Below are 122,909 nucleotides of genomic sequence, written 5' to 3'. Positions count from 1 at the left end.
AAAGGTATATGGAATGGTAGCAGATCCTGAGCAGGACCAAGCCAGTCACACAGAATGGAGGCCAATCATATTTTTTAAAGAAAAATATTAATAACAAAAGCAGCAACAACAATCAACAACTGCTGTGTTTGTTATCTCCAGACACACTCGTGGCAGTGATCAGAGCTGGCGTCAGTGGCCTGTCCACGGCTCAGAGCATCTATAAGCAGCACCACTCTAGAGTCAGTCAGTCCACTGACCATCGAGGTGTATGCAGACAGCTTCAGGATTCTGGCAGCCATACCTCTACGACAAGGGCAATGTCCAGGAAACGTGAGAGGGATTTCTTCTTGGCTTTCTTCTTTCTTCAGGCCTCATCATTCACATGGAGGCAAGGTCTAGTTTTTTTCATTTTTCAGTCCTCATCATTCACATGGAGGCAAGGTCTAGTTTTTTTCATTTTAAGCTGTTATAATTAAGCAATAAGACCCGAGGAGGTGTGGCATATTTAAGCAATAAGGCCAGAGGGGGTGTGGTATATTGCCAATACACCATGGCTAAGGGCTGGTCTTACCCACGACGCAATGCAGAATGCCTGGGCGCGGAGTGCCTGGACACAGCCCTTAGCCGTGGTACAGTTGAAGTCGGAAGTTTACATACACCTTAGCCAAATACATTTAAACTCAGTTTTTCACAATTCCTGACATTTAATCCTAGAAAAATTCCCTGTTTTAGGTCAGTTAGGATCACCAGTTTATTTTAAGAATGTGAAATGTCAGAATAATAGTAGAGAGAATGATTTATTTCAGCTTTTATTTCTATCATCACATTCCCAGTGGGTCAGAAGTTTACATACACTCAATTAGTATTTGGTAGCATTGCCTTTAAATTGTTTAATTTGGGTCAAATGTTTCAGGTAGCCTTCCACAAGCTTCCCACAATAAGTTGGGTGAATTTTGGCCCATTCCTCCTGACAGAGCTGGTGTAACTGAGTCAGGTTTGTAGGCCTCCTTGCTTGCACATGCTTTTTCAGTTCTGCCCACAAATGTTCTATTGGAATGAGGTCAGGGCTTTGTGATGGCCACTCCAAATCCTTGACTTTGTTGTCCTTAAGCCATTTTGCCACAACTTTGGAAGTATGCTTGGGGTCATTGTCCATTTGGAAGACCCATTTGTGATCAAGCTTTAACTTCCTGACTGATGTCTTGAGATGTTGCTTCTCACATAAGACTGGTCATTCAACTGAGACTGCTCTTCTCTGTGTCACGGAGGCTCTCCGCACTGCTAAGGCTAACTCTCTCTCCTCTGCTCTTGTCCTTCTAGACCTGTCTGCTGCCTTTGATATTGTGAACCATCAGATCCTCCTCTCCACCCTCTCCGAGTTGGGCATCTCCGGCGCGGCTCACTCTTGGATTGCGTCCTACCTGACCGGTCGCTCCTACCAAGTGGCGTGGCGAGAATCTGTCTCCGCACCACGTGCTCTCACCACTGGTGTCCCCCAGGGCTCAGTTCTAGGCCCTCTCCTATTCTCGCTATACACCAACTCACTTGGCTCTGTCATATCCTCACATGGCCTCTCCTATCATTGCTACGCAGACGACACACAACTAATCTTCTCCTTTCCCCTTTCTGATAACCAGGTGGCGAATCGCATCTCTGCATGTCTGGCAGACATATCAGTGTGGATGACGGATCACCACCTCAAGCTGAACCTCGGCAAGACGGAGCTGCTCTTCCTCCCGGGGAAGGACTGCCCGTTCCATGATCTCGCCATCACAGTTGACAACTCCGTTGTGTCCTCCTCCCAGAGTGCGAAGAGCCTTGGCGTGACCCTGGACAACACCCTGTCGTTCTCTGCTAACATCAAGGCGGTGACCCGATCCTGTAGGTTCATGCTCTACAACATTCGGAGAGTACGACCCTGCCTTACACAGGAAGCGGCACAGGTCCTAATCCAGGCACTTGTCATCTCCCGTCTGGATTACTGCAACTCGCTGTTGGCTGGGCTCCCTGCCTGTGCCATTAAACCCCTACCACTCATCCAGAATGGCGCAGCCCGTCTGTTGTTCAACCTTTCCAAGTTCTCTCACGTCACCCCGCTCCTCCGCCCACTCCACTGGCTTCCAGTTGAAGCTCGCATCTGCTACAAGACCATGGTGCTTGCCTACGGAGCTGTGAGGGGAACGGCACCTCCGTACCTTCAGGCTCTGATTAGTCCCTACACCCAAACGAGGGCATTGCGTTCATCCACCTCTGGCCTGCTGGCCCCCCTACCTCTGCGGAAGCACAGTTCCCGCTCAGCCCAGTCAAAACTGTTCGCTGCTCTGGCACCCCAATGGTGGAACAAGCTCTCTCACGACGCCAGGACAGCGGAGTCACTCACCACCTTCCGGAGACACTTGAAACCCCACCTCTTTAAGGAATACCTGGGATCGGATAAAGTAATCCTTCTACCCCCCCTTACCCCACCCCAAAGAAAGAAAAAAAAAAAACATATTGTAAAGTGGTTATCCCACTGGCTATAAGGTGAATGCACCAATTTGTAAGTCGCTCTGGATAAGAGCGTCTGCTAAATGACGTAAATGTAAATGTATATCCACATAAATGTCCTTCCTCATGATGCCATCTATTTTGTGAAGTGCACCAGTCCCTCCTGCAGCAAAGCACCCCCCCAGCATGATGCTGCCACCCCGTGCTTCACGGTTGGGATGGTGTTCTTCGGCTTGCAAGCAACCCCCCTTTTCCTCCAAACATAACAATGGTCATTATGGCCAAACAGTTCTATTTTTGTTTCATCAGACCAGAGGACATTTCTCCAAAAAGTACGATCTTTGTCCCCATGTGCAGTTGCAAACCGTAGTCTGGCTTTTTTTATGACGGTTTTGGAGCAGTGGCTTCTTCCTTGCTGAGCGGCCTTTCAGGTTATGTCGATATAGGACTCGTGTTACTGTGGATATAGATACTTTTGTACCTGTTTCCTCCAGCATCTTCACAGGGTCCTTTGCTGTTGTTCTGGGATTGATTTGCACTTTTCGCACCAAAGTACGTTCATCTCTAGGAGACAGAACGCGTCTCCTTCCTGAGCGGTATGATGGCTGCGTGGTCCCATGGTGTTTATACTTGCGTACTATTGTTTGTACAGATGAACGTGGTACCTTCAGGCGTTTGGAAATTGCTCCCAAGGATGAACCAGACTTGTGGAGGTTTACAATTCTTTTTCTGAGGTCTTGGCTGATTTCTTTTGATTTTCCCATGATGTCAAGCAAAGAGGCACTGAGTTTGAAGGTAGGCCTTGAAATACATCCACAGGTACACCTCCAATTGACTCAAATGATGTCAATTAGCCTATCAGAACCTTCTAAAGCCATGACATCATTTTCTGGAATTTTCCAAGCTGTTTATAGGCACAGTCAACTTAGTGTATGTAAACTTCTGACCCACTGGAATTGGGATACAGTGAATTATAAGTGAAATAATCTGTCTGTAAACAATTGTTGGAAAAATTACTTGTGTCATGCACAAAGTAGATGCCCTAACCGACTTGCCAAAACTATAGTTTGTTAACAAGAAATTTGTGGAGTGGTTGAAAAACGAGTTTTAATGACTCCAACCTAAGTGTATGTAAACTTCCGACTTCAACTGTATATGTTTCTAGGTTACAGAAGAGAGGGGTGACATTTTACCAGAGGTAAAAAGAGGTGAGCGTTCTGAACTAATATAATGAACAGTGCAAGTTTGGATTGTGCTAAGACTCCCACCTTACAAGGAGGATAAAGATAGATGGTGCTGTATTTTTGAAGGCTCTCATTCTAGGCCTCTTTTGTCCAGATGACAGTAATTTTACTATGCTTATTTCATTTCCATCTAATCCACGCATGTGTTTTCCTTACCCAATGGGAGTGCCTTACACAGTACAGTGTATTCATGCTCAGAGAGTGTCAGAGTGTTGCGTGTGGATGTAGTGAAGGGAATCAAGCGCAGGGACAAGGATGTTCTTCAACAGACTTTTAGTACTTTCCAAAACAGGAATGAGTCGCCAACCCAACCGGGCGGCACGAACAATTACGCACAACACACAGTGCGGAAAACAAGGGAAAAGCGCACGCAGTGCGAACTCTCGAAATAACAACAAACGAGAGAGAAAACTCCTCGGAGGCAAGCTGACAATAACAATCACACATAACACCTGACCCGAATAAACGAAACTAAATAGGGAACACAATCCAACACAAACAAGGGACAGGTGTTACAAACAGACAAAACCAAACGAACATGAAACATAGAACGGTGGCAGCTAGTACTCCGGAGACGACGACCGCCGAAGCCTGCCCGAACAAGGAGGAGGAGCAGCCTCGGCCGAAACCGTGACAGTACCCCCCTTGACGCGGCTCCAGCCGTGCGCCGACCCGGGCTCGGGGACGACCCGGACGACGCTGGAGCAGGGCGCGCAGGATGACCCCGATGGAACTCGGTCAGCAGGGACTGGTCCAATATGTCCCTCCTTGGCACCCAGCACCGCTCCTCCGGGCCGTACCCCTCCCACTCCACGAGATATTGAAGACCCCCATCCGGCGTCTCGAATCAAGGATGGACCTCACAGTGTACGCCGGAGCCCCCTCGATGTCCAACGGGGGCGGAGGAGTCTCCTCTATCTCATACTCCTGGAGTGGACCAGCTACCACCGGCCTGAGGAGAGATACATGGAACAGGGGGTTAATATTCCTATAGTCAATAGGCAGTTCTAACCTGTAACACACCTCGTTCAACCTCCTCAGGACTTTGAATGGCCCCACAAACCGCCGACCCAGCTTCCGGCAGGGCAGGCGGAGGGGCAGGTTTCTGGTCGAGAGCCAGACTCGATCTCCAGGTGCGTACATAGGCCCCTCACTGCGGTGGAGATCGGCGCTCGTTTTCTGCCGACGGATGGCCCGCTGCAGATGTACGTGGGCAGCGTTCCATGTTTCCTCCGAGCGCCGTACCCATTCATCCACCGCAGGGGCCTCGATCTGGCTCTCGTGCCAAGGTGCCAGAACCGGCTGGTACCCTAACACACACTGGAAAGGGGTTAGTTGGGTGGAGGAGTGGCGGAGAGAGTTCTGTGCCATTTCGGCCCACGGAACGTATCTCGCCCACTCCTCCGGCCGGCCCTGGCAATAAGACCTCAGAAACCTACCCACCTCCTGGTTAACACGTTCAACCTGCCCATTACTCTCCGGGTGGTAACCCGAGGTAAGGCTTACCGAAACCCCCAACCGTTCCATAAACGCTCTCCCACACTCTGGAGGTGAACTGGGGGCCTCGGTCAGACACTATATCCTCGGGTACCCGTAATGCCGGAAGACATGGGTAAACAGAGCCTCAGCGGTCTGTAGGGCAGTGGGTAGACCCGGCATGGGAAGGAGACGACAGGCCTTCGAGAACCGATCCACAACGACCAGGATGGTAGTATTCCCCTGTGAGGGGGAAGGTCGGTAACAAAATCCACCGAGAGGTGGGACCAGGGTCGTTGTGGAATAGGCAGGGGTTGTAGCTTACCCTGGGCAAAAGTCTGGGCGCCTTACACTGGGCACACACCGAACAGGAGGAGACATAAATTCTCACATCCCTAGCTAACGTTGGCCACCAGTACTTCGTGCTAAGGCAGTGCACTGTCCGGCCGATACCCGGATGGCCAGAGGAGGGAGACGTATGAGCCCAACAAATGAGGCGATCGCGTACCTCGGCGGGAACGTACGTCCGACCCACTGGACACTGTGGAGGACTTGGGTCGGTGCGTACGCCCGCTCGATCTCGGCATCAACCTCCCACACCACCGGTGCAACCAGACAAGACTCTGGTAGTATGGGCGTGGGCTCAACGGACCTCTCCTCCGCGTCATACCACCGAGACAGAGCATCTGCCTTCCCGTTCTGGGACCCAGGGATGTAAGTCATTTTAAACACAAACCGGGCTAGAAACATAGTCCAGCGGGCCTGGCGAGGATTCAGTCTCCTAGCTGCCCGGATGTATTCCAGGTTACGATGGTCAGTTAGAATGAGGAAAGGGTGTTGAGCCCCCTCGAGCCAATGCCGCCACACCTTTAGGGGCCTGTACCACGGCTAACAGCTCCCTGTCTCCTACGTCATAATTCCGCTCCGCCGGACTGAGCTTTTAGAATAAAACGCACAGGGACGGAGTTTAGGTGGTGTGCCAGAACGTTGGGAAAGAACGGCCCCTATACCGGCCTCTGACGCGTCCACCTCTACCTGGAAAGGTAAAGAGGGATCCGGATGCGCCAACACCGCGCCGAGGTAAACAGGTCCTTCAGTTTCCCAAAAGCCCTGTCCGCCTCAGCTGACCACCGCAAGCGCACCGGACCCCCCTTCAACAGAGACGTTATGGGAGCTGCCACCTGTCCAAAACCCCGGATAAACCTCCGGTAATAATTTGCAAAACCCAAGAACTGTTGCACCTCCTTCACAGTGGTTGGGGTCTGCCAATTACGCACAGCTGACACCCGGTCTACCTTCATCTTCACCCCTGACGCAGACAACTGATAACCCAGAAAGGAGACCGACTTCTGAAAAAACAGACATTTCTCTGCCTTGACATATAGGTCATGCTCCAACAGCCTCCTCAATACTCGGCGCACCAGGGCTACATGCTCTGCTCGGGTAGGACTGTACACCAGAATATCGTCGATGTACACGACTACTCCCTGTCCCTGCATGTCCCGGAAAATCTCATCGACGAAGGATTGGAAGACTGAGGGAGCATTCATTAACCCATATGGCATGACTAGATACTCGTAGTGTCCGGAAGTCGTGCTAAACGCTGTCTTCCATTCATCCCCCTCTCTAATGCGCACCAAGTTATATGCGCTCCTGAGATCCAATTTTGTAAAGAACTGCGCACCGTGCAATGACTCCGTCATAGTCGCAATCAGAGGAAGTGGATAGCTGTACTTCACCGTAATCTGATTGAGACCGCGGTAATCAATACACGGGCGCAGACCTCCATCCTTTTTCTTCACAAAAAGAAACTTGAGGAAGCGGGTGAAGTGGAGGCCCGTATGTATCCCTGTCTCAGAGACTCAGCGATGTACGTCTCCATTGCCTTCCTCTCCTCTTGAGACAAGGGATACACATGGCTCCGCGGGAGAGCTGCTCCCTGACTGGAGATCTATCGCACAATCCCCCCTGTCTATGAGGCGGCAGCTGCGCGCCCCTGGTTTTACTAAACACCAGTTTCAAATCCTCATACTCGGGGGAATATGCAGTGCTGGCATTAGATTCGGACTTTCCACCGAGGTCGCCCCTATGGAAACACCCAGACACCGCCCCTCACACTGGGCAGACCACCCTTTAAGAGCTTTCTCTCGCCACATAATAGTAGGGTCATGGGTCATCAACCAGGGAAGGCCCAGCACTGCCGGATACGCAGGAGAGTCAATCAGATAGAGCTGAATCGTCTCCTCATGACCCTCCTGCGCCATCATTTTAAGGGGTGCTGTGACCTCCCTAATCAACCCAGACCCTAACGGACGGCTATCTAGGGCATGAACAGGGAAAGGCTTATCAACTGGAAGGAGGGGAATCCCTAACTCTATACAAAACTGGCGATCTACAAAATTCCCAGCTGCGCCTGAATCTACCAGCGCCTATGCTGGGAACGAGGTGCAACCTGTGGAAAACAAACAGGCAAGGTTAGGTGAACGACAGAAAGCTCTGGGTAAGTAGGGCGCCTACTCACCTGGGGGGACCCCCAATGCCTGACCTGCCTTCTCCTCCACCGGGGGACCCTCCCCAACACCTAGCCGCGGTGTGCCCTCCACGGCCACAGTTAGTGCAGGGAACGGCCCCCTCGGGTTCCTACTCCTCCGTTCTCTAGCGCCCAGCACCCCCGAGCTCCATAGGGCTCGGCTCGGAGGGTGCTGGAGAGTGGAATGGGCGAACCCCACCCGGGGACGTCCACGGTTGGCGAGCAGGGTATCCAGCCGAATGGCCATGTCGACAAGTTGGTCAAACGTCAACGAGGTGTCCCTGCACGCCAACTCTCGCTGGACCTCCTCCCGGAGGCTGCAACGGAAGTGGTCTATAAGGGCCCGCTCATTCCACCCTGCATCGGCCGCTAGAGTCCGAATTCCAAGGCAAAGTCCTGGGCGCTCCTCATCCCCTGTCGGAGGTAGAACAGACGCTCCCCGCCGCCTTCCCTTCCGGTGGATGGTCAAACACAGCACGGAAGCGGCGGGAGAACTCCGCATAGGTAGTGGTAGCGGCGTCCATTCTCCTCCCATTCGGCGTTGGCCCACTCCAACGCCTTGCCGGTGAGACAGGAGATGAGGGCTGAGACGCTCTCGTGTCCCGAGGGCGCCGGGTGTACGGTGGCGAGGTAGAGCTCCACTTGCAGCAGGAACCCTTGACACCCGGCAGCGGAGCCGTCGTACGCCCTCGGGAGCGAGAGCCGAATCCCACTGGGTTCCGGAGATGGGACAGGAAGACTGACCGATGGGGATGGTTCGGCAGGTGGGGTCGTGGGTACCCCGCTGGTTTCCCATCGGTGGAGAGTGTTCATCACCCCCTCCAGGGCATGACAGACCTGGTGAATCCGGTCCTCCTGTCCACGAAGACGTTCCTCCAGGCTTGCTGTTGGCGCGGTCGCTCCTGCTGATTCCATGGATGATGTGTGATTCTGTCAGAGTGTTGCGTGTGGATGTAGTGAAGGGAATCAAGCGCAGGGACAAGGATGTTCTTCAACAGACTTTTAGTACTTTCCAAAACAGGGAATGAGTCGCCAACCCAACCGGGCGGCACGAACAATTACGCACAACACACAGTGCGGAAAACAGAGGAAAAGCGCACGCAGTGCGAACTCTCGAAATAACAACAAACGAGAGAGAAAACTCCTCGGAGGCAAGCTGACAATAACAATCACACATAACACCTGACCCGAATAAACGAAACTAAATAGGGAACACAATCCAACACAAACAAGGGACAGGTGTTACAAACAGACAAAAACCAAACGAACATGAAACATAGAACGGTGGCAGCTAGTACTCCGGAGACGACGACCGCCGAAGCCTGCCCGAACAAGGAGGAGGAGCAGCCTCGGCCGAAACCGTGACAGAGAGCTGCTCATACTGAAGGTCAGAGTGCAAAGGTTAAAAGGTCTGTTCAGTAATTACAAAAGGAACATGGCTGATCGTATTCCTCTTAATCTGTCTGTGTTGCAGGTGGATGCTCCATGGCTGAAGCATTGGATCCTCACCCACAATTTCACCACTGGAACCTATTACTCACCATGTATTATATCAGGGTAAAGTGGATAAAGATCCGCAACTTCACCTACTGCAGGTGTCAATAAAGCAGTTATTACACATTTTTCGAGTTGATGCATATAATTACAGCGTCAAAGCAAAGTATACTTTTGCCTAAGTATTCAGCTCCTTGTATTTGTATTTATTATGGATCCCCATTTATTATGGATCCCCAGTAATTGTGTTTACATGGTGAGTTATAGGTTCCAGTGGTGAAATTGTGGGTGAGGATGCAATGCTTCAGCCATGGAGCATTCATCTGCAACACAGACAGATTAAGAGGAATACAATCATCCATGTTCCTTTTGTAATTACTGAACAGACCTACTTTTCCTGGGGTCCAGCAAAATTAAGGCAGTTATACCATTTTTAAAACATTACAATACATTCACAGATTTCACAACACACTGTGTACCCTCAGGCCCCTACTCCACCACATATCTACAATACAAAACCCATGTGTACGTGTGTGTATATTGCGTATGTTATCGTGTGTGTGTATGCATGTGTCTGTGCCTATGTATGTGTTGCTTCACAGGTGTATTTTTTATCTGTTTTTAAATCACATTTCACTGCTTGCATCAGTTACTTGATGTGGAATAGAGTTCCCTGTAGTCATGGCTCTATGTCGTACTGTGCGCCTCCCATAGTCTGTTCTGGACTTGGGGACTGTGAAGAGACCACTTGTGGCATGTCTTGTGGGGTATGCATGGGTGTCCAAGCTGTGCGCCAGTAGTTCAAACAGACAGCTCGGTGCATTCAACATGTCAATACCGCTCATAAATACAAGTAGTGATGAAGTCAATCTCTCCTCCACTTTGAGTCAGGAGAGATTGACATGCATATTATTAATGTTAGCTCTCTGTGTACATCCAAGGGCCAGCCGTGCTGCCCCGTCCCTTTTTGTGGCACCTGACCACACGACTGAACAGTAGTCCAGGTGCGACAAAACTAGCGCCTGTAGGACCTGCCTTGTTGATAGTGCTGTTAAGAAGGTAGAGCAGCGCTTTATTATGGACAGACTTCTCCCCATCTTAGCTACTGTTGTATCAATATGTTTTGACCATGACAGTTTACAATCCAGGCAGTTTAGTCACCTCATATTGCTCAATTTCCACTGATTTATTACAAGATTTAGTTGAGGTTTAGGGTTTAGTGAATGATTTGACCCAAATACAATGCTTTTAGTTTTAGAAATATTTAGGACTAACTTATTACTTGCCATCCACTCTGAAACTAACTGCAGCTCTTTGTTAAATGTTGCAGTCATTTCAGTCGCAGTAGTAGCTGATGTGTATAGTGTTGAGTCATCCGCATACATAGACACACTGGCTTTACTCAAAGCCAGTGGCATGTCGTTAGTAAAGATGGAAAAAAGCAAGGGGCCTAGACAGCTGCCCTGGGGAATTCCTGATTCTTCCTGGATTATGTTGGAGAGGCTTCCATTACAGAACACCCTCTGTGTTCTGTTACACAGGTAACTCTTTATCCACAATATAGCAGGGGGTGTAAAGCCATAACACATACGTTTTTCCAGCAGCAGACTATGATCGATAATGTCAAAAGCCGCACTGAAGTCTAACAAAACAACCCCCCACAATCTTTTTATCATCACTTTCTCTCAGCCAATCATCAGTCATTTGTGTAAGTGCTGTGCTTGTTGAATGTCCTTTTCTATAAGTATGCTGAAAGTTTGTTGTCAATTTGTTTACTGTAAAATAGCATTGTATCTGGTCAAACACCATTTTTTCCAAAAGTTTACTAAGGGTTGGTAACAGGCTGATTGGTTGGCTATTTGAGCCAGTAAAGGAGGCTTTACTATTCTTAGGTAGCGGAATTACTTTTGCTTCCCTCCAGGCCTTGGGGCCACACACTTTCTAGTAGGCTTAAATTGAAAATATGGCAAATAGGAGTGGCAATATCGCCTGCTATTATCCGCAGTAATTTTCCACCCAAGTTGTCAGACCCCGGTGGCTTGTCATTGTTGATAGACAAGGGAGGCTCTTGACGACCCAACGGCACCGGAGGGTGGAGCGGGGGAGCCGAGGCGGCCGCCTACCTCAAGGGCGAGGTCCGGCAGGCTGGTTCGACAAGGTCGTGGACTGACCCGACGTTCTGCGTCGAGGCTGATGTCCAGTGGGTCTGTTCAGGGGTCGACCCCGAGGTCGGGGAGCGGGACAATCCGGACGGTTACGGTGGAATGACTGAATCATCTCTGGGTTGAGGATGTCCTGGTCGGGAAACCAGGACCAGGCCCATAACCTTCCCAGTCCACTAGATAGTGGATGCGACCTCTCAGGCGTTTGGAATCAAGGATGGCCTGAATGGCGTAGGCAGGTTCCCCTCCGACGTCCAACGGTGGGGGCACACTGCGGGTTGAGACTGGAGGATGAAGAGGACTGTAGGTGACCGGTTTTAACAGAGACACATGGAAGGACGAGGATATTTTATACTGAAGGGGTAACTGGAGGCGGTACGTGACAGGGTTGATGCAATGGGTTATCTTGAAGGGATCAATGAAACAAAGACAAAACTTTTTGCAGGGGAGGTGGAGCCGGTCTCTGGTAGAGAGCCACACACGCTGTCCGGGGTGAAAGAGTGGCGTAGGTCGGCGGCGTCTGTCGGAAAAGCGTTTCTGGGTATTAGAGGCTTCCTGCAGATGCCAGTGAGCGGTCTCCCATACCCACTCACTATGCCAAAACCAGTCATTGACAGCTGGGACAGTACCAGGCTCCGCCTCCCAGGGAAACATGGGGGGTTGGTAACCAAGTACACACTGAAACAGAGTAAGGCGAAGGGATGAATGCATGAGTGAGTTCTGAGCGTATTCGGCCCAGGCCATATACCGACTCCAGTCGTGTGGAGAGGCAGAACATTGTTGGAGGAGTTACTTCCCTATTTCTTGGTTCAGGCGTTCCGTCTGCCCGTTGGTCTGGGGATGGTACCCAGAGGAGAGGCTGAGGGCGACCCCCAGTCGGTCACAGAAGGCTCGCCACACCCGGGAGACAAACTGGGGCCCGCGGTCAGAGACGATGTCCTCTGGAATCCCATACAGACGGAACACCTGCTGGAACATACACTCAGCCAATTCTATGTCGTTAGGTAAATGAGGAAGAGGAACCAGATGACACATTTTTGAAAAACGGTCTACTATGACAAGGATGGTGGTGTTACCAGAGGATTCAGGAAGGTCTGTGATGAAGTCAACAGCTATGTGGGACCAGGGTCTGTGAGGGATTGGCAAAGGTTGAAGCTTACCGGAAGGGAGATGACGAGGGCTTTTGGTTTGGGCGCAGACTGGACAGGAGAGTACGTAATCCCTTACATCGGATGCCAGTGAGGACCACCAGAATTTACGGGCTAGAAGTTCGGTGGTTCGTGTAATGCCCGGATGTCCTGACCCCAAGGACATGTGACACCATTGCATCAGTTGGGGTCTAACAGCTGCTGGTACGTAACTCTTCCCAGCTGGTGTCTCAGGAGGAGCTGGGTCTGAGGTTGGGGCTTTTTGTATAGCAGAGTGAACCTCCCACTGTACCAGTCCCATAATGCAAGAGGAAGGAAGAATGGGTGTAGGGTCTGTGTTACTGGTCGGAAGGTCAAACTGGCAGGAGAGAGCATCAGCTTTTACGTTTTTCTTTTCAGGAATGTAAGTAACATGAAAATGGAAGCGTGTGAAGAAGAGAGCCCAGCGGGCTTGTCTGGAGTTTAACCTCTTGGCCCCTCTGATATGTTCCAGATTACAATGATCAGTTAGGATGAGAAAGGGGTGTTGTGCGCCCTCCAACCAGTGGCGCCACTCCTCGAGGGCCAGCTTGATGGCGAGGAGTTCTCTGTTCCCCACATCGTAATTCCTCTCAGCAGCGGATAACTTCCTGGAGAAGAAGGCACAGGGATGTGATTTTGGAGGTGTTCCCACTCGCTGAGAGAGTATGGCTCCTACTCCTACTTCGGAGGCAACCACCTCCAGGGTGAAAGGAAGGGTCGGATCAGGTCGGCAAAGGACAGGAGCTGAGGTGAAGAGGTGTTTCAAGTTGTTGAAAGCAGTCAGGGCGGTATCAGTCCATTGAAGGGTCTGGGTCTTTTGAATGAACGAATGAACCGGCGATAGAAGTTGGAGAACCCAATGAAACGTTGGAGTTCCTTAACGGTGGTGGGTTTGGGCCAGTTACTGACGGCGGTGACTTTGTTCTCATCCATGCTGACCCCTCCAGGTGTCAGTACGAAACCGAGGAAGTTTACAGAGGTTACATGGAAGGTGCTCTTTTCAGTTTTCACATAAAGGTTATGGTCAAGGGGCCGTTGAAGAACCTTTTGTACATGCTGTATGTGTTCCTTCAGGGAGTGTTAGTAAATCAGGATGTCATCAATGTAGACGATGAGAAAGCGGTTGATCATATCCTGGAAAACCTCATTCATAAAGGATTGGAAGACGGCGGGGCGTTAGTAAGGCCGTAGGGCATGACCAGGTATTCATAGTGCCCTCATGCGGTGATAAAGGCAGTCTTCCATTCGTCGCCTTCACGTATACGGATAAGGTTATATGCACTTCGCAGGTCGAGTTTTGTATAGATGATGGCACGGCCCACTTGTTCAAGGGTCGCTGGGATCAGAGAAAGAGGGAAACGGTTCTTGACCTGTTACGTCATTTAGAACGGTAATCAATACATGGACGGGGACCACCGTCCATTTTTCCAACGAAGAAGAAGCTGGATGCAGCTGGGGAAGAAGAAGGACGAATGAAACCGTTTGAGTGCTTCATCAATGTAGTTCTCCATTGCCTCATTTTCCGGGACAGATAGGGGGTAAACACGGCCCGTCGGTGGGGATACTCCAGGGAGTAAGTCAATAGCACAGTCCATCCACTCCCTGCAGCCATGGTGCGGAACTCGAGGGCATACTCGGCAGCTGAATTGCGTCCTTGTTGAAGTTCAATGAGGAGGTCTCCTATAGGACGACCGGAAGGAGAGTGATCGAATACCTCTTTGAAGAGGGTGTGGAAATGGGTTCTCGGATCCGAGTTCTGTGCTGTTGGCAGTCCATATGGCGGTGGCCCAATCCAGGGCTTTGCCTGTGAGTAGGGACTGTTATGATGATTTGTGATAAAGGATTCATTAATGTGTGTAAACTCCTAAGCTGTAGGAGGGACACAGGACAAGGACATGCCATGTGTTATTGGTGTAACGAGTGAGGAATAGATGGTCAGTGTGCCAAGATAGATTGGGGGCCAATGGTGCTAATCTTAGGATGGGTGCGTGATGGAATGGCCTGGCTAGGATGTCACACGACACCAAGGAGGCACATGATATGGTGGTAGATGAGTGACAATCAATAATGGTTAGCAGCTGGGTAAGATAAAAGTAGATAGGAAAGGCAGTATATAAGCTGAGAGATTGTCTATGGAAGTCATTCAGATGGCAGGAGGCTATGTCCGTACCCCCTGTCATTGAATCAAACATTGTAACCATTAAATAATGACTGAATCCAATCTCCATCTGTGTAACATACTCTCTTGCATCCTGAACTTCTCAATACCAGAAACTCATCATAACAGGGACACAACAAAATCCACCTTGCTCTTGTCGGTGGCGAAGTTAGTGGGGTTGTGCTCAATGTATTTGCTGCATTGCATCAGAAATCCCTGACATTTCCCAGGTGAACCTTCATATTTTCCAGGCATGGATATGAATGAAGGAGGGCTATGGGTTACGATACCTGGCATCGGAGGAGTAGGGATAGGCTGGCGGAGAAAATGGCAGATTTCCTCCATACACTCCTCTTGCTGGGTTAGGCGCCGCTGTAGCTCCGCTGAATCCATTCTGTATTTTGGGTGAGGTATTCTGTAATGAATACTCAGGGAGAAAAAGGTGTCAATTCACGCGCAGAGCAGGTGTTTATTTAGCCTTCGCAAAAGGCAGGAATAGTGGTCACAGGCAGGCAATGGTCATACACAGGTAGGCAAACAGGCAGGAGAATCAAAAACTAGGACTGAAGGCTATAACTGGTTCTCACAAACGAGCTAGGAAAAGGATTAGTAGAGTCAAAATGAACAATACCTCACTAGGCACAAACAGAATGAACTGAACTAAATAAGGAGCTAATGAGACCATGTGAGTAACAAACACAGGTGAAATCAATGAACAAAAATGAAAGACAGTGCTACGTTCAAGAACACAAGGTTGACTAAGAAAATAAATACAGAACCTTACAACAACAATACTTTTTAACCTCTTCCACACTCACTTTAAGGAATTCAAAATTATAATGCTTGTCTTTCATAATTTGGTCAGATATACTTGAATGTGTAGTGTCAGCGTTTGTTGCTGGCATGTCATGCCTAAGTTTGCTAATCTTGCCAATGAAAAAATCATTAAAGTAGTTGGCAATATCAGTCGGTTTTGTGATGAATGAGCTATCTGATTCAATGAATGATGGAGCTGGGTTTGCATTTTTTGCCAAAATTTCATTTAAGGCGCTCCAAAGCTTTTTACTATCATTCTTTATGTAATTTATCTTTGTTTCATAGTGTAGTTTCTTCTTCTTTTTATTTATTCAGAGCTACCCTTCATAATGTCATTAAAACCCACATGGACTACGATAGAATCGATTTCCATGTCCTGACGTAGTACATTTGGGAGCAGCTTAGTAATGTAATTTACTCGAGCTCCGGGATAGGACATTGTTTTTGCACCAGTCACATTTCTTACCATGAAGCTGTCCAAAATCATGGCTGGCGAGAAGGATGAGGAAATCCGCCCCCTCCCACACTTCACAGGATTCGGAGAACCCTTTATGGACGGGCGAGAGGCAGGATAACTTGAGCCCATTGCTCCTGGTGCCTGGTGCAGGCCTCCGACAGATGGAGAAGCCCCACTCGATCCAGAGCAGGGACGGAAGTTTGCAGACGTCGGCTTCGAAATTGTAGGAGTAGGCACTGCGGCCGCAAACACAGGTACCCCCAGCGACGAAGGTGCAGGAAGATCAGGCTCCAGGACGGCGAAACTATTCGTTGTTTGTATCTGCTCCAGGCCTCTCGTTGGGAGTGTAGACTGCTTTGCCGCAGGCCGCTGTCTTCGGCTTCCACGGCTCGTGACATGCGACCATTGTTGATTGCCATGCTCCTCTTGCTGTGCTCCTTCGACTCCGCTATCAGATGGCTCCGGGCAACATCAGATAATGACAAACGACAAGGCGGAGATGCATCCAACAAGCGCGAACGCCGTCCAGCCACCGGTGTAGAAAATGTAAACATTCCACTCTGCGTTTTCCCCAGTTTCTTACATAGGCTGGCGACCTGCGTGATCAATGAAGCCACCTCAAGCCTATAATCCTCGGCAAGAAAACAATTTCTTCATTGGAACTCTGAGTGATCCGGTTTGTCCCAAAACAAAGTGTAGTAGATACAGCTCCTACAGCACTGGAACCGTTCATTTATTTATCCAGACAAAGACGGCTCCATTGCAAAACTCATCTGGGTCTAACTTTGTTAGCTTGATGGCTAGTAGCTTAGCGGCTATGTCAAGCAGGCTTCAACCTGTTAAGCGGGATTCCGGTACAAGAAATAGCGGTCCTAGCTGTTAAAAGCTAACCGCGTCGCGAACTAAAGCCCAAGACTTATGCCTTGTCTCTGTAGGAGTCGTTCAGTGGTTGTTGGTGGGTGTTGCCAGCTGGGGAACAGGAGTGAGCGGAACAACTCTGAGGACCACAAGAAGATCTTGGAGGGGGCCTGCCAGCTGGAGCCCAGCCTCAAGGTCAGAGGTCACAGACTACTGAAACAAGACCGGTCCCTGGTCTGACAGATGTTGAATAGAGGGGTTATCCCAGCACCTATGTTGATATGGAGTAGACAGAATACATGTACAGATACAGAATAACTACATTAGCTAGCTCCTCCCTGCCGGTTTATTCATGGCTCCCCCGTCTCCTCAGCATGCCCGGATAGTAGATGACTGGTCAGGGCTCAGGCCTGTTCGCAGTAAAGTTTGATTGGAGAGGGAGACCATGCAGTCTGGACCATCCACATTTGAGGTGAGCCACCAAGAATAGACTGGTTACTACTTCTTCAGTAACCAAGATGTATTGTCTTGCTATTAGTGTTAGTCACCCTGTAGGCTCCAGATTAGTAGTACATAGACATAACACTGATATTAATGTGCTGTATTCAGGTGATCCACAACTATGGCCATGGAGGGTTCGGATTGACCATCCACCGAGGCTGTGCCCAGGAGGCAGCTAGGATCTTCAGGGCCAAGGTCTTATTTGTAAATTAGTGGTTTACCTAAACAGCAGTGGCATCATTATCACTCACATGTCTGTATGGGACCATTTTAACATCACAACGGTTTGCAGAGGAACCCGCATAGGAGGACACTCCTGGGCACTTCAGACGACAATGATGATATTTTATATTTGCAAGAGAACAACTCTAAATCAGAGTTTAGATAGTGAAGTACCTGATTAACCTGAGAGCAGCTAACTAGGAACACAAAGACTACCAGTCAGTCCTAAAATAGTTAGATGCCAGCCATCAGGAAAGCTTTTATTGAATGTCGTAACTATTAGGTAAATCGGTGAAATCTATTTTTAAAAGTTACGATTTTATATTGTTGTTAAAGTGATGTTAATATATACAGCGGAAGTCAGAAGTTTACATACACCTTAGGTAAATACATTGTGATGTCACGAGAGGCTGTGTCCTGGAGGGACGTTACATCCCCCTGAGATGGCTGCAAACCCAGACAGCTATGGCTCCATCTGCTGGTATGGTCGGGAACTCCAACCCTCTATGGCCAATCTTCCCACGCAGCTGAAACCAATCAGGAGCTGATGAGCTGAAGGTTTGTTGAAGGGAAGAGACACGGTCTCCAACCTGGGCTCTCTGGAGGACAAGAGTGCTGCATGTCCACTTCCATGAGGAATATAAGGATTTGGAGATACTTACCTTTGGGAAATACTCACCTTTGGATATATGCACCTGTGGAAATACGTGTGGGACATTTGGAAGGGACGTTTTGCTGGGTTGGCCACTAGCTGCAACGTGGAATACAGTAAGACTGGGGAAAAGTTATTTGAGCGAGGGAGAGTTATGATTTTGGATGTGGAAGAGACATCCCTGAACTGTTAACCCTTAAAGAGCCACCAGAGAACAGAATTGTGTTATACTTTCGTTAGTTTCCCAAGACCTTTAATAAAATCCTTGTTTTGGTTGAACCTGGTCTCCTTGCACTACTTGAGCAATCCCGCTGAAAGCTGTGTAGCCTCTCGTGACATCACAGATGGTGGAGAATACAGGCACGCTCAAGCGTTAATAGTGCATGTCAGAGGAGGATACCGAAGGTTTGATCACCCAGTTTTCCAAGTTGGCCGTAGGCTCCCCGCCCGACTGAAATGGAGGACATATTGAAAAGCCCTTGTTGCGGGCCAGCAAGCCCAGATGCAAGCAAACGTGGCTCTCTTGGAGGAGCAAAAGAAAGCCAACCTTCTGAAGGCAGAGGAATTGCAGTTGCAGAGACAGAGGGTGGTCCAAAATACCCGCCCAATAAAGGCAAGTGACTTTATATCTAAGATGGGAGCTACCGATGACATTGAGGCATACCTGCATGCATTTGAGGCCACGGCCACTAGGGAAGCCTGGCCCAAGCAACAGTGGGTTGGTCTGTTAGCCCCCCTTTCTAACCGGGGAAGCGCTGAATGCTGTCCGGGACCTGGGCCCTGACCAGGTTACTGACTATGATGCCCTGAAGTCTGAGATCCTCAGCAGATATGGACTCACAAAGTTTGGTATGGCCCAGCGCTTTCACAGCTGGACCTTCCAACCAGACCAACCTCCTCGGCGCAGATGCATGAACTTGTCCGAATCGCAAGGAAATGGCTGGATCCGCAGAGGAATACAGCAGCGGCGGTGGTGGAGGCCGTTGTGGTGGATCGTTACCTACGCGCCCTGCCTTATGAGGCAAAACGGTTCATCAGTCAACAGGCCTTGACCACGGCTGATCTGACCGTGGAAGCTGTGGAAAAGTACCAGGCCACAGCGGAGATGCTGAATGCTTCCCGAAAGGACCCCAAGGTCTCGAACCCCGCCGCGTCAGGACGTATCCCGGCTCCAGGGGGAGCCAGAAACCAGGCGGGTCCAAGAAGAGTACACCAGGATGGGGAAACTCGACAGTGTTACCGGTGTGGGGAGATGGGACATATCTCCTGGCAGTGTGGGAAACCAGCCGATGAACCTATGCCCACTGCGGAGTCCTCCAGCTCAGCACCCACACATCGTTTTGCCTCGCTCTTGGGAGTCGTAGATGGCGGCCCAGATCGACCCCCCACCTGCCCGGTAACTGTGAATCACCATGATGTGGAGGCCTTACTGGATTCTGGTAGCCGGGCCACCCTGGTGCGTAAGGATTTGGTGGGCCCAACGTGTCTGACCCCGGGGAAAAGTCCTCCCAGTTTCCTGTGTCCATGGGGACACCAGAGAATACCCCATTACTGAACTTACAATGACCAGCACACGGGGAACCATACACACGACGGCGGGGGTGGTTGATTCCCTCCCGTCCCTGTCCTAATGGGACGAGACTGCCCAGCCTTTTACCCACTCTGGAGAGAGTCTCAGGAGAGGATAACCCGAGTACCTCGGAAACGGAGAGGCAAGACTCATCCTGGGAAGGCTCCGGTGCAATCCTCCGAGTTACTCACTCCCGCCCGGGCTCTGATAGGGATGGCAGGTGCCCAGACCGACACCGAGACTGGTCCGGATACGGGAGAAGAGAACGCAGCCCAGGAAAGTGCTCCGTTCTCCAGTGAAGAAGACGTCCCAGGCACCCAAGAGCTTCCCCTCTCACAGGCCAGTATGGTACGGCTCAATTACAAGATCCTACTCTTGCAAATGCCTTAAGAAATGTGCAGGTATTAGAAGGGGGTAGTGTTAGGTGATAAGACAACCCCTACTTACCCCCATTTCGCAGTAAACCGGGGTTAGTATATCAGATAGTCAAGAAAAATGAGGAAGTGCATGAACAGCTCCTCGTGCCACAGCCCCTATCGGGCCACAGTACTTAACCTAGCCCACACACACCGCTAGGGGAACCCACTTGGGGGTAGAGAAGACTAAGGAAAGAATCGTGCAACGTTTCTTTTGGCCAGGAGTACACAAAGAGATAGAGAACTACTGCCGTAGTTGCCCTGAGTGTCAGCAGGTTGCGCCAAAGCCCACATATAGAAACCCGCTCATTCCCTTGCCCATTATCGAAACTCCTTTTGAGAGGATTGGATTAGACATAGTCGGGCCCTTACCGAAAAGTGCCAGGGGACATCAATACATTCTGGTCATTCTGGACTATGCGTCCCGGTACCCGGAGGCCATTCCGCTGAGGAAGGCTACATCCAGACAAATCGCCAAGGAGCTGTTCCGTCTCTCAACTAGTCTGGGAATCCCAAAGAGATATTGACGGACCAAGGGACTCCATTCATGTCCAGGGTGATGAAAGAACTCTGTGCTTTACTGAAAAATCAAACAGCTGAGAACCTCGGTCTACCACCCCCAGACAGATGGCCTAGTCGAACGTTTTAACAAAACACTAAAATCCATGCTGCGGAAAGCGGTAGGGGAAGATGGGCGCAACTGGGATCAGCTGTTACCATACATATTATTTGCGGTGAGAGAGGTACCTCAGTCTTCTACTGGTTTTTCACCCTTTGAGCTCTTGCTTTCCTACAGACCCAGAGGACTGCTCGACATCGCCAAGGAGGCCTGGGAGGAGCAGCCATGCCAACAGCGGACACTGATCGACCATGTAGGGGCTATGAGGGAGAGAATGAAGGCCATCTATCCCATGATGCGGGAACACCTGGAGGCCAGTCAGCGGCAACAGCAAGCCTCCTACAACAGATCTGCTCAACCCAGGGGAGTTTAAGCCGGGGGGACAGAGTGCTGGTCCTGGTGCCAACCGTTGGAGTGCAAATTCCTGGCAACCTGGCAAGGACCATATGAGGTCATTGAACGCATGGGAGAAGTAAACTACAAGGTGAGGCAACCAGATAAAAGGGAAAACTGAGCAGATTTATCATGTTAACCTTTTAAAGAAGTGGCACGCCAGAGAGGCGCTGTTCAGCTCTCTACCCCCACAGAGACCCAGGAACCGGCGCGAGAAGAGGTTCAGCTGGGTCCAAATCTGTCCCCACATCAACGACAGATGGCCCTGGAACTCGTGGAGCAGAACCAGGATGTCTTCTCCTCCCTTCCCCGGTCACACAGAGGTGGTCCAACATGAGATCCGCACCATGCCTGGCCGAACGGTAAACCAGCGCCCGTACCGCGTGCCAGAGGCTCGTAAAGTGGTTATACAGAAGGAGGTAAGGAAGATGCGGGAGTTGGGAATGTCGAAGAGTCCCACAGTGCCTGGGCAAGTCCCATCGTACTAGTTCCCAAGCCAGACGGTTCAGTACGATTTTGTAATGACTATCGAAAGTTGAATGAAGTGTCTGAATTTGATGCATACCCAATGCCTCGTGTCGATGATTTAATAGACTCCTTGGGGGCATGCTCGTTTCCTAACCACTCTTGATCTCACAAAAGGCTACTGGCAGGTGCCCTTGACCCCGAGCGTCTAAGGAGAAGACAGCCTTTGCCACCCCGGGAGGGGCTCTACCAGTATACCCGACTTCCGTTTGGTCTCCACGGGGCACCTGCCACGTTCCAACGCCTGATGGATCGAGTCCTTGCGCCCCACAAGAGGTACGCAGCGGCTTATTTGGATGATGTTGTTATACAAAGTCAGGATTGGGCCAGCCACCTACCCCGGGTACAAGCGGTGCTGGATTCGCTCAGGGAAGCAGGGCTCACGGCAAACCCGAAGAAGTGCAAGGTGGCCTTCAGTGAGACAAACTACCTGGGGTACACCATTGGGCGGGGGGTTGGTCAAACCACAGGAAGCCAAACTGCGGGCCATACAGGACTGGCCGCAGCCCATCAACAAGAAGCAAGTAAGGTCATTTTTGGGCCTCGCTGGCTACTATAGACGCTTTATTGCAGATTTTGCTACCATAGCTGCACCGTTGGACGGAGCTGACGACCAAACGCCACTCACGAATGGTGAAGTGGAACCCTGCGGCGGAGGCGGCTTTCCTCAACCTGACGCGAGCACTCTGCTCCAGTCCGATCCTGGTGGCACCAGACTTCAAGAAGGAATTCATTGTCCAAGCGGATGCTTCGGAGGTGGGTCTGGGGTGCTGTCCTCACCCAGGCACATGACGGTGAAGAACATCCCATTCTCTACCTAAGCAGAAAGTTACTTCCAAGAGAGAAGAACTATTCAACGGTGGAGAAAGAATGTCTGGCTGTAGTCTGGGCCCTGGAGTCCCCTTCGGTTCTATCTCCTGGGCCGACGTTTCATGGTGGTATCTGATCACGCCCCCTCTGCAGTGGATGGCCAAGAACAAGGAATCAAACAGTAGAGTAACCAGATGGTTTTGAGCTTGCAACCGTTTAACTTTTCTGTTGTCCACAGGGCTGGCAAGCACCACGGCAATGCGGACGCCCTCTCCCGGCGTGATGCCTTCTTCGCTGCCTTTACCCCGACGAGGGACGTCGGTCCCGAGGAGGGGGATGTGTGATGTCACGAGAGGCTGTGTCCTGGAGGGACGTTACATCCCCTGAGATGGCTGCAAACCCAGACAGCTATGGCTCCATCTGCTGGTATGGTCGGGAACTCCAACCCTCTATGGCCAATCTTCCCACGCAGCTGAAACCAATCAGGAGCTGATGAGCTGAAGGTTTGTTGAAGGGAAGAGACACGGTCTCCAACCTGGGCTCTCTGGAGGACAAGAGTGCTGCATGTCCACTTCCATGAGGAATATAAGGATTTGGAGATACTTACCTTTGGGAAATACTCACCTTTGGATATATGCACCTGTGGAAATACGTGTGGGACATTTGGAAGGACGTTTTGCTGGGTTGGCCACTAGCTGCAACGTGGAATACAGTAAGACTGGGGAAAAGTTATTTGAGCGAGGGAGAGTTATGATTTTGGATGTGGAAGAGACATCCCTGAACTGTTAACCCTTAAAGAGCCACCAGAGAACAGAATTGTGTTATACTTTCGTTAGTTTCCCAAGACCTTTAATAAAATCCTTGTTTTGGTTGAACCTGGTCTCCTTGCACTACTTGAGCAATCCCGCTGAAAGCTGTGTAGCCTCTCGTGACATCACAACATTTAAACTCAGTTTTTCACAATTCCTGACATTTAATCCTAGTAAAAATTCCCTGTCTTAGGTCAGTTAGGATCACCACTTTATTTTAAGAATGTGAAATGTCAGAATAATAGTAGAGAGAATGATTAATTTCAGCTTTTATTTATTTCATCACATTCCCATTGAGTCAGAAGTTTACATACACTCAATTAGTATTTGGTAGCATTGCCTTTAAATTGTTTAACTTGGGTCAAACGTTTCGGGTAGCCTTCCACAAGCTTCCCACAATAAGTTGGGTGAATTTTGGCCCATTCCTCCTGACAGAGCTGGTGTAACTGAGTCAGGTTTGTAGGCCTCCTTGCTCACACATACTTTTTCAGTTCTGCCCACAAATATTCTATAGGATTGAGGTCAGGGCTTTGTGATGACCTTGACTTTGTTGTCCTTATTTTGCCACAACTTTGGAAGTATGCTTGGGGTCCATTTGGAAGACCCATTTGCGACCAAGCTTTAACTTCCTGACTGATGTCTTGAGATGTTGCTTCAATATATCCACATAATTTTCCTTCCTCATGATGCAATCTATTTTGTGAAGTGCACCAGTCCCTCCTGCAGTAAAGCACCCCCACAGCATGATGCTGCCACACCCATGCTTCACGGTTGGGATGGTGTTCTTTGGCTTGCAAGCAATCCACTTTTTCCTACAAACATAACGATGGTTATTATGGCCAAACAGTTCTATTTTTGTTTCATCAGACCAGAGGACATTTCTCCAAAAAGTACGATCTTTGTCCCCATGTGCAGTTGCAAACCGTAGTCTGGCTTTTTTATGGCGGTTTTGGAGCAGTGGCGTCTTCCTTGCTGAGCAGCCTTTCAGGTTATGTCAATATAGGACTAATTTTACTGTGGATATAGATACTTTTGTACCTGTTTCCTCCAGCATCTTTACAAGGTCCTTTGCCTTTGCTGTTGTTCTGGGATTAATTTGCACTTTTCGCACCAAAGTACGTTCATCTCTAGGAGACAGAACGCGTCTCCTTCCTGAGCGGTATTACATTTACATTTTAGTCATTTAGCAGACGCTCTTATCCAGAGCGACTTACAGGAGCATTTAGGGTTAAGTGCCTTGCTTAAGGGCACATCGACAGATTTTTCACCTAGTCGGCTCGGGGATTAGAACCAGCGACCTTTCGGTTACTGGCACAACGCTCTTACCCACTAAGCTACCTGCCGCCCCGGTATGACGGCTGCGTGGTTCCATGGTGTTTATACTTGCATACTATTGTTTATACAGATGAACGTGGTACCTTCAGGCGTTTGGAAATTGCTCCCAAGGATGAACCAGACTTGTGGAGGTCTACAATTTTTTCTGAGGTCTTGGCTGATTTCTTTTGATTTTCCCATGATGTCAGGCAAAGAGGCACTGAGTTTGAAGGTAGGCCTTGAAATACATCCACAGGTACACCTCCAATTGACTCAAATGATGTCAATTAGCCTTTCTGGAATTTTCCAAGCTGTTTAAAGGCACAGTCAACTTAGTGTATGTAAACTTCTGACCCATTGGAATTGTGATACAGTGAATTATAAGTGAAATAATCTGTCTGTAAACAATTGTTGGAAAAATTACTTGTGTCATGCACAAGTAGATGTCCTAACCGACTTGCCAAAACTATAGTTTGTTAACAAGAAATGTGTGAAGTGGTTGAAAAACGAGTTTTAATGACTCCAACCTAAGTGTATGTAAACTTCCAACTTCAACTGTAGATATATAGATAAGATATACATATTGAACCAATAAAATGTTTTCCAAAAATGTAATGAACAAATCTCACAAATAGGACTGCAATATCAAACTAAAATGTTATTAGTAATCTTATTAACATAAAATAATACACCATCGTGAGTTCTAAAACTTACGAGGTTTGAAAATGAATAAATAAATAAATACCACCACAATCCAACATTCTTTCTCTTTCTTTGAAACATAATTTATTATTGTATCATACACATTTACATCCAGTGATAAGAATCTGTGCACAGAAACTTAATGCAGCACTAAATCGCAAAGGCAGGCATGTAGGAGACAGCTTGCTGGATAAGCGCAAGGTTCTTTACCATTTTTAACAACACCTTGTTTCACGTGTTATTTTTACAAGGGGACAAAGACCATCCCCACACCAACAAACAAAAACAACAACAACCAACCCAGGTTTTGGTACAGTATATACCGTTTATAAAAGCTGTCATGGGGTGTACCCTGAAAAACCATGTGATTGTTTTCTTTGAATGATTTCACCCATGTAGAGTAATTACTACTGTACCAGACTGACAACTTTGGGTGACTACGTTAAGAGGTTCAAGTATTCAAGTATAGTACAGTTCAAATATTTCAGTAACACAGTTTCATGGCATATACATAAAACCCTCAAAATGCATATATGAGCATTATAACACCTGGTATGAACTTTCATCAGTACCCATCTGCAATTTTCCTAATTTACATAAACTATAGTCATCATGAGAAATAACATTACGACCTTCTCAAGACAGACTAGAATGTGAGTGCTAATGAATGCTTATGCCAGCTGCACAGAGAGACTTTACATAATTATTTTGATTGCCTCATTTACACTGAACAAAAATATAAACGCAACATGCAACGATTTCAAAGGTTTTACTGAGTTACAATTCATATAAGGAAATCAGTCAATTGAAATAAATTCATTAGGCCCTAATCTATGGATTTCACATGACTGGGAATACAGATATGTATTTGTTGGTCACAGTTACCTTAAAAACAAAGTAGGGGCGTGGATCAGAAAACCAGTCAGTATCTGGTGTGACCAACATTTGCCTCATGCAGTGTGACATATTTCCTTCGCATAGAGTTGATTAGGCTGTTGATTGTGGCCTGTGGAATGTTGTCCCACTGCTCTTCAATGGCTGTGCGAAGTTGCTGGATATTGACGGGAACTGGAACATGCTGTCGTACATGTCGATCCAGAGCATCCCAAACATGCTAAATGGGTGACATATCTGGTGAGTATGCAGGCCATGGAATAACTGGGACATTTTAAGCTTCCAGGAATTGTGTACAGATCCTTGCGACATGGGGCCATGCATTATCATGCCGAAACATGAGGTGATGGCGGCGGATGAATGGCACGACAATGGGCCTCAGGATCTCGTCACGCTATCTCTGTGCATTCAAATTGCCATTGATAAAATGCAATTGTGTTCAATGTCCGTAGCTTATGCCTGCCCATACTATAACCCCACCGCCACCATGGGGCACTCTGTTCACAATGTTGATATCAGCAAACCGCTCGCCCACACAACGCCATACACGCTGTCTGCCATCAGCCCGGTACAGTTGAAACCAGGATTCATCTGTGAAGAGCACACTTATCTAGCGTGCCAGTGGCCATCGAAGGTGAACATTTGCCCACTGAAGTCGGTTACGATGCCAAACTGCAGTCAGGTTAAGTCCCTGGTAAGGACGACGAGCACGCAGATGAGCTTCCCCGAGACACCTCTGGTGGACATTCTTGCAGTCAGCATGCCAATTGCACGCTCCCTCAAAACTTGAGACATCTGTGGCATTGTGTTGTGTGACAAAACTGCACATTTTAGAGAGGCCTTTTATTGTCTCCAGCACAAGGTGCACCTGTGTAATGATCATGTGGTTTAATCAGCTTCTTGATATGCCACACCTGTCAGGTGGATGGATTATCTTGGCAAAGGAGAAATGCTCACTAACAGGGATGTAAACAAATTTGTGCACAACAGTTGAGAGAAATAAGCTTTTTGTGCGTATGGAACATTTCTGGGATCTTTTATTTCAGCTCATGAAACATGGGACCAACCCTTTACATGTTGCGTTTATATTTTTGTTCAGTATATAAGTGTCTAAACTGAAGTGTAACTGAGATTTGTGACCCCACACCTCTATGAAGAACATAATGTCTGTTGACAGCATGGTGATTACAGTGGCGGATGGTTAACGTGGTGATGGGAATCTGCAGACAACCCCAGATGTACAGATTTGATTATGTTGAGTGGGTAATTATTGTATCATTAGATAGCAATCATTGTTTTCATTATAGCTTTGCAAAAGATAATGGACTTTTTGGGGCCCTTGCAATCACATCTCTATCAAACGTCCTCAATGTGTCCCTTATCCAAAACTGAGTAGTAGGACCTGAGTAGGACCGTTGTTTTAAGGCTCTCTTAATAGAAACACTGCAAAAAAGCAATGTCCTCTATCACTGTCTTTCTCTATCACTCTCACTGTTACTATCAATCTCGCTGTTCTTCTCCCTCACAATATGAAATTCTAATAGTGAGATATAATTATGTTTCTCTCCCTGCTACCACTCAGTGTATACTCTGAATAATCGATTGAGCTCTGTCTCACTCAGAGTGTGTTTGTCCTACATTGGCAAAAGTCATGACAGCGGTAGTGGTTGAAAATTAAAATCAAAGAGAAATGTTTTTGAATAACATTTTGCTTGCAGGCTCTCTCTCAAGCCACTGTGGTGCCTATATACAAACCAGTTATGACACATTTGAGTTGAGAATGGACAAGGGCTGTTTGCCTAGCTTCCCTCTCCTTCATTGACTCTCTCTTCCACTCCAGCATCCCTCCTCCACCACCCCCTTGCCTGTGCTCAGTCCTCCTGGGACCCAGAGTCGGAGTGTGGGATGCCCCCAGAGCTGTTGGCAGGGGCCCGGCCCATCATCTCCTGGCCCCACTCGCGGTGGCTGGACTCCTGGAGGCCCCGGCCAGTGGTTTCAATGGGCAGAGCACAGGAGGCGATGGCAGCCAGCAGGCAGCAGATGCTGTACACTGACAGAGTCAGGTACAAAGAAGACTCCAACATCACCTGCAGGACAGTGGGACAGGGGGGAGGAATGAAAACAGTATCACCAGCCTGGGTAGGATAATTATCTCTGTGATGGCGTGAATGTCTTTCAGTACACATTATGTACAAAGGAAATATTCTTTATATATTGGTTGTGGTAAACTTTTTTATCCATTTTACCTGTGCAACAAAGGGTGTGATGAGGGCTCCCACTCTGGCCATTCCACTACTAGTGCCCAGACCTAATGCTCTGGTTGCTGTTGGATATACCTGAGGAGTCAGGAGAACACCATGGGAATACATCATTTATTAACATTCAGGACAGACACTCATGTCGTTTACGCAAAAGGGACTGTCCATGTTACGCATTATTTTTATTTACAGTTTCATTTACTTTGTACCATATTGACACTGTAATACTTATTAAAACCCAATGGGGAAGAAGAGTATGAACCAAATAACTATCCCTTTGTTTAATCACAAATCCATCAAAGAAATAAAACTGAAAAGAAACCTAACGTCTGCGATTTAGTATAATCTTTAAGCCATAAATTACTTCAGTACATAGTTATACAATAACAGAGGAAGAGGCAGAACTACAGAGTGTTTGATCTGGTTCGATATGAAAGAAGTCTTTTACCACATCCATCTACCTGTGATCAAGGCAGAGTAACTTCAGCTTTGTTTTTAGAGTAAGTGCTGGCATTCTATTGAGTCGATAATGTAGCCATGGGGTACATGGGGTTCCATGGCCTATGACCTCACCTCAGGGGTGTAGACATAAGCAGCCTGGAAACCTCCTGCGATGAAGGCCCTGGCGATGAATATCAATACTGTCAGCCAGGTCCTGAAGCACAGACAACAACAACAATGTTAATAACAACAACAACAACACTGTTATTGTGTTGTCAGTTGTGGATCCACCACAGTGTGATGTTTGTCATAGAGTAGTGCATTACGAATCCTAAAAGTAATACCTTTGTAATTTTGTAATGGATGGTCTTACCTCCCTACACAAGCGTAGAGTGGCACAAGGCAGAGAGAGAAGACAAAGAAACACAGTGCCATGGTCTTCCTCCGTCCCAGCCGATCGATGGCCCACAGAGTCACCAGCAGACCTGCCCAACATTAATACATCAACCAATCTATTCAGATATTCTACTAGTCTGTCTAATCAATCAGAACAATTTACAATCTACTTTATTTCACAGTACCCTGCAATACAGCAATTGTGTTTAGCAATATTATGACTATTAGTTGAAAGCAGTAGGTCAAAGAAGTATACCTGGGAATTCAGACAGGGTGGTCCACAGCAGATCCTTGTAGTCGTCTGAGGTCAGGTATTTACACTCCAGGCTACACCTGGGCTCCCTCTTACTACCTTTTGACTCTAGAGGGAGACATAACACAAGAAACACGTGATGCACACTTACCAGTGCTCACTGCAGCCCTCCAGAATCACAAGGTCCTGAAATGGCCTTGAGACTTAAAGGCTAATGTAACCTGAGGTCAATTGGAGTTATTCTTGGTTAAAGCATTACACAAATATCAATTTTTTGTTTTTAAAAGATGGTTTGGGCTCAGCAGGTTAATGCTGTCCTTAAGAGTGTTTGCGTGAGTGTTACTGATGATGTCAGAGGAAAAGGAGCAGTAACTCACCCCCACAGGCACCGCCCTCCTGGAAGAGCTCAGTGGTGAGTAGGACCAGGCCATAGTAGGCGAATGCATTAGAGAACCTGAGACAGATAAAACACAGTCCTCAGTCAATCTAAGGATTCCAATAAGGAAAACTGGGTTAATTAAAGATGCAACTCTTATGAAGATGTTCAATCAAAGTATGTAACAGAGCAGTACTGGTTAAGTTTTAGAGATGTAAGAGTTGAATTAGTCATCAGTGATCAACTTATTTTTTATTACCTGTATCTAGAAATGAGGAAATGTAAAGTTTTTCTTTGTTAAAAGGGTTTAAGTTATTTACCAAATAAACCACAGCAGAATTGTGGTCCAGCGAAAATGCGGTGAGAAAAGATCCTGGATCTTCCCACGGTCCTCCTAATTGACAAACAGTCAAGAAACACAACATGACAGATAAACAACTGAAACAAGGCAAACTATGGCTTTTTAGTATGCCCTGTACGTATTCCATACAATATCTGTATGTGCTGGGCTGTACCTGTCTGGCAGCAATTAGTTTTCCCAGGGGCATGGGGACTCCGTTCTCCTTGGCGATTCGCTTCAGGGTAGTCAGAGCTTTCTCCTGGTTCCCTGTCAACACGTCATAGCGCGCACTCTCTGGCAGCCACTGTTTCCAAAACCAAAGGGTCAGTCGTTTAATAGTGTACCATTTTATTCTAGTGAATTGGTAGTAGCTGTTACTGTCATATTAGTGGTGGAACTTCATACTTGAGTAAAAGTAAAGATACCTTAGTAGAAAATGACTCAAGTAAAAGTGAAAGTAACCCAGTAAAATACTACTTGAGTAAAAGTAAAAGTAGTTGGTTTTAAATATACTTAAGTATCAAAAGTAAATGTCATTGCAAAAATATACTTAAAATTATAAATTGTATAAATAAATTAATATTAAGCAAACCAGACGGCACAATTTTCATGTTTTTTTCATTTACATGTAGCCAGGGGTACACTCCAACACTCGGACATAATTTACAAACGAAGCATGTGTGAGTCCGCCAGATCAAAGGCAGTAGGATGACCAGGGATTTTTTTCTTGATAAGTACGTGAATTGGACCATTTTCCAGTCCTGCTAAGCATTCAAAATATAACGAGTACTTTTGGGTTTGTACTTCTTTAAGAATGTAGCGAAGTAAAAGTAAAAGTTGTCAGAAATAGTAAAGTAAAGTACAGATACCCCAAAAAACTACTTAAGTAGTACGTTAAAGTATTTTTACTTAAGTACTTTACACCACTGCATACTCACAAAAGAGAGGATAGCGAAGATGAAGAGTGGAACGGTGGAGAGGCCGAGCAGCCATCGCCAGCCCAAAGTGGGCATCACCAGGATGGCCAGCAGCACCTCAAACACAGTGCCCAGCGCCCAGAATATCTGCAGGGGCACAGCAATAGGTACAGGAGATGGTTGGCATGATGAGTTCCCTGGCACATTGAAGCAGCTTAATTGATCCAGGTCAGAGTGGAGATCTATCCTGCTCCTGAGGGGCCACAAACCTGGCATCAAGAGGATCACTCACAAACAAGTGGATCAATTTGCACCGCACAGACCTGCTAATGTCTCAAATCAATGACGGACTTGACAGAGTTAAAAGTGGACCTCACAAGACAACTGCAAAGTTGGACTGAGAGATAGAAGCGCAGGAGAGAGGAGTTGAGTTGGACAGGCCACAGACTAGGGTGTAACTCTTGTTAAGTGATAGTAAAGGGTAAGCCATACCTCTATCAGCAAGATGCAGGTGGCTCTGGACCTCATGGGGAGAAACTCTGCATACAGTGTCACCCTGAAGGGAGAAGTACATGTCACTATTATTCTACTTCTATGAACTATTATTGTGTGTCATTAATATAAAGTCAAATATGTAGCCTACTTATAACTGGGTAGATTACATAACCCAATCCTTTACTATGACCTACTACAGTATACTGTAGCTATTGTTATAATGCCAACAGGAAGGGAGAAGGTATACATACGACTGTGGGGCTCCTCCGATGCCGAAGCCCACCAGGGCGCGGAGGAAGAGGATCCAGCCGTAGACGGGGGCAAAGGCGCTCAGTACACCGTAGAACATGGTCCACGCCACACTCATCTTTAGACCCTGTGTACACACACACACCCACATCCACAACTGTGAGCTCTGACACTGACAGCAAAATACCCTAACTATCTCTACCACACATCACATGTTCTGGATCTCCCCATTCCCCATCTCTTCCCAAGACGTTGATATAAAACTGATGTCTCATGAAAGCCTGTCAAAGCACATAACTGTGTCGTTCCACGAAATGACTGTCTTTTGCATCCCTTTGAGATTTTAAGTAGAAATTGTGCACCAATATTGAATTTTAAAAGCCTATATTAAATGAAGCGTCCTTTAATTTAGACCACATGGAGAATTCAATCAATCTGATTTTTTATTTAAATAAAGACTTGCTGAAGTCCCAAAATTCAGTATTTCCCCCTGTGCACCCTCTGTGACTTCTAGGAAGATTTTAATCCAAGTAGCCACAACATTTCTCCAAGTTCTCACCATCATTGTAAAGTCCTAGTTATTTTGTTGCTCTGACAAAGTCATTTCTGAAGATTATTATTTATTTCATGTGATTAGTGATTCATTTAAGTCTGTCCCTCATTTTAAGGTCAACCCTGTTATGTGAACAGAACTCTCGTTTTAATATGGTGAAACTATTCCTTTTTCATATTTTTTCAAAAGAAACATTGAACATCTAATAGCCAAATCATGTGTAAAAGCAGGTGAGCTGGATCTACTCTTTTTGGCCATTTGCTAGTGTTTTGTGGTGGAAAACTGAGCGGGTCGAGCAGAACATGTCAACCCTGTTACGCATAGATAGACAGGTTTGTCATTTTGTTTGATTTTTTTTTTTTTTTTGTGACGCTTGCATTGAATTGCCACTCCCTGTTCCACACAACAAGCTTCCATTCCACCTGTCACAAGGGGATTTATGGCTGATTTAAGATTAAATCGTCAACCCTGTTACGGTCAACCATGTTACTTTATTTGGAACTTAATAGGCACTTCTATCCCTATGCCATAAGACTGCTAAATAGCTAACTAAATAGCTAACAAAATGGCTACACGGACTATCTGAGTTGACCTTTGTATTTTATTCTTATTTTTACACTGTCTCTATGCACACTCAGAGGGCCCTACACACTTACGCACACCGATACTCCAACACAAATAAAAACACTCACTCCATGATTTGCTCACACATAATATGCACATATTATACTGACTCTACACATACAATCATCATATACACTGCTGCTACTCTGTTTATTATATATCCTGATACCTAGTCACCTTACCCCTATACATATCTACCTCTATCGATCCAGTATCCCTGCACATTGTAAATATGGCACTGGAACTGACCCTGTATATAGTATGCTTACTTACAGTGCATTTGGAAAGTATTCAGACCCCTTAACTTTTTCCACATTTTGTTACGTTACAGCCTTATTCTAAAATGGATTATATTAACTTTTCCCCTCATCAATCTACACACAATACCCCATAATGACAAAGTGAAAACAGTCTTTTAGACATTTATGCACATTTATAGAAAAAAATACAAAAAAAGAAAGTATTCAGACCCTTTGCTATGAGACTCAAAATTGAGCTCAGGTGCATCCTGTTTCCATTGATCATCCTTGAGATGTTTCTAAAACTTGATTGGAGTCCACCTGTGGTAAATTCAATTGATTGGACATGATTTGAAGGTGCATGTCAGAGCAAAAACCAAGCCATGAGGTCGAAGGAATTGTCTGTAGAGCTCCGAGACAGGATTGTGTCGAGGCACAAATCTGGGGAAGGGTACCAAAAAATGTCTGCAGCGTTGAAGATTCCCAAGAACACAGTGGCCTCCATCATTCTTAAATGGAAGAAGTTTGGAACCACCAAGACTCTTCCTAGAGCTGGCCACCCAGCCAAACTGAGCAATCGGGGGAGAAGGGCCTTGGTCAGGAAGGTGACCAAGAACCTGATGGTTACTCTGACAGAGCTCCAGAGTTCTGAGAGACAACCATCTTCGCAGCACTCCACCAATCAGGCCTTTATGGTAGAGTGGCCAGACGAAAGCCACTCCTCAGTAAAAGGCACATGACAGCCCGCTTGGACTTTGCCAAAATGCACCTAAAGGACTCTCAGACCATGAGAAACAAGATTCTCTTGTCTGATAAAACTCTTTGGCCAAGCATCACGTCTGGAGGAAACCTGGCACCATTCCTACAGTGAAGCATGGTGGGGGCAGCATCATGCTGTGGGGATGTTTTGCAGCGGCAGGGACTGGGAGACTAGTCAGGATCGAGGGAAAGATGAACGGAGCAAAGTACAGAGAGATCCTTTATGAAAACCTGCTCCAAAGCGCTCAGGACCTCAGACTGGGGCGAAGGTTCACCTTTCAACAGGACAACGACCCTAAGCACACAGCCAAGACAACGCAGGAGTTGCTTCGGGACAAGTCTCTGAATGTCCTTGAACCTGATCGAACATCTCTGGAGAGACCTGAAAATAGCTGTGCTGCGACGCTCCCCATCCAACCTGACAGAGCTTGAGAGGATCTGCAGAGAAGAATGGGAGAAACTTGCCAAATACAGGTGTGCCAAGCTTGTAGCGTCATATCCAAGAAGACTTGAGGCTGTAATCGCTGCCAAAGGTGCTTTAACAAAGTACTGAGTAAAGGGTCTTAATACTTATGTAAATGTGATATTTCCGGGGTTTTTTTTTTATACATTTGCAAAAAATTATAAAAACCTGTTTTTGCTTCGTCATTATGCGGTATTGTGTGTAGATTGATGAGGGGGAAAAAACGATTTAATCAATTTTAGAATAAGGCTGTAACGTAACAAAATTTGGAAAAAGTCAAGGGATCTGAATACTTTCCAAATGCATTCTATTTTATCGTGTTCTTCTTATTTCTTATTTTTATATCTTGTGTGTTTTTGTTGTACCTTGTTATTTTTTGTATTACACTGTTATTGAATACTGCATTGTTTGGGTTAGAGTTAGCAAAAAAGGCATTTCACTGTACTTGTGCATGTGACATTAAAACTTGAAACTTACTATAGTTCTTTTTTTATTTAACCACTTGAGATGGGTGCTTTTTATGACAGAATGTTAAAATTAGGTGAAATCAAATGTTTTTTTGGGACTAAGTTACACTTCTAAAAAGGCACCGAATTGGTGGAATGACCCAACTGCTGTGAAATGCCAGTTAGAAATCGATATAGCTGTGTCTGTCCTGTTGTGAAAGTTTCTAACCTCTCCCATAATAAACCCAGTCGTTGAACTCACTGTTTTTCTGCCATACTTATCGGATATGTTCCCCCAAATGGAAGAGCTGATCATCATTCCAATGAACACCGCCTGGAGTTAAAGAAACAGAGGAAATGGATATCACTATATGTAGAGGCCTTGTTAGTAATGAAAAGTGACAAGTGACACTGTAAGACTGCATTAACATCAACAGCTACTGCTATTACACTCATCACTACTAGTCCATACAATCATCACCAACTTCTCAACAACTCACTGCTATTATTGATTCATGTACTGCATTGTTGAGGGAGCTAGCACATAAGCATTTCACTGCACCTTTAATACCTGTTGTAAACTGTGTATGTGACAAAAACATTTAATTAGATTTTAACTACCGTTAGCCCACCAATCCAGTTATCATTTAGTATTACTGGTAATCAATGTAAGAATAAGTCCGGCATTACCGAGGTGAGTAGCGCCACCCACAGGCTTGGAAGCCTCCATTCACAGTGCAGCTGTGGTGCCAGTATGCTTAGAATCATCATCTCCATAGCATCAGCCATCTGAACAAACAAGGCCATAAGGACCGTTGGGAAAGGAAACAATGAAGACACAGTGAATTGTGCTCATATACATTATATCCACATGTACAGGTTTGAAATAGAGCACATACACAACATGTTATGAAGCTGTTACGTTTTTCTCTCGGACTGCCTTAAGCGTGGCTGCTCACCCAGGACAGACCAGTGAGGATGGAGAGTTTCCACTGGAACTTCCCAAAACCAATGGCCTCCACAGCATCCTCCACCATGAAAGTGTCTGGGGAGAATATGAGGTGTAACCAATTAACAATAAATTCTATACCAACTCAAGTAGGAAATCAAATAACAAGTATGGATTGCAAGTTACTATCATAAATGTGTACACAATGAGTAACAGTAGTCAATCTCATTAAAGAGAAAAGCCATTATAAGAGCCCAGTGGTCCCCAGGGGGGGTAAGTGGAAGGAGAGAGGGGGAAGGCGGTTCCATGCATATGGGAGTTAATATGAGTTTGGATGGTAATGTCAGAGTGGTGGCTAAGGAGGGACCCAGTCATACCATCAGTTGGATTGGCAAACTCCCGGGGTACTAGTGCGCCATCCTGAAGTACCACAGACTCCATGTAAGCCTGCCTCCCATCGATCTGGACCTCCTGCTCTCTCTCCCCTCCGTCATCCTCAGAGCGTGTGCTCTCACCCGTGCGACGGAACTTGACCACGCTGCAATAGAGAAAACCAGGAAGATCATCTTGGATCAGTTTGACAGCCTACTGTAAAGAAGAAGTTTGTGCCAACACAGCTGAATGAAGCTGAGAATGAGAGGCTGTTGCCTAGGTGATATGAGATGTTCCTGTCAGGCAAACAGAGGGAGGTTATGCACTGCTGTTCACAACTGACAAACTTGTGTGACACCTAATCATTGTGTGTAGACCACAAATAGATTTGATATGGAATGGAGGAAAAATAGTAATTCTCCAATTAAGACAATACCTAAAACACCCGTATGTTATCTGTACATGGAGCTTATAAACTCCACATTTTGTAAGATAACAGATTGCTGATAGAGGGTGGAACACTGTAAAAGGAACTTGGAGGCAGCCCAGTGATGTCTTAATCACTCTAATTACTACACAGATTTGCCAAGGGCAGAAGAAATACAGCTGATCGCCCAGTGAGGAGCCTAGAAATCAACATGCCTTGTTTACTGTGGTTCAGTTTCTTTCAGTTCTGTACAGAACAATCCCACATGTATCCCATATAGACTTGGAGAAGGTCATTGCACAATGGACAGATTCTGTAAACCTTTGTGTTGGTGGCTTTACACTTTCTGCAAGAAAGTTGCAATGTGGCCTAATTGCCTCAACCATCATCTCCTCTCAAGTAATAGCATAAGATCTATGTATCCTGTTCGGAAATATTATTTTGGGGTTCACACTGGGGAGAAAGACAGTTTGCTGCCACGGTCACATTGCACAATTTCAGTTCTCTGTTTTTTATGTAGTAACTGAGCCTAATGCCAAGTCACTGCTTTACTAGCATAGGAACAATTGTAAAGAGAATGTTATGCCTTTTTATTATTACACATAAGAAAGGAGAGTCTCAATAGGAACATAGTTGGAAGTTGATGGTGATAGCCAGGAGTGGATAACTCTGGTCGACCAGCTTCAGTGAAAAGTGTGTCTATCTTTCTGCCAATAAACAGAACTGAACGCAATAGATACAATTGTAGTATGGATATTCTAAAACCATTCTAAATCATGGTCATATTTGTTGCTACTAAATAATGTGTAACGCAATAGATACAATTGTAGTATGGATATTCTAAAACCATTCTAAATCATGGTCATATTTGTTGCTACTAAATAATGTGTAACGCAATAGATACAATTGTAGTATGGATATTCTAAAACCATTCTAAATCACGGTCATATTTGTTGCTACTAAATAATGAGTAATAGGCTGCCATACACATCTGTTACCTACAGTATACCTACAGTAATTGTTAGGCTAAATGTGTGGCCATTGCGAGCAAAAATATTAGGGATAAAATGAAAATAGGCTATGTTGTGTAACATGTTAGATGTTAACCAACCCATTCTAACAAACTGGTGCAACTTATGCATGATCAAAATAAAGGCATGACGAATGATGTTGGCACAGTAGTAGCTTCATATACAGCAGGCAATGATGTGAATGAACCCCCTGTGAAATATACACACTGTCACTACCAGTAAAAAGACCTTGAGATAAAAGGAAACAATTTATACAAATACTAGCCGACATTGTTGTAGCACCCATATGAGCAGTTGGGTCAGGATTACTGTTTACCGGTCATTGATGCTTTGCATTCAAACAAAACGCATGGCAAGTTCCTTGACATGCCACACTGTATTTGCGTAGAGTACTCTTGACTAGCTCAAAAGAGGAATACAATGTTGCACATATTGTTATGTCAAGAGATCATTGTCACCCAACAGCTGCAATTCAAACGATCACGAAAATGTGTGCAAAAGAAAGGCTGTGGGCGAAGGGTCGGTTTAGCAAAATGTCCCAGTTACGATCAAATTAGAAATTAAGAAGTTTTTTTTTAAATACTCACGGGACTTGTCTTAACTGGAACAAATCATCGTCCATTTTGGTGGTGTTTATTGGGTTCCACAGTGAATTGTCTCATTGCCGTTACATTGTTATCATAGCGAGCCGAGATTTCAGCACCACGGGCTTGCGGACAGCCACCCGTTCTCGTTCTCAGCGGAGAGCCAATGAGGGACGGGATATTCCGAATTATGTATATCATTGGATATTGACAATTTGAGCTTCCTGTGTCGTGTCACAGCAGCGTGCCAGACAGAAAGTACTGTGCAGTGAAGGCAGCAGGGTCACTCGTGCGGGCCGGGGCAATGACGCTAACCCTAAACCCTGGCCAATAAGAGCCTTTAAGCCACCCTCCTTTCGGGGCTTTGATTAATAATGGGAGTGAATCAGGGAATAACAATAGGCCTACCCACATTAAAATAGCCAACTTGTCAACAATGCTACAATGTGCGGAATAAGGATGTAGCCAGCACCAATTCAAGCCTGGGATGTGGGATGACATTTCATATGTAAGTATGGAAAGTATTTGGGTAGAACATTTACTTCTTGGTCCATTTTGAGAGACAGACTGCTCCTGACAGCTTGTGGTACTGTGTAGATTGTGGTACTGTGTAACCATAGCAACGCATGTAAGCAAACGTCAGTGTATGCTTGCTAGTTTACAAAACGATAACCCATTGTTGATGTTATTAAGCATGGATGAAGTGGTGTACACTTTAACTGCTGTTCTTATAGATGTTCTAATAGTAATTTCACAACTGTTGAACAAATATTGTGCATTGGCAATGAATGTAGTTAACCTTAGCTGCCAGCCTAGTAAATAGGGCGTTCAATCACTGCTGTACAATGTAACGTTAGAGAAAACGGGGCAATCAAGAAGAGGGTGCTACGAAATGAATGTCAAAACGTAGTTTTCTTTGCCCTTTGTCATTATAAATGACATATAATTCATAATTACATTGTTCTCTACAATATTATAACCTTAATATACTTGTACTTGACAGTGTTGATGAAATAAGAACGTTAATTTGCTGTGACCGTTGATATATATATATATATATATATATATATATATATATATTTTGTGACCGACCGTTGATAGTTTAGACTGCCCCGTTATCTATGGTTGTATCTCTTCACATGTTGGGCGTTGTGAGGTGGTCCCATTTGGAGGTGTTTCCGCTGGTTGGACCAATCTAAATGAACTTTGGCTTTCATTGCCTATATTTGCGATCAATCTACGTTGACAGGAGCCATTTCTATGGCGATTGAAAGGGAAAGACTCAGAAATAGACAGTGGCGATTTTAGCATGTAAATCTTGGTGGGGCAAATAAATAAATAAACGTTTAGATGCATGCCAGCAAAGCCACTACACAACACAACACTAAACAATACATTAATTGCACCATAACGGTGACAAACGGTGCCCACAAACTGTTAGGGCCCACATAAAGCTGTCCCAACAGCAGTCCCAACACCTTACCACTGCTACACCTGGCTATCAGTGGAGCAGTTCATTCAGCCTCACTTACTGCCTTTTAAAAAAACATGGCTAATATGGCTGACTTGCTGAAACAAATATGGTTTCTACTGACAATTGAGATGTACAAACTATGGCATAAGGGGACGACGAGCGGATAAGAGGCAATTCGTAATTTTGATAAAGACATTAATGAGCGAGCTAGGACGGACATAGTCAATATAATTATTTGTTCAGCACTTTTGAAATGTACAGCGACAGAATTCAGAACATGGGCCGTTCTTACAGTATTTTCCCTGTACACCATGTCAGAACCGTAGGATAAATAAAGGGGGCATATAAGCAGACAATGAAAGTACTTACAATATTCGATGATGACGTTTCTCTAGAACAGGCTATAGGCTACATGTGCACCACCAAGTCAGAACAGTAGGCTAAGTTATGAGGGGAAAAGGGACCAAATTATTAGGGTGAGGCACATGGGCTACTAACAGCTTACTACACAACATACACTTAGTATTACTTTCTTAGCTACAGTATACATATCTCCCTGGCATATAACATCATTTATGCAGCAGCATACAATACATTTTTGGACTCACCTTGTTGTGCTGTATTTTGTATTTTGTATTTATTAAGGATCCACATTAGCTGCTGCCAAGGCAGCTATTCCAAACAGACAGCTCGGTACATTCAGCTCGTCGACACCTCTCACAAAAACAAGCAGTGATGAAGTCAGTCTCTCTTCCACTCTGAGCCAGGAGAGACTGACATGCATGTCATCAATGTTAGCTCTCCGTGTACTTTTAAGGGCCAGCCGTGCTGCCCTGTTCTGAGCCAACTGCAATTTTCCCAAGTCCCCCTTTGTGGCACCTGACCACACTACTGAACAGCAGTCTAGGTGCAACAAAACTAGGGCCTGTAGGACCTGCCTTGTTGATAGTGTTGTTAAAAAGGCAGAGCAGTGCTTAATTATGGACATACTTCTCCCCATCTTAGCTACTGTTGTATCAATATGCTTTGACCATGACAGTCTACAATCCAGGGTTACTCCAAGCAGTTTAGTCACCTCAACTTGCTCAATTTCCACATTATTCATTACGAGATGTAGTTGAGGTTTAGGGTTTAGTGAATGATTTGACCCAAATACAATGCTTTTAGTTTTGGAAATATTCAGGGCTAACATATTCCTTGCCACCCATTCTGAAACTAACTGCAGCTCTTTGTTAAGTGTTGCAGTTATTTCAGTTGCTGTAGTAGCTGACGTGTATAGTGTTGAGTCATCCGCATACATAGACACACTGGCTTTACTCAAAGCCAGTGGCATGTCGTTAGTAAAGATGGAAAAAAGCAAGGGGCCTAGACAGCTGCCCAGGGGAATTCCTGATTCTACCTGGATTATGTTTGAGTCTTCCATTAAAGAACACCCTCTGTGTTCTGTTAGACAAGTAACTCTTTATCCACATTATAGCAGGGGGTGTAAAGCCATAACACATACGTTTTTCCAGCAGCAGACTATGATCAAAAATGTCAAAAGCCGCACTGAAGTCTAACAAAACAACCCTCACAATATTTTTATCATCACTTTCTCTCAGCCAATCATCAGTCATTTGTGTAAGTGCTGTGCTTGTTGAATGTCCTTTTCTATAAGTATGCTGAAAGTTTGTTGTCAATTTGTTTACTGTAAAATAGCATTGTATCTGGTCAAACACCATTTTTTCCAATAGTTTACTAAGGGTTGGTAACAGGCTAATTGGTCGGCTATTTGAGCCAGTAAAGGGGGCTTTACTATTCTTAGGTAGCGGAATGATTTTTGCTTCCCTCCAAGCCTGGGGGCACACACATTCTAGTAGGCTTAAATTGAAAATATGGCAAATAGGAGTGGCAATATCGTCCACTATTATCCTCAGCAATTTTCCATCCAAGTTGTCAGACCCGGTGGCTAGTCGTTGTTAATAGACAACAATAATTTGTTCACCTCTTCCACACTCACTTTACGGAATTCAAAATTACAATGCTTGTCTTTCATAATTTGGTCAGATATACTTGGATGTGTAATGTCAGCAATTGTTACTGGCATGTCATGCCTAAGTTTGCTAATCTTGCTAATTAAACAATTATTAAAGTAGTTGGCAATATCAGTTGGTTTTGTGATGAATGAGCCTTCTGATTCAATGAATGATGGAGCTGAGTTTGCCTTTTTTCCCAAAATTTCATTTAAGGTGCTCCAAAGCTTTTTACTATCATTCTTTTTGTCATTTATCCTTGTTTCATAGTGTTGTTTCTTCTTCTTTTTATTCAGTTTTGTCACATGATTTTTCAATTTGCAATACGTTTGCCAATCGGTTGTGCAACCAGACTTATTTGCCATTCCTTTTGCCTCATCCCTCTCAACCATACAATTGTTCAATTCCTCGTCAATCCACGGGGATTTAACAGTTTTTACAGTTTTCTTAATGGGTGCATGCTTATTAGTAACTGGAATAAGCAATTTCATAAAAGTGTCAAGTGCAGTGTCTGTTTGCTCCTCATTACACACCACAGACCAACATATATTCTTTACATCAACAACATAGGAACCACTACAAAACTTATTGTATGACCTCTTATACACAATATTAGGCCCAGCCTTTGGAACTTTGGTTTTCCTAGATATGGCTACTATATTGTGATCACTACATCTAATGGATTTGGATACTGCTTTCAAACAAATCTCTGCAGCATTAGTAAAGATATGATCACTACATGTTGATGATTTAATTCCTGTACTGTTTGTAACCACCCTGGTAGGTTGACTGATAACCTGAACCAGGTTGCAGGCACTGGTTACAGTTTGAAGCTTTCTCTTGAGGGGGCAGCCTGATGACAGCCAGTCAATATTTAAATCACCCAGAAAGTATACCTCTCTATTGATATCACATACATTATATATAGCAGCTTCCCACCAGAATTGGCTTTAGGTGAGGCAGATGAACCTGTAGCCATATTACTTCAACAGTATTTAACATGAGATCCTCTCTAATCTTCACAGGAATGTGGTTCTGTATATAAACAGCAACACCTCCACCATTGGCATTTCTATATTTTCTGTAAATGTTATAACCTTGTATTGCTACCACTGTATCATCAAAGGTATTATCTAAGTGAGTTTCAGAGATAGTCAGAATATGAATGTCATCTGTTACTAGCAAATTATTGATTTCATGAACCTTGTTTCTTAAGTTACATATGTTAACGTGGGCTATTTTGAGCACTTTTCTTCTGGGATGCTTATTTGTTTTTATTGCTTTACTGGGAAGCTTAGCAGCAGTAGATGTGCTCATGTTCTTTATGTTAGTGCACGGTGAGCTGCACACAGTGGACTGCCTCCTCGGGGACACCGGCTCAGTGCTAACAGTATAAATCTGGTTCTTAGGCACATGATTACTGCACACAATAGCTGTAGGATCAGCGGTGGCATTCAGGGCAGTTAGAGGGACATAAATTACGTTACTTATATTGTGACTACCGATGCCCCTGATGTAATGTACATTTGCTGAAGCATTTTGACAACTCTGCGTCACAATGGTAGGGATTAGCTGAGCTGGGCTTGGGCCATTGCTAAGTCATTGTCTCAACGCAGCCTTATAATGCTGTGAAAGGATCCAGGAACCAAAGCGATTTGGGTGGATCCCATCCTCCTTATAAAACGTGTTTTGTTTCCAAAAGGTATCAAAATTGTCAACAAAAGTTACACCCATTGAGCTGCAATAATCATGTAGCCAGTTGTGAAGAGCAAGAATCCTGCTAAAGCGTTAAATGCCACGATTCAGAGAGGGCACAGGGCCAGATATGATGGGTCTTTTATTAGTGTCTAGCAGAGAGTCAATCAGCTCTTTAAAATCCAGTTTCAACTGTTCAGAGCTGCCCTTCATAATGTCATTAAAACCCACATGGACTACGATAGAATCAATTTCCATGACCTGACATAGTACATTCTGGAGCAGCTTAGTAATGTAATTTACTTGAGATCTGGGCTAGGAGATTGTTTTTGCACCAGGAACGGTCACATTTCTTACCATGGAGGTGCCCAAAATCACGGCTGGCGAGAAGGACGTGGAAATTCACCCACTCCCACGCTTCACAGGATGCAGGCCTCCGACAGATGGAGAAGCCCCGCACGATCCAGAGCAGGGACGGAAGGTTGCCGAAGTCGACTTCCAAATCGTAATAGTAGGCACTGCGACCGCAGACAGGCCGCAGACAGGCTCCAGTACGGCGTAACTATTCGTTGTTTGTATCCGCTCCGGGCCTCTCATTGGGAGTGTAGACTGCTTTGCAGGAGGTCGTTGTCTTCGGCTTCCACGGCTTGTGACATGCGACCATTGTTGATTGCCTTGCTCCTCATGCTGTGCTCCTTCGACGGCGCTATCAGATGGTGGAGCTCCGGGAAACACCGGCCAGTCTGATAACGACAAACGACAAGGCGGCGATGTATCCAACAAGCGCGAACGCCGTCCAGCCACCGGCGTAGAAAATGTAAACATTCCACTCTGCGTTTTCCCCAGTTTCTTACGTAGGCTGGCGACCTGCGTGATCAAGGAAGCCACCTCAAGCCTATAATCCTCGGCAAGTAAACAATTGCCACATTGGAACTCAGAGTGATCAGGAAGGTGGTGCGGCGGTCCTTCGTGGACAAATTCTGTCATCAAACTTTGTCATCAAAGTCTGGCATTCTCTGGATTTATGGTGCTTTCAAGACAACTGGGAACTTTGAAAAAAACAAGGTCAATTCATGACGTCAGTGATCTTCAGGTCGGAGCTCTAGAAAGAGGCCTGAGTTCCCGATTTTGAATTCCAAGTTGGATGACCGTTCAAAACGTATTTTCCCAGTCAGAGCTCATTTTTTTCCAGAGTTCCCAGTTATCTTGAACTCACTGAAGTCTGAGATGTCCCAGTTCCGAGTTTCCGGTTGTTTTGAACGCGGCAGAAGTCATGTTGGATCGACAGCATGGCCAATGTTGGATGATTATCCTTTTAAACTTGAAAAAGAGACCCTTAAACCCAGACTTGGACCACACACCCACTCCACTGAATAGCAGGCTAGTGATTGCTTTGCAAAGCTTGCAGTTAGCCACTGATTCCTTCCAAACCACTCATTGTTGAATTTGCGATTTCCAACGTATGTTTATGGCCGATGAGCAACGATACGTTTTATCTATAATTTATCTTCATATGACAAGGATTTAAAAGGATTTGCCAGTAGATTGTCGACTTGATTCATGATGATGACTGCTTGTTTAGCTTGCTAGCTAAGATTTTGAAAGTATGATGTTGACATGATAAGAATTTACGGACAATCTGACAACGCTCTGAATTTACGAACGCCCAGAGCACACTCTGGCACTCCAGATTGAATTTACGAACTCACCGAAGTCGTAAAATGTCCATCTAGTAATTTGTTACGCTAGCAAGAGGTTGCATAGCAACAGCATCAACTTCCGGTAGACATGCGAAGCGCTAGTACGCTCAACTGAAAGGATACCGTTCGTTTACAGTATACTAAAATGAACTAATAGTATGTAGTATATACTCATTAAGTATACCAGTGATGGGTATTCGAACACAGCAGAAATATGTTTTGGCGATGACGCCTGCGAACATAACTGACTTCTGGTACGGCTATGTGTATGGTCCGTCAAAAATCAAAATACTCCAAATGTATGTTCCATTACTCTAGGTCAGAGAATATCCCGTTGTGCAGACCAACGACATCTGAAAAGCTTATTCGTGAGTTCTGGTACTCTGGATCCATAGTCAGGTCAGACCTGAATGTTTTAAAACGCCTTGCTTTTCGTGATTTAAAATGTGTGACTGTGTCGGGGTTTAGCAAAGTGTAGTCAATAAATCCGCACCGCTTGCTCTTTCTTACTGCGCAGCGTGAACGAAATGTTTAAGTGGCGCACACGTAAACAAACCAGCCAAAAGCAGCTGCTACTAGCCAGCAAGCTCGAGGACTGTTGCGTTGCATCGGTTAGGGGAATGCTATTGGATGGATCTGTAAGCAAACATCCAACATGTTTTAGAGAAGCACCGGTGCATCGTTTCGCAGTAGAGGATGTCAAAAAAAGAGAGCAAGCTAGCAGTAGCTAACGAACGTTATCCAGATCTGCGGGTCAACCCGATGGGACAGCCTGCGTTGGCTGGTTAACATGTCTCGTGTCGGGCTTATTCGACTCTCACATTAATTAGGAATTAGCCAGCTCTCCAGTTACAACGTTAGACCAGTACTACTGTAGCGTTGTCATTAATTATTGCTGGTGAAAGGGATCAACAGGGGGACTTAAAGACAATGTATGTATTATCTGAAAATGTGGTAGGAGGCTCCGTATGGAGGGTGTGACGCAATGCGGAGCCTCCGGAGGCACGCAGAGGCCAAGTTGAGCTCAGTACCGCACCGCCGAGCGCCTCCCAAATTTTGTAACAATGTTAAGGGCTCTGTATAGCTCCGCGTTGACATTATTGGTTGAGGGTAGGTGGAGGCGGGATGTCCTGTATAAACACAAACTCACTTCCTTGACAACTTCCTGATCTAGAAGTGTTGGAAAGATTACTGATTTTATCAAATCAAATTTTATTGGTCACATGCGCCGAATACAACAGGTGCAGACATTACAGTGAAATGCTTACTTACAGCCCTTAACCAACAGTGCATTTATTTTAAACAAAAAAAGTAAAAATAAAACAACAACAACAAAAAAAGTGTTGAGAGAAAAAAAAAGAGCAGAAGTAAAAAAAAAAGTGACAGTAGGGAGGCTATATATACAGGGGGGTACCGTTGCAGAGTCAATGTGCGGGGGCACCGGCTAGTTGAGGTAGTTGAGGTAATATGTACATGTGGGTAGAGTTAAAGTGACTATGCATAAATACTTAACAGAGTAGCAGCAGCGTAAAAAGGATGGGGTGGGGGGCAGTGCAAATAGTCCGGGTAGCCATGATTAGCTGTTCAGGAGTCTTATGGCTTGGGGGTAGAAGCTGTTGAGAAGTCTTTTGGACCTAGACTTGGCACTCCGGTACCGCTTGCCGTGCGGTAGCAGAGAGAACAGTCTATGACTAGGGTGGCTGGAGTCTTTGACAATTTTGAGGGCCTTCCTCTGACACCGCCTGGTATAGAGGTCCTGGATGGCAGGAAGCTTTGCCCCAGTGATGTACTGGGCCGTACGCACTACCCTCTGTAGTGCCTTGCGGTCGGAGGCCAAGCAGTTGCCATACCAGGCGGTGATGCAACCAGTCAGGATGCTCTCGATGGTGCAGCTGTAGAATTTTTTGAGGATCTGAGGACCCATGCCAAATCTTTTTAGTCTCCTGAGGGGGAATAGGCTTTGTCGTGCCCTCTTCACGACTGTCTTGGTGTGTTTGGACCATGATAGTTCGTTGGTGATGTGGACACCAAGGAACTTGAAGCTCTCAACCTGTTCCACTACAGCCCCGTCGATGAGAATGGGGGGCGTGCTCAGTCCTCTTTTTTTTCCTGTAGTCCACAATCATCTCCTTTGTCTTGGTCACGTTGAGGGAGAGGTTGTTGTCCTGGCACCACACAGCCAGATCTCTGACCTCCTCCCTATAGGCTGTCTCATCGTTGTCGGTGATCAGGCCTACCACTGTTGTGTCGTCGGCAAACTTAATGATGGTGTTGGAGTCGTGCCTGGCCATGCAGTCATAGGTGAACAGAGAGTACAGGAGGGGACTGAGCACGCACCCCTGAGGGGCCCCCGTGTTGAGGATTAGTGTGGCAGATGTGTTGTTACCTACCCTTACCACCTGGGGGCAGCCCGTCAGGAAGTCCAGGATCCAGTTGCAGAGGGAGGTGTTTAGTCCCAGGATCCTTAGCTTAGTGATGAGCTTAGAGGGCACTATGGTGTTGAATGCTGAGCTGTAGTCAATGAATAGCATTCTCACGTAGGTGTTCCTCTTGTCCAGGTGGGAAAGGGCAGTGTGGAGTGCAATAGAGATTGCATCATCTGTGGATCTGTTGGGGCGGTATGCAAATTGGAGTGGGTCTAGGGTTTCTGGGATAATGCTGTTGATGTGAGCCATGACCAGCCTTTCAAAGCACTTCATGGCTACAGACGTCAGTGCTACGGGTCGGTAGTCATTTAGGCAGGTTATCTTAGAGTCCTTGGGCACGGGGACTATGGTGGTCTGCTTGAAACATGTTGGTATTACAGACTCAGTCAGGGACATGTTGAAAATGTCAGTGAAGACACATGCCAGTTGGTCAGCACATGCTCGGAGTACACGTCCTGGTAATCCGTCTGGCCCTGCGGCCTTGTGAATGTTGACCTGCTTAAAAGTCTTACTCACATCGGCTACGGAGAGCGTGATCACATAGTCATCCGGAACAGCTGGTGCTCTCATGCATGCTTCAGTGTTGCTTGCCTCGAAGCGAGCATAGAAGTGGTTTAGCTCGTCTGGTAGGCTTGTGTCACTGGGCAGCTCGCGGCTGTGCTTCCCTTTGTAGTCTGTAATAGTTTTCAAGCCCTGCCACATCCGACGAGCGTCAGAGCCAGTGTAGTACGATTCAATCTTAGACCTGTATTGACTCTTTGCCTGTTTGATGGTTCGTCGGAGGTCATAGCGGGATTTCTTATAAGCGTCCGGGTTAGAGTCCCGTTCCTTGAAAGCGGCAGCTCTACCCTTTAGCTCAGTGCGGATGTTTCCTGTTTTAGCATGTAAATCTTGGTGGGGCAACCCCCCCGAATGCATGCCAGCAAAGCCACAATACAACACTAAACAATACATGAATTGCACTATAACGTTGACAAACGGTGCCCACAAACTGTTAGGGCCTACATAAAGCTGTCCCAACACCTTACGACTGCTACACCTGGCTATCAGCAGAACCTTGTCTGGCAGCGAAACAGTTTATTCAGCCTCTTTTACTGCCTTTAAAAAAAAACATAGCTGATATGGCTGACTTGCTTAAACAAATGTGGTTTCTACTGACAATTGAGATGTACGAACTATGGCATAAGGGGATGCCAAGCGGATAAGAGGCAATCCGTAATTTCGATTATAATGAGCGAGCTAGGACGGATGTAGTCAATATAACTATTTGTTCAGCACTTTTGAAATGTACAGCGACAGAATTCAGAACATGGGCCGTTCTTACAGTGTTCTCCCTGTACACCAAGTCAGAACTGTAGGATAAATAAAGGGGGCATATAAGCAGACAATGAAAGCTCTTACAATATTTGATGATTACATTTCTCTAAAACAGGTTTTGGCTACATGTGCACCACCAAGTCAGAAAAGTAGGCAAAATTAAGAGGTGAAAATAGACTAAATTATTAGGGTGAGGCACATGGGCTACTAACAGCTTACTGCACAACATTCACGTAGCATTACTTTATTAGCTACAGTATACATATCTCCCTAGCATATTTCATCATTTATGCAGCAGCATACAATACATTTTTGGACTCATCTTGTTGTGCTGTGCTCACTTGAACAGGAAGGTGGCGCGGCGGCCCTTCGTGGGCAAATGTTTCATCAAACTTTGGCATTCTCTGGATTTATGGTGCTTTCAAGACAACTGGGGACTCTGAAAAAAACAAGGTTGAATCATGATGAAGTCAGTGATCTTCAGGTCGTAGCTCTAGAAAGAGGCCCGAGTTCCCGACTTACAATTTCGAGTTGGATGACCGTTCAAAACGTATTTTCCCAGTCGGAGCTAGTTTTTTCCTGAGTTCCCAGTTGTCTTGAACTCACTGAAGTCAGATTTTACAGTTCTGAGTTATCAGTTGTTTTGAGCACGGCAGAAATCATGCTGGATTGACAGCATGGCCAATGTTGAATGTTTATCATTTTAAGCTTGGAAAAGAGAACCTTATACTGAGAATTGGGACCACACACCCATTCCATTGAATAGCAGGCTAGTGATTGCTTTGCAATGCTTGCAGTTAGCCACTGATCCCTTCCAAACCACTCATTGTTGAATTTGCGATTTCCAACTTGTTGTGTAATGTTTATGTCCAATGGCCAATGAGCACCGATACGTTTTATCTATAATTTCTCTTCATATGACAAGGATTAAAAAGGATTTGCCAGCAGATTGTCGACTTCATTCATGATGATGACTGCTAGCTAAGATTTTGAAAGTATGATGTTGATATGATCAGTCCAATCAAAGCTACTGTAGATATAACGTGATTTGATGTCATTTTATCTGTGGCCAATGACCTTGAGCCTTCTTGGATGGGCACTTCTAATGTAACTCTATGGCAGCACCCAAGGGGCTTGAATTTTCGAGCTCAACACTTAGATTTGGCAGTGACGTGGTGTCCCCATGAGTGACAGAACACTGAGCCAATCACGGCTCAACTAGAGAACATTACCAACCCCTACGCTCCGTATTTTCTGCTGGCTGCCCCACCACCACAGAAAGCACTGAGCTTGGCTGAAACACCTGCATTTTGGAGCTGCCTTACTCAAGAAAGCAAAAAAGAAACCATGTTTGTATGGAGGCTTTAGTAACGCAATTATTTTTTGATTTTTTTTTACATTGTTTGCAAACTGATATGTGACACATATTAATGCAAAAATAACATGCAAAACAGGCAACCCCCCCTTTTTTTATTTTATTTTTTGGAAAATATGTGGGGCTCAAAACAGGTGGGACTCTGAATGACGGCTCACCACTGCTCAGAAGGTTCAAAAGATCTAAGGACAGGACATACTGGGTCAGCATTTGTAGTGCAGGAATGTGGGGTGGAAGTCAGGAAACGTATTACAGATCATCTGGCTGTATATATGGCGGAGCTGATGGCCATACTGTTGGCCTTGCAGTGGGTGGAGGAAGTCATGCCAGACAGAGTAGTTATTTGCTCTGATTCATGTGCAGTGTTAATGAGTCTCCAGTCCTTTAGCTCACGTAGCAGACAAGACCTGCTTTATGAGGTGCTACAAACCCATGGCAGGATTAGACAGATGGGTATACAGATAAGATTTACTTGGGTCCCAGCCCATGTGGGAGTGGAGGGGAACGAGGCAGTTGATGTACTGGCTAAACAAGCACTTAGTAGTGGGGATGTTGATGTTGTAGTTTCAATGAGCAAGGCAAAAAGCCTGATATGGACAGAGATGGCAGGCATTTATTTCAAGTACAGAGGAAAGTCGGGGAGGGGAGGACGGCAGGAAGGGACAGAAGAGAGGAGGCTATTTTTACAAGATGATGGGTGGGACACAGCAAGTTGAATAAGACCTTAAATGTGATAGGAAAGCATCCAAAAGGAAAGTGTGATTATTGCCAGGAAACAGAGACTGTGGAGCATGTATTGCTACAGTGTGGGCAGTATCCGAGGGAAAGAGAGGCTGAGATCTAGTATGAGGGAGAAGGGGATACAGGAAATTAGTTTAAAGAGTATATTGAGTAGAACGTTATTAGATATAGTCTCAAATATTTTGTTATCTTTTTAAAGAGCAACGGGGCTGGCAGGTAGGATTTAGTTTCTCCCTGTCTCTGGCCCACACTCCAGTACAGTTGGTGGAGGTAATACACCATAACGTTGGATGCCAACCGTGATAAACCCCACCGAAGAAGACGACAACTTCCTTCACAACAGCTCTGCGCTGCTCCGCGAAGCGCAAGAAGTATGAATGCCCTGACTTCTGCAGAGGCCGTATCACCGTAAATGCTGCTCGGCCAATGCAGACATCGGATTGACCATTTACCTAGCTAACTTATATTAAAATATTGTCTCCACTGCTGCTGCGTTGGTAGCTACGTGATATGTGATGGCTCCATAGTCGACGTTATGGCTTGGCTAATGGAAAACGCCGCCATACATCTTTCAACAAACCTGGTGTTGGCGATCCTTTCATCGTTCTCGATTCTGGAAAAAAGTATATCTTATAAATGTCTGTGTCCAGTTGCAGGTGGTTCTACAAAAAAACAGAGAAAATTCCCAAAGATAGTAAATCCATGTTTTGTATTGAGTGAGGAATGCCTCTTGCATGTACCCCCCTGTATATATAGCCTCCCTACTGTCACTTTATTTTACTTCTGCTCTTTTTTTTCTCAACACTTTTTGTTGTTGTTGTTGTTTTATTTTTACTTTTTTTGTTTAAAATAAATGCACTGTTGGTTAAGGGCTGTAAGTAAGCATTTCACTGTAATGTCTGCACCTGTTGTATTCGGCGCATGTGACCAATAACATTTGATTTGATTTGATTTGATTTAGATCTTTGTTTTGGTCGTAGCCCAAAGGCCGGCAGATGGCGATATTGAGTCGTTTCACCTTACCGTCCGAAGGGAATGCATGCAGCTGGCTATAGACTTGTCCTATCCCCTGTGGACTTGTTTGTACATAAAATGTCCTCCATTCAGGCTGCAAAGGCGTCGATTTCCTCCTTGACTCGATTTAATGGCGAGAAGATGGAGAAAAAACAGGATAAATATGCATACTTTCTTTTATGAAACACCATTTTCCACCACCATTCTAGAGTGGCTAATGCTAATTCCTGATGTTGCGCCCAATGAAGGTTGCGGCCACATTCGGAATTTTGGGGAAAAAACTAGCTCAGACTAGGAAAAATCTATTTGAACGGTCATCCAACTCAGAATTCCAACTCTGGAACTCGGTCCTCTTTCTAGAGCTCCAACTTTCCGACCTGAAGATTTATTTTTATTTTTATTTTTGTATTTATTTAACCTTTTTAACTAGGCAAGTCAGTTAAGAACAAATTCTTATTTACAATAACGGCCTACACCGGCCAAACCCGGACGACGCTGGGCCAATTGTGCGCGGCCCTATGGGACTCCCAATCACGGCCGGTTGTGATACAGCCTGGAATCGAACCAGGGGGTCTGTAAGATCACTGACGTCATGATTTGATCTCGTATTTTTCAGAGTTCCCAGTTGTTTTGAACGCGGCACTAGGCATTAGCCACTCTAGGATGGTGGTGGAAAACTTTTTTCCCGAATCGAGAACGAAGAAAGTATTGCCAAGACCAGGTTAGTTAAAAAATATATGGCGCCATCTTCCATATAAGCCATAACGTCGACTATGGATATCGACATTACAAGCCGTAACTACTGCTTTGGCTACATTCGATTTTGATAGCTATAGGACATGCAATCTATTCAGAGTAAGTAAAGGGAAACACATGTCCAACAGTTCAGCCTCGGCTGTGTCAATAATATGTATCACTTTGGAATATTTTTCAGGAACAAAATGATGAAAAATTGGGGAGTTATTGGTGGAATAGCGGCTGCCATGGCTGCTGGAGTATATGTCCTGTGGGGTCCAATTACAAACCGCAAGAAAAGGCAGAAAGGTAAGCTTGCCCAGTGTCTGTGTAAGCAGTTCAAGTGGGGGTCACTTATGTTATATAGGTGGATGGTTATGAGGGCCACTGAATGTATACTAACAAAAGTCTCCACCATAGGCATGGTTCCAGGCCTGCTGAACCTGGGAAACACCTGCTTCATGAACTCTCTGCTCCAGGGCCTGGCAGCCTGCCCTTCCTTCATCAAATGGCTGGAGGAGTTTACTAGCCGCAAATGTGTGTCAGAGGATGAGCCAGAGAAGGACCCCAAGCTTTCTAGAACTCTCCTGCAGCTTCTCAAAGGTAGTGTTCTGTGATGGGCAGAGAAGGAATCTGAATCCCTGTTCACTCAATTGTTAGACTCTGTGTTTGCGACCCAAATAGCACCCTATACCGTACGTAGTGCATACATTTTGACCAGGGCCCTTGTAGTGCACTATATAGGGAATAGGGTGCCATTTGGGATGCAAGCCGGACAGTGCAGTCTTTGATTTGCAGCACTGTCAAACGACGACTCTGGGCAGGAGGATGTTCTGGATGCAGGGTGTCTGGTGGAGGTCCTCAGACTCTACAGGTGGCACATCACTTCCTTTGAGGAGCAGGTGAGTTATCCTTACTTGTCTAAGCATCAGCTAGCAGTTTTTCCACAACGTTTAATTGAAGTCAAAATGATTGTCTTAAATCTGTTACCCATAAGAATTCTGCTCCCCCATCCACGTTGAAAACAAATTGAAAGGCAATTTGTTTAATCTCTCGTCCCTGTTTACTTTTCTTAGGATGCCCATGAGTTCTTCCATGTCCTCACCTCCTCTCTGGAGGAGGAGCTAGACCGACAGCCCAAAGTCACCCACCTCTTTGACATTCAGTCCCTTGAGGTAAGTTGCTCTCATCCTTCCCCTTCCTCTAACACTCACAGCTGCTAAGCTATGTCTCTTTCAGTATAGTGTGTATTTGATGCAAGCTAATTGTATTTTTGCCTTCTGACTATATTGTTTTGTTTTTGCCATCAGAGCCTCCCAGATAAAGACGAGTTGACCTTGAGCTGCAGGAGTCGAGGTGAGGAGGTAAATAGTGGTGTGGAATATTTTACTAGAGAAGTAGGTTTTGGCAAAATATGAAAACCACTTTTGCTCTTCCAGGCCCTCTTCATCCTATACGAAGTCCTTGGAAGTTTCCACATCCTTTCCACGGCTGCCTAACAAGCAACATGGCATGCAAGCGTTGCGAACAACGGGTGATACAAATATATATTTTTCATATCACGTGAATATTGGAAATATTTAGCAGTGTACTGTCATTAAATCAGCGGTTTGTTTGTGCCATTAATTCCCTTTCTTGTTCGCAGAGTCCAGTGCGCTATGACTCTTTCGACAGCCTCTCCTTATCCATCCCTTCGACGCAATGGGTAAGCAGAATGGGTGACAAGAAGAAAAATACATTAAGGAAACCTACAAATCATTAAGGGGAAGGTTTTCCTTGTACCGCTGGTGGTACAAATACCGTTGATATGTGTACACCAAGGACGCAGGAGCAAAAGCTTGTACAAGTTAGGAAAACCTTTTTTTACACTACCGTATGTAAATAGCGTGTGAGCTACAGTGTGCTGAGGACTGATTGAGTATATTTCCCTTAGGGCCGGCCTGTCTCTCTGGATCACTGTCTCCAGCATTTGATCTCTTCAGAGACCATTAAAGAGGTGGAGTGTGAAAACTGCACCAAGGTACTAGTCTTCACTTTAATTTGGTTGGTGTGTTAGTTAAGAAAAGGGTACTGTACATCTGTGAGCTTATGGGTATGTTACTATTGGAGCTTTGGACTGAACCTTGTTTTGACATCCTCTCTCCCATCAGCTTCAACAAGGAGCCTTAGTGAATGGGCAGGTCCTGGAAAGCCAGAGGACAACCTTCATCAAACAGCTTAAACTGGGAAAGGTAATGGTGCTTAATGTTAATGGCAGTTCAACTCAACCAATGTCTTTCCCACTAAATACAGTGTGACCTACTTCATCATATGTGAAACAAGCGCTGTGTACCAAATGCTTCACTGCCCCTGCACACAGCACTATCAGATGCTTTTTTGTATTTGGCTTCAGCATATGATCCTTGTTCTCTGTTATTATGCCATATAAACATTAGGAACACCTGCTCTTTCCATTACATAGACTGACCAGGTGAATCCAGGTGAAAGCTATGATCCTTTAATGGTATAACCTGTTAAATCCACTTCAATCAGTGTAGATGAAGGGGAGGAGACAGGTTAAAGAAGGATTTTCAAGCCTTTCAGAGGGTGGGTGAATGGGTAAGACAAAATATTTAAGTGCCTTTGAACAGGGTATGGTAGTAGGTGCCAGGAGCACCGGTTTGAGTGTGTCAAGAACTGCAACGCCTTGCTGGGTTTCTCACGCTCAACAATTTCCCGTGTGTATCAAGAATGGTCCACCACCCAAAGGACATCCAACCAACTTGACACAACTGTGGGAAGCATTGGAGTCAATATGGGCCAGAATCCCTGTGGAACGCTTTCGACACGAATTGAGGCTGTTCTGAGGGCAAAAGGGGGTGCAATTCAAAATTAGGAAGGTGTTCCTAATGTTTTGTACACTCAGTGTATATGACATTGTGTTTGTGTGACTCCTCCCTCTAGCTCCCCCAGTGTCTCTGTATCCACCTGCAGAGACTGACATGGTCCAATGAGGGCACTCCCATAAAGAGACAGGAACATGTCCATATCTCAGAGTACCTGGCTATGGACCACTACAAACACTGCGCCACCATTCAGAGGCTCCAACGCATCAACTGTACTCTGAAAACCATTAAAGCAGAGGACTGGGGAGAGGCTGTGGATAAGACCACTCCCAATGCCAAAGGTAGGGTGAAATCTCTTAAACTGTCTTCCTGGGACCAAATGGCTTATCTTGTGACCTCATGTTACTTTTTTAGCTAGAGGACTGAACTTCCATGAGTAACTGGAAATTGGCCACAGATGGTTTTTGATTCCTCAAAAGGACAGAAATACTCAAAATTACACTCAATGTACTTGTTGTTTTATAGACACTTGAAAAGTCCTCATACAACAGTAAGATGATACTGTATTGTACTTATTTTCAGATGTAGAACACCATTACAACAACAAGCCTCTGTCCAATGGAACCTGTTTGTCTGTCTTTCTCCACTCTCCTGGACTCAGCCCACAGCGCAACCTCCCATATAACTACAGGTAAACAAAACCTGACCTCATCTTTAACAGCACTCATATCAATAAAGAATGACCAATCTTTCCAAATCAGATCAATTCAATTGGAATTATTTTGTGTGTCCTCTGATAATACTGTTTGATGCACAATGTCTCTCCACAGCTCCTCAGAGTACCTCTTCCAACTGATGGCTGTGTTGGTTCACCATGGTGACATGCACTCAGGACACTTTGTCACATACCGCCGTTGCCCACCCTCGTCCAGCAGCCCCTCTCCATTCAGCTCCCAGTGGCTGTGGGTGTCAGACGACTCAGTACGCAAGGCCAGCCTGCAGGAGGCGCTCTCCTCCAACGCCTACCTGCTCTTCTATGAGAGGGTTAGATGTCTACGGTCGGAGGAGTAGAGCCCCAGAGCAGAGCCAGCTCTACCCACCCATACCACCACTACCATGTGTGCCACAGAAAACACTTTCCCCTCAGAAGTGTAGTTCTCCAGCCCTATGTCTACCTGTAGGATTGTGCTTTAACAGTACTGAAGATTATGCTGCTCTACTTTTATCTCCTCTCATATTAAAATCATGAATGTCTCTCGTCTTTTACAGAGACTTAGGAGCCTTTTAGATGCCAGAGATTGCCGACCTACATCTCAGAATAACTGCTAGTTGTCCTTTCTCTTTTCTCAAAATATTTGAGTTACTTCAACCAAGACATTTAAGGCTTTGTTTCAATTAATATTGTATATAAGCTGCTGTATCTTTTATTTTTGTAACTTTAGATCAGAAATGATTCAGTACACTGTCATAACGTGCAGGTGGTTTGGATAGTAGTCTAGCTGCACATTTGAGGACCAGGTACCATTGTGTAGAATCATTTCTGCAGTTGTTGCATAAGAACTCAAACTAATGTGTATATTGTCATTTTTGTTCCTAAATGATAATATTGAAGCAACATGTAGTTTTACAACTGTTTTATAGAGCAGTGGAATTGGAATTGATAGAAATCTTAACTAATTTACCCCAAATGGTCCAAATATTGTCTGATTTGCTATTGATTCAAGTTGTGGTTGCAAAGTGTGTATGACTACAAAATCGAAAATACTTTATTGCTCAACATGCGTACCACTTGTTATAAATACTGCCATTTACTCACTCTCCTCCCAGCATTACATTAGGATGCAACCTCTAAATAACCCTCTATACCCGTTTGCTGATCAATTTGCACTAATGTATGTGTGTGATCTGTCAAGAAGTTGATTGTTTTCATAGATTTCAATTATATAAAAATACAAATCTATAAGTAAAGAGTTACCACATGACTGATTTGTATGAATTGGACCTTGAACAAAGATGCATTCAGAAACGAGTTTAATTAATATTGCAGTGATCCCAACCCCTGATGTGGGTGTAGTGATTAAGACAGTACGTCCCAACTGACCTTGTCTGACCCTCATTTCTTGGAGGATGAGTCTGAAGGTGAGGTTCATGCGGGATGTGAGGAGCCTCTTGCGGGGTGGCAGGCTGTGGTACTGGTGGGTGAGTTCATAAGAAGCAGGCTTCCATGGGCCAGTTCCAGCTTCACCGAGTTGATCTGCCGTCTGTGTTTTCCCCGTGGCTCTCTGGCTGCGTCTAGATAGGCAGACAAATTCTTATTTCTTTCCCCACTAATTGATGTTTTGACCAATCACATAAGAGCTCTTAACATCTGATCTTTTTCAGATCTGATCTGATTGGTCAAAAGGCCAATTAGTGAAAAAAATATCAGAATTGGGCTGCTTGTGCAGCTTCTGTGTCTGAAGACAAAGTCCCGGGCCGCCCCGAGGGATATGGAGGCAGAGGGGCTCCTGTTCGCTCATCACGGTGCTCACCCATGTGATCTTGTCCATCTCTGTACCTGAGAAAACCAGGAGAAGCTTGCCTTCAATGGAATCACACTCTCACAGTCCTGTACATGGAATCACACTCTCACAGTCCTGTACATGGAATCACACTCTCACAGTCCTGTACATGAAATCACTCACACACAGTCCTGTACATGGAATCTCACACACACTGTCATGTAGAGGTAAAATCTTCTACAGCAGTGTAGACAGACTCACCTGTTGATCAGGACGAATGCATGTGTCCAAAATCATGGGCATTAATATGGAGTTGGTCCCACCTTTGCTGCTATAACAGCCTCCACTCTTCTGGGAAGGCTTTCCACTAAATGTTGGAACATTGCTGCGGGGACTTGCCTTGTTAATTTGTGGAATTTCTTTCCTTAATGCGTTTGAGCCAATCCATTGTGTTGTGACAAGGTAGGGTGGTATACAGAAGATGGCCCTATTTGGTAAAAGACCAAATCCATATTATGGCAAGAACAGTTCAAATAAGCAAAGTGAAAGGACAGTCCATCATTACTTTAAGACATGAAGGTCAGTCAATATGGAACATTTCAAGAACTTTGAACGTTTCTTCAAGTGCAGCCGCAAAAACCATCAAGCACTATGATGAAACTGGCTCTCATGAGAACCGCCACAGGAATGGAAGACCCAGAGTTACCTCTGCTGCAGAGGATAAGTTCATTAGAGTTACCAGTCTCAGAAATTGCAGCCCAAATAAATGCTTCACAGAGTTCAAGTAACAGACACATCTCAACATAAATTGTTCAGAGAGGACTGTGTGAATGTCGAACTGCTGCAAAGAAACCACTACTGAAGGACACCAATAAGAAGAAGAAGAGACCTGCTTTGGCCAAGAAACACGAGCAATAGACATTCGGTGGAAATTTTGTCCATTGGTCTGGAGTCCAAATTAGAGATTTTTGTTTCAAACCACTGTGTCTTTGTGAGACGCGGTGTGGGTGAACGGATGATCTCCGCATGTGTAGTTCCCACCGTAAAGCATTGAGAAGGAGGTGTGATGGTGTGGGGGTGCTTTGCTGGTGACACTGTCTGTGATTTATTTAGAATTCAAGGCACACTTAACCAGCATGGCTACCACAGCATTCTGAAGCGATACGTCATCCCATCTGGTTTGGGCTTAGTGGGACTATCATTTGTTTTTCAACAGGACAATGACCCAACACACCTCCAGGCTGTGTCAGGGCTATTTTACCAAGAAGGAGCGTGATGGAGTGCTGCATCATATGACCTGGCCTCCACAATCCTCCGACCTCAACCCAATTGAGATGGTTTGGGATGAGTCGGACGGCAGAGTGAAGGAAAAGCAGCCAACAAGTGCTCAGCATATGTGGGAACTCCTTCAAAACTGCTGGAAAACCATTCCAGGTGAAGCTGGTTGAGAGAATGCCAAGAGTGTGCAAAGCTGTCATCAAGGCAAAGGGTGGCTATTTGAAGAATCTCAAATATACAATATTTTAATTTGTTTAACACTTTTTTGTTTACTACATGATTCCATATGTGTTATTTCATAGTTTTGATGTCTTTGCTATTATTCTACAATGTAAAACATTAAGAAAAACCCTTGAATGAGTAGGTGTGTCCAAACTTTTGACTGGTACTGTATCAGTTTGCAAACAATGGAGAAAAAAAATATTGAGTTAATAAAGCCCCATACAAACATGGTCTCTTTTTTTCCTTTCTTGAGTAAGGAACCTCCAAAATGCAGGTGTTTCAGCCTAGTTCAGTGCATTCTGTGGTGGTCTCAGTCAGCGGCAAATACAGAGCATAGGGGTTAGTAATGTTCTCTAGTTGCGCCTTGATTGGCTCAGTGTTCTGTAACTCATGGGGACACTACATCACCGCAAAATCTACGGGGAGAGCTCAAATTCAAGCCCCTTGGGTGCTGCCATAGAGTTACATTAGAAGTGCCCATCCAAGAAGGCTCAAGGTCATTGGCCACAGATAAAATTACGTCAAATCACGTTATATCTACCGTAGCTTTGATTGGACTGATCATGTCAACATCATACTTCCAAAAGCTTAGCTAGATAGCTAGACAAGCAGTCATCATCATGAATCACGTCGACAATCTACTGGAAAATCATTTTCAATCCTTGTCATATGAAGAGAAATTATAGATAAAACATATCGTTGCTCATCGGCCATAAACATAAGTTGGAAATCGCAAATTCAACAATGAGTGGTTTGGAAGGAATCAGTGGCTAACTGCAAGCTTTGCAAAGCAATCACTAGCCTGTTATTCAGTGGAGAGGGTGTGTGGTCCAAGTCTGAGTTGAAGGGTCTCTTTTCCAAGGTAAAAATAATAAACATTCACTCTCAACACACCATCGGCCAGAAAAGGTTGAATACATTGGCATGACTTCTGCCGCGTTCAAAACAACTGGAAACTCGGAACTGGGAAATCTCAGACTTCAGTGAGTTCAAGACAACTGGGAACTCTGTAAAAAACTAGCTCTGACTGGGAAAATACGTTTTGAACGGTCATCCAACTCGGAATTCCAAGTTGGGAACTCGGGCCTCTTTCTAGAGCACTGACGTCATGATTCGACTTTGTTTAGCTAACTAGATAACTACACGAATGATGAGCTAATGTAACTAGGTAGCTAAACGTTAGCTAAATATTCCTGCCCTGGTGGGCTAACATTAGCTATCATGTCACCACTTGGAAAAGTGACTACACGAACGGTGAGCTATTAACTATCTGGCTAGCTAGCTCACAAAGGACTTGTGGGCTCAATGTTTTTCCATACAAATCACGAACGTTTTTGTTCCACGAGTGCATTTGTTGTACATTACTAATCAAATTTCCTGAGAACTCAGTTATACTGTACATGTCAGCAGGGATGGAAATTAAGCTAGCCCGAGTCTAGTACTTTTCAGACTGGGCTAGTAGACAATGTGCCAAACTAGCCTGACACAGCAGTGAAATGGCGAGTACAACATTTGCCAAACTAACCTGACACAGCAAACATTGCAAGCCACATACCTCGATTTTTACATTCAGGTCCTAAATCTGTGGCTTGCGATGTTTGCTGTGTCAGGTTAGTTTGGCACATCCCTGCATGTCAGTCCCTTTCAGAAGATCCCCCTATCACTGTTGGTCCTCCTCAGTGACCTCAAGGCTGAGGGTTTTAACTTTCCTCTTGAGAATTAGAATCAGAAGTACAGTCATATAGCTCATCGCAATACATGAAACTACAATACAGGCTGGATGTCAAAACAAATTCAGTTCTGAATGACAATAGATTTTTTAGATTCATTCTCATCAATGACAACATTCTAGAACTGAGTTATCACTCATCGAAGTCTGGTATCCAGGGTAATCTGGTTAATGATTATGTAATTTATTAAGTGGCTCTTTCCTTGTAGAATGTTGACAGCTGTATAGAACACATTGTATTGCTAAGATGCTCAAACTTAACTTAATAGCTACACTCACCGACACAGGATATCCCACATGCTGGCCCTGACCAAACCGATAAGTTGCCCCTCTGTAGCTGCACTTCTCCCCATGGCCAGACTTCTAGTGGTCTTCTGCCCTTTTAATGCCCTTATGCTCATCCTTGAAAAATGCCATAAGGTGTGAAATAGACACCAAAGTCGACATACTGTACAAACAATTATCTAGGCTAAGTAAAACAAAAATGTTTTTCTGATCTTCTGCTAGCTAAAGTGTAGTCAGTGGCTATCTAAGACAGAGAAAGGGGAGGTAAGAAGTTAATGGATTGGGCACAAAGGTCTCTGATCGCACACTGGTGAACCATCGCAGACAGTGTTGGCTAGAGATTATGTACAGGAGCATTTTTAATTTTTTTGAGTAAATTGAGAACTCACCTTGTATGAGAGAGAATTACATGGCTATCAAAACGTCACACCAGGGTAAGCCTACACGAAACAGACCTTAAATGAAGTAGTTCTAAAATCCCAGACGCAAAAATGAATAGGGAAAAAACTACTGGAACCATTACCGGGATTTACCGCTAGGTTTTATGGGTATTATGACACTTCCACTGTGCCAGACTATACTGCCTTCAGGCCACTAGAGGCCTCTATCATTCTATATGGGTTTGAATGGGATCATTATTAGCTAGCTAGTTAGCTTGCAGTGGTCTTTCTGGTTATCTTGTCACTTGTCAGATGTTACACTAGCTATACAACAACTACTACTGATCACTCTTAATAAAGAAATGCATGTGTTTTTACTCAATAAAAAAAATAATCAAGGTTGGGTAGGTTACTTTCGAAATGTAATCTGTTAATTTTACTAGCTAGGCTACCTGTCCAAAATTGTAATCGGTAATGTCATTTTGGGATTACCCAAACTCAGTAACTTTCCCTTTAAAGAACAACTGCCCCTAAAAACAACTAATCCCTTTGAAACCAGCCTATGTTTAAAATTAACTATAAAGTGTAAATAGGATAATTTTGGTAATAAAGTCTGTCTTGTCTAAAACGGAGTTTGGAACCTCAGTGCGTCACAAAGAGTCAATTAATGTTGGGTTTGGATTGCAATTATGTAAACGGCTGGGAACCCGAGGACTGTGAAATGGCGGAAGCAGAAGTGTTGTTTGAAACTGAAAGCACGTCGAGTACAGTTAGCGCGAAAGATGAGTGGACAACAGTGAAGTCCAAGAATGGAACAAATGTTTTGTTTTTTGGATAAGGATGTTTATTTGGGAAACCCTTTTGAAGTCACAAGGATGGTGAAAAAGGCGTTGGGAAAAGTGGATGCAGTCAAAGTAACCAGGAGTGGTATGGTGTTGATATGGTGTGTATCTAAAGAGCAAAATGAGCGTGCATTGTGGCTTGCGAAATTATCTACGCATGAAGTGAACAGCTTTGATTTTCAGACAGGGCACCGGTAAAAGGTGTTATCTCTGGCGTCCCGTTGGACATCATTATATCTGCAGCCAATTCGCTTTTGGGCCTCCAAGACTTAACGGCAGAAGCACTGCAAGGACTACTGTCGCCAGGAAATGTCCCGCCATCACAGGATCCTTCTGAGCCTGTGTAGGGACCTGATTAAAACAGAAAAGCAGACTGATTTAGTTTAATTAACATTTTGTTACTGATAGTTTGTTGAATTTATTTTTTTCATTTTTTGGATCCATATTATCCACCTGTACAGTAGGTGGCGGAATGCACATATAATTGTTGCGAACGCCATTATACCAAAGAAGAATTGTCAACAAATCATGCCCCCTTTTGCCAATCTATATGTGCAAATTCCCCCACCGCCCACTTCGCTACCCTTCATTGAATGGGGCTCCGTTGTTTCATCGCACCCAACGCATTCAAAGGATCATGGCCTTTTTAGACTGAAAAGCCGATTTTGGAGGCACTTGGAATGGGGGCTATGTTTTGTGTAGGCTTACGACTCCAGGTAAGGTGCTGATTGTATGGAGATTGTGACAGCCGGTTAAATGGTGTCCCTAGACCAGGCAAGAACTAGATGTATGTCAGGAGAAGTGCAGTACTATCATAAGGAGAGTTATACTTGGAATACGGAGGGGAAAAAGAGAGGCAGAGGAGGTCTAAGAGAGAGAGGGGAGGAAGAGGGTGAGCTTGAGTCAGTTAAAAATGGCAGGAAAAAAGGGAGATGGTTTGTTTAAAGAAGAATGGTAGAAAGTGTAAGCAGAGTGAGTTGAAGACAGGAGGAGAAATGGAAGTGAATGAGGGCGAAGTATCGGAGGTGGTAGGGGTGAAGTTCTCGGAGCCCGAGGTTTGCACCGAGGGTCAGAATAAAGATGAGTCTGTGACAGTAGGAGTGAAACTTTTGGCTGATCCATTTGTGGTTTCAGGGTGGGTGAAAACAGAGTTGGGTCCTGTGGAATCGGTGCTCCGTGTTAAACGAATGGGGGCAAGAGATGTGAATTGTTTTGCTCTCAAGAAAAGGGCGCTATTGAAAGGCGTGATTACAGGGGTAGCGGTAAATGTGAAAGCTGACCAATTGAAGGGGAAGAGTCCCGGTGTTTGTAATGCTCGTTGTTTGGTGCGACGCAGACAGGGTGGCGTGAGTGGAGAAACAGAAGAGTCATTGTCTGTTCTTTTGAGTTTTGATGTTGAGTCTTTGCCCAACAAAGTGATGTTATGATATATAAGTTATCCGGTACGAGCTTTTGTGCCGAATACATTACGTTGTTACAGGTGTCAAGCTTATGGGCATGTGGCAGCAGTGTGTAGGAGGGAGGTTCCTAGGTGTGAGAAGTGTGCAGAAGGGCATGAGATAAAGGAATGTGTAGCATTGGGGAAATTAGTGGTATGTGTTAATTGTAGTGGTGCACATGGGGCTGGGGATCCAAAATGTCCGGTGCGAGAGAGGCAGGATGAGGTTTCCAGGGTTAGACTAGTGCAGAAGTTGTCATATGCTGAGGCAGTGAAGAAAGTAGAGGAAGATGGGTCAAGGGGGAGGGATCCTGAGAGGAGTGGTGTGAGTAGTAGATCTGTACCAGTACAGAGGGATAAACCAACAAGTGATATACAGTTGAAGTCGGAAGTTTACATACACTTAGGTTGGAGTCATTAAAACTTGTTTTTCAACCACTCCACAAATTTCTTGTTAACAAACTATAGTTTTGGCAAGTTGGTTAGGACATCTACTTTGTGCATGACACAAGTAATTTTTCCAACAATTGTTTACAGACAGATTATTTCACTTATAATTCACTGTATCCCAATTCCAGTGGGTCAGAAGTTGACATACACTAAGTTGACTGTGCCTTTAAACAGCTTGGAAAATTCCAGAAAATGTCATGGCTTAAGAAGCTTCTGATAGGCTAATTGACATCATTTGAATCAATTGGAGGTGTACCTGTGGATGTATTTCAAGGCCTACCTTCAAACTCAGTGCCTCTTTGCTTGACATCATGGGAAAATCAAAAGAAATCAGCCAAGACCATCCTTGGGAGAAATTTCCAAACGCCTGAAGGTACCACGTTCATCTGTACAAACAATAGTACACACACAGCCGTCATACCGCTCAGGAAGAAGACGTGTTCTGTCTCCTTGAGATGAACGTACTTTGATAGGAAAAGTGCAAATCAATCCCAGAACTACAGCAAAGGACCTTGTGAAGATGCTGGAGGAAATGGGTACAAAAGTACCTATATCCACAGTAAAACGAGTCCTATATCGACATAACCTGAAAGGCCGCTCAGCAAGGAAGAAGCCACTGCTCCAAAACCGCCATAAAAAAGCCAGACTATGGTTTACAACTGCACATGGGGACAAAGATCGTACATTTTGGAGAAAAAGGGGGATGGCGTGCAAGCCAAAGAACACCATCCCAACCGTGAAGCACGGGGGTGGCAGCATCATGCTGTGGGGGTACTTTGCTGCAGGAGGGACTGGTGCACTTCACAAAATAGATGGCATCATGAGGAAGGAAAATTATGTGGATATATTGAAGCAACATCTCAAGACATCAGTCAGGAAGTTAAAGCTTGGTCACAAATGGGTCTTCCAAATGGACAATGACACCAAGCATACTTCCAAAGTTGTGGCAAAATGGCTTAAGGACAACAAAGTCAAGGTATTGGAGTTGGCATCACAAAGCCCTGACCTCAATCCTATTGAAAATGTGTTGGCAGAACTGAAAAAGCGTGTGCAAGCAAGGAGGCCTACAAACCTGACTCAGTTACACCAGCTCTGTCAGGAGGAATGGGCCAAAATTCACCCAACTTATTGTGGGAAGCTTGTGGAAGGCTACCTGAAACGTTTGACCCAAGTTAAACAATTGAAAGGCAATGCCAACAAATACTAATTGAGTGTATGTAAACGTCTGACCCACTGGGAATGTGATGAAAGAAATACAAGCTGAAATATCACTCTCTACTATTATTCTGACATTTAACATTCTTAAAATAAAGTGGTGATCCTAAGTGACCTAAGACAGGGAATTTTTACTAGGATTAAATGTCAGGAATTGTGAAAAAATAAGTTTAAATGTATTTGGCTAAGATGTATGTAAACTAACAACTTCAACTGTATGTTTCAGTAAGACTGGATTTTTTGCATTTATAGGAATGGTTATCAACTGTACTGCAGGGATGGAACGTAAGTCGCAGAAAGTAGAGGTTGTGGTGGCAGCTGCAGAGAGGTATTTGGGTGTGCGAGACATGACATCAGAAGAGTAACAGGTTGTGTTAAGTGGTGGTGTCCCATCCTTTCAGGCTGTTGGCCTGAAGAAGGACTATGTAGATTTAAATAGTGGAGTATGGTATTTATTTATTTAATTAAATGTTTTTATGTTTTGTGAGTGTAGTGTTAGATGGTAGGGTATTATTATTTATTTTTATTATTATTTATTTTTAAAGCAAAGTATAAGGGAGTTGCAACATTTGTTGGATGCCAACCGCCGTTAAACCTCATCAGAGAAGACTGAAAAACCCAATGCTGATTGACCATGCAATGAATGCTTCCAGCAGGATGCAAACAGTGTTGCCAACTTAGCGACTTTGTCACTATCTAGCGAGTATTCATACCCCTCTAGCGACACATTTTCAAAAAAAATCGACTAGCGACAAATCTATTGACTTTTTCTGGTGTTATTGGAGACTTTTGGAGACTCTGACGTGAAAGCATGTATCGTTCTTACTCTTCTCAACGAGCAGCGAGTGCAGTAACTCAGGTCACTATCAGAGGTCTCATGATGGCGGCCCAGTCCTCGCGTAGCAGTCCCTCCCAGCTGCAGTCAGAGCAGGAGATGTTCACCCCTCCGCGTCCAGACTGCAAATTAATCGCGCATGCGGGAAGCCGCCGCTGGCTTACATTCAGGGCGGGATGTAAATGTAAAATGTTCTTTGTCTAAAATAAATCACTGCACAAAAATAAATCGCTGCATTTGACTCACACAGCCTCAGTCACTTACTCACCTCGTCCACTGTGTGTGTGTGCCTCTCTGTGACATAAGCTAAACATCCAGCTGGATAGCTCATCATGTCTCAGTCTAAACTGTACACTCAAAAATACAGAAAGGAGTGGGAATCAAACCCTGAATTCAAAGGCTGGTTGAAGCCGTTTATTGGAGATGATACACGGGCATACTGCCTTTATTGTAATGCTGATTTGTACGCCAAATTTAGACTAAAAAATGTAGACTCAAAAACATACTCAAAAGGCAAAGCCTTATAACAGTTCCACCCAAAACAAGCTGCCATTTATGGTTTAAAAAATTGACTCTGCAAAAAAGGCTGAGGCCACCATGGCATTAGCTATCGCTGAACACTGTTCCATGCTGGCATGTGATCACATTGGAGAAGCATGTAGAGCTGCTTTCTCAGACTCCACTGCTGCTACCCACTTCAAAATGCACAGGACAAAGTGCACAGAAATGATTAATGGTGTTCTAGCACCTTACTTTCTGAAAAAGTTGGTTGCAGATGTGGGTGACCAGCATTTCAGCCTCCTCCTCGATAAGTCCACGGATGTAAGTGTTTCTAAGTACCTGGGGGTTGTGATAAGGTACTTTAGTGACACCAAGCAGACAATTGTATCAACATTTCTGGGGCTTGTTGAGTTGGAGGGAGGAGATGCCAAATCTATAGCCCGTGCTGTTGTGGCTTTCCTCTAAGTGTTGTCTTTAAAAAAGAGAAACTCCTGGGGATATGGACTGACAATGCCTCTGTTAATGACGGGGATTAACAATGGGGTCCATAAAGTGCTGAAGGAGGAGTATGGCCTCAGATCTGGTTCTTATTCGCTGTGTGTGCCACTCTCTGCAGCTTGCTGTAAGTCATGCTTCCAATGATACCATCCCCCGTAGTGTGGAGTACTTGGTACGAGAGACTTATAACTGGTTTTCAGTGTCTCCAAAGCGCAGGCAGGCCTACAAGGCCATATATGAGACCATCAACTGTGGGGAGAAACCTTTACAGATAACCAAGGTGTGTGCCACACGTTGGCTCTCCATTGAACCCGCGGTTTCACACAGTTTGGACCAGTGGGAGGAGCTTAGGCTGCATTTCGCAGTCACCAAGTCCAGTGAACACTGCTCCATGGCTGAGGTTTTATACTCCATGTACAGTGATCCTCAAAACATATTGTATCTGACTTTTTTGAAGTCAGTGCTGGGTGAGGTACAGTTGGCCATCAAGGCTTTTGAGGGAGAGCAAGTAGATCCTCTTAAGCTACTTGACAGCTTGGTTAGCCTGATCAAGTCTGTGAGCAGCAGGGTGCTGAATCCACTGGCAAATGTTGATGTACTCAAAGGGCCAATAGATGGATACATCAGTCCCAAACCGTACCTTGGTTACCTTTTTGAGCCAAAAGCAGCTGAGCTCCACCTTGCGCCTGAGGATGAAAACAATGTCCGAAAGCGGTGTGTAGCCTTCACCATCTCCCTCACTAATGAGTTGAGGGTGAGACTGCCGGACAACATCGAAGCATTGCAGTACATGTCAGTTTTCAATGTGGAGGAAACTCTAAAGCACAATAAGAGCCCTGGAGAAATAGAAAAAATAGCCAAGCTCCTTGGCTACTCCCCTGCAGAGATGGACAAGATTGTCCAGCAATGGCGTGCCATCCATCTTAGTAAATGGAATGAGACAAAAAACACACTGGGCTTCTGGAGTGAGATTTGGAAGTTCAGGGATGCAGCTGATATCAACCCGTTTCAAGAACTTGCCATGGCTGCTGTGTCTGTTGTCCTTGCCACACTCGAATGCTGAAGTCAAGAGATTATTCAGCCAGATGAGTGTGGTAAAAAGCAAACTTAGAAATCGGATGTCCTTTCAGACCCTTAACTCCATCCTGTACATTCGATATGGACTGAAGCTGTCTGGTGAGGCTTGCTATGAGCACCAGCTGTCTGATAATGTTTTGCAGGTTTTTGGCACATCAGCTGCTTACTCATTTAAGTCAGCTCCCTCAGTTGCTGAACCTGCCATAGAGAGCCTTGACCAAAATGACAAAGACCCACTCTTTCTGTGAGCCAGCACAGCCTGTGTGTGTGTGTGTGTGTGTGTGTGTGTGTGTGTGTGTGGGGGGTCTGAAAAACAAATTAGGGCCAGACTAGTTACCATCATTTTCTCACATTGCCATTGACAGTTTTTTCTATTGTCTCTTTTTGGTCAATTTATATTGTTAATGTAGATTTTATACAAATAAATGTTTAAAATGTTATGGTTAAAAATGTTCATGTTTTACTGTGACTTGTTGTAGGCTCCTAAGTGGACCATAAGATTAAAAACAAAAACAAACTTAAGAAAAAAAAACGTCAAAAACTAAAAAATACTAAGTACCTCCACCAGAGTGTCTCTTTTGGGTCACTTTTGCCGGTCCCAAGCCCGGATAAAGGAGGTGGGTTGGAATTGTGACCTAAAAACAAAAACAAGAATCGACAGAAGAAAGTTAATTTGTAGTTCTAAACATATTTAGGGTGTTTTTTTACTCACTTTTTGTCTCTCCCACGACGTTATTCCTCTCTCCTACAGCATCCATCACAATTATATGCACATGGCCAATTATGCAAATTCGTGTTGCCATCATTTGGCGACTTTTAGGACAGCCAATAGCTACTTTCCTTACTGAGGAGTTGGCAACACTGCAAAGCCAACTGGATCCTTTCATGTGGAATAGGTGGTTGGAGTACGTTGTTCCCCAGTGGTGGTGAGTATACCGGTAGCTAGACCATAGACTGCTGGTTATGTATATTTTGATAATCATTATCATCGCAAGCATAGCTGACGTTCAAACCTAGCTAGCTAACATTTGCCTACTTCAATACAACTCGGATTTGGCTTGGAAACACGCTAACATTTCAAGGGAAATAATTAGTAGGACAACCTTTTGTAATTTGATGCAGTATAACTTTAGCCAGCTAAGATTGAGGGGACCATAAAATTGTAGCTACCTAACGTTAGCATTGCTAGCTATTTTTGACAAACTTTGCTAGTAAAACATTAATGGCAACATTGCCATCTCGCAAACGTAAATTTGACAACATCATAATATAGCAAAGTTGTTTCCTACTAATGATTTGCCTACTTTAGCAATGTCATCGTATTTCCATGCCACTAAATTTAGTGTAATTTAGACGAAACAGTCACATTAGCTTCCGAGGTGCAACCCATGTCTAGGGCACAAATACATATTGGATGCAGCTATAGTGGTACTAGCTAACTCATGTCTGACTACAACAGTGTACTAACTAGCAGGAACAAACTCAAACCAACCCAGGGCCATAGCAAAACATGTCACAGTTGGTTGCATAGTGTCACCAGCCTGAATCTAATCCAATCTGGAGCCAGTCAGTCTACATTTGTAAAGTATAGAATTAGCTTCCAAACGAGATTACGTTATTTCTTGAACAATGTTTATAATTGAGGGATGATGGCAATCGTTGACCCTGTTTTTCTGTTAGACAAAGTGCACAGTTGGGTGCCAGACTGATCCCCTGGTCATGAACGGACACCAGGACCTACCAGAAGGAGCAAAGGTGGATATCATAACATGTCCAGCAATGCGATTGCAATGGTTTAGCAACCTCCACAAATAATTTAATTCACTGTTCACTTGCTATTTTCACAGTTTGTCAGACAAGACCTCAGAATAATATTGTGTCATGCGACTCAAGTACCGTTGTGACACCTCTGTTGTTGCCAGAGTCTCCCTTGACTCCTATTAAAAAGACACGCCATCATGAGGCCTCTGATAGTGACCTGAGTTACTGCCCTGATGACACAGACTGCTTCATTAACAATGACAGGTAATGTGTGCAGGGTTGGGGAGTAACTGATTACATGTAATCGGCCACATGTAATCTGATTACAAAATAACTAACAAATCAGTTACGTTACTAGAATAAATATTGTAATCAGAATGAAGATACTTTTGAAAAACTAGATGATTACTTTTAAATTTAGAAAGGATGTTTGTGGAAAGAATACATTGACGACTTTGTTTTCTCAATGACATTCAATTAAGCATTGAAAAAAGGCGCACCTGAGCACAAAAAAGGCGCACCTTGTTCCGTCTGACCAGACGTCAGAGACCACTATGATGACACACCAAATGCGTTTGATGGATCCTTTTTGTCTTCTTCTAATGCCTCTTAAAGGAAAAGTAATCCAGATTACGTTACTGAGTTTGGGTAATCCAAAAGTTACGTTACTCATTACAATTTGTGAAAAGTTGTATTAAAAAATACCCGGCTTGATAAACTAGTAGGCTAATTCCCAAGTAGATGCAACTAATAGAGTCATTTTGGTTGTGAAGTGCATTATCAAAAGGCTTTGTCCTTTCTTTAGAGCAAAATGCAATTTACCACTTGGCTGTCTATTTCACTGTGTCACAGGCCCTCCCAGTCAACACCACCTCATAAGATTGCCTGCTGCAGTTGTTTGCAGCATAGAAAAGACCAGCAAAGGGGTCCCTCATCAGCATCATAGAAACATGCCCTCGCAGTGAGCATTCCTATGAATGGAACAGTCAGCCACATGTTGGCAAGTATCCAGCCAGCAACCTTCTTCACCTGTCAGCGGCAACAGCTTTCACAGGCTTTCAAGGTAACCCACTTCATTACTTTGATACATTTGATAACCCAATTGTGAAACATAATTTATGTAAACTCACATTATTTGTTGCTTATTTTCTACTTAGATGCATATAATGTCCAAGGCATAACTAGTCTGTTGGAACCAGCCTGATCACTGTGTTCACCATTCTATTTCACTTCACATTTTATGATATCTGAAGTGAAAAAGGTGAACGCAGCGATCAGGTAGGTTCCACCAGGCTAATCATAACCACCATTGACAATGTAATCAGAGCTCTGTGTGTGTGTGTGTGTGACTGACCAATATCTTTGATAAGGGGCCAGGAGCTGATCTACACTGCTATGCCCATCAATGGAGCGCTGGCAAAGACCTCACCTCCAGCCTCACCTCGTGCCTTCTCACCGACGGTCGTCGATGGAGAGAACAGAATTAGTCTGACCTGTTCAAACTTCAACATAGTATATGTTTGTGTGTCAAATATCACCTATCCCTAACTGTCATTGGTAATAGAACAGTATGTGTTCACAGAAACAAGTATGGAGCCAGCCATGGACACTTGCAAGATGATATGATGAAGTCCAGACTGCCTTGAAGATTAACTGGAAAGTGTGGACCCCCTTCCAGTTCATCAACATCAACTATGTGCCTGTACAGGTGAGCAATTCTCATTGGCTTTTCTTTTAAGGATGCATACATTTAGAATGTACCGTGATGCTCTGTTGCCAATCTGTGTTTTTGTGTTTTCAGTTTCGAGTGCTGTTTGCCAAACTGGTGGCATTATTTTGGAATACTTAACTTGCGTCTGTGAGGAAGTGAAGCCTCCCAAGATCTTCTCCCAGATGACTGAATGAAGAGGGCACAGGGTGTGTGTGCCTCAGGAGCTACATAATGTTACAAGGGCTGGCCTGTGAATGCCAGTGCAGCAAGCTGGTACAACCAGGCAAATTAACTGGGGTGGTGTTTATGACTTCGGTCAAACGCTACACACACTACACAAGGTGCTACACTAATGAAATCCTAACACATTCAATGTGTTGCTCACATGCAAAATAATTTATAAGTGAAATGTTCAGTCTTAATTGTTACTACTGATATTTAAAATATTGAAATACTTGAGTATGCTTCCTTTATGCCAAGGTGTATTTTGGTTTGAGCAATGGTAAATACATGTTACCTATTCTTGATAGATATAAATCTATATTTGTATAATTTAAGATGAAGCAAAGCAAATGTGCTGTAGGAAATGAATAATAGTAACTGTTTCAACCTTGAATCCAACTCATTTAACACCATCTGAATATGCAGTGTTTAAGATTTATCAGACCATGAGACATTGTATATTGCTGACAAGGCCAGCCTGTAGTTTCCTCATGTGGACTGCCTTGTCTTAGTTTGAGTCAACTCAACTGCAAATGTTACTGCTCTGTCTCTATCAGGTCAAATAAGGGAGCAATAGCACAATGTACAGGAAACTGCCAAATTATTTTAAATTACTATTACCTGATGTATATGATTTAACCCTGTTTTATAAATGACATCTAGAACCAGTCCAGTACCTTATGTTGGTTTATCTTTTCTTTTGAGTTGACGCCATGACAATGATGGTTGACAGTTTTAGTTTTATACATGTTTATTACTTGATAACAATCTCATTAATATATGCCTATATCAGCCATGCTTAATTTAAAGTTTACAATTGAATACAAATGTAGAACAATTATCATTTTTGTACAAGATTGATTGCTTTTTCTCTATAGACGTGGAATGCATAATAAGTTAAGGGCTTCATGTGACAGGTGGTTTCAGGTCGATACTGGGTTTCTTCAGCCTCCCCTTAGACGGAGCGTCAGTTGGATGTTGCTTTGATTTCTGATGCCGTAGTACTCCAGCGTCTGGCCATCATCGAGCTGCTTACCCTCATGAATCAGCCTCTGTTGGTTGGCAGGGACTCCCTCCTTGTTTTGTACCTTGGCTTTGAACTGGGTTACGGTCTCATCAGGCACCACATCATATGTGTGTGTCTGGCCCTTTTCGTTTTTCAGAAACACCTGGATATAAGCGGGCTCCGTAATCAGCACCATCACTTTGGATCCTGAATGCAGGCCATAGTCGCTCAAAGTTTTTGAATCATCGCTGAGATTGATGTTGTTCCCATTCACACCTAACAGCCTCTGCTTTGTCATGGCCACTCCAAAGTGTTGTTTAATCAAACTCTTGAGAGACCCCACGGTGGTGTGTGGCTCAACTGTCAGGGGACGTGAGTTCCCGTTCAAAAGTGTTATAGTGAGTTCCATGATATCTGAAAGAGGATTTAATGTATTATTTATTTGACCCTATATTAGCATAGCTCAATTGAATGTTTTGAATGAATTACTTTACTTAAAGCCTACAGGTGTAATGCTTTATAACTTGTTAAAAGCATGTATGATCCTTATAATAAGTCTAACAATATGTAACGTTTCGTCTCTATCCAACATTTCAGCTGACTCAAATGGCTGGTATTTACTGAGAATCATTATGAGATGATTGAAAGACATAAGGGAGTGATACACACTCATGACAAGTTATACTGTACAATGCATTATAACTTTTATATTTACCTACAGGCTTTAAGCGTTACGATTTATTCAGCCCATTGTAATAACTAACAAATTATAAAATAATTTGCTTTATATGCTGATAAGCTTTTTTTCTCCAGTACATTTCTTTAAGGTAGGCTGTTGTACCTTAATAATGAAAAATTACTTACATGTTCAGTAGATATTGTTGAGAAATTATTGTGAAGTCTTGCAAGTTTATTTTAAGAAATACTGTTGGTAAATCCGTATGCTCACAAATACAACTTCACCGATGAAAGAAGATGATAGCTCTGTCACAGTGTACAGCTGAGCCGTCTATATAACAGCTGATCTGCCCCGCCCCTCAAATTAAGAATCGTTTTTCCCCTCTCTGTCTCGCCACTTTCAGTTTCTGTTATCGGAAAATGTCTGTTGCTGTTTGCAGAAAGTTGAGTACAATAAATTGTTTCTTTGTTATAGCCCAATGACAACTTGCCCCCATTCAAAGTATGTCCAATTTTGATTTAATTGGTGCAAGTGTTTCTACATATCACACTGAAATTCACAAAGATCACTCTTGCTCAGTGTGGCCCTCCAGACCTCGACGAAGACCGAATTCGTCGGGGTAAAATGAGTTTGACACCCCTGCTCTAGATCATCCCATATCCTTCATAATTCTAGATCAGGAGTAGGCAACTATATAGATTCAGCCATGGTCCGATTTTTGTCGGAGCTGACGTTCGGGATGCCAGACCATAATTCTAATAAAATGTACACTGCAAATTGACCACAACAAAGCCCGAAATTAGATTGTATTTGACCCAAAAAATAATTTCATACTTTGATTACATTGAAACACGATCACATCTCGTTTTTTATTCGTGGGAATACTCGGTGAACAGATTTCTGCATAATTCCTGGTGATTGTAGTATTTTTTGACCAAAAACTTTGGGGGGCCCAAAACATTTATTGTGGCCTGGTTTTGGCCCATAGTCTGCCTTTTGCCGAACCCTGTTCTAGATCATTCCCTATAATTCTAGACAATTCCCTATCTTTCACACAGATATGTCAGACACCAGAAAGGAAAGAGAAACCTAATGTCATTATTAATGAAACCTAACCTCCTTGGGAAAACCCAGACCCAGATGATACTGACAATGATGAGGAATTGCAGGTATCTTGTGATACGTCAGACATACACCGTTGTGAGCGCAGAGGGAATTTTAACAGCAATACAAATAAAGACTATACCCTGCCTCACCATCCCCAAAATGATAACAACACATGTTTATATTGTCAGTAGTTCAATCATGTCTTTCGGACTACACATCTTACTCAGACTGTACCCAAAGTTATTCACCCTTATGTTCTCTAGTACAAACAGTAACCAGTGGAAGTACAGTAACTTCTATGTTCTCCAGTATAGCCTCTTATTTCTACATCTATGGATATCTCCAGGGGTCAATGACCTCTGTGCATTTGACTGATGTAATTCTAATGAGTCAGAACTGATGTCTGCCATGTCAGCTGAGGTAAGTGGTGTTGAAAGCCGTTAAATCAGGTGTAGACTTCTGAGAAGTAGGTGTTTAGTGTTAGTTGTTGTTTCCTGTGCCAACCCATGAAGCTTTGCCTATTCTCTCACTAAGTCTGTGAGGACATCTTTCACCTCTGATGTCCTGTTAGTAAAATACAAAGTCATTTTACATTACAGATGTGCCTTGAGGCAGAATTCTTGGTCATTCTAATTTCAACTGAAGTTGAGGATCCCGATGTCTGTGATGCACGCCGTTTGGTGCGACGCAGATCCGGTGGCGAGCGCGAGACTGAGGAGACCCTGTCTGTCCTTCTGAGTTTTGATGCAGAGTGTTTGCCGGATAAAGTCATGCTAGGGTATATAAGTTATCCTGTGAGAGCTTTTGTTACGAACCCACTACGGTGTTTCAGGTGCCAAGTTTATGGTCATGTTGCAGCAGTATGTAGGAGGGAGATTCCGAGGTGTGAGAATTGTGCAGGAGAGCATGGGACAAAGGAGTGTGTAGTTTCGGTGGAAAAAGCAGAGTGTTTACATTTTTAGGGCGGCCATGTTGCTGGGGATCCTAAATGTCCTGTGCGAGTGAGACAGGTTGAAGTTTCCAGGGTGAGAGCAGTGCAGAAAGTGTCATATGCTGAGGCAGTGAGGAAAGCAAAGGGTGAGGGAGCCTGAAAGGATCCCTATGAGTAGTAGGCCAGTACAGAGTGACCCGAACAGTTTGTGCTTTGGTAAGGTTGGCTTCTTGCCGTTTATTGCTATGGTCATTAATTGTACCGCACAGATGGAAAGGAAATCCCAGAAGATTGAATAGGTAGTAGCAGCAGCAGAGAAGTTTTGGGGTGTCAGATTTTAGTGCAAAAGAACTACAGGGGGTTTTGAGAGAAGGGGTTCCAGCCACTGTAGGATCTATTAGTGCCAAAGTACTGGTAAAGGGTGGTGGGGTGTGTTGGGGATAGAGGAATATATATATAGGGTTAGATGGTGGTGCAGTTTCCTTTTTTCCCCATTTCCCTTTTTTGTGAACAAATGTGCAATGCACTTTCCGAACTGTGAAATGCACCAATAAGCAACAAAGCGTCTAGTCTGACGGAAAACGACAAGAAGAAGAAAACATGCAGCCAAAAACACAGTGCAATTTGTGTGCAGGGGCGCACAAATTGGTGGATATGGTAGGAGGTGGATATGGTAGGAGGTTTTTGACGGAACCGGAAGTCAATGGAGGGAACTGGCTAACCTAGCCTAACTAGCTTAAAGAAGCGCAGAGATCCTCCGAGAGAGGTTTGAGGCTACCATTCTCCGGAGATAAGCGATAAATAACATTAAAAGAGCTTTATAAAAGAATCATAGCAACCACAAGGGTTGCAGGTCTGATCAGCGACACAGGAAGGTAGGTGAGCTATCATGTACTCTCTGCAAACCCAAAACATGGCACACGAGTCAGCAAGGCTAACTTGTGAGCGAGCTAGGTGCTAACTAGCGACTGAAGCTAACGTTACTTTAGCTACTAGCTATTTGTTGTCGACAACTTGCTGGCTAGGTACTGAATGAATGGGCTAACCTGGGCTTTGCATGTGAGTAGAGTTTGGGAATCCAGGAAGGTAGCAACCACGAGGCGATATGCAACGTGTTTTTATATTTGAAATATAAAAACTAGCTACTGTTAGCTAACCGCTGTGTCCCGCCCCTTGCCAGGTTATCCTTTTTGAAAGGAAACATTACATGAATAGCTAGTTTTAGCGTAACTAGCTACCTGAGTCGAGAAGGGTGTAATTTCGGGCCGCAATTCGGGGCGTTTCTGTATTTTCAGGAACCCATCTTTATACTTCTATTGGTCAATTTTACAACTAGGATTCCGGTACACTAGGTGGCGGTAGCCCATTCATATACACTCACATTACCTTTAGCGCCTATATTGACGATAGTATTTTCTGGCCAGGGGTTTTTGTTAAGAGCCTCACGCTTGCTGTAAACGTTACCACACATCGCTTGCGGTACGGTTTTGGAAACATAAGGAACATATCTTTCATAACAGCGATAAATCATTTACGGTTTAATTACTATATGTTTTTATAGAGTTAGGGTTCCCACACAGCCATAATTCCATGTTACAGTGCTTGTTTATGGAAGACGGGCGTACTGGTACTCGGAACACTTGTGTGTAAACGGAAGACAGACGCCACAAACGTGTTGTCACTGAAAAATACTGTCGGCTGCAACTGTGTTAACGTATTAAAACAGTGTACAGTAAGTGTATATTTTGCATTTGTTAAATTATTTTGATGTGGTATGAAAGCAGAGGGATTGATGTTTCTAGAACCGTACCGCAATTGAAAATCGATCCACGTTTAAATGGAGTGTTTGGCTGACAGACAATTATCTTCTAAACAGAACATGTAAGTTAGTCCATTATTGGGCTAGGACACCGGTAGACAGTCCTTCACCCCCGCCTTTTGGGCAATGCTTTCCCGCAGTTTCACAGCAGGCAGGAGGCCGGGACGACACCGGTAGCTAGCTAGGTCACCAGTAGCCAGCATAGACAACCAGAAATATAAAAAGTGTCACACAGGCATGAAGATGGCGTGCTCGAAGGAGGCGGGCGTTCAAGCAGGAACCAATGGGATGCTAGAGTGGGGCGCGTTCCTGCAGATGAAGGAATGCCCACATCCAGGAACGCCCAGAATTGCGGGCCGCAATCACACACTATTGACTGAGTCTGGCTGGGATTTCGTCTCACCAGGGCCCGGTTTCCTAATAGCGATGGAATTTAGGCTTAACGTTGCATAATTTCTACAACAGCCAAAGATGTAACATGCTTTTCCCAAAACACCACGCAGAGAGAATGGTCGCTAAGTGCGTCGGAGCATTTGTTGATATTGATAGGATCGAAAGAAAGTGAGTGCTGCTCTCAGATCAGCTTTCTCCATTCAAATCTTTCTTTAAAATTATAATTAATTTACAATACTGACGACGGATCCGCTCCTAGAGAGATATTGCCTCCCTAGTGTCGCAGTGGTCTAGGGCACTGCATCGCAGTGCTACTGTGCCACTAGAGATCCTGGTTCGAATCCAGGCTCTGTCGTAGCCGGCCGCGACCGGGAGACCCATGGGGCGGCGCGCAATTGGCCCAGCGTCGTCCAGGGATGTAGCTCAGTTTGATAGAGCATGGCGTTTGCAACGATTCCCACAGGGGGTATGAAAAAATAAAAATGTATGCACTCACTAACTGTAAGTCACTTTGGATAAGAGTGTCTGCTAAATGACTAAAATGTATAATGTAATTACCACCTACGGCTGCAAAAATTAAGGCGGCTTATTGTAATGCTTACTAAATAAAAATGACCAAAATCACTGATTTGGTGGCACATTGCACACGTTAGGCTACACATCATTAAATATATTGTGACAAATTAGACAGCAGCCTACATGTAGAAAAATATAACTCAATTGATTGAACATGAAATGCATTTCAAAATGATTGAAACACCTATAGCCTACTGTTTATATTTTAATGCAGTCATCTCTGGTTTTCATTTGAAGCATCTTTTTATACTTTGCTTGTTTGTATCAATTGCAAAGACATTGGCAACTTCGTATTTGTAGTCAACTTTTGTTCTGAAGTTATCGGCGGTCACAGAGACGGGTCAACCATGTGATTTGATGTTTACGCGGAAGGGCAAAAAAGCATTTAACAACGCACTTAGCATTTCTTCAAGTGGTCTGAGGCAGGCTTTAGATTACGAGCGTTTTCAAGTGCAACGTTAATAATGATGGTTTTGGGGAAACTTCGATATTTAACGATGCTCCTACGAAGGTTCTAACGGTTAACTTAGCCTTTAAGATGCTTTTGGGAAACCGGAACCTTGTGGTTGAACCATTGGGCGTGCGTTGGGGTTTGATTAATAGCTAGCTCGGTATTTGAGTTGTGTCTATGTTAGTCTTAATAAAATTGACTTGTAGGGGTTGTTTGCAATGGTAATCTATTTTTGAACATTTATGAATGGCAGAAATTAGGGGTCAAAGCATACATTCTTTGAGTTCAGGGAGTGTTCGGTATTGATAACGTTCTCTTTTCCCGTCAGGATCAGTTCTGGTAACATCATGGCAGATGGCAGGATCTACGTGGGGAACCTTCCGGCTGATGTGCAAGAGAGGGACATTGAGGATATATTCTTCAAATATGGCAAAATCAGAGACATTGAGTTGAAGAACAACAGAGGCACTATTCCCTTTGCCTTTGTGCGCTTTGAAGATCCACGGTAAGATAAACGTCCATGAATGGCATTCTTAATTGTTGACCAATAGCAGACGCTCTTATCCAGAGCGACTTGAATTAGTGCATTCACCTTAAGATAGCTAGATGAGACAACCACATACAGTGGGGGGAAAAAGTATTTAGTCAGCCACCAATTGTGCAAGTTCTCCCACTTAAAAAGATGAGAGGCCTGTAATTTTCATCATAGGTACACGTCAACTATGACAGACAAAATGAGGGGAAAAAATCCAGAAAATCACATTGTAGGATTTTTAATGAATTTATTTGCAAATTATGGTGGAAAATAAGTATTTGGTCAATAACAAAAGTTTCTCAATACTTTGTTATATACCCTTTGTTGGCAATGACACAGGTCAAACGTTTTCTGTAAGTCTTCACAAGGTTTTCACACACTGTTGCTGGTATTTTGGCCCATTCCTCCATGCAGATCTCCTCTAGAGCAGTGATGTTTTGGGGCTGTAGCTGGGCAACACGGACTTTCAACTCCCTCCAAAGATTTTCTATGGGGTTGAGATCTGGAGACTGGCTAGGCCACTCCAGGACCTTGAAATGCTTCTTACGAAGCCACTCCTTCGTTGCCCGGGCGGTGTGTTTGGGATCATTGTCATGCTGAAAGACCCAGCCACGTTTCATCTTCAATGCCCTTGCTGATGGAAGGAGGTTTTCACTCAAAATCTCACGATACATGGCCCCATTCATTCTTTCCTTTACACGGATCAGTCGTCCTGGTCCCTTTGCAGAAAAACAGCCCCAAAGCATGATGTTTCCACCCCCAAAGCATGATGTTTCCACCCCCCATGCTTCACAGTAGGTATGGTGTTATTTGGATGCAACTCAGCATTCTTTGTCCTCCAAACACGACGAGTTGAGTTTTTACCAAAAAGTTATATTTTGGTTTCATCTGACCATATGACATTCTCCCAATCCTCTTCTGGATCATCCAAATGCACTAGCAAACTTCAGACGGGCCTGGACATGTACTGGCTTAAGCAGGGGGACACGTCTGGCACTGCAGGATTTGAGTCCCTGGCGGCGTAGTGTGTTACTGATGGTAGGCGTTGTTACTTTGGTCCCAGCTCTCTGCAGGTCATTCACTCGGTCCCCCCGTGTGGTTCTGGGATTTTTGCTCACCGTTCTTGTGATCATTTTGACCCCACGGGGTGAGCTCTTGCGTGGAGCCCCAGATCAAGGGAGATTATCAGTGGTCTTGTATGTCTTCCATTTCCTAATAATTGTTCCCACAGTTGATTTCTTCAAACCAAGTTGCGTACCTATTGCAGATTCAGTCTTCCCAGCCTGGTGCAGGTCTACAATTTTGTTTCTGGTGTCCTTTGACAGCTCTTTGGTCTTGGCCATAATGGAGTTTGGAGTGTGACTGTTTGAGGTTGTGGACAGGTGTCTTTTATACTGATAACAAGTTCAAACAGGTGCCATTAATACAGGTAACGAGTGGAGGACAGAGGAGCCTCTTAAAGAAGAAGTTACAGGTCTGTGAGAGCCAGAAATCTTGCTTGTTTGCAGGTGACCAAATACTTATTTTCCACCATAATTTGCAAATAAATTCATTAAAAATCCTACAATGTGATTTTCTGGATTTTTTTCTCTCAATTTGTCTGTCATAGTTGACGTGTACCTATGATGAAAATTACAGGCCTCTCTCATCTTTAAGTGGGAGAACTTGCACAATTGGTGGCTGACTAAATACTTTTTTCCCCCACTGTATCACAGTCATAGCAAGTACAGTTTCCCTGAATAAAGTAGTAATGAAAAGATGGCTCCGTACTGGATGGCTGCCATTTTGAGAGCTTCGACCCAACTTTGCTATTTTGTGTTTTTTTGTTGGCGTTTAGCTTTACTTTATTTTCACAAAATATATCCGCTATCATTTCTTATAATCGACTAGAACTTTTGAACATCTGATCGGTAGTTACTCACCCCAATTCCGGCTTCATCTACCCTGGGCTCTTTCTGCAATTCCGACCCAATTTTCTGGGTATGCTAGAGGGAATGGCAGCATTACAGAGGCAGTTTTAGGTGGACTGGATATTTGTATTGGCCGCCTGGGTCCTGTTTCAGTAATAGTGAAATCAGACCTTCTTGCTGAGTATCTGATAGTCTACCATTTTTATAGGAGCGGTTAAAACATGTTAATAATGGACCTTTTGAGTACATAAAAAAATATTTGATTTTGGTAGCATTCTATATTGATGATAAAAAAATTATTTAGTGAATTTTTCCCCCATATTCCATCCAGTTCGCTTTATTTTTTATAATATATTACACTTGATCTTTCTTGAATAAGTTCCTGCATTTCTTTTTGTCTTTCCTCTAACTTATTCTGTGCCTCTGTTTGTTTTTATTGCTATCTGTACTGTTAGGTCCTCTATTTCCTTTGTAAATATGAACTCTTTTGACCTAAATTGTTTTTGTTTTAAAGATGATTATTGAATTGCATGGCTTCTAAAGGCACATTTAAGTGTCCCATACAATAAAGGGGATCTGCTGTACCTATGTTATGTAGAAAAAGAGTCAGTTATAAATTCTTGGTTAAAAACAGTTGTCATCCAGTAGGCTTACATTTCCAATATCCTTGCCCTCGTGGATATTCTGTAAGAGTAATGTGTATACCAGGGGTACTCAACTACTATTTGAGAAGGTCCAGTGACACAAATTTCCTAGGTGGCAATGGTCCGGATGGATATTTTCCTTTATCATTTTACATTTTAGTCATTTAGCAGACGCTCTTATCCAGAGCGACTTACAGTTAGTGAATACATATATATATTTTTTAGTCTTTTTTTCCCAAACTGGTCCCCCGTGGGAATCGAACCCACAACCCTGCCGTTGCAAACGCCATGCTCTATCAACTGAGCTACATCCCTGCCGGCCATTCCCTCCCCTACCCTGGACAACGCTAGGCCAATTGTGCGCCGCCCATGAGTCTCCCAGTCGCGGCCAGTGCTGTGGTACAGTGCAGTAACAAACATAGTCGTCTACGACTTAGGAAACATGTTATATAAAATGTACATTAAATACATTAAATGAGACTAAGAATTTGAATTAATTAACTTATTCAAATCAATTTATTTGTCACATACCCGTGTTTAGCAGATGTTATAGCGGGTGTAGCGAAATGCTTGTGCTTCTAGCTCCGACAGTGCAGTAATATCTAACAATTTCACAACATATACCCAATACACACAAAAAAGTAAGGAATGGGATTTAAGAATATATACATATATGGACAAGCAATGACAGAGCGGCATGGACTAAGATACAGAAGGATGTTATAGAATAGAATGCAGTATATACATATGAGATGAGTAGTGCAAGATATTATTAAAGTGACTAGTGTTCCATTTCTTAAAGTGGCCAGTGATTTCAATAGGCAGCAGCAGCCTCTAATGTGCTAGTGATGGCTATTTAACAGTCTGATGGCCTTGAGATAGAAGCTGTTTTTCATTCTCTCTGTCCCAGCTTTGATGCACCTGTACTGACCTCGCCTTCTGGATGATAGCGGGGTGAACAGGCAGTGGCTCGGGTGGTTGATGTCCTTGATGATCTTTTTGGCCTTCCTGTGACATCGGGTGCTGTATGTGTCTTGGAGGGCGGGTAGTTTGCCCCCAGTAATGCGTTCGGCAGACCGCACCACCCTCTGGAGAGCCCTGCGGTTGTGGGCGGTGCAGTTGCCGTACCAGGCGGTGATACAGCCCGACAGGATGCTCTCAATTGTGCATCTGTAAAAGTTTGTGAGGGTTTTAGGTCATAAGCCAAATTTCTCTCTGTTGCGCCTTCTTCACCACACTGTCTGCGTGGGTGGACCATTTCAGTTTGTCGGTGATGTGTACGCCAAGGAACTTGAAGCTTTCCACCTTCTCCACTGCGGTCCCGTCGATGTGGATTGGGTGGTGCACCCTCTGCTGTTTCCTGAAGTCCACGATCATCTCCTTTGCTTTGTTGATGTTGAGTGAGAGGTTATTTTCCTGGCACCACACTCCCAGAGCCCTCACCTTCTTCCTGTAGGCGGTCTCGTCATTGTTGGTAATCAAGCCTACTACTGTTGTGTCATCTGCAAACTTGATGATTTGAGTTGGAGGCGTGCTTGGCCACGCAGTCATGGGTGAACAGGGAGTACAGGAGGGGGCTGAGCACGCACCCTTGTGGGGCCCCAGTGTTGCGGATCAGCGAAGTGGGGATGTTGTTTCCTACCTTCACCACCTGGGGGTGGCCTGTCAGGAAGTCCAGGACCCAGTTGCACAGGGCGCGGTTCAGACCCAGGGCCTCGAGCTTAATGATGAGCTTGGAGGGTACTATGGTGTTGAATGCTGAGCTATAGTCAATGAACAGCATTCTTACATAGGTATTCCTCTTGTCCAGATGGGATAGGGCAGTATGCAGTGTGATGGCAATTGCATCGTCTGTGGATCTATTGGGGCGATAAGCAAATTGAAGTGGGTCTAGGGTGACAGGTAAGGTAGAGGTGATATGATCCTTGACTAGTCTCTCAAAGCACTTCATGATGACAGAGGTGAGTGCTACAGGGCGATAGTCATTTAGTTCAGTTACCTTTGCTTTCTTGGGTACAGGAACAATGGTGGCCATCTTGCTGTATGTGGGAACAGCAGACTGGGATAGGAAGAGATTGAATATGTCCATGAACAGCTGGTCTGCGCATGCTCTGAGGATGTGGCTAGGGATGCCGTCTGGGCCGGCAGCCTTGCGGGGGTTAACATGCTAAAATGTCTTAATCACGTCGGCCATGGAGAAGGAGAGGCCACAGTCAGTGTAGGCCTCGTCAGTGGCACTGTGTTATCCTCAAAGCGGGCGAAGAAGGTGGTTAGCTTGTCTGGAAGCGAGACGTCGGTGTCGGCGACGTGGCTGGTTGTCTGTAGACCCTGCCACATACGTCTCGTGTCTGAGCCGTTGAATTGCGACTCCACTTTGTCTCTATACTAATGTTTTGCCAGTTTAATTGCCTTGCGGAGTGAGTAGCTACACTGTTTGTATTCTGCCATATTCCCAGTCACCTTGCCATGGTTGAATGCGGTGGTTCGCGCTTTCAGATTTGCGCGAATGCTACCGTCTATCCACGGTTTCTGGTTAGGGTAGGTTTTAATAGTCACAGTGGGCACAACATCACCTATACACTTCCTGATAAACTCTGTCACCGTTTCAGTGTATATGTCTAAATTATTTTCGGAAGCTACCCGGAACATATCCCAGTCCGCGTGATCAAAACAATCTTGAAGCATGGATTCCAATTGGTCAGACCAGCGTTGAATAGTCCTTAGCACGGGTACTTCCTGGTTTGAGTTTCTGCCTATAGGAAGGGAGAAGCAAAATGGAGTCTTGGTCAGATTTGCCTAAAGGAGGGCGGGGGAGGGCCTTATAACCATCTCGGAAGTTTGAATAGCAATGGTCGAGGATTTTAGCAGCGCGAGTACAACAGTCGATATGTTGATAGAACTTCGGCAGCCTAGTCCTCATTTGCTTTGTTAAAATCCCTGGCTACAATAAATGCAGCCTCAGGATTTGTGGTTTCCAGTTTGCATAAGGTCCAGTGAAGTTCTTTGAGGGCCGTCGTGGTATCGGCTTGAGGGGGGGATATACACGGCCGTGACTATAACTGAAGAGAATTCTCTTGGGAGATAATAGGGTCGGCATTTGATTGTGAGATATTCTAGGTCGGGTGAACGGAAGGACTCGAGTTCCTCTGTTACTACAATTACACCATGAGTCATTAATCATGAAACACACACCTCCGCCCTTCTGCTTCCCGGAGAGATATTTATTCCTGTCTGCGCGATGAACTGAGAACCCATCTGCCTGGACCGATTCTGACAGAATATCCCAAGAGAGCCATGTGTCCGCGAAACAGAGTATTTTACAGGCCTTGATGTCTCTCTGGAAAGAAATCCTTGCCTGTAGTTCGTCGACTTTGTTAACTAAAGATTGAGCATTAGCGAGTAGAATACTTGGAAGCGGTTGGTGGTGTGCGCGCCTCCAAATCGGACCAGCAGGCCGCTCCGAGTGCCCCTCCTCCTCCGCCGGCGATGTTTTGGGTCAGCCGCTGGAATCAGTTCAGTTGCCCTGGGGAGAGCAAACAAAGGATCTGCTTCGAGAAAGTCGTATTCCTGGTCGTAATGCTGGTGAGTTACCGCCGCTCTGATATGGTCCTCTGTAGCTCAATTGGTAGAGCATGGCACTTGTAACGCCAGGGTAGTGGGTTTGATCCCCGGGACCACCCATACGTAAAAATTTATGCACACATGACTAAGTCGCTTTGGATAAAAGCGTCTGCTAAATGGCATATTATTATTATATTATTATATCCAATAGTTTTCCCGGCTGTATGTAATGATGCAAAACACTTTCTGAGCTAATAATGTAAAAAATAATACATAAAAAAACAATACTGCAGAGTTTCCTAAGAGCTAGTCGCGAGGCCGCCATCTTCGTCGGCGCCAGAGTCTATCCAAATATAAACGTGCAACATTTCTGAAGAACATTAGTGGTTGCATAATTGTCTATGTAAAAAGTGCACTGTGAACCATTGTACATGGGCATTGAATAAAAAATATTTTTTAAATAAAATGAAGTGCATGTTTTCTGGAGAACAAAGGAGAGTTGAACAAAAATAATCTGAATGTCACTGTGGGCCATGCCCTGCATTAATGAGAGAAATTACACTTTCTGTCTCCTGCCAATGCTTTGAACTTTGGCACAAATGATGTGAGAGCAACTCTGAGACACTGGTGCAGGTGTTCATTGGTGAGCCTGGTGCGGTAGTTGTTTTTAATAAAGTTAATTGTGGAGAAGGTTGATTCACAGCTGTATGTGGAGCCAAACATGGTCAGGATGTCTAGTGCCAGTTCTTTGAGAACAGGGACATCAGCTACAGGCACCATCTTTCCCCAGAAAGTGACAGGGTCACCATCACCAGCCTGCTCCTTCAAAGCCACATTTTCCTGCAGCTCAATCAACTCCATTTGCAGTGATGCAGCATCTACCCATCTGAAGATCTGTTTTGCTTCTTCTGACAAGTTTGTCACATTTGTGACCAAGAAGGGGTTCTGGATGAGCAGCAGCAGTTCTCTTCCAACAGTGAAGTCAACAAGCGATCCTTAAGTTCTCCATCAGCTTCTGGATGAAATCAGCATGGTTGGGAACATCTTTGTCTCCCTGCATTTGCACCAGAAGATTGGGGAAGTGGACAAGTTCTCCCTGTAGATCATTCTTGAAAAGCTCAAATTTCTTCTGGAAAGCCTGGACTGCTGTTATCATAACACACACTGTGTTGTCCCGTTCCTGCAGCTTAACAGTCAGTTGATTTAAGGTGTGATGTAATGTCTGTCAAAAATGCAACTGTTTCCATCTTCTCATCTTCCAAAAACTCAGAAAACTGAATTGCCTTGTCACTCTCTTGCTCTGATATGAAAGCTTTGATTTCCTCCAAAAGCGTTCCAAAACCCTGCCTTTGCTGAGCCATCTGACATGGTTGTGCAGTAGTAAGTCATCAAAACTGGCATTGGCCTCTGTCAGAATGCCTCGTAGCAAAAAGTTGATCAGTTTCATCATCGTTGTCATGACCTCAGAATACTCTCTTCCCAGACTGGCACACAGGACAGATTGATGGATGATGCAGTGATATGATGTCAGGTCAGGCTGGTCGTCTTTCAAACTTGCAATCGGTCCCCTCCCAGTTCCTATCATGGCTGGAGCTCCATCTGTGGTGATGGAGACCACTGACTTCAGATCTATCCCCCTTTTTGTCAGCATCCCTTTGATGGCCTCATGGATATCCTCTCCCCGTGTGTGTGCTTCTAGATTTGTTAAGCCCAACAGCTCCTCACAGAATTCCTTCTTTGTTTCGTTATAAAATCTGACCAACACCAGAAGCTGGGCATTATCAGTGTTATCTGTTGATTCATCCACTGCTAATGAAATGCATGGTGCATTCTGAATGGCCTCATCAAGTTATGAAGTTAAATCTTCAGCTAATATTTCCGTTCTCCTCATTGCTGTGGAATCTGACAGTGGGATCTGTTTGATCTTTTCCCTGAGCTCATCTTTTTGTTTACCTTCAAACAAGGTGTCTGCAACTTCACACATTCATTATTTTACCATCTCAGTGTCTGAAAATGTTTTTTTGTTTTCACAAAACCCTAGCTATCCTCAGTGAACACTCCATTGCACTTTGTTGGGCTGTCAGGGAATTGACAAGGACTTTGGTGGACATCAAATATTGGGATTTGAGTTGGGTAATCTTGTTTGTTCTCACCTCCGTGTTCAGGGGATACGTCTGATCGAATTTACTATGCCTGGTGTCATTGGCACTTTTCACGAGAGCTATGGACTAGCTGCATATCAGGCACATTGGTTTTGTGCTAGTTGCAGGGAGAATGAATAAATACTGTTCCGTCCACTCGTCTTTGAATATACGGTTTTTCCGAGTCAGCTTTTTTATATATATATATTTTTTTACAAGCCATATTAACAAAGATACTGGTAACTAAGCTCCTATCTGTGATATTTACAGTTGAACCGCGGTCAAATCATTCTGTTTCTTTCTGCATGCTTGTCCCAAGGTTCCGCGGAGGAATTTGGATTAATGTGATTGGGTAAGACATGGCTTCTTGTATTTGCATATAACCACGCGATTGGATTAGACGGGGCACTAGTAGAGGTGGGCGTTGCTTCGAGAGAGAGTGAGAAAGAGAGATTGCTGAGTTAGAGGCTGCTGCGCCCGGTATAATTTTTTTAAAGCTGTCTAAAAAATAATGTATTGACTTTTCTATAACAAAATGCGATGTTGTCCGGTCCAGATTGACCCTTCTCTGGCTCCAGACCGCGGTCCGCCAGTTGAGTTTGGCTGGTGTATATCAACTATTTGATGGTCTAACCGCATTCTGTCCCCATAAAACTTTTAGTGCCCGCGAAAATGACAAAGTAGTCAAGATGACTAACTTGATTGAGCCTCTGGCATGTATATCTCACTAGGTCAGGATATTTAAGCCTCCATATATCCATTGTTCCAATATATCCATAATATTTAATTTCATTAAGTGCATGAGGGGGATAATTTGTAGTGTGATTACCTTTATGGTCAATTGAGGTACTTAAAACCGTATTTTAATCTCCCACCATAATAACTGAGTCGTATTGCTTGTAAACTTGATAAATTATTACATATTTTCAAAGAAGCGTGGATCATCATTATTTGGAACATATAGATTAATGAGCCAAATATGTTTATGGTCCAAAAACATATTTAAAAGGAGCCACCTTCCTTGCGGATCTGTTTGAACAGTTTGCACATTCTGATCGAAATTATTTTTAATCAATATCATCACCCCTTTTGAATTTATTTTCCCATGGGAGAAATATATATTCCCCCCCCCAGTCCTTTTTCCATACAACTTAATCTAAAGGTGTAGAATTAGTTTCCTGTAAACAATATATTATATTCCTTCTCTTTTAACCAGATAAAGAGTGATTGTATTATCTGCTAAGCCATTAATTATAACTAGCTATACTTATTTCACCACTTACCATAATGAGATACAAGTTTTGATTATACTTGCCATAATAATGTTTGTAAACTTACCATTTAAGAAGGACCATGATAATTGAGCGTCCAAATGGCTGTACCATGATATTTGCACTGTTAAGCATACTGTAGCTGCGACTAAGTATGCCTCTAATTGTCCTCCAATACTCCACCCGCTAAAACCTCCCCCATCCCAAGTTGTGTTGTCATCCCAGTGACCGGCTAACCACCCCTGTACACATGGATCCTAGGGCCTTTAAGAGCTAGGGGCCCATCCTTTAAAAAGAGCACATGGTGCCACCTACAGTACAGAACCAGATTCGCAGCTAACAGCATTTCTAACGCCTTCGCCTCGGTTGTACTGCATCTAGTTATTTAAAACATATATACTGAACAAAAATATAAATGCAACAATTTCTAAGATTTTACTTGGTTACAGTTCATAAACTCAGCAAAAAAAGAAACGTCCCTTTTTCAGGACCCTGTCTTTCAAGGATAATATGTAAAAATCCAAATAACTTCACAGATCTTTATTGTAAAGGGTTTAAACACTGTTTCCCATGCTTGTTCAATGAACCGTAAACAATTAATGGTCGTTAAGACACTAACAGCTTACAGACGGTAGGCAATTAAGGTCACAGTTATGAAAACTTAGGACACTAAAGAGGCCTTTCTACTGACTCCAAAAGAAAGATGCTGAGGGTCCCTGCTCATCTGCGTGAACGTGCTTTAGGCATGCTGCAAGGAGGCATGAGGACTGCAGATGTGGCCAGGGCAATAAATTGCAATGTCCGTACTTTGAGACGCCTAAGACAGCGCTACAGGGAGACAGGACGGACAGCTGATCGTCCTCGCAGTGGCAGACCACGTATAACAACACCTGCACAGGAACGGTACATCCGAACATCCCACCTGCGGGACAGGTACAGGATGGCAACAACAACTGCCCAAGTTACACCAGGAACGAACAATCCCTCCATCAGTGCTCAGACTGTCCGCAATAGGCTGAGAGAGGCTGGACCGAGGGCTTGTAGGCCTGTTGTAAGGCAGGTCCTCACCAGACATCACCGGCAACAACGTCGCCTATGGGCACAGACCCACCGTCGCTGGACCAGACAGGACTGGCAAAAAGTACTCTTCGCTGACGAGTCGCGGTTTTGTCTCACCAGGGGTGATGGTCGGATTTGCGTTTATCGTCGAAGGAATGAGCGTTACACTGAGGCCTGTACTCTGGAGCGGGATCGATTTGGAGGTGGAGGGTCCGTCATGGTCTGGGGCGGTGTGTCACAGCATTGCAGGCAATCTCAACGCTGTGTGTTACAGGGAAGACGACCTCCTCCATCATGTGGTACCCTTCCTGCAGGCTCATCCTGACATGACCCTCCAGCATGACAATGCCACCAGCCATACTGCTCGTTCTGTGTGTGATTTCCTGCAAGACAGGAATGTCAGTGTTCTGCCATGGCCAGCGAAGAGCCCGGATCTCAATCCCATTGAGTACGTCTGGGACCTGTTGGATCGGAGGGTGAGGGCTAGGTCCATTCCCCCCAGAAATGTCTGGGAACTTGCAGGGGAACTTGACCCCCCCTTTGTTCAGGGCCACATTATTCAATTTCTGTTAGTCACATGTCTGTGGAACTTGTTCAGTTTATGTCTCAGTTGTTGAATCCTATGTTCATACAAATATTTACACATGTTAAGTTTGCTGAAAATAATTGCAGTTGACAGTGAGAGGACGTTTCTTTTTTTGCTGAGTTTATAAGGAAATCAGTCAATTTAAAATAAATGTATTAGGCCCTAATCTATGGATTTCACATGACTGGGCAGGGGCGCAGCTATGGAAGGGCATACGTTGGAGGCAGCTTATGGTAGAGAAATTAACATTATATTATCTGGCAACAGCTCTGTTGGACATTCCTGCAGTCAGCATGCCAATTGCACTCTCCCTCAACTTGAGACATCTGTGGCATTGTGTTGTATGGCACAACTGCACATTTTAGTGGCCTTTTATTGTCTCCAGCACGAGGTGCACCTGTGTAATGATCATGCTGAATCAGCGTCTTGATATGCCACACCTGTCAGGTGGATGGATTATCTTGGCAAAGGAGAAATGCTCACTAACAGGGATATAAACACATTTGTGAACATAATTTGAGAGAAATAAGCTTTTTGTACGTATGGAAGATTTCTGGGATCTTATTTCAGCTCATGAAACATGGGACCAACACTTTACATGTTGCGTTTATATTTTTTGTTCAGTGTGCGTGTGGTCTAAGGCACTGCATCGCAGTGCTAACTGTGCCACTAGAGATCCTGGTTCGAATCCAGGCTCTGTCGCAGCCGGCCGCGACCGGGAGACTCATGGGCGGCGCACAATTGGCCCAGCGTCGTCCAGGGTAGGGGAGGGAATGGCCGGCAGGGATGTAGCTCAGTTGATAGAGCATGGCGTTTGCAACGCCAGGGTTGTGGGTTCGATTCCCACGGGGGGCCAGTATAAAAAATATATATATATATATATATATATATACACTGCTCAAAAAAATAAAGGGAACACTAAAATAACACACCCTAGATCTGAATGAATGAAATAATCTTATGAAATAATTTTTTCTTTACATAGTTGAATGTGCTGACAACAAAATCACGCAAAAATTATCAATGGAAATCAAATGTATCAACCCATGGAGGTCTGGATTTGGAGTCACCCTCAAAATTAAAGTGGAAAACCACACTACAGGCTGATCCAACTTTGATGTAATGTCCTTAAAACAAGTCAAAATGAGGCTCAGTAGTGTGTGTGGCCTCCACGTGCCTGTATGACCTCCCTACAACGCCTGGGCATGCTCCTGATGAGGTGGCGGATGGTCTCCTGAGGGATCTCCTCCCAGACCTGGACTAAAGCATCCGCCAACTCCTGGACAGTCTGTGGTGCAACGTGGCGTTGGTGGATGGAGCGAGACATGATGTCCCAGATGTGCTCAATTGGATTCAGGTCTGGGGAACAGGCGGGCCAGTCCATAGCATCAATGCCTTCCTCTTGCAGGAACTGCTGACACACTCCAGCCACATGAGGTCTAGCATTGTCTTGCATTAGGAGGAACCCAGGGCCAACCGCACCAGCATATGGTCTCACAAGGGGTCTGAGGATCTCATCTCGGTACCTAATGGCAGTCAGGCGACCTCTGGCGAGCACATGGAGGGCTGTGCGGCCCCCCAAAGAAATGCCACCCCACACCATGACTGACCCACCGTCAAACCGGTCATGCTGGAGGATGTTGCAGGCAGCAGAACGTTCTCCACGGCGTCTCCAGACTCTGTCACGTGCTCAGTGTGAACCTTCTTTCATCTGTGAAGAGCACAGGGCGCCAGTGGCGAATTTGCCAATCTTGGTGTTCTCTGGCAAATGCCAAACGTCCTGCACGGTGTTGGGCTGTAAGCACAACCCCCACTTGTGGACGTCGGGCCCTCATACCACCCTCATGGAGTCTGTTTCTGACCGTTTGAGCAGACACCTGCACATTTGTGGCCTGCTGGAGGTCATTTTGCAGGGCTCTGGCAGTGCTCCTCCTGCTCCTCCTTGCACAAAGGCGGAGGTAGCAGTCCTGCTGCTGGGTTGTTGGCCTCCTCCACGTCTCCTGATGTACTGGCCTGTCTCCTGGTAGCACCTCCATGCTCTGGACACTACGCTGACAGACACAGCAAACCTTCTTGTCACAGCTCGCATTGATGTGCCATCCTGGATGAGCTGCACTACCTGAGCCACTTGTGTGGGTTGTAGACTCCGTCTCATGCTACCACTAGAGTGAAAGCACCGCCAGCATTCAAAAGTGACCAAAACATCAGCCAGGAAGCATAGGAACTGAGAAGTGGTCTGTGGTCACCAACTGCAAAACCAGTCCTTTATTGGGGGTGTCTTGCTAATTGCCTATAATTTCCACCTGTTGTCTATTCCATTTGCACAACAGCATGTGAAATGTATTGTCAATCAGTGTTGCTTCCTAAGTGAACAGTTTGATTTCACAGAAGTGTGATTGACTTGGAGTTGCATTGTGTTGTTTAAGTGTTCCCTTTATTTTTTTGAGCCGTGTATATGTATTCACTAACTGTAAGTCGCTCTGGATAAGAGCGTCTGCTAAATGACTAAAATGTAAATGTACACTACCAGTCAAACGTTTGGACACACCTACTCATTTCAAGGGTTTTTCTTTATTTGTACTTTTTTTGACATTGTAGAATAATAGTGAAGACATCAAAACTATGAAATAACACATATGGAATCATGTAGTAACCAAAAGTGTTATACAAATCAAAATATATTTTATTTGAGATTCTTCAAATAGCCACCCTTTGCCTTGATGACAGCTTTGCACACGCTTGGCATTCTCTCAAGCAGCTTCATGAGATGGAATGCATTTCAATTAACAGGTGTGCCTTCTTAAAAGTTAATTTGTGGAATTTATGGACATTAGACAGGTGGAAATTTGTCCTTTGGTCTGGAGTCCAAATTTGAGATTTTTGGTTTCAACCGCCGTGGCTTTGTGAGATGCGGTGTAGGTGAACGGATTATCTCCGCATGTGTATTTCCCACCGTAAAGCATGGAGGAGGAGGTGGTGTTATGGTGTGGGGGTGCTTTGCTGGTGACACTGTCTGTGATTTAACCAGCATGGCTACCACAGCATTCTGCAGCGATACGCCATCCCATCTGGTTTGGGCGTAGTGGGACTATCATTTGTTTTCAACAGGACAATGACCCAACACACCTCCAGGCTGTGTAAGGGCTATTTGACCAAGAAGGAGAGTGATGGAGTGCTGCATCAGATGACCTGGCCTCCACAATCCCCTGACCTCAACCCAATTGAGATGCTTTGGGATGAGTGAAGGAAAAGCAGCCAACAAGTGCTCAGCATATGTGGGAACTCCTTCAAGACTGTTGGAAAAGCTTTCCAGGTGAAGCTGGTTGAGAGAATGCCAAGAGTGCAAAGCTATCAAGGCAAAGGGTGGCTATTTGATTTGTTTAACACTGTTTTGGTTACTACATGATTCCATATGTGTTATTTCATAGTTTTGATGTCTTCACTATAATTCTACAATGTAGAAAATAGTAAAAAATAAAGGTGTGTCCATCCTTTTGACAGGTACTGTATATAAAAAAAATCTTCAATCATTCCCACAATTTATGAATAATATAAGCACTTCTACAAAATATTTTACCTATAACAAGGACTGGCAGTAGAAAATCTACATTTTTGTCAACAGGATGCATACACTCACCCCATCCCTCCCCCACAAACACCTCTACCCCTCTCTCCCCTTCCACTCATAGATCGACCTATCCCCCCCACAACCCCACATGCCACCACAAGCTCAGATGTTCAACAGTTGTTCCATCCCTGAGCCCAACTCGAGAAGACTTGATGTGTGAATGCGTATACAGTTTGGCTGCAACAGATCCATAGATGAAGCAGTCTCAATTGCACTCCACACTGCCCTTACCCACCTAGATAAGAGGAATATCTATGTGAAAATGCTCAGCGTTCAACACCATTGTCCCCTCAAAGCTCGTCACCAAGCTTAGGACCCTGGGACTGAACACCTCCCTCTGCAACTGGATCCTGGACTTCCTGATAGACCGATCCCAGGTGGTGAAGGTAGGCAACATCACCTCTGCCATGCTGACCCTCAACAAAGGGGCCCCACAGGGGTGTGTGCTTAGTCATCTCCTGTACTCCCTGTTCACCCATGACTGCGTGGCCACGCGCGACTCCAACACTATCATCAAGTCACCGGCAACAATGAGACAGCCTACAGGGAGGAGGTCAGTGACCTGGCAGTGTGGTGCCGGGACAACAACCTGTCCCTCAATGTCAGTAAGACCAAGGAGATGATCGTGAACTACAGGAAACGAGGGGGTGAGCACGCCCCCATCCACATCGACAGGGCTGCAGTGAAGTGGGTCAAGAGTGTCAAGTTCCTCTGTGTCCAAATCACTAAGGACTTAAAATGGTCCAAGAGCACAATCATGAAGAAGGCGTTACAGCGCCTCTTCCCCCTCATGAAGTTGAAAAGGTTTGGCATGGGCCCTCAAATCCTCAAAAGTTCTACAGCTGCACTATTGAGAGCATCTTGACTGGCTGCATCACTGCTTGATTGAGGGCAACAGCACCGCCTTCAATCACATGACGCTACAGAGAGTGGGTGGTGCGGACAGCCCAGTACATCACTGGGGCTGAGCTCCTTGCCATCCAGGACCTCTATCAGGCGGTGTGTTTGGAAGGCCTGGAAAATCATTAACGACTCCAGCCATATACTGTTCTCTCTGCTTCCGCACTGCAAGTGGTATCGGTGCATCAAGTCTAACACCAACAGGCTCATGAACAGCTTCTATCCCCAAAACATAAGGCTACATGGGCTGAGTTGACCCTTGTATTTTATTTTGCACTGTCTCTATGCACACTAACAGGACTCTCCACACACATACTCACATACAATCATCATTTACGCTGCTGCTACTCTGACTAGGCATCAGGATAAACAATCTACCCCTATCAATATATTGGAACTGACCCTGTATTACACTGCATGACCAAAGGTATGTGGACACCTGCTCGTTGAACGTCTCATTCCAAAATCATGGGTATTAATATGGAGTTGGTCCCTCCTTTGATGCTATAACAGCCACCACTCTTCTGGGAAGGCTTTCCACTAGATGTTGGAACATTGCTGTGGGGACTTGCTTCCATGCAGCCACAAGCATTAGTGAGGTCGGCCACTGATGTTGGGCGAATAGGCTTAGCTCCTAGATGTTCGACGAGCAGGTGTCCACATACTTTTGGTCATGCAGTGTAATTGTGTGTGTGTGTGTGTGTGTGTGTGTGTGTGTGTGTGTGTGTGTAGCTTACTTTTGTGTTCTTATTTCTATTTTGCGTGTGTTTTTGTTCTACCTTGTTATTTTTAGTGCTACATTGCTATTGATTACTGCATTGTTGGGTTTGGAGCTTGCAAGAAAGGCATTTCACTGTACTTGTGCACGTGACAACTTTAAACTAATCAGGAAAGTCCGTGCTAGTAGGAAAAGTGGGGAGGAAAAGTGCAGGTGCTTTTTTAAAGATACTTTTTGAAGAGGTAGGGTTTCAAACATTTTCAGGAAGATGAGCAGGGACTCCGCTGTCCTAATGTTAAGGGGAAGCTCGTTCCACCATTGGGGTGCCAGGACAGAGAAGAGCCAAGATAAATAGACTGATTCCCATATGCAATGTGTTGTTAATCTAATCAAATTGACATGCCACATTCTCACTCATGTCCTTATGTATCAGGGATGCCGAGGATGCAGTCTATGGGAGGAATGGTTATGGATTTGGAGACTGCAAGCTTCGCGTTGAGCACCCTCGCTCTGCCTCCTCTAAATTCAACGGTTCTATGGGTGGTAGTGGTCGAGGGAATGGGGAAGGAGGTCCCGGTGGTCCTAAAGGGAGGTTTGGGCCTCCTACTCGGAGATCAGAGTTCAGAGTTATTGTGACTGGTAAGTGGATAAAGTCTGTGCTTTGTTTATTCAGAGCTCATCTCTTCCTTCCATTTACAGCAGTAGGTTAGATGTACCCTGGTATTGTTGGGCGTTGCCTATAAAGGCCAAACTGCTCAATGGTTTGGTCTCTGTTCCCACAGGCCTGCCTCCGACTGGGAGCTGGCAAGACTTGAAAGATCACATGAGGGAGGCTGGAGATGTTTGTTTCACAGATGTTCAGCGGGATGGGGAAGGGGTGGTGGAGTTCCTGCGCAGAGAGGACATGGAGTATGCCGTGCGGCGCCTGGACAGGACAGAGTTCAGATCACACCAGGTAACTTAACACTCAGATCCTCAGCTCTACAGTGTTTAAGAAATAATGCTTTTTCAGGACATTCTCTGACATGACGGACATCTTTCAGGGGGAGACTTCATCTATCCGGGTCCATGGAGAGATGGGGGCCAGCAGAGGACGCTCGCGGTCCCGTTCCAGATCCAGATCCAGGGGACGGTACTCACCCGCTTATCAAGGTCGCGGCTCTCCACCCCCTCGTTATCAGTCGCCCCCTGCTCGCAGATTGTCTCGCCATAGCCCCCCTCCACGTCGTCCCCCTGCAGCACACCGTAGCCCACCAAGCCGCAGCCCACCCAGCCGCAGCCCACCCCCCCGTCACTACCGATAGTCTACCTACAGGAGGGAGCCAAGACTGGTGATTACTTTCTTTTGTGTTGCTTTTTGTTTAAGTCTGTCATGTGCATTCCACTATGAGGACTGTCTCCAGAGGACTTTTTAAATAGTGTAGACAGAGCAGATGGGCAGATCTGCATTTGCCTCACATTCTCATTGATTCATTCTCAGACCTAGGATATGGCTGGTTAGGGATATTTGTGAAGGAGACTGCATGCTAGAGGGTACAACATAATACAGCTCTTTTATGTAGTGTTTTTATTTTATTTTTTATCTTGTTTCTTTAAGAGCCTGTCTAGACTGCCCTGCCTTGTGGATGGTTGCCTCGCAAAAGTGTGTATGCTGGTCTCCATTTTGTTCCTCTTATTTTACATGAGAATGAAATTATTTGTATGTCTCCTGCCCCCATTCTCGAAATAATCTTTGTATCTCATAACAGCTTTGTAAAAAAACAAGTGTTATTTTTTTCAAATAAAGTGAGGACTCTTAGTAGAATGTTTCTTTGTTTTAGTTTCTCAATGCATGAATTGTACACCCATTAGTTGCCTCTGAATTCCTTGATAAGCATTTGCAGAGCACCCACAAAAAGTATGTACCGTTGGGAGTTATCGTTTTCTTCTTTTTCAACATAATGACACTACATAATGTTCAGAGAATACAGTGCATACACAAATAGATCAACAACACTGAATTATCTTTCTTTGGTTTAGCTTCAGTTTGTCTGGTTTGAAGGCGCCTTAATAAATGCCAAGCCCTGACAATCTTGATGGTTGGTCAAACAGTCTATCCTTTAGCCATGTATTTCTTTGCAGAGGTCTGTGTCTCAAATGAAATACAGCTTCAAGAGTATCCAGTCATTAAATTACATTTTAGTCATTTAGCAAACGCTCTTATCCAGAGCGCCTTAGTTAGTGCATTCATCTTAAAATAGCTAGGTGGGATAACCACATCAGTCATAGTAAGTACATTTTTCCTCAAAGTAGCTATCAGCAAAGTCAGAGCACATATTGAGTCAGAACTCTGAGTGCTTCAACATCGCAACTCTCTCCTCTCTCTTCGGTAGTGGAATGTTACCTGCAGAGAAAAGAGTGATTTAAGTTTCATGATATACAAAATAGGGTACGGCCTTCTTCAGACAGAACAATAATATGAACTCCAATTCCTGAGCTGATGATAAAACAGTAGCCAAGTTACTCACCTGGCGGTGCCACAAAGTACTCCTCCACTGTGTTTTTGGAGAGCTGGAGCAGTTCCTCTGCACAGTCCCCCTCTGCCACGGCATCCTCCCTCAGATACAGTGCCCTACAGAACAGACAGGAGAGGGTTTTCAATCATCTGTGAGACTAAACAAGTCACCTTTAAGGTTAGGTAGATAACTATTGGTTCACTCTCCAAAAATTACCCATAGCCCCTTCAGTATTTGTAGATCTGGAGCAATTGGCTAGGGCAGTAAGCAAAATGTGATCTCTACACCAAACCTTCCATTGTACACTTCCAATGGCTTACCACTACCCAAATCCTTCAGATCTGCAAACACTGAAGGGCTATGGGTTGCTTCAGGATCTGCCTGGCCTGAGTCTAACCTCTCCTCCAGAACTGAATCCATTGGGTCAATCCCATCTGTGTCAACAACATGGAGCTGATCTGCAAATCGGATGGCTTTCTCCAGACAAGCCAGCCCCTCCTCGTTGCGGAAATCCACCAAGGCTAGTCGCTCCAATTTGTCAACAAGGTCTACAGAGACTTGGCTAGGCTATAAGAAAATGCTTATTAGATGTTAGAAATGATCAATGAGACAGTAACATATTGCCATTTTAGGTCTATTTGATCTGGCTTCTTCATTTACAAGCTAATAAAAAACACTTGATTAACAAAGTAAAGTATACTAACTGGGGGTAGCTGGTTCTCCAATACAGGCTCCCATGTTGCTACCCTGGGCACCTAGGATAGGAAAATTAACATGGGCAATTCAACAAGAAACTGCAACCACAGTCCACATGTGTACGGTGTGCTGTACTGTACATTAGCTAGCCTAGCGTAGCTAATCACTTACCTTAGAGTTGGTAATTCGGGTACTGTATTGATGTACTAAAGTTATCAGATGAGTCCAACGACAGCAGCTAAAGTTTTGCTTGGATTTTCGGTCATGTGAAATTATTGAAGCTCCTGTGACACCTCGGTGGTAGCATAAAGGCCCTAGATTAAATGTTAGGGTCTGTAACCTTCGTGTAGAATTCACTACTACAGACATTTTATGCTGGCTAATGTAGCTAGCTTGCAAATGCCTATGCAATTCCTATTTCGATGAAATTGTGCGTAGCTAGCTAGCCAATTTAGTAAACTAAACAAACGTTAGCTAGATTCCTGGAACTCTAAAGTAAGTCACTTCACAGTCAACAGCTAACTGGCTAGCTAGCAGAGTCTAGTAGGGGAGAATATCAATTGTATACTACCGGCTTTTTCTCAAACACCATTGGAGGAGAACGTCAGAGGGCGGGACCTCTGGCTTTCTCGTCCAATGGGTTTTGAGAAGGAGGCGACGCAAGGAGTAGTCAATTGAGATTCACCCTAGAATGTTCTTAAGTCAATCATTTTCTCTGTTGATGCTTTCTACACGGACAAAATGTTAGATGTATTTCTAGCAAATCAACACTTGACTTTTTATGCAAATCAAAGGTTATGTTTTTAGAATAATATCAATTTTGTTTGATGTTTCTATGACAATCCGGATAACTGATTTTATAAGAGATTAAGAGTGAGTTCGTAAATTCGCTCTGGCTATCTACTCCGATTTCAGAGCACTCTCGTCTGAGTGAGTTGAATATGGCCGGTGTCAGTAAACGTCGGCAAAAAAAGCGTAATTAAATTGTTGCCAGCAGCACAGTTACAGTCACCAACGCTCTGGATAACTTGAAAACAGCCTAACCAGCTCTGCTAGGGCGAGTAAAATGGTCAGAGTGAGGTTGTTCTCTCATTTGTGTCTGGAAGTAGCTAGCAAGCTAGCCAGCGTTAACCAGTTAGCTTGGGTGCTTGACTGCCGTTGTGAGGTCAGAACGCTCGGATCAACCCTACTCCTCGCTCTGAATGTACGAACGCCCAGAGCGCACTCTGAGCACACTCTGGCACTCCAGATTGAATTTACGAACACACCCTTAAATGCATTCTTTATAATTTGAAGTATTTCTGTCAAATCAAAACTTTTTTTATGCAAATGAAAAGTTGTGAAAGTAGGCCTTTTTAGAGTCACTGAAGCATTTCAATAAAAGCTTTGTGGACACTTCCACAGTAAGGGTGAGACAGTTAGCCATCCAGTCTTCTTTGTACTGGTTAGATGGATAGATAGCCAATCACAGATTCTATGGCAACATTTAATTAATTGTGATTCACTCGCCCGGTTGACAGATCATGCCATGGTCCTCTCTGATGGTGTGTGTTGTGCCTTTGCCCAGGTGGAGATGTGCAAGTTGTTTGGGGACCGCACTAAGGCCAGAGCCTGGAGTAAACACACCCATCCCCCAAACCCCTAGGGAGAATAAAAAGGTACAGTATAACAACAGGGCTGCAGTCAAGTGCTCAATGTTTTCAAATGCTTCACACCATGTCATCTTCCCTTCGTATTTTAGTCATGTCTACACACAGGGTCCTGGGTAATATTGGTGTGTTATTATATTGAGTGTTGATGTACCATAATAAAAGGGTGTGCTGTGACATATTTTGTACTGAATTGTTGTGAGAGATCAAATCTATTATTTATTTATTTTTCTCTTGTCGTGTGTTTTTTTCCACCAGGAGATGAAGAAAAAGGAATCCCCCAGTATTCTAGGCAAAGTTAGTCCATATCTGCCTGGCAGATACATATGGATGGAGTGTAAGATGGCTCAAATGCACAAAGTGTTGACATTTCTTGTCATCCTTGACATTGATGTTCTGTTTAATCTTGTTTCTGTTTTATCTTGTTTGGGTGTGTGAATGTGTCAGCTGGAGGATGACGAGGCTTTCCAGGAGTTTGTGTCGGTGCATCAGAACTGCAGCCAGGTGCCTACCTGGGCCAAGATGGGGAAGAGTCAGGAGAAGAGTCAGGAGAGGAGTCAGGAGAAGAAGAAGCCTGCCTCGGATGATTACCTCAACTTTGAGTCAGACGAGAAGAAGAAGGATGAGCAGGAAGAGGAGGAGGAAGACCAGGTTAGGTACACATGCCTACATAGACCTTTTGTCTGACAGATGCTGGTAGATTTGTGTGTGTAAACAGTGTGTTTTCATTGTCAGGTGCTAATAAGGAGGCTCTGAAGTCTGGCCTGTCTGATATGGAGTACCTGTGGCACAGACAAGGGTTGCTGAGGAGGATGAAGGTGATGAGGAAGACCAGCCTGCCCCTATGCAGCAGACAGATAGTGCCTATGAGAGTGGGGACAGAGACGGTATCCAGAGGGCCACAGCACCAGTCCCTTCACTGGATAAAAGCCAAGGAAAACCTAGCAAGCCTGTCAAACAGCAGGAGGTAGGGCAAACGCCTAACCTTTAACACCTAGCATTTGATCCGCACCCCTGACCAACAAACCTTGGGACTGTAGATTTTACCTCAAATCCAACCTTAATTTAGCTGATGGAGGATAGCAGTTAAAATGGCATATGGTGTAGCATTCTGATAGTGAAATTAGGGTTGAGGGTTTTCATTGCCGTGTCCCCTTTGGTAATGTGTGTGTGTCCCTATCTCTCTGTGCCACACAGACTGAACCCACCACTGAGTTCACAGTGAAACTGCGAGGATGTCCCTTCAAGAGGCGAGTGTGTGTGGTTTTATGTGGGTGGCTGGGTTGGTGTTTGGTCATGACTACTCTGAAGCCTGAAGCCATTCAAATCATCAAGAATGCCACGGCAACAAAACCGGGTATATGTATGTGGACCTGTGCTCAGAGGAGGAGGTGGAAAAGGCTCTGAAGAAGAACAAAGATTACATGGGTGAGAATCAGACTGTGTGTGCGCGTGCACGTTGGTGTCCTCACTGAGAATAAAAATATATGTACTGTATGTGTTTGTTCTAAGGGGGGCTCTATATTGAGGTGTTTCGGACAAGTGTGAGGGGTGGGTGGGAGAAAGGGAGCGAGAGGAGCTTCACCAGGAAGCTGAAGGAAAATGAAGAGGAGGAAGATGTAGCAAAGTCAAGAAGACTCTTCATAAGGAACCTGCCCTACACCTGCACAGAAGAGGAGCTCCAAGACCTCTTCACAAAGCACGGTATGTACATACACGCACATATACTGTATACCTGTACTGAACATGAGTCCACATATTATTGTTCACACACACACTTAGTGTTTCCTCTATATTCATTTAGCAGTGGCGGGCCGCCTCTTCTAAATGGTTGCCGCCACTGTCACGACTCCCTCCGAAGCTGCCACCTCTCCTTGTTTGGGCAGGCTTCGGCGTTCGTTGTCACCGGCCTTCTAGCCACTGCCGCTCCTCATTTCATCATTCCATTGGTTTTGTCTTGTTCATTACACACACCTGGTTCATATCCCCTCATCAGTACCTGTATAAGTGTTCCCTCTGCCCCCTTGTCTTTGATTGTTTATTGTGAGGATAGTGAAGCTCAGTGGAGCTCCTTGTTATTTCCCCGTGTGCCTTGTTGGTTCCAGTGCGCCTGTTTTGCGCACTGGACTGTTTTGACGCATGACTGCGTAACTCTGTTTTCCGGAATAAATCCTGTTATTCTGTGATTTACCCTCCTGCGCCTGACTCCTTCAACTCACCCATCACAGCCACTCCATTTAAAAAAAATTGATTTATTTATTTAGAAAATAATTTTTGAGATGGTAAAACGTTTTCAGTACAAACTTAAACGACTAAAACCAGATTTAAATTATGTAGAAAATATAATGGAGCTATATATTTTTAAAAAAAGATCATCTTTGAGAACTAACAATCACGGTCCTCAATGCGGTCCTCTGTAGCTCAATTGGTAGAGCATGGCGCTTGTAACGCCAGGGTAGTGGGTTTGATCCCCGGGACCACCCATACGTAAAAATGTATGCACACATGACTGTAAGTCGCTTTGGATAAAAGCGTCTGCTAAATGGCATATTATTATTATATTATTATATTAATCACCAAAATAAAAACTAGATAGTTGGAAGAAAATACATTCCCAAAATGTCATGGCATGGGGCCCCCATTGATTTTGTTATAATGTTTGAGTCACTCAGATAGCATTAGAACACTGCATAACCCATGGCAAATGTGTAGAATTGCAGAAAATTAGCTTTATAACTGCACATTTTTCTCTCCGCCTCATGGCAAAATATGTGGAATTGCAGGAAATTTGCTTTAAAGGAAATGTTCACCGATTTTGAATGTTATATTGTTTTTGTGCATCTCTGAGGGATGTTCTATCGATTCCCTGGGTAATTTCACATTTTCATGTGTATCTGAGTTATTGGCGTTCAAGCAGGCAGAAATCCGTCTGGTATGACGTAGGACTGTGATAAAGTCGCTCTCATTACACCAGAAGTGAATAGGAATACGACTTTTAGATCGTGAAACGTCTATCATACACGTCAGATTTCAATACGGGCAGATGTCATAACTCAGGAGGATGTCTTCTCTCGAATGAGCCATTGATCATATTTTTACGATATTCCAACCTCGAGAAATGTGTAATTTAATGAAGGGTCTAGAATTTTTTTCCTATTTGTCTGCCTCTTTAGTCCAGGGTGCATTGCATGGTGCAGTTGCCAGAGATATTAGAGAAAGGAGATAGGAATCCAATGAATGAAGGAACGTATAACGCCACATCCAGCAGATTGTTGACCAATCGCGTTCACTCAATGTCAGTGTATATGTTGAGAAACGTGCCTATTTTCCTTGAAAGTACATCATGTCACAATAGCAAATTAATTATCTCACATCTCTGAAAATATTTGTAATGTTGTACTTCTTGTTGATGAAATACGTGCTAATGTTGGGTTTTGGAGCTAGCGCCCAATAGACTCCCATGCGCTCCTTGTCCCAGAATCGCCCAGAATGCACTGCGCGGCCCATTGACATAGCATGGGCAACGTTTCCCATCTCCTCAAAAGTATATTTGCCGTTGCGAATGTCAGACTCCACTCTGGAAGTCTGGTTGAGAGCTGTGAAAAATGCCGGCAAGTAGTTCGGACTAAATTGAGAAAAAGTTGGTGAAGCAACAGCTGTGCTGGAATGTGAACAATATTGGTGTCAGTTCCTATGGTATGGAGCGGGAGGATGAGGGTCAAGGACTGGAATGGTCGGTAGTGGAAAGACATAGGAAGAAGAGAGCTCATGATACAGAGTGGAGCATCTAGTAAAGAAAGCATAACGAGGGCCAAGGTAGGAAGCAAGAGTAATGATGTGTTGGAGTGGAAAGTGTGGTTAGTGTTTGATGAGACCACAGGGCCTCACTTACACCCTATCCGACGAACTAATGCCGTAGAGAACGAGGTAGGTGAAGTGAAATTAGCTTAGTTAATTGGAAATGGTAGATTGTTCATATTTTGTGGTAGCCAGGCTCAGCAAGAGAAGATTCTGACAATGGAAAAGCTTAATGGGAAGAAGATTAAAAGCCATGTCCCTGGTGCTTATGCTAGATTGAGGGGAGTCATCACTGGGGTCCCAATATCTATGTCCATAGATTATATTAAAGACAATGTAAAGGGAGGAAGAGTGATTGAGGCCAAAAGGTTGATCAGTAGGAAAGAAAGTCAAGGAAGTGAAAGCCTATCAGTGCTGCTGAGGTTTGAGAAGGTTATGCCTGGGAAAGTATAAATAGGATTCCTTAGTTTCAATGTCAGAGAATTTGTCCCATCCCCATTGCAGTGTTTTGGGGGAAGGGGGAGGGTGTGGTAGAAGTTAGTAGGGATTTTTAATTTTATTTTCATGGTAGTACAGAATTGGTTAGAGCATGATTGATTGTACATTCCAGCACAGTAGGTGGCGGCATGCACTTAAACGATTGTTTGTGGACCGCCATGATATCATAGAAGAAGAAGAAGAAGAAGAAGAAGACTCACTCTGAGGCACATCGTTCTGCAGGTTGGACATGGTGAGATTGTACATTTTACATTTACATTTTAGTCATTTAGTAGACGCTCTTATCCAGAGCGACTTACAGTTAGTGAGTGCATACATTTTCATACTGGCCCCCCGTGGGAATCAAACCCACAACCCTGGCGTTGCAAGCGCCATGCTCTACCAACTGAGCTACACATTGTAGACTCATAAATTGATAGTACAGTTTGTTTAGGCGATTTTACAGCTAACTAGCTACTTTACATGCTGATATTGTCTTTGGTATAGTCCCCTGTAGCTCAGTTGGTAGAGCATGGTGCTTGCAACGCCAGGGTTGTGGGTTCGTTTCCCACGGGGGGGCCAGTATGAAAAATTTATGCACTCACTAACTGTAAGTCGCTCTAGATAAGAGCGTCTGCTAAATGACTAAAATGTCAATGTAAAATGGTATTATTGTGTGTAGCTACGTTTGCTAGCTAGCTAGCTAACCATCCCGACCATAGAGAGAGCATTGCATTGTGGATTTTGTAGTCGACTTGAGCTACAACAGATTTCCACAACGATTTTCCAAGAGCTACCAACCTTATTATAACGCCAAAATGAAACATTTGTTCACAAAAAACATTGTTCTCACATAGTAGTGTTAACACTGTAAATTAAAGGAATGAGTGGTTTTGGGTGGAACAGCAAAATGTGTCTCTGCAGCCAAAAGGAAGGCCTCTAAAAGCTCACCATTGGCCACGCCACGCCCACTACCAACCCCCCCCCCCCACACACACACACACACACACACACACAAATCCCATTTGGTCACTTGTAACTTGTTGTTTGGACAGTAAGTATTCCAAAATGGATTTGAAAATCTAACCTGATTTGAGCATTATGGCCTGCTGTGTGAACAAGGCTTCAGTCACTCTCACACTGATGATGATGATATGTGTATCCCCTCCAGCATGTTTGGGGAGCTGAAGACTGTTCGTCTGCCAAAGAAGGCGTCCGTCACCGGGGTTCACTGCGGGTTTGCCTTTGTAGACTTCCTCACCAAACAGGATGCAGACGACATACAATTAATTTTCTCCTTTCCCCCTTCTGATAACCAGGTGGCGAATCGCATCTCTGCATGTCTGGCAGACATATCACTGTGGATGTCGGATCACCACCTCAAGCTGAACCTCGGCAAGACGGAGCTGCTCTTCCTCCCGGGGAAGGACTGCCCGCTCCATGATCTCGCCATCACGGTTGACAACTCCATTGTGTCCTCCTCCCAGAGTGCAAAGAACCTTGGCGTGACCCTGGACAATACCCTGTCGTTCTCCGCTAACATCAAAGCGATGACCCGATCCTGCAGGTTCATGCTCTACAACATTTGCAGAGTACGACCCTACCTTACACAGAAAGCGGCACAGGTTCTAATCCAGGCACTTGTCATCTCCCGTCTGGATTACTGCAACTCGCTGTTGGCTGGGCTCTGGTGTTCAACCTTCCCAAGTTCTCTCATGTCACCCCGCTCCTCCGCACACTCCACTGGCTTCCAGTTGAGGCTCGCATCTACTACAAGACCATGGTGCTTGCCTACGGAGCTGTGAGGGGAACGGCACCTCCTTACCTTCAGGCTCTGATCAGACCCTACACCCAAACGAGGGCACTACGTTCATCCAAGCACAGTTCCCGCTCAGCCCAGTCAAAGCTATTCGCTGCTCTGGCACCCCAATGGTGGAACAAGCTCCCCCACGACGCCAGGACAGCGGAGTCACTGACCACCTTCCGGAGACACTTGAAACCCTACCTCTTTAAGGAATACCTGGAATAGTATAAAAGTAATCCTTCTTCCCCCACCCCCCATTAAAAAATAAATAAATAAAAGTGGTTGTCCCACTTGCTATCATAAGTTGAATGCACCAATTTGTAAGTCGCTCTGGATAAGAGCGTCTGCTAAATGATGTAAATGTAAGGTGAGTGAGGGTGAATGACCACGGTGTGTGTTATTTCTTGTTTCCCCTCTTTAAAAAACATTATTGTTGCTGTACAGTACTGTTGAGGGGTGTTATTTATTGTATCCACTGTAGAAAGCATTCTCAGCGCTGTGCCACAGCACCCATCTGTACGGGCGGCGGCTGGTTCTAGAGTGGGCCGATGCCGAAGACACTGGAGACGCTACGCAGGAAACAGCTGAGCATTTCCACGGTAACACCCAGTAGTACCAGCAAACAGATACAGTAATACATTTCAGATTGATGTTTGGAGAAACCTATTCTCTGATCTCTCACTCTCTCAGATGTCCCTAAGAAGAAGCGGAAGGCAGAAGTGATGGAGGGGATTATGGAGGCAGAGGGGGCAAAGGATGACTGACCCCTAAATCACACCCCCTAAGCACAACCCAGCCCTGATTGGTGCCTGTGTGTGGGTAGGACTGACTGCATAATCTGGGCCTTAGTGACAGGAGAAGGAGAAATCAGAAAGAGCAGAATTCAGCAGAAGCTAATTATTTTGTCAGTGATTCTGCGCAGAGCCTTGCCAAGCCAATCCTCTCGAGCGCACTGAGGGACTTTGACAGAGTGTTGTTGCGACAAGGAACTCCTGTGTGTGTGTATGTGAGAGAGAGAGACTGAGAGATATGAGAGAGAGAGACATCTCAGTCAGAGAGCTCTGACGATGACATGGGACTCTGATGATGTGATTATTTGTACTCAACAATTAAACGTTATCCATTTCATAGTGGTTTTGAGTGTTTGTTTTTAATTAATTGCATTATTTTTTATTAAATCAGAGAGAACTTAACATAACACCTATCTACATTAGAGGGTAGGGACTTTTATTTTGAAATTACTTCCTCAGCTTTGGTCACATTGCCCACATTAGTAAAAATGTCTGACAAGCGCACACACAAGTCAACAACAACAGTGAAGATTTATATGTGTTTTGTATTTATCATGGACGTCTGTTCAGGCCGAGATTCATTCTGCAGTTCTCGATAAACAAACTGGCCAGCTGTCTCTGCAAGAGGGTTTCCGAGACGACTATGTTGCCTGGGCGAACTTTAGTAACGACATCAATAACTCAGGGTAAATTGCTCTACTAACGCGCACTAACGCCCTGGACCAGCGCTAATCTAGCCACATAGACGACGCAGGACTAAAAATAAGATGCATTTGGGTAAAGAGCAAGTTAACGAGCATTTTAGCAAAATATGGGCTCTGATTGAGTTAGTCTAGACAACGTTGCATTGACAATGGGGGTAGGGCAGGCTGTGTCCTAGAAAATATTTTAGTCAAGTGGTAGTTCCTGTTCTATTACATCTGTTGTGATAAAAGAGTATTCCCAATTTTATTCAGGGTTGTAGTTTACCTGTGTGTAATCCAAATCGACCCCATAGAGTAGACCAGGAGTTCCCAAACTTTCTTCGTCCTCGACCCCATTTTGATATCTGAAAATTCTCGCGACCCCAACCATGTGAAAAGAAAGTATGTAATTAACAGCCAATGTTTACTTTCTTTATTTGGGGCTATAGCAGTCAATTGCAAAACATTCTAGCAGTATTTCTGATTGTCTTAACTCACGATCACATACTTTTAATGTGGGGCTATGACAGTCAATTGCAAATTAGTCTGACAATAATATCTCTAATGCCGCATTCAAAACAACTGGGAACTCGGAAATCTCCGACTTCACTGCGTTAAAGACAATTGGGAACTCGGAAAAACTCGGCCTCTTTCTAAAGCTCCGACCTGAAGATCACTGACATCATGATTTGACCTCATTTTGAAAGCACCATTATCTCACCACCAGTAATGAGATGGGTGTGCTTGATGCATGTCACTTCGGAGCTTCTCAAAGGCAGGGGGAGTAGTCAACAGTGCACACTTCATCTCTGCTGTCACATCCAACCTGGATCGATATTTGGTTTTAATGCAGACGAGAGCACTGCTGACTGCAACTTCACACAGATATGAGGTGGCGAAGGGTATGTTGAATTTGAATGCTCTGAGGGAGACGGCAGGGTATTCCCTTTGAGTCAGGAACTAAAACTCCTCCGTAGTGACCCGTGAATGTGTTGTCTGCAGCGTTTGGTCACATCATTCCGATTCAAGCGCAACGTTCAAGTGCTGCCTTTTCCCACAATCTAAGGGCAATCTCTGGTTGAATTTGATCTTTTAGATTTCAATCATTTTCATTTAGATTTTTAAGGTTAACCACATTACAATGATTTTGAGATACAAAAATTTGGGGGGTAACCGCTTGAGTATCCAGAATTTGGGAACCGCTGGAGTAGACACTTGTAGATCATGGACCAAAGACATTCCTATCAAGTCAGGTTGTGATCAGGGTAAAACTCTTCACCCAAATACATTTGATGTACACTGCTCAAAAAAATTAAGGGAACACTAAAATAACACATCCTAGATCTGAATGAATGAAATAATCTTTACATAGTTGAATGAGCTGACAACAAAATCACACAAAAATTATCAATGGAAATCAAATTTATCAACCCATGGAGGTCTGGATTTGGAGTCACCCTCAAAATTAAAGTGGAAAACCACACTACAGGCAGATCCAACTTTGATGTGCTAACTCTGCCACTAGAGATCCTTGTTCGAATCCAGGCTCTGTCGCAGCCGGCCGCGACCGGGAGACTCATGGGCGGCGCACAATTGGCCCAGCGTCGTCCAGGGTAGGGGAGGGAATGGCCGGCAGGGATGTAGCTCAGTTGATAGAGCATGGCGTTTGCAACGCCAGGGTTGTGGGTTCGATTCCCACGGGGGGCCAGTATAAAAAAATATGTATTCACTAACTGTAAGTCGCTCTGGATAAGAGCGTCTGCTAAATGACTAAAATGTAATGTAATGTAATGTAATGTCCTTAAAACAAGTCAAAATGAGGCTCAGTAGTGTGTGTGGCCTCCACGTGCCTGTATGACCTCCCTACAACGCCTGCAGTCAGCTCCCAGGTAAGGTAGAGAGACAGTCACCCTAACCCTGCTGAGGCAGTGGAGTTGAAGGTTGTGTTCCCCTGCTCAGACATTGCTGACGAATGCTAGATCTTACAAACATTATAGCAGTCTGGTGCCCGACGGCACAGTCGATGACATAGCACCTAACCATTGGTTGATCCATGCAACGACTGAACAGGGGAACACGACCCAAATCTAAAGCTGATCTATTTGTGTGTTTGTGTCTCAGCTGATCTATAAGCACTGGATGAACACACTTATGGGGTACTGCGGTCCGTTTACGTTTGAGTCAGGATTCTGTCAGAGACTGAAGGATTACATCACCACCAACCTGCAGTGGGTCAGACAGCAGATGGAGGAGCATCCACACTGTCCCTACTGGCACCAGGTATTGGCTGGGTCTGGGTCAGCCAATGTGCTAAATCACCAAGTATCTACTATTTTTCTCTATGTATCTAAACATTAAAGAACTCTTGCTAGAGTGGATCATTCAGTACACACTTGGGATCTAATAAGAACATCTTAGTAAGATGACATTTTTTATTTAGACTTTCTCTCGCTCAGGTGCGGTTGGCGTTGCTGTAGCTGAAAGGTCTGGAAAACGGCTACAATGATCAGCTGTCATTTCCCAGAGGCCCTTTCACTCTCAACCCCTTTGGCTTCCTGTAAGTGTGGTCTGTGACCTCTGTGATTGATGGGTTAGAGTTCACCCATAGAGAATTATAGAGTACTCTAGTGCCCAAAAGCCGTTTTAGCATGGGCAGCGCCATTCAGGACTTTCACCATTTTTAAGTAGTCAACTGGGTGGGACTTCCTATGGGTTAAGGAAGGATCACATCATTCCATCCAGGTCATCAGGAGGGATCAGCCAAGGAATAATACTTGTGCGCAAACATTCCATAATTGCAGGTGGCAGTAAATCGCCAACCTTGGCTTTATCTGTTCAAACAACACACTGCAAGTGGCCGTATGCACCCTTTCAGTTTGTTTACCAACTCATAGAAGTAGTAGAAGAAGAAAATTGACTACTTCAAAATGGAAATGGCCACAATGGCTCTGCCCGTACACTCACAGACTGCATAATTGGACAGATACAAAGAAGAGTCCTCTATCATTCTCTATGAGGTCAGCCCAGCAGTGACAGTCTCTGTAAGTGCCCTTGATTTTACTCACCCAGAGTACCTATCTCAGGAATAATGTGAGGAGTTCCAATGGGGAAAACTATTAGGGTGAGCTAAATCAAGTGTGCCCAATGACACCTTGCATCACTGCTCTGACCAAACTCTCTATTTCTCTGTGGCTATTCCATAGACTATGATAGAGGCCTCTAGTGGCCAAAAGGCCGTTTTAGCACGGCCACCATTTTAATGTAGTCAACTGGGTGGGACTTCCAACTTCATTGGCTGATCCCTCCTGGTGACCCTGTTGGAGTCAAGTGCAACCAGGTCATCAGGAGGGATCAGCCAATCGGGAAGAAGAAGAAAATGTACTACTTCAAAATGGAGATGGCCTCAATGGCGCTGCCCATGCTGTCACAGACGCCATAATGGCATGGATACAATGATGAGGCCTCTTTCCATCACTATGAGCTATTCAGACTTTTCCAGATGGGAGGAGACCTGGTGGATCTTGAGGGGGCCCTAAACAAATCTAGCCAATCACGGACGCTGGGCTCTGGCTCCTGCTCCGCCCTCATCAAGCTATTGCCTGGCAACAAGGATCTGCTGGTGTCTCATGATACCTGGAACATCTACCAGGCCATGCTGCGCATCCTAAAGAAGTACCAGTTCGCCTACCGTGTCTCTCCTACAGGTAACCTTTTACCCCTAAAACTCTCATAAGGTTAACTTAACTATGCCTACAGCGTCTCCTAATGTCCCCCCTTTCCCCCCTAACATACACACTCTTAATGAAACCCTCCTGGAAACTCTGCTTGTGACCACTGGGAAAGGCCAAACATGAGTTATGTGGTTCAGAGTTCTATATTTTATGGTTCTGAGTTTGATTTCTGTGTTCTGTTGTTCTCAGACAGTGATCCGATCCCTGGCGGAACCCAGGCGTTCTCCTCCTACCCAGGGTCCATCTTCTCTGGAGACGACTTCTACATCCTTAGCACCGGGCTGGTGAGCGCTGTGTATAATATGTGTGGACATAGTATCCAGGCTCTGTCGTAGCCGGCCGCGACCGGGAGACCCATGGGGCGGCGCACAATTGGCCCAGCATCGTCCAGGGTAGGGGAGGGAATGGCCGGCAGGGATGTAGCTCAGTTGGTAGAGCATGGCGTTTGCAACGCCAGGGTTGTGGGTTTGATTCCCACGGGGGGCCAGTATGAAAAAAAGTATAATAATGTATGCACTCACTAAACTGTAAGTCGCTCTGGATAAGAGCGTCTGCTAAATGACAAAAAAATATATATAATAATAATAAAAAATTGTAAACTCTGCAAAAAAAGAAATGTCCTCTCACTGTCAACTGCGTTTATTTTCAGCAAACTTAACATGTGTAAATATTTGTATGAACATAACAAGATTCAACAACAGAGACAGATGAACGTACTTTGGTGCGGAAAGTGCAAATCAATCCCAGAACAACAGCAAAGGACCTTGTAAAGATGCTGGAGGAAACAGGTACAAAAGTATCAATATCCACATTAAAACAAGTCCTATATCGACATAACCTGAAAGGCCGCTTTGCAAGGAAGAAGCCACTGCTCCAAAACCGCCATAAAAAAGCCAGACTACGGTTTGCAACTGCACATGGGGACAAAGATCATACTTTTTGGAGAAATGTCCTCTGGTCTGATGAAACAAAAATATAACTGTTTGGCCATAATGACCATTGTTATGTTTGGAGGAAAAAGGGGGTGCTTGCAAGTTGAAGAACACCATCCCAACCGTGAAGCACAGGGTGGCAGCATCATGCTGTGGGGGTGCTTTGCTGCAGGAGGGACTGGTGCACTTCACAAAATAGATGGCATCATGAGGAAGGAAAATTATATGGATATATTGAAGCAACATCTCAAGACATCAGTCAGGAAGTTAAAGCTTGGTCGCAAATGGTTCTTCCAAATGGACAATGACCCCAAGCATACTTCCAAAGTTGTGGCAAAATGGCTTAAGGACAACAAAGTCAAGGTATTGGAGTGGCCATCACAATGCCCTGACCTCAATCCTATAGAACATTTGTGGGCAGAACTGAAAAAGCGTGTGTGAGCAAGGAGGCCTATAAACCTGACTCAGTTACACCAGCTCTGTCAGGAGGAACGAGTCAAAATTCACCGAACTTATTGTGGGAAGCTTGTGGAAGGCTACCTGAAACATTTGATCCAAGTTAAACAATTTAAAGGCAATGCTACCAAATACTAATTGAGTGTATGTAAACTTCTGACCCACTGGGAATGTGATGAAATAAATAAAAGCTGAAATAAATCTCTCTCTACTATTATTCTGACATTTCACATTCTTAAAATAAAGTGGTGATCCTAACTGACCTAAGACAGGGAATTTTTACTAGGATTAAATGTCAGGAATTGTGAAAAACTGAGTTTAAATGTATTTGGCTAAGGTGTATGTAAACTTCCGACTTATGAAAATGAACTGTATGTGTGTGTAGTATTTGTTTTTTTAAAGATGTCTCTCCACAGGTTACCTTGGAGACCAGCATCGACAACAGTAACCCCGCCCTCTGGAAATTTGTTCAACCAACCGGAGCAGTGATGGAGTGGCTGAGGAACATCCTAGCCAATAGGCTGGCTGCAACCGGCAAGGAGTGGGCAGAGATTTTCAGCAAACACAACAGCGGAACGTGAGTCTCTGTAGACCATCTGGGCATCTTCCCCTTCTTCCTGTAGACTCTCATTGACCTGTGGATGTCTACCATGATGGTTATCTCTCCAGTCCTGTCAGACCAGAAAACAAACCCTCATACAAGCTATTTAACTGTCCATTTTAAAGGACACTAGGAGATGAAGAGTGAAGGGAACTATCCCTTTAAGGAATTAAGTAAAGTTAAAAAAAAAGAGGTTATAACATATCAGAGTGGTCAGGTGACTTGAGTGAGATTTTTTTTCTCGGGGAGGGGGGGGGATAGTGGACTACAGGCATTTCACTCCGGGGATGACAGAGACCAAGGAGCAGCTGTTTACTGTACTGAGCAGCTCCCGTAAGAGTCAACACACACGGGTTGTCACGATACCAGTGTCGAGATACTAGGAAGGAAAGGAAACCTTAATTCATTTATTGAGGAAAACAGTCCTCATGTTGTTACACAGAGTCACATTTGTTTATTTTGCAAGCTATAGCACACCAATATTTTACATAAAGTAGGTTTTTAAAGGACCATAAAGTTTGTTTTTTTTGCCAAGGAAAATCCGGTATCGTAGTATCTCGATACTGGTATCGTGACAACCCAAACACACACATACTCACACTCACACACACACACTCACATTGCATAAATGTTATGTGTGTTCTTGCTGCTGTGGTGAGCTGGCTATTTATCAATAACAGCAATAAGTGTGTGTGTGGTTCTCTTCTGTTCTGTAGTGGGCTGGTTGTTCACTCTGATAAAACCCAGGACTTGCTTTAGAAAGGTTACTGGTCCAGTTATAACATCCCGTAAGTACCAATAACAACAAATGTATAACTACCACACACTAGTAATGGCTATATTATTAATAGGTGGTGACTGTGTCTGTCTCTCAGGTTTGTTCTGATCAACAAAAAAATGACCTGTGTATATGTGTGACGCATACTCTCTCACTGTGTGTGTGTGTGTGTGTGTAGGTACTATGAAGAGGTGTTTAATGCCAGTGGCTGTCGAGAACTGGTTAAACAGTTTGGTCCATGGTTCTCTCTGGACATGAACCCTCGAGCCCAGATCTTCAGAAGGAACCAATCACACGTCACAGACATGGACTCCATGGTCCGCCTCATGAGGTATGCTCTTCCAGTCAGAGGCTTCTACGCCAGATGCCACAGGGGGAGAGGGACAGATCTGCATTTACATTTACATTACATTTTCGTCATTTAGTAGACGCTCTTATCCAGAGCGACTTACAAATTGGTGTATTCACCTTATGATAGCCAGTGGGACAACCACTTTACAATAGTTTTTTTTTTTGGGGGGGGTGGGGTAGGGGGGGATAGAAGGATTACTTTATCCTATCCCAGGTATTCCTTAAAGAGGTGGGGTTTCAAGTGTCTCCGGAAGGTGGTGAGTGACTCCGCTGTCCTGGCGTCGTGAGGGAGCTTGTTCCACCATTGGGGTGCCAGAGCAGCGAACAGTTTTGACCGGGCTGAGCGGGAACTGTGCTTCCGCAGAGGTAGGGGAGCCAGCAGGCCAGAGGTGGATGAACGTAGTGCCCTCGTTTGCGTGTAGGGACTGATCAGAGCCTGAAGGTACGGAGGTGCCGTTCCCCTCACAGCTCCGTAGGCAAGCACCATGGTCTTGTAGCAGATGCGAGCTTCAACTGGAAGCCAGTGGAGTGTGCGGAGGAGCGGGGTGACGTGAGAGAACTTGGGAAGGTCGAACACCAGACGGGCTGCGGCGTTGTAGGGGTTTAATGGCACAGGCAGGGAGCCCAGCCAACGGCAAATTGCAGTAATCCAGACGGGAGATGACAAGTGCCTGGATTAGGACCTGTGCCGCTTCCTGTGTAAGGCAGGGTCGTACTCTGCGAATATTGTAGAGCATGAACCTACAGGATCGGGTCACCGCCTTGATGTTAGCGGAGAACGACAGGGTATTGTCCAGGGTCACGCCAAGGCTCTTTGCACTCTGGGAGGAGGACACAACGGAGTTGTCAACCGTGATGGCGAGATCATGGAACGGGCAGTCCTTTCCCGGGAGGAAGAGCAGCTCCGTCTTGCAGAGGTTCAGCTTGAGGTGGTGATCCGTCATCCACACTGATATGTCTGCCAGACATGCAGAGATGCGATTCGCCACCTGGTTATGGTCTATGTACGAGTATCCTTACCTACAGTATCCTTACCTACAGCTGTATACGAGTATCCTTACCTACAGTGCATTCGGAAAGTATCCAGACCCCTTGACTTGTTCCACATTTTGTTATGTTACAGCCTTATTCTAAAATTGATTAAATTGTTTTTTTCCCTCATCAATCTACACACAATACCCCATAATGACAAAGCAAAAACAGGTTTTTGCTCTGACATGCACTGTCAACTGTGGGACCTTATATAGACAGGTGTGTGCCTTTCCAAATCATGTCCAATAAATTCAATTTACCACAGATGGGCTCAATTTCGATTCTCATAGCAAAGAGTCTGAATACTTATGTACATTTCTAAAAACCTATTTTTGCTTTGTCATTATGGTGTATTGTGTGTAGGTTGATGAGGATTTGTATTTATTTAATCCATTTTAGAATAAGGCTGTAATGTAACAAAATGTGGAAAAAGTCAAGGGTTCTGAATACTTTCCGAATGCACTGGACATGTATAGCCTATGAATGAATATCCCTTCCCTACCCCTCTCTCTCTGTAGGTATAATAACTTTAAGGAGGACCCGTTGTCTCGGTGTGAGGGCTGTGACCCGCCTGCTAATGGAGAGAACACCATCTCAGCCCGGTCCGACCTGAACCCGGCTAACGGAACGTATCCCTTCGGAGCGCTGAAGCAGAGACCACATGGAGGACCGGATATGAAGGTAAGGTCGTCCTCCACTTCTACCTTCTATCACTCTAGGTATGAGTTAGGTGAGCTGTTATGTCATGCTTCTTATAGGTGTCACTAATTGGCTGTGTGTGTACCTTTGGGTGTGTGTAGGTGACGTCTTACGGGCTGTGGCGTGAGTTTGGCTTCCTGGCAGCGAGTGGACCGACGTGAGACCAGGTACCTGTCTTCCAGTGGAGTTCCTTCCCCTACTCAGACCTGATGCACATGGGACAACCTGACACCTGGGCTTTCGCACCTGTAAACGTCTCCTGGTCTACCTAACCCTTCTGCTAAATCCTTCTCCCTCCTGTCTCCTGATTCTGCCTTTTCGACCCTACTCTCCTCCCTTTCCACATCCTATGACTCGCAATGTCCCCTTTTCTTCCGGCCGGCTAGGCCCTCCCCTCCTGATCCGTGGCTGAGTGACTCATTGCGAACTTACAGAACAGGGCTATGGGCAGCTGAGCGAAAATTGAGGAAAACTGAAATTCAGGAGGACCTATCATTCTTTCACTCCCTCCTCTCTACCTTCCCTTCCTCTGTATCTGCTGCTCAAGCCACTTTCTACCACTCTCGAAATTTCAAGCTGATGCCACTAACCCTAGGAAACTCTTTTCCATCTTCAACTCCCTCCTTAATCCTTTGAAAAGAAGGTTGACGACATCCGCTACTCATTCACTCAGCCTATTGAGTCCACTGGTCTCACTCACACAGAACTACTCTACGCCTTGACCTCTTTCTCCCCTCTCTCTCCTGGTGGAATTCTGCGTCTAGTGAGGTCTGGCCGCAGAACAACCTGCACGCTCGACCCCATCCCCTCCTCCCTTCTCCAGACCATCTCTGGAGACCTTCTCTCATTCCTCACTTCCCTCATCAACTCATCCCTGACCACTGGCTGCGTCCCCTCTGACTTCAAAATGGCCAGAGTCGCTCCCCACCTCAAGAAACCAACACTCGACTCATCTGACGTCAAAAACTATAGACCTGTATCCCTTCTTTCTTTTCTTTCCAAAACACTTGAGCGTGCTGTCTCGATCAACTTTTTCGTTATCTATCTCAGAACGATCTTCTTGACCATAACCATGCTTTAAGGTGTGTCACTCAACCGAGACTGCTCTACTCTGTGTCACGGAGACTCTCCGCACTGCCAAATCTGACTCTCTCTCCTCTGTTCTCATCCTCCTAGATCTATCCGCTGCCTTCGACACTGTGAACCATCAGATTCTCCTCTCCACCCTCTCAGGGATGGGCATCTCAAGCTCTGCACACTCTTGGATTGCATCCTACCTGGCAGGCTGCTCCTACCAGGTGACGTGGAGAGGATCTGTGCACCACGAACTCTCACTACTGGTGTTCACCAGGGCTCTGTTCTAGGCCCTCTCCTCTTCTCTCTATACACCAAGTCACTTGTGTCTGTCATATCCTCACATGGCCTCTCCTATCATTGCTATGCAGATGACACTCAACTACTTTTCTCCTTCCCCCCCTTCTGACACCCAGGTGGCGACACGTATCTCTGCGTGCCTGTCAGATATCTCAACTTGGATGTCGGCCCACCACCTCGACAAGACAGAGCTGCTCTTCCTCCCGGAGAAGGCCTGTCCGCTCAAAAACCTCTCCATCACGGTTGACAACTCCACATTGTCGCCCTCCCAGAGTGCAAAGAACCTTGGCGTGACCATGGACAACACCCTGTCGTTCTCTGCAAACATCAAAGCAGTGACTCGCTCCTGCAGGTTCATGCTCTATAACATCCGTAGAGTACGACCCTACCTCACACAGGAAGCACTGCAGGTCCTAATCCAGGCACTTGTCTTCTCCCGTCTGCACTGCTGCAACTCGCTGTTGGGTGGGCTCCCCGCATGTGCCATTGAACCCCTGCAACTTATCCAGAACACTGCAGCCCGCCTGGTTTTCAACCTTCCCAAGTTTTCTATTGTCACCCCGCTCCTCCGTACACTCCACTGGCTTCTGGTCGATGCTTGCATCCACTGCAAGACCATGGTGCTTACCTACGGAACAGCAAGAGGAACTGCCCCTCCCTACCTTCAGGCTATGCTCAAACCCTACACCCCAACCCAAGAACTCTATTCTCTCCTCTATTTATTCATTGAGAAAAATGTTACTTTCTATGCCTGTGATATGTGGTTGTCCCACCTAGCTATCTTAAGATGAATGCACTAACTGTAAGTCACTCTGGATAAGAGTGTCTGCTAACTGACTAAAATGTAAACATAACCCATACCCCTTACATTAACCCTACACGCACACACCCCTCAGTGTCAGAGAAGAAACTAAGGGGTGATGGGGTTTCCATTCAAAAGGGAAATTATTACAAAAGTAATGTAATGTATTAGGTATACAGTACAACAGTAAGCTCAGGGTTAGCATGTGTGTTTACTGCTCTGTTGTTTGAACAATCTTGAGAAAAGGAAATGGGTTTTAACTGGGGGGGTTTATTACTTTTTTTTTAATAATGTTTTGCTCATACTGACATGTGAGATGGGCAAACTTGAGTTCCACTAATGGCAATATAGAGGTAGGAAATTGTACTAGGAAAAAATGCACTATTAGTTTGGCCAATAGATAATTATTTTTGTTTTTAATTTGAAATCAAACAGTTTAGTGTAGCCTACTTAAAGTATTCTACCATTTGATTCATGCTGCTATGACACTGGTCAATTCATTAAATTAATATTGACCTTAGACAGAAATCTCATTAAAAAATGTATTACAATTTGTAAATGTTATCATTTGACATATGAGCTTTAATACGGTCAATGGTTTTTGGCATTAAATTCGTTTGGAACTTTACTTTATAGCCATGTTATGTGTAGCTTATTTAGAAATATAAAGTTGGCGTACTGTCTTTTGGTGTCTGACACTGTTGTCAGGTGATGGCCCAGACTTTTTCAAGCATACCTGAAAGCAAAACACAACATGATTGAAAAAAGGGGAGGGACATACTGTCAACACATTGTTTAATCCAATGACAATGCACGTGGCTCTGCTTTCCGCCAATCAGAACTCTTTAACTGAGGTCGATCCTTCTGGTTCGTCTGCCTTATTACCGTTCTCCTAGCAGCAGGATATTATGATGGCAGCACGATCGCGGATTATTTTATTTTTAAAATAAGAGTCCCCCTGCAAAGACATGCTAGACTTTGGGAATATCGATTGTTTTTACTAGTGCATTACAACTCTTTTTCACAGCATACTTTTAATTGTGATATTGTATTATTTATAGGGCAATTGTGCTGCTAGGTATTTAGACCACAGTCCCCCATAAAATAACACCATATATAGATTAATCCCAACCACACTTTTACCTTGGCACATAGAATGTTTTTCCTCTATAGCCCAATATGTAATTTTTAGGCATGTAGTGTATTGCATTGCAGCGGGTGGAGTAGAAAGTGCTACTGGGTATTTAGACCTCAGTACCCAAAGAAATAACACAATATATAGATTACAGACCACAGGAGGCTGCTGAGGGGAGAGTGGCTCATAATAATAAAAATGTCTGGAAACCATGTGTTTGATGTATTTGATACCATTCCACTGATTCTGCAACAGTCATTAACACAAGCCCGTACTCCCTAATTAAGGTACCACCAACCTCCTGTGTTACAGACCCTACTGAGTATTCCCAACCCCACTTTTACTTTGGCACATAGAATCGTTTTTTTCTCTATACGACAATATGTAATTTATAGGCTTACACTGTATTGCACTGCAGTGCATGGAATGGGTGGAATAGAAAGTGCTGCTGGGTATTTAGATCTCAGTCCCCCAAGAAATAACACCATATATAGATTCTCTAGACCCTACGGAGTATTGCCAACTCCACTTTTACCTTGGCACATGGAAAAGTTTTTTCTCTACAGCCTAATGTGAACATACCAATCTAAACATTGTACTTTTCAATAGTGCTCTTAAAAAAAACAAATAGAAGCATATTTGTAATTGTTTCCATAAAGTCCTTGCATTTGCTTATAAGCACAATAAAAATTGACATTGATTCAAATGTAATATCTTCAGAATATCTATCCACATTGCATCACACATCACATATGCTGCTGCTACTGTTTATTATCTGTCACTTTATTCCTAGTTATATGTATACTGAACAAAATTATAAACGAAAAATGTAAAGTGTTGGTCCCATGTTTAATGAGCTGAATTAAAAGATCCCAGAAATGTTCCATACGCACAAAAAGCTTATTTCTCTAAAATGTTGTGCACAAATTTGTTAACATCCCTGTTAGTAAGCATTTCTCCTTTGCCAAGATAATCCATCCACCTGACAGGTGTGGTATATCAAGAAGCTGATTAAACAGCATGATCATTACAAAGGTGCCCCTTGTGCTGGGGACAATAAAAGGCCACTAAAATGTGTGCAGTTGGCATGCTGACGGCAGGAATGTCCACCAGAGCTGTTGCCAGATAATTGAATGTTCTTTTCTCTACCATTAGCTACCTCCAACGTTGTTTTAGAGAATTTGGCAGTACGTCTAACCGGCCTCACAACCGCAGACCACGTGTAACCACTTTAGCCCAGGACCTCCACATCCGGCTTCTTCACCTGTGGGATCGTCTGAGACCAGCCACCCAGACAGCTGATGAAACTGGGTTTGCACAACCAAAGAATTGCTGCACTAACTGTCAGAAACCATCTCAAGGAAGCTCATCTGCGTGCTCGTTGTCCTCACCAGGGCCTTCACCTGACCGCAGTTCGGCACGTAACCAACTTCAGTGGGCAAATGCTCACCTTCTATGGCCACTGCCACGCTGGAGAAGTGTGCTCTTCACGGATGAATGCCATTCATCCGTCGCCTCATGTTTCAGCATGATAATGCACGGCCCCATGTCGCAAGGATCTGCACACAATTCCTGGAAGCTGAAAATGCCCCAGTTCTTCCATGGCCTGCATACTCACCAGACATGTCACCCATTGAGCATGTTTGGGATGCTCTGGATCGACTTGTATGACAGCGTGTTCCAGTTCCTGCCATTATCCAGCAACTTCACACAGCCATTGAAGAGGAGTGGGACAACATTCCACTATCAGGCCACAATCGACAGCCTGATCAACAGCCTGATGTGTCGCGCTGCATGCGGCAAATGGTGGTCACACCACATACTGACTGGTTTTCTGATCCACGCCCCCACCTTTTTTTTAAGGTATCCGTGACCAACAGATGCATATCTGTATTCCCAGTCATGTGAAATCCATAGATTAGGGACTAATGAATTTATTTCAATTGACTGATTTCCTTATACGAGCAATAACTCAGTAAAATCTTAGAAACTGTTGCATGTTGCGTTTATATTTTTGTT

General features: G+C 44.7%; 5 protein-coding genes, 1 long non-coding RNA gene and 3 pseudogenes across 15 annotated transcripts; 6 read left to right on the top strand and 3 right to left on the bottom strand.

Annotated features, from left to right (window-relative positions):
- Positions 1-9,154: 9,154 nt before the first annotated feature.
- On the top strand, positions 9,155-17,547 carry LOC121583983 (annotated as a pseudogene).
- Positions 17,548-27,293: 9,746 nt separating this feature from the next.
- On the bottom strand, positions 27,294-38,562 carry LOC121584190 (synaptic vesicle 2-related protein-like). Its single transcript, XM_041900024.1, has 16 exons — positions 38,436-38,562; positions 36,396-36,556; positions 36,029-36,114; positions 35,760-35,858; positions 35,332-35,403; positions 31,988-32,112; positions 31,734-31,797; positions 31,263-31,388; positions 30,500-30,628; positions 30,305-30,378; positions 29,986-30,062; positions 29,612-29,716; positions 29,333-29,444; positions 29,092-29,173; positions 28,507-28,596; positions 27,294-28,347 (listed from the first exon to the last, which is right to left on the bottom strand). The coding sequence occupies exons 1-16, from the start codon at positions 38,468-38,470 to the stop codon at positions 28,132-28,134; spliced, it is 1,653 nt and encodes a 550-aa protein (XP_041755958.1). The 5' UTR covers positions 38,471-38,562; the 3' UTR covers positions 27,294-28,131.
- Positions 38,563-38,694: 132 nt separating this feature from the next.
- Positions 38,695-58,567, top strand: LOC121584910 (ubiquitin carboxyl-terminal hydrolase 30). 5 transcript variants are annotated; one of them, XM_041901157.1, is made up of 13 exons: positions 38,695-38,940; positions 53,121-53,230; positions 53,342-53,524; positions 53,720-53,823; positions 53,998-54,096; positions 54,232-54,277; positions 54,361-54,455; positions 54,567-54,626; positions 54,855-54,941; positions 55,072-55,152; positions 55,865-56,087; positions 56,329-56,437; positions 56,577-58,567. In XM_041901157.1, exons 1-13 carry the CDS (start codon positions 38,927-38,929, stop codon positions 56,815-56,817), a joined length of 1,452 nt encoding a protein of 483 aa, XP_041757091.1. In that variant the 5' UTR covers positions 38,695-38,926; the 3' UTR covers positions 56,818-58,567. The 5 variants fall into 5 exon arrangements, with proteins under 5 accessions (XP_041757091.1, XP_041757093.1, XP_041757090.1 ...); XM_041901159.1 differs by lacking the exon at positions 38,695-38,940 and adding an exon at positions 45,586-45,681; XM_041901156.1 differs by lacking the exon at positions 38,695-38,940 and adding an exon at positions 45,600-45,712.
- Positions 58,568-69,842: 11,275 nt separating this feature from the next.
- On the top strand, positions 69,843-73,367 carry LOC121584913. 4 transcript variants are annotated; one of them, XR_006003773.2, is made up of 6 exons: positions 69,843-69,923; positions 70,678-70,752; positions 70,845-71,022; positions 71,611-71,821; positions 72,129-72,466; positions 72,560-73,367. It is a non-coding gene; the product is annotated as an uncharacterized LOC121584913 (long non-coding RNA). The 4 variants fall into 4 exon arrangements; XR_006003774.2 differs by having other exon boundaries at positions 69,851-69,923; positions 70,684-70,752; XR_006003775.2 differs by lacking the exon at positions 69,843-69,923 and having other exon boundaries at positions 69,941-70,752; positions 72,341-72,466.
- A 57-nt stretch (positions 73,368-73,424) lies between these two features.
- Positions 73,425-74,842, bottom strand: LOC121584912 (polyubiquitin-like). The gene is made up of 2 exons (XM_041901161.1): positions 74,562-74,842; positions 73,425-74,111 (listed from the first exon to the last, which is right to left on the bottom strand). Exon 2 carries the CDS (start codon positions 74,104-74,106, stop codon positions 73,636-73,638), a length of 471 nt encoding a protein of 156 aa, XP_041757095.1. The 5' UTR covers positions 74,107-74,111; positions 74,562-74,842; the 3' UTR covers positions 73,425-73,635.
- A 2,227-nt stretch (positions 74,843-77,069) lies between these two features.
- LOC121584914 (serine/arginine-rich splicing factor 9) lies at positions 77,070-98,410 on the top strand. 3 transcript variants are annotated; one of them, XM_041901164.2, is made up of 5 exons: positions 77,070-77,293; positions 79,982-80,158; positions 97,040-97,245; positions 97,389-97,561; positions 97,650-98,410. In XM_041901164.2, exons 2-5 carry the CDS (start codon positions 80,001-80,003, stop codon positions 97,908-97,910), a joined length of 798 nt encoding a protein of 265 aa, XP_041757098.1. In that variant the 5' UTR covers positions 77,070-77,293; positions 79,982-80,000; the 3' UTR covers positions 97,911-98,410. The 3 variants fall into 3 exon arrangements, with proteins under 3 accessions (XP_041757098.1, XP_041757097.1, XP_041757099.1); XM_041901163.2 differs by having other exon boundaries at positions 77,071-77,289; XM_041901165.2 differs by lacking the exon at positions 77,070-77,293 and adding an exon at positions 77,838-78,146.
- A 431-nt stretch (positions 98,411-98,841) lies between these two features.
- On the bottom strand, positions 98,842-100,330 carry gatc (glutamyl-tRNA amidotransferase subunit C). Its single transcript, XM_041901166.2, has 5 exons — positions 99,969-100,330; positions 99,806-99,856; positions 99,499-99,668; positions 99,114-99,217; positions 98,842-98,989 (listed from the first exon to the last, which is right to left on the bottom strand). The coding sequence occupies exons 1-5, from the start codon at positions 100,164-100,166 to the stop codon at positions 98,928-98,930; spliced, it is 585 nt and encodes a 194-aa protein (XP_041757100.1). The 5' UTR covers positions 100,167-100,330; the 3' UTR covers positions 98,842-98,927.
- Positions 100,331-100,509: 179 nt separating this feature from the next.
- Positions 100,510-108,658, top strand: LOC121584915 (annotated as a pseudogene).
- Positions 108,659-111,105: 2,447 nt separating this feature from the next.
- On the top strand, positions 111,106-118,280 carry LOC121583984 (annotated as a pseudogene).
- Positions 118,281-122,909: the final 4,629 nt, after the last annotated feature.

Source organism: Coregonus clupeaformis, chromosome 16, assembly GCF_020615455.1.
Source record: "Coregonus clupeaformis isolate EN_2021a chromosome 16, ASM2061545v1, whole genome shotgun sequence".
Lineage (NCBI taxonomy): Eukaryota > Metazoa > Chordata > Actinopteri > Salmoniformes > Salmonidae > Coregonus > Coregonus clupeaformis.
The sequence above is the reverse complement of the archived record's forward strand: the minus strand, read 5'-3'. Positions and strand labels throughout refer to the sequence as shown.

What these genes read in the sequence shown, in the direction of transcription:
- LOC121584190 (XM_041900024.1), bottom strand. Translation starts at nt 38,470, where the DNA reads ATGGACGATGATTTGTTCCAGTTAAGACAAGTCCC. An exon ending in GTTTGCCAATCCAACTGATG is followed by an intron (nt 36,115 to 36,395) that starts GTATGACTGGGT and finishes TATTCTCCCCAG; the next exon opens with ACACTTTCATGGTGGAGGAT. An exon ending in GGAGGGCGGTGCCTGTGGGG is followed by an intron (nt 29,717 to 29,985) that starts GTGAGTTACTGC and finishes GTCTCCCTCTAG; the next exon opens with AGTCAAAAGGTAGTAAGAGG.
- LOC121584910 (XM_041901156.1), top strand. Translation starts at nt 45,615, where the DNA reads ATGTTCCATTACTCTAGGTCAGAGAATATCCCGTTGTGCAGACCAACG. An exon ending in TACTCTGGATCCATAGTCAG is followed by an intron (nt 45,713 to 53,120) that starts GTCAGACCTGAA and finishes AATATTTTTCAG; the next exon opens with GAACAAAATGATGAAAAATT. An exon ending in TCTCCTGCAGCTTCTCAAAG is followed by an intron (nt 53,525 to 53,719) that starts GTAGTGTTCTGT and finishes TTTGATTTGCAG; the next exon opens with CACTGTCAAACGACGACTCT.
- LOC121584912 (XM_041901161.1), bottom strand. Translation starts at nt 74,106, where the DNA reads ATGGAACTCACTATAACACTTTTGAACGGGAACTCACGTCCCCTGACA.
- LOC121584914 (XM_041901164.2), top strand. Translation starts at nt 80,001, where the DNA reads ATGGCAGATGGCAGGATCTACGTGGGGAACCTTCCGGCTGATGTGCAA. An exon ending in GTGCGCTTTGAAGATCCACG is followed by an intron (nt 80,159 to 97,039) that starts GTAAGATAAACG and finishes CTTATGTATCAG; the next exon opens with GGATGCCGAGGATGCAGTCT. An exon ending in CAGAGTTCAGATCACACCAG is followed by an intron (nt 97,562 to 97,649) that starts GTAACTTAACAC and finishes GACATCTTTCAG; the next exon opens with GGGGAGACTTCATCTATCCG.
- gatc (XM_041901166.2), bottom strand. Translation starts at nt 100,166, where the DNA reads ATGTCTGTAGTAGTGAATTCTACACGAAGGTTACAGACCCTAACATTT. An exon ending in TGGAGAACCAGCTACCCCCA is followed by an intron (nt 99,669 to 99,805) that starts GTTAGTATACTT and finishes ATTTTCTTATAG; the next exon opens with CCTAGCCAAGTCTCTGTAGA. An exon ending in GTACTTTGTGGCACCGCCAG is followed by an intron (nt 98,990 to 99,113) that starts GTGAGTAACTTG and finishes TTTTCTCTGCAG; the next exon opens with GTAACATTCCACTACCGAAG.